Source organism: Maylandia zebra, linkage group LG1 (genome assembly GCF_041146795.1).
Source record: "Maylandia zebra isolate NMK-2024a linkage group LG1, Mzebra_GT3a, whole genome shotgun sequence".
NCBI lineage: Eukaryota > Metazoa > Chordata > Actinopteri > Cichliformes > Cichlidae > Maylandia > Maylandia zebra.
The window spans coordinates 41,834,771-41,977,358 of NC_135167.1; the positions used below are offsets into that span (position 1 = coordinate 41,834,771).

At 44.6% G+C, this 142,588-nt stretch overlaps 7 protein-coding genes across 12 annotated transcripts; 1 reads left to right on the forward strand and 6 right to left on the reverse strand.

Moving 5' to 3' along the window:
• Positions 1 to 15,524: 15,524 nt before the first annotated feature.
• Positions 15,525 to 25,954, reverse strand: LOC143414724 (uncharacterized). 2 transcript variants are annotated; one of them, XM_076879739.1, is made up of 4 exons: positions 25,757 to 25,954; positions 25,432 to 25,494; positions 15,769 to 15,974; positions 15,525 to 15,689 (listed from the first exon to the last, which is right to left on the reverse strand). In XM_076879739.1, exons 2-4 carry the CDS (start codon positions 25,492 to 25,494, stop codon positions 15,632 to 15,634), a joined length of 327 nt encoding a protein of 108 aa, XP_076735854.1. In that variant the 5' UTR covers positions 25,757 to 25,954; the 3' UTR covers positions 15,525 to 15,631. The 2 variants fall into 2 exon arrangements, 1 of the variants encoding a protein (XP_076735854.1); XR_013095562.1 differs by lacking the exons at positions 25,432 to 25,494; positions 25,757 to 25,954 and adding an exon at positions 16,048 to 16,984.
• Positions 19,138 to 22,433, reverse strand: LOC112434853 (uncharacterized). The gene is made up of 4 exons (XM_076879297.1): positions 21,378 to 22,433; positions 21,128 to 21,274; positions 20,447 to 20,548; positions 19,138 to 20,273 (listed from the first exon to the last, which is right to left on the reverse strand). Exons 1-4 carry the CDS (start codon positions 22,410 to 22,412, stop codon positions 19,968 to 19,970), a joined length of 1,590 nt encoding a protein of 529 aa, XP_076735412.1. The 5' UTR covers positions 22,413 to 22,433; the 3' UTR covers positions 19,138 to 19,967.
• Positions 25,955 to 31,812: 5,858 nt separating the features above from the next.
• On the reverse strand, positions 31,813 to 50,208 carry LOC101477830 (ankyrin repeat domain-containing protein 34A). 2 transcript variants are annotated; one of them, XM_024800501.2, is made up of 2 exons: positions 49,956 to 50,208; positions 31,813 to 35,953 (listed from the first exon to the last, which is right to left on the reverse strand). In XM_024800501.2, exon 2 carries the CDS (start codon positions 35,867 to 35,869, stop codon positions 34,271 to 34,273), a length of 1,599 nt encoding a protein of 532 aa, XP_024656269.1. In that variant the 5' UTR covers positions 35,870 to 35,953; positions 49,956 to 50,208; the 3' UTR covers positions 31,813 to 34,270. The 2 variants fall into 2 exon arrangements, with proteins under 2 accessions (XP_024656269.1, XP_024656268.1); XM_024800500.2 differs by having other exon boundaries at positions 49,924 to 50,207.
• An 11,955-nt stretch (positions 50,209 to 62,163) lies between these two features.
• Positions 62,164 to 77,110, reverse strand: LOC101484990 (2,4-dienoyl CoA reductase 1, mitochondrial). Of its 2 annotated transcripts, none has more exons than XM_076886771.1 (10): positions 77,051 to 77,110; positions 64,343 to 64,542; positions 63,863 to 63,920; positions 63,698 to 63,784; positions 63,453 to 63,600; positions 63,181 to 63,280; positions 62,996 to 63,068; positions 62,759 to 62,905; positions 62,557 to 62,619; positions 62,164 to 62,456 (listed from the first exon to the last, which is right to left on the reverse strand). In XM_076886771.1, exons 1-10 carry the CDS (start codon positions 77,093 to 77,095, stop codon positions 62,397 to 62,399), a joined length of 981 nt encoding a protein of 326 aa, XP_076742886.1. In that variant the 5' UTR covers positions 77,096 to 77,110; the 3' UTR covers positions 62,164 to 62,396. The 2 variants fall into 2 exon arrangements, with proteins under 2 accessions (XP_076742886.1, XP_024656267.1); XM_024800499.2 differs by lacking the exon at positions 77,051 to 77,110 and adding an exon at positions 75,898 to 76,056.
• LOC101478107 (phosphomevalonate kinase) lies at positions 76,177 to 78,312 on the forward strand. Its single transcript, XM_004572162.6, has 5 exons — positions 76,177 to 76,730; positions 77,072 to 77,135; positions 77,528 to 77,680; positions 77,753 to 77,882; positions 77,963 to 78,312. Exons 1-5 carry the CDS (start codon positions 76,636 to 76,638, stop codon positions 78,121 to 78,123), a joined length of 603 nt encoding a protein of 200 aa, XP_004572219.2. The 5' UTR covers positions 76,177 to 76,635; the 3' UTR covers positions 78,124 to 78,312.
• Positions 78,313 to 78,765: 453 nt separating this feature from the next.
• On the reverse strand, positions 78,766 to 96,015 carry LOC101481732 (uncharacterized). 3 transcript variants are annotated; one of them, XM_024800504.2, is made up of 9 exons: positions 95,713 to 96,015; positions 91,497 to 91,642; positions 83,179 to 83,312; positions 82,873 to 82,990; positions 81,825 to 81,895; positions 80,686 to 80,761; positions 80,471 to 80,533; positions 79,865 to 79,934; positions 78,766 to 79,556 (listed from the first exon to the last, which is right to left on the reverse strand). In XM_024800504.2, the coding sequence occupies exons 2-9, from the start codon at positions 91,629 to 91,631 to the stop codon at positions 79,474 to 79,476; spliced, it is 750 nt and encodes a 249-aa protein (XP_024656272.1). In that variant the 5' UTR covers positions 91,632 to 91,642; positions 95,713 to 96,015; the 3' UTR covers positions 78,766 to 79,473. The 3 variants fall into 3 exon arrangements, with proteins under 3 accessions (XP_024656272.1, XP_024656273.1, XP_024656271.1); XM_024800505.2 differs by lacking the exon at positions 80,686 to 80,761 and adding an exon at positions 81,448 to 81,523 and having other exon boundaries at positions 91,497 to 91,645; XM_024800503.2 differs by having other exon boundaries at positions 91,497 to 91,645; positions 95,713 to 96,014.
• A 5,289-nt stretch (positions 96,016 to 101,304) lies between these two features.
• Positions 101,305 to 138,366, reverse strand: LOC143419555 (rho guanine nucleotide exchange factor 2-like). Its single transcript, XM_076886801.1, has 21 exons — positions 138,153 to 138,366; positions 117,229 to 117,391; positions 114,018 to 114,085; positions 112,391 to 112,454; positions 112,169 to 112,301; positions 111,130 to 111,233; positions 110,899 to 111,036; positions 110,314 to 110,564; positions 109,403 to 109,528; positions 109,136 to 109,253; positions 108,808 to 109,056; positions 108,650 to 108,729; positions 108,380 to 108,552; positions 107,575 to 107,855; positions 105,349 to 105,426; positions 105,196 to 105,251; positions 104,533 to 104,574; positions 103,838 to 103,888; positions 103,436 to 103,729; positions 102,975 to 103,131; positions 101,305 to 102,888 (listed from the first exon to the last, which is right to left on the reverse strand). The coding sequence occupies exons 1-21, from the start codon at positions 138,207 to 138,209 to the stop codon at positions 102,854 to 102,856; spliced, it is 2,718 nt and encodes a 905-aa protein (XP_076742916.1). The 5' UTR covers positions 138,210 to 138,366; the 3' UTR covers positions 101,305 to 102,853.
• Between the last annotated feature and the right edge of the window lie 4,222 nt (positions 138,367 to 142,588).

Below are 142,588 nucleotides of genomic sequence, written 5' to 3' on the forward strand. Positions count from 1 at the left end.
GATCCTCAGAGTCAGGCTTCTTTGGTACCTGTAACATGTAACATCTCTCAGTATGTGGATCTGTTTTCTTTGTTAGAATCGGTCAGACCATTGCTGATCAAACTGAACATGCCAGACTTTGCTAAGAAAGTCTCCAAAACCAGATCAGCCAGACAAGCCAACAATGATGGAAACTTGTTAAAATGATCCATGATAGAAGAAAGGTAAATAGAAATAGGACCAAAGCAAGTACTAGGTATGCAAGCAGATCACTGTCACTGAGGCATAGGAGAAGCAGCAGATACACAGACAGACTTAAAATAAGCATAAAAGTACATAATGTAGAATCACAAGTGAAATGTTAACTAGAAGGAAAGGCAAGATTGAATAAGCGGGTCTTTAGTCGTGATTTAAACAGTGTAATAAGGTCAGAGGCGCGGATAGCGAGAGCGAGGTTATTCCACAGTACCGGGGCAGCCAGAGCAAACGCACCGTCACCCCGAGACTTCAGCCGAGATCTAGGTTGCGTCATAAATCAGATCAAATCAAATCACTTTTATTGTCACATCACATGTGCAGGTACACTGGTACAGTAAATGCGAGTGAAATTCTTGAGTGCAAGCTTCACAAGCAACAGAGGTGTCTAAAAATAAAATAACATGATGAGATGATGATGAGATGAGATGGCCCTTATTTGTCATTTGCAGGTCTTTTGCCCACAACCGAGATGACAGACCTTGCCGACCGTACATACAATACACAAACATCACATTGGGGAGACAGGTCAGGCCAGGTAGCGAGGAAAAAAACATCGAAATGTGTAACACAGAAGGATAATACAGGAATGCACAGATATCAACACACCATAGCACAATAAACACAGACAGCAACATGGGAAAGAGTTCCAGTGTGTACATCTGATCTGGGACCGCTGCAATCTTTCGACTGCGCCTCCAGCTGACCCGATGTCCACGTTGGAGGTGGCGTTGGATCCGGGGTAGGGAGGGTGATGCGTCAGTGAGTGCTTATCAGTATCAGTATATGTATGTGTGTGCGTGTCCATAGTTCAGCTGAGACAGTGTCCTTCGCCCTGCCAGGCTAAGTAAACAGTCTTCCAGCCAACTCAGGTGGCCTTGCATGGGATGGGAAGGAACAGACTCAACACAGTCGTCATCAGGGAGTTGTTGTTCTGCTCCAGCCTTGAGCCCGCAGCTGGCGCTGTAGGGGTAGCTGGATTATGATGGTGATTTTTCTTTTGCAACACCTCATGAGAATTTCAAGCTGTTCTTTAACACTCCGACACTGGTCTCTCAATCTCCCGTTGGAGAACCGCGGGCTTCCCCATTATGGTATCAAACTTGCATTCTGTGGTCTTGTCATTCTTTTGCTCAGAGAGCCGATTCTGAGAACTCACGACTGCAGTTAGCTGTTCCACGATGTAATCCAACTTTCACTCAAAGGTGTTATTCTGAGCAGGCCTCTCCTTGATGTAACCCAATATACGCTCGGAGGTGTTATTCTGAGTATTCACGGCAGCCGTAAGCGTCTCCAAGGTCTTAACCGTGCTGCTCTCAATGAGCCCGTTCTGAGAAGTCGCGCCTCGTCCCATCATTTCAATCCCAGCGGGCAGCCTTGGGGGGGTTTGAACAGCCAGTTCCGCTCTCTTAATTCTCCGATAAGCCAGGGCTAAGCCAGCTCCGATCAGCAAGAACCCTGTTATCATGGTTCCGAATAGATAGATATCTTCAGCGTCCTCGATCGACAGTCCCGCCAGGCACACGACCCTCCATTTCTGCCACCCGTCCATCGTGTATCCGGCAGGGAAAGTCCCTCCAGGGCACTCGGGCTCTTCCAAGCCCAGACTTCTCGTTGAGAAAAGGGTGTCAATAGCATTCAGAGACCAGTTGATCAAATCCATAATTCTCTTTAGGTTTTAGAAACAGACTGTGAGAGAGTGTTCCAGGGAAAGTAATACAAAAAACACGAGACTAGAGAAGGACATAGAGCTAAGCAGGGAACAAGCAAGCAAAATATAAGATGGGTAAATCTGAGAGTTATATGAATAAATATATGTACAATATAAGAGTGTGTGCGCATTACTGAATGTGTATACTAAATATATATATGTACGTGTGTGTGTGTGTATACATATATACATATGTATATATACATATGTAAGCGGTGCTGTTGCCGTACCAGGTGGTGATGCATCCAGTGAGGATGCTCTCAATGGCACAGTGATAGAAGGTCCTGAGGATGCGGGGGCTCATGCCGAATCTTTTCAGTCTCCTGAGAAAGAAGAGGCGCTGCTGCGCCTTCTTCACTGTTTTGTTTGTGTGTACTGACCACGTAAGATCCTCAGCCAGATGTACTCCAAGGAACCGGAAGCTGCTCACTCTCTCCACAGCAGCGCCGTTGATGGTGATGGGGGTGTGTACTTCTCTGCACCTCCGGAAGTCCACTATCAACTCCTTTGTCTTTGTGACATTGAGGGTGAGATGGTTGTCTTGACACCAGTGGGTCACAAGTATTTGAGTAGCAGATCTAAGTGTTCTAGCAGGAATATGTGGTCTGAGAAGTTCACTAAGATAACTCGGCGCTAATTTATTAATATTTTTGAATGTAAGCAGCAATATTTTAAATTGAATACGGGACTTGCTATGCTATCCAGCAATACACCCAAGTTACTGTCATAGTCACAGGAAGAGCTAGCAAAGGGACCCAAAGCAGCATGAAGTTGGACATGAGGGATATTACTGTCGAACACCACGATCTCAGTCTTCTTAATGTTTAAAACAAGGGACTTACTCAGGAACCATTCTTTGACCTCACACTGCATTCTTGAAAGTAGTGCAGAGACACAGCAAGGTCATCAGTAAATTCAAAATAGATCTGTATGTCATCGGCGTAACAGGAAAAGGTGATATTGTATTTTTCAAAGATTGCGCCTAGAGGGATCAAATACAATGAAAAAGAATAGGGCCTAAAACTGATCCGTGAGGCACACCGCAAAAGGCCGGTGCAGAGGAAGAGGAGAAGGTGCCTAAGTTAACCGAAAAAGACCTGTCAGCGAGGTATGATTTAAACCAGTCAAGGGCAGTGCCTCTAATATCCTCAGTGAGACAAGTCTTAATAATAAGATGCTATGGTCCACCATATCAAAAGCCGAAGAGAGGTCCAATAAAACTAGGACCATAGAGCGTCCAGTATCAGTAATACATGCATATACAAAAAAAACGATGTCTAACGAAGATCTCAAGAGGACCTCAAAGGCTGACTTAATAAAATTATTCAGAGCTTTTACTTCACTCAAAGCTTCCTCTTGTTTTTCAGGAAACCTCTAATCAAGTACGTCCCCACACAGAGCTCTGAGAACATCTGTAGTTCATTGTTTCTGCAGAGTAGAGACACAAAAAGGAAGAAGCTCCTGAGCTCTAAAAGGGCTTTTTGGTAAACTGAAGGAATTCCTTGGTGACCAACTGTAACCGCATATGGTAAATGGACTAGTTCCTATATAGCGCTTTTCCACTCTTCTGAGCACTCAAAGCGCTTTACACAACTTGTGCATTCACCCATTCGCACAAGCACAACTGACATTCACACACATTCATACTCCGATGAATGCATCGGAGAGCAATTTCGGGTTAGTATCTTGCCCAAGGATATTTGGCATGCAGACTAGGGGAAGCCGGGAATCGAACCACCAACCTTCCGATCAGTAGATGACCTGCTCTACCACCTGAGCTACAGCCACCCACCATATCAGCAACTCTCCTCCCTGATGACCTCTGACCTGAAATGTGCTCCATAAATCAGAGTTTAAATATTTGCTTATATGTAGGAGGAAATACTAGCTGCTGTTTCTGCTCCACAGTTAATCCTTTTAAATATGCACAGTGAGTTAAAGCTGGCTCTATATTCAGGTCAGCAGCCACGCATGCTGGTCACATAGTTTCATAAGAGGAAGCATCGAATCTAAATTATTTTTAACAGTTGAGCAGCTTCGTGGAAATTCAGTGATGTCAAGTCCAAACATGTTTGTGCAGTCAGATGTTTTTCTAGAATATTAAAGACTTCACACAAACTTTGTGTTATTGTAAAAATGAAAACAAACCACTCACTTCATCGCTTTTATTTCAGTCCAAGGTTGGTTTCAACACTTGAAAACATAGAGAAAAGCTACTCTGTGATGACTGAATGACCTGATTTATCCATTTATGTATTTACAACAAGTAAAAGTCCCTGGATGCTTCCTAAAGTACTTAAATAAACCTCAAAGGCAAAACAATACAAAGATTCAGTCATGTGACAAAATGATGAATTCCTGTTGAGTAGCGTTTCAGCGCTACACATCACAAATACTTGGAAACGAGTCAAAAGTTTCCTCATACACCCAAAGTGTCAAACATAAAAGTACTCCTTATGTAGCAGAGTCCTTTTTCAGAGTTAGCAACAGTCTTTGGCATTGTGACCAAGGTCATCTTCATTCCTTAACCACAGAAACATACATGAGTGATTTTCATATTTATATTACAGCAAACAGTACTCATACAAAGGTCTGTTATGCTGTTGATTATTTGGTTACAGGTTTTTCTTGTGAGCGGTCTTCCAGCTGGTGCTGTTTAAAACGGTACTTTAACACTTACCTTTCGGATACGATTGTCTTACCCGTGTTTCCGCTCGATGACGTGCCAGCCAAAAGCATCTCGAGTGCCTTTTAAAGGTTCCTGTGGGTGAAGAGGGCATTGAATAGTTATATTTATATTTATTGTAGATTGTAGACAGTAGGCCATATTTTATTTAATAATTGTAATTGAAGAGCAGCTTCAGCAACAGGTTCCTCCAACCCGACTATATCAGGGGACGTAACAGAAGCTCGTCCCTTCTGCTGCTGTCAGACTTTTATCAAATCAAATCAAATCACTTTTATTGTCACATCACATGTGCAGGCACACTGGCACAGCACATGCGAGTGAAATTCTTGTGTGCGAGCCCCACAAGCAACAGAGATGTGCAAACACAACAACACAAACGAGCAAAATACAAGAATGGCCGACCTAAAACTAATAAATATATGTACAATATATAATAGTGTATGCATTTCTGGATGTGTATACTAAATATTTTCCTACGTGTGTGTGTGTGTGTGTGTGTGTGTATACACATTTTTACAAATTAAATAGTAAAAAATAATAATAATAATAATAATAATAATAATAAAATATATAAAATATACAGAGTTGAATATGTGCAAAACAAGTGGCATTTATATACAGTGTGGAGTGCATAATGTTAAAGTTCCAGTAGTGAAGCTGAGGTGTCTATGACGTGTTCAGCAGTCTGATGGCCTGATGGAAGAAGCTGTCTCTCAGTCTGCTGGTACGGGACCGGATGCTGCAGAACCTCCTTCCTGATGGAAGCAGTCTGAACAGTTTATAGCTGGGGTGACTGGAGTCCTTGATGATCCTCCCCGCTTTCCTCAGGCAGCGCTTCCTGTAGATGTCTTGGAGGGAGGGAAGCTCACCTCCAATTATCAGGTTTGAGTTTCTTATTTCTAATTCCTTGTTTTGGTTTGATTTTCTGTAAATGTGTAGAATTATTTCCAGCAATAAAGCTGCTGTTTTCAATTAACTTCCCATGTTGTGTGTCCTGTGTTTGGGTCCTACATCCTGCCACACAGCCACATAAAAGGTTCGAGACATAAGATGGAGCTAATACATTCAGATATTTAAAAACAAAACAAAATCTTGAAGTCGATTCTACGACATACTGGTAACCAGTGCAAACATGCCAGGATTGAGGAGATGTTCAAATTTGCGAGTGCCTGTTAGGAGTCGGGCCAGCCGCATTCTAAACCAGCTGCAAACGAGAGAGTAGGACCTGGTTAATACCAAAATAGAGACTATTGCAATAGTCAAGCCTAGATGATATGAATGCATGAATCACTCTCTCGAAATCAGCAGATGACAAAATGGTCTTGGTTTTGCATTCCTCCTCCCTAGCACAGATCAGCCTGCATGTTCATGGTGCCCACTTTTTCCTCCTTGTGTATGTTGTGCAAACATGGGTGCAGCCAGTGTTGCAACCTTTTCGCAACATTTAGTGAGTTTTCACACCCCCTTAGTGACTTTTTCCTTAAAAGCGACTAGCAACAAATCGGATGACTTCTGCTGGTGTTATTGGAGACCTATGACGACTTTTTAAGCGAAAGCGCAAATCGCTCTTACTCTCAACAAGCAGCCGGTGCTGCCGTGGTCAGCTCACCCGTGCCAAAGCGCTCAAAGGTGGCGGATAGTCATCACGCAGCAGTTGCCCCCAGCTTCTGTCAGAGCAACAGATGTTCACACCTATGCATACTTACTGCAAATGAATCACGAATGAGCGAAGCTGCTGCTCCCACCTGAAGTTTTTTTACTGTTACTTTTGGTGGATCACAAGGTTTAAAACTACTCACACACACACATGTGGAACTCCGCCACTTCGGGTCACTTTTGCTAGTCCCAAGCTCAGATAATGCAGGGTTTGAATTGTGACAGAAAAAACCCAAACATTTCTTTTAGCAGTTATTAATTTGTGGTTCTAAATATATTCTAAATGCATTTAGGGTGTTTTTTACTTTGTCTCTTCCACAATGTTATTTCTTTCTCCTACTGCGGTGGTTACAATTACACAAGCATGACCAATTATGCAAATAAGGTGATGACATCATCTAGCGAATTCTAGCGACTTTTAGCCAATACTTTTAGCCAATAGCGATTTTCCTTACTAAGGAGTTGGCAACACTGGGTGAAGCTGGAGAATCTTCAGCTTAGATTATTGTTGTCATTGCTGCGATTCTTTACATGATAAACTGATTTGGTGAGCAAATGTTTACACTTATTCAAATTGTTTATGTGCCTTCTCTCAGTTTAGCACCAGGTTTATGAACTTGCTAGCTAGCTAGTGTTAGCCTAGCATTGCTGCTGCCTCTCGGCTCATGTTACTTAAAAATTAACACCACAGCTTTAAAAGCCTGATATAAAAATCTCTCAGTGAAATTTTCTGTTGATTGTTTGAATTAGAAGAGTGAGCAGCTGCTCAATAAGAGCCCGGACGAAACTTTTTCAGAAGATGCAGTCAAATTCAAATTCAAATTCAAATTTTATTTGTCACATACACAGTCATGCACAGTATGATATGCAGTGAAATGCTTACACAACTGCTCGTGACCTAAAGAAAAAAAAAAGGCTATGAATAACATAGGAAATAAATATGAAAATTAAAGAGGGTCAATTTAACTAGGAAGGAATAAAATAAAATATAAAAATTAAAGTTAAAAATGAAATAACTGTACAACAACAATTTAGAATGAAGGGTAAATTTAACTGGGAAAGAATAAGATAAAATATATAAATTAAAGTTGAAAATGAAATAACTGTACAACAAAATACACAATACACAGTATAGAACTATATAAGAATGTATGAAGAAATATAAATATATATATACAATAACAGCAGCTGTACAGTATTAAGTGGATATGAAGAAATATGATGTCCAGTGTCCACTGAACTGGGCCTCACCTCATGTATGCCGGATTTTATACATAAAGATTTTAACAGAACGAGTGAGAAGAGGAAGAGGAAAAGAGGGAGACGTGGAGGTGTTAAATTGCGCATGAGGAGACAACAGGTCAGTCGGTTTCCCCTGCCGTCTGTTATCCTTGGAAATGTTCAGTCTCTTAGGAACAAGCTGGATGAACTCCAGGGAAACGTCAGGTTCCAGAAAGACTTCAGGGACAGCTGTGTAATGGCTTTTTCCGAGACATGGCTGACGGAGCTGGATCAGGACGCCGATTTTTCAATTGACGGTTTTGGAGCTCCCTTTCGCCAGGATCGGGGTGCCCGGGTAACAAGGAAATCTCAAGGAGGGGGAGTATGCTTGTATGTGAACAAACGTTACTGTAGCGCTGTGACTGTTAGAGAGTGTATTTGTACACCAGATGTTGAACTTTTATCCGTGTCACTGCGCCCTTTTTATCTCCCCCGTGAGTTTCCACAACTTTTTATTACCGTAGTTTACATTCACCCGGAGGCTCACCCCGCCTCCACCTGCAGCATCATCTCAGACGTAGTACAGAAGCTGCAGGCGCTTTCTCCTGATGCACCAAACTTTATAATGGGGGACTTTAACCATGTCTCCCTTAAATCAACTTTGGGCAATCTGTATCAATATGTATCCTGTCCTACCAGACGGGATAAAATGTTGGACCTTTGTTACGGATCGGTGAAGAATGCTTATAAATCCCTCCCGCTTCCTCCTCTGGGATCTTCTGACCATAACTGTGTGCATCTTCTGCCCATCTACAAAACTGTCTTAAAACGAGAGAAGACAAAGACTAAGGATGTTGACATATGGTCAGAAGAATCTGTGCTTACAGATTGGGAAGTTTTTATTCAGTCTTGTGGAGATGATCTCGACGCTTTGGTGGATGTTACTAGCTCTTATGCAGTATTTTGTAAAGACATGATTATACCCCGTAAGCGCGTTAAAGTCTACGCTAACAATAAGCCATGGGTCACTAAAAGTGTCAAATCCTGTTTAAGGAAAAAGAGACAGGCCTTTAAAGAGGGGCTGTTACCGATTTTCAGACAGCCACCAAGGACCTGAAAATCGAGATTTTGAAAGCAAAACAGAGCTACAAAAACCTTCTTGAAAGCAAATTTGCTGCAAAAAATTTTGGGTCTGCCTGGACTTGTATGAAAACCATAGCAGGGTTTCAAAATCCCCAGAGCAGCAGTCAGATCATTTTAGATGGTTTTAATTCAGACAGAGATTTTGCAAATGCCTTAAACATGTTTTATGCTCGTTTTAGTTCTTCTGATTTTAGCGAGGATATTTCTGAACTGAAACAGAAACTGAGAGATACTCAGCACTTTATCATTGAACTCAGCGATGTTAAAAAGGCCTTTCATACAGTCAATGTGAACAAGAGCCAGGGTCCTGATAATATTAGTGGCCGCCTAATTAAATCTTGTGCTGATGAACTCAGTCCTATATTTCAGGTTATTTTTAACAAATCCTTGCAAACACAACATGTGCCCTCTCTTTGGAAAGAAGCAGTCATGGTTCCTGTCCCTAAATCTAGTCGTCCAAAAATTCTAAACGACTTCATGCCTGTTGCCTCACTTCAGTTGTCATGAAAGTCTTTGAAAAAATCATCAGAAATGTGATTATGAAAGAGACTGAACATCAGCTGGATCCAATGCAGTTTGCATATAGGCCCAACAGAGGAGTGTAGGACGCACTTTTGACTTTACTAAATCTAATTCTTAAACATGTAGAGAGTAAAGGGACTTTTGCAAGACTTCTTTTCATTGATTTTTCCTCGGCTTTTAATACAACACAGCCCCATATTTTAATTAAGAGACTTTTAGAACAGTTTGAAATCAGGAAAAACCTGGTGGGCTGGATTTTAGATTTTTTAACTGACAGATCACAAAGAGTGAGAATAAATGGGGTTCTGTCTGACCCAGTGTTCTCCTCCACAGGTTCTCCTCAAGGGTGTGTCCTATCGCCCTTATTATTCACTCTCTATACAAATATGTGTCAGGGCAGACATGAAAACAGGGTCATTATTAAATATGCAGATGACTCTGTTATTGTCAGCTTACTGAAAGAGGGTGAAACTAACCACGGTCCAGTCATTGATGACTTTGTTCAGTGGTGTGAGGAGTCTCATCTCCAGCTGAACATATCTAAGACAAAAGATATGGTGATTGATTTTAGGAAACAACAAAATGGGCACGGAGTCACTTTAATTAAAGGTCAGAAAATAGAGCAAGTACAATCATGTAAATATCTTGGGACCATAATCAATGAAAAACTGAACTTTGATCAAAATTGCAAATCAGTTTGTAAAAAGGGTCACCAGCACCTTTATTGCCTTAGGAAACTTGTTCATTTCCACATTGACCAAAAAATTTTAACTTTGTTTTATCGTTCTTTTATTGAGTCTGTTTTATCCTTTTGTTTGGTGGCATGGTTTGGTCAGACCTCTGTCACAGAGAAAAACTCTCTAAATCAGATAGTGAGATGGTCCAGTCGTCTGATAGGTGAGCCACAGTCTTGTTTAGCCTCCCTGTACTCTGAGCAGGTACAGAGGATGGCTTTATCAATCCTTAAAAATGGTTCCCATCCTCTAAGGGGTGAATTTCAGCTTCTTCCCTCAGGACGGAGGTTTCTATTTCCGAGATGTAGGCCAAAGCGTTATAAAAATAGCTTTGTCCCCGTTGCTGTCACTGAATTAAATAAGAACTGTTTTTGATTCGAAATATCAAAACTACTATATATGTGCCACAGTGAGTTTTATATATTTACTAGGTATGTGTGTTTTTAAAGGGATGCCAAATGCTGTCATTTTTCTGTAAAGCAAATTTACCTTGCCTTTGGGTATAAATAAAGTTACCTTGACCTTGAGTGTTGTGCAATCCACATTTAAGTGTCTCTTGCAGTGCAAATATGCTTAAAGTGATTTAGTGATGAAGTGATTCAATTAGATGACCACGCATCTAATCGAATTAGTGTAAACAAAGTCCAGAAAGTCCAGTGTGTGTGTAAGAACTGTATGTGTGGGTCAGTACTGTGTGGTGGTGTGATTGAGAGACCGTATCGCCTGCGGGAAGAAGCTCCTCCTCAGTCTCTCTGTGTTGGTCTTCAGGGAGCGGAATCGCTTTCCTGACCTCAGCAGAGAGAACAGTCTGTTGTTGGGATGGCTGAGGTCCTTCACCATCTTCCTGGCCTTGGTCCAGCACCGCCTGCTGTAGATTGAGTGCAGGTCAGGGAGCTCGGAGCGGATGGTGCGCTCAGCTGACCGCACAACCCTCTGTAGAGCTCGTCTGTCCTGCATGGTGCTGTTCCCGAACCAGGTTAAGATGTTTCCCGTCAGGATGCTCTCTATGGTGCACGAGTAAAAGTTCCTGAGCACCTTGGAGGGCAGTTGGAAGTCTCTCAAGCGTCTGAGGTGGTAGAGACGCTGTCGGGCCTTTTTCACCACGGTGTTGATGTGACAGGACCATGACAGGTCCTGCGTGATGTGAATTCCGAGGTATTTGAAGCTGTCCACTCTCTCCACTGGGCACTCGTTGATGATGGGGGTCTGGTAGTTCCTCTCCTGCTTAGTGCTGAAGTCCACTATCAGCTCCTTTGTCTTACTGACGTTTAGAAGGAGGTTGTTCCTCTGGCACCAGTTCTCCAGATTCCTAATCTCCTTCAGGTAGGCCGTCTCGTTGTTATCAGAGATCAGGCCCACCACGACGGTGTCGTCAGCAAACTTGATGATGGTGGTGGAGCTGGTAGTGGCCACACAGTCATATGTGTACAAAGAGTACAGCAGGGGGCTCAGAACACACCCCTGGGGGGCTCCAGTGCTGAGAGTGGTGGAGGCTGAGACATGTCCGCCCATCCTTACTGCCTGTGGTCTGCCAGTTAGGAAGTTGGAGATCCACTGACACATAGATGAGCTGAGTCCCAGATGCTCCAGCTTGGTGGTGAGTGTGGAGGGAATTATGGTATTAAATGCAGAGCTGTAGTCTATGAAGAGCATTTTAACATAATTCCCCCTTCTAGTGTCCAAGTGAGTGAGTGATGTGTGGAGGAGATGAGAGATGGCATCGTCTGTGGAACGATTTGGACGGTAAGCGAACTGTAGTGGGTCCAGTGTGTCTGGTAGTGAAGAAATGATGAAGTCTCTGACCAGGCGTTCAAAGCACTTCATCACTACTGAGGTGAGGGCTACAGGGCGATAGTCATTGAGAGAAGCAGGGTGGGGTTTCTTCGGGACAGGAACAATGATGGACTCTTTGAAGCATGTGGGGATCACCGACTGAGATAAAGAGATGTTGAATATCTCAGTGAACACAGGAGCTAGCTGGTATGCGCAGTCTCTTAGGATACGACCTGGGATGCTGTCTGGTCCTGCTGCTTTCCTGGTGTTCACTCTCTTGAAGGCTCTCCTTACTTCATGTTCGGAGATGACGAGCACGTTTCCGGTGCTGGCAGTATCTTCCTGTCTGCAGCCGTTAGCGCCGCTAGCACTAGCATCGTGGAGTCCTTAGCTGCAGCCTCGAAGCGAGCATAGAAAGTGTTCAGCTCGTCTGCCAGAGTCACGGCCGCGTTCGTCATACCGGTTGTTGGTGCTTTATAGTCCGTTATTGTCCTTAGTCCCCGCCACAGGCTCCTAGAGTCACTCTGTTGGAGTTGTGACTCTAGTTTCCTCCCGTAGCGCTGCTTCGCCTCTTTCACCGCCCTCCGCACGTTATATGACGCGGCTTTGTACGGGTCCATGTCCCCCGTCGTGAGTCCCGTGTTGTAGGCAGCGGTGCGGGATCTCAGAGCATCGCGGATGGTTTTATCCACCCACGGCTTCTGGTTGGGAAACGTTGTGATAGTCTTTGTCTCCACGGTATCATCCGCTAGTTTCCCGATGAATCCCACAACCGCTTCCGTAAACACGTTGACGTCATCATCGGAGCTGTTTCTGAACATGCCCCAGTCTGCGTCATCAAGTGCGTCCTGTAACGCGGCCACCGATTGGTCCGTCCAGCGCGCGACCTTCCTCTGAACCGGAACTTCCTGTTTCAGCCTTTGTTTGTATTTTGGCATGAGGAAGATGGCAGCGTGATCGGATTTGCCAAAAGGAGGGCGAGATTGTGCCTTGTAGCATCCCTGACCGTAGTGTAGCAGTGGTCATTAGGGGATGGGGCTTGTTTTTAATCCATATGAACCTTTATAACATATGAACTGTATATACTTAATCCCTGTATTTATTTTAATGCTTTATGGCAGTTTTTGAACATCCGTGGCATCTATTAATATCATATCTAGCCTTTCTTTAACAACATAAGCAAAATGCTTTTATATTTAACGGACATTTCTGTTTAATTACATTTTAAATAATAATAACAATAGTATTTGTTTTGTTAAAAATGTTCTTTTCCTGTCCTCTCTTATTAGACTTAAGGTGGGGCTGCTCTCTGCTGTTGCTGATGACTCCAGTTAATTCTACAAACATGCTGTGTAACTCATGATTATATCACACAGACTTAGTTTAGACTGCCAACACTGTCTGCACAGTCTGTAGTGAAAGCTGCAAGTTTTTGAACAGTGAAATTAGTTTTGTGCCCAAATTATTCTGCAGCTCATAGGAATGAAAGGTTTTTGTCGCCCTTTTTAAAAAATATGCTTTCATTGCATTATTGTGTGGTGCTCAGAGCTATTGAGACTGACGTTGAATATCACCTCTCTGGTGGGGAGAGTGCCTGATTTATGCATGAGGATGAGAGATAATCACCTCAGTTGATAGCTGAGTTTTCAGCTAATCATCACCTGGTGGAGAGTTGGATCAGGTGGCAGGGAGCATGACGGACAGACCTAGCACACCCAACAGCATTCTGAGGGCGGCTAAGAATGGACATCATTGAGGCTGCTGCAAGGAGCTGCGGCAGTAAGGTTGTTGGTGCCTGTCGTGATAGTAATTACCATGAAGCCTGTCGGGCTTGGTCAGCCATCAGGTGGTGGCCTCCAGTGGTCACTGGAGCAGGTCACAGCTGAGTGTTGAGTGGCGGGAGTGAGAATCACCACCTTCAAATCTGTGGCCATGGTCCTCACCCAGAAAAGGGTGGAGTACCTACTTTGCATCAGGGATGAGTTACTGCCCCACGTGGAGGACAGTCTTGTTCACGAGTGAGCAAAGAGGGGAACGAGAGATCAACAGATGTATTGGGACCACAGCTGCAGTGATGCGACCGCTGTAGGAGGCCGTCGTGGTGAAGAATGATTCAAGCTGGGCATGAAAACAACTCTTAAACTGAAACAGGCTGTTTTACAGCTGATGAAAGGTTTGGGGCAACATGACCGGGACCAGAGTGCATGCACATATTGAATGTGGAGAAGACGAAGGAGATTGTTGTGGACTTCAGGAGAATGCACACCCAACATGCTCCTCTGACCATTGACGGAGCGTCTGTGGAGAGAGTGAGCAGCACCAAGTTCTTGGGTGTGCACATCACAGAGGATCTCTCCTGGACGTACAACACCACAGCACTGGCCAAGAAATCACAGCAGCGTCTCTTCTTTCTCCGCAAACTAAGAAGAGCAGGAGCACCAGCCCCCATCATGTACACTTTCTACAGAGGCACCATCGAGAGCATCCTGTCGAGCTGCATCACTGTGTGGTTTGGAGCCTGCAATGCGTCCTGTCATAGAACCCTCCAACGCATAGTGAGAGCTGCAGAGAGGATCATTGGTGTCTCTCTCCCCTCCCTCCAGGACATTTACAGCACCCGTCTCACTAAAAAAGCCCTTTGCACAGCGGCTGATCCCACGCACCCAATGCAAAGCTTCTTCAAGCTGCTGCCGTCAGGGAGGAGACTGCGGAGTCTCCAGGCCAGGACCAGCAGACTGAAGGACAGCTTCATCCATCAGGCTGTCAGGAAGCTTAACTTTGACCAAGACTTTGAGCTAACACCTGATCAATAAAGTTTTACTCCGCTCTGCATTAACTTAGCTAAACAGGTGAGTCATGGTAGGGAAGTTTCTCGAATCGTGCCTGCCAGCAACCCCACACTTACCAATGGGCGTGATCTTTCACCCAGGAGGAGTCAAGTGTACACACAGTGCCCCTTCTGCCCACGATAGAAACACTCACCCGCTAGCAGTCTTCTCCGATCCAACAGGGAAAGCTGTGCACGGCTGACTTGCATGGGCTGCTCATCCCCATCTGCCAACTCGCTTCCCTCCAAGCGCCGCTCTGTGGAAGTGTCTCCTGCCGCAGGTGTAAATCCCCCTGCTGGCGGTCCGAGGATCAGAGGTCCATTTACCATACTCGTGCATGTGATCATCCATCCTGCTACACATGGAAATGAGAGGATCCAACAACTTAGGTAATTCCTTTACTGCCAATTCCCAGGAGCTGATCCCAGGATCGCTGAAACTTCAAATGGAGATTTGAGATTGAGAGGGCGCATCTGCATAGCAGTGTAAATGTATGCTATGTCTTCTAATGATGCTGCCTAAGGGAAGCATGTATAATGTAAACAGAATTGGTCCTAGCACTGAACCCTGTGGAACTCCATAATTAACCTCAGTGTGTGAAGAGGACTCTCCATTTACATGCACAAACTGGAGTCTATTAGATAGATATGATACAAACCACTGCAGTGCAGTACCTGTAATACCTACAGCATGTTCTAATCGCTCTAATAGGATATTATGGTCGACAGTATCAAACGCTGCACTGAGGTCTAGCAGGACAAGCACAGAGATGAGTCCACTGTCAGAGGCCATAAGAAGATCATTTGTAACCTTCACTAAAGCTGTTTCTGTGCTGTGATGAGCTCTGAAACCTGACTGAAACTCTTCAAATAAACCTCTGCAGATGATCTGTTAGCTGTTTGACAACTACTCTTTCAAGGATGTTTGATATGAAAGGAAGGTGTCACGGCGGCGGATGGCCGGTACTGAATAGGACTCAGGTGCAGAAACCCAGAGCGGAGACAGTAGATGATTTAACAGTTTATTACGGTTAAGTGCAAAGGGGAAAAAAAGGAAACGTGGCAAAGACAGAAAATGACGAGACGTGGAGCCTGGGTGTGGCGTGCCCAGGGGAACGTGGCTAGGGCGAGGGAACGAGGCCTGAGAAGCGGAACGGAGCTGAGTGGGGAACAGTCACACTGAGGGAAGAGGATATAGGAGTTAGGCAGGTAGTGAAGGCAGCTCAGAAGTGGCCAGTATAAGAGCAGCAATTCTTACTTGCAGTTAGGGACCTGGAGTGTTTGAGAGGGGGGTGATGAAGATCCAGGGGAGGCTGAGTGGCGTGGAAAGGCTGACCTGAGATCCGGGGCTCCAGATGGAGTGTGATGGCAGGAGGGCAGGCAGGTGAGGCACAGAGGGATTTCCAGAATGAGCACTAGGTATCCCGAGTCCGGAGGTGGAGTGAGCCTGGGTGGGTACAGCAACTGTAGTACAAAAGAGTCTTTGTTAGTAAGATGAATCACAGCGAGAATTTGAAGCACAAGACCTGTTACCAACATGGGTTGATGACGAACTGGCAGTGAGTGAACATCGATGTGTGGTTTAAATCCCTCTGGCTTGATAGCCTGCAATAGGCTCCAGGTGTGCAGGAGCTGGAGTTGGCCCTGCCCAGGGGCGGATCCCAGGTCAGTTCAGGAGCCTAATGGAAACTCCAGCCACCCACCGTAGACCATGACAGAAGGTTGGAGATTGGCCTATGATTATCATGGTCCCAGGACTTCTGACCTGATGTTTTGACATTGTGTATTAAGTTCATTTGTATTCTTAAGATCCCTAGGTTTTCTGTTCGGTATTGTTTATTAGATTTGCCCCTGTGTTTTCCTCTGTGTCTCCCTCTGTGTGACTGTGTATATAGTGATTTGAGTTACTGTGCTTTGCTTCCACTCCTTGTGTCCTGTGTTTTCCTCTTCCCATCATGTTCTCTCTCTCTGCCTGTCTCGGCTGTCTCTGTGTACCTTCTGTGTGATGTTTAAGGTCCGTGTCTTGGCATCAGCATTTTCAGTTTCGTGTCCTCCCCGCTCTGTCATGTGTAATTGTCCTCAGCTGTGTTTCCCGTGTGCTTCCACTTCCCTCGTTACCTTCTGTGTATTTATGTCAGCGTCCCCTCTGTTCCGTGTCGTGTCGTCCCTCGTGGTTGTGTGTGTTTCCTTGTGTCTCCCCTGTGCCTTAGCTTTTAGTTTCTCCCAGTACAGTGTTGTATCGCTCCCTGTGTTCCTGTTAATAAAGCCGTGCCTTTTGAGTTTATCCCCGTCTGTCTTGAATCGTGCGTTTAGGTCCTCTCCTGCTTACACACAACCCAAACCTGAGAATAATTAGCTAAGACCACTGGGTCTAGAGATGGCTTTTTAAGTAATGGCAAATTAATTAATTAATTGTACCAGCAGCAGCTAGGTCTGGGGAGGCATCCAAGCCCTCAAAAAACTATTAATGCGCCCCCCAGCCCCAGCAGCCTCAACCTGGCAGAGGTGCTCAACACCTTGTTTGCTTGGTTTGAGTCTACCCCTCCCTCATACTCCCTGCCACCCACCTCCACCTTCCTCCCACACTTCCCCCTCCATCTCCCTTCAGGAACATGAGGTCAGGAGGAGACTGAAAGTGGTGAACCCAAGCATCACTGAAGAACAACTCAAACAGAACCCCTGTTGTGTTTCATCTTTAAATCGAGGGGAATTAAATCCACAGCCATGTTTTCTGCAAAGGGAACAATAAATTATTTATTTATCAGAAGATTTTAATTCTATCTTCTTATATTTTCCTTCACATTGACTGGATACATACAGAAGATTTCTGGGACTCTTCGTAAACATTTTGGATTCTTTGGCTTGCGTGTACTCACATTCTGATCATAAAATCTTTATTGAATATTTTGCTTACAGCTGATCTGTTGCTTTTTTATTTATTCTATGATCTCTACCTTTCTACCTCTACAAGATGATCCCCTCTCACCTTCCTGTAAGGGAAGTTTATTTTGGAAACAATTCAGACAAATCCAGGACCCTGAGCAGGACTCCTCATCCACAGGTAAGCTGTCTGAATCCAGCTATGGCACACCCGTATGTACCACCATGTGTATCTGCTGTGTGGTTCAAACACGAATCTTGAACATGCTGTTTGAGACGATTCAGGATGCTCTCTACAGGTACCCTCGTCATCTCTGAGTTCATCTGAAACTTTCTGCTTTATCGTGAAAATGTCCTGTGTGGCTTGTTTTATCCTGAGTTTAACACAAACTTTATTTCATGTAACTTTACACTAACAGCAGGTTCATGATGTCATTCCTGTATAACAGGAAGTCCGCATATCCTGCTGTTTCGATGAGTAATCCTTTAGTTTTCCCTCAGAGGATTGAACCTGCTGTCTGATCTTTCCAAAGATGTAATATAACCATGATACAAAGTCCTTTATTATGATTTACAAGTTATGAGGTAAGTTTTTAGGTCACTTAATCATCTCTGACAGCAAATATTGAAAACCTGCCTTTGGAGAATTGGCCCATTAAAGATGCCACATCAGGAAAACATGTCCAAAATCTCCTTTTTATTGCACACAGAGACAGTGTGAGGAGCTGCTTTCGGCCTCACACATCTCAAGAAGTGAGGTTTAAAAAACTCTGTCTCACCTGTGATGATGTTACTGACCACACAGCGCCATCGGGTGGTCATCTCCAGGTATTACACCTGTATCATTTCTGCTGTGTTGTCATTATTCGAAGCTCTCTAATTATTAATAAAGATGACACTGTTTTATTTAACAGTTACAACAAGCTGACATCAAATCAGAAAAGTGAAGGGAAGGATGAGAAGCAATTAATAACATAATCGATGATAATCAGTAACAGGCAAAATGATCAGTCTGTTTAAGGGAAACTTTGAAGCACAAATAAAAGTCAGAATGCTGAATGTGATTGGACGGTAGTGGCATCTGTTTGAGGGGGTGTGATGGGGTTGAGCAGATCAAACTGAGGTTATTGTACTCGGCCCTGAAAAGCTTAGAAATATGGTATCTAACCAGATTCTTCCTCTGGATGGCATTACCTTGGCCTCCAGTAACTCTGTGAGGAACCTTGGAGTCATTTTTGACCAGGACATGTCCTTCAACGCACACTGTAAAAACTGTGACTAGAGGTTACTTAAAAAAGTTATGGCAACAAAGTGACACTTGAAATAATTAAGTAGATTTTAATTTCAAAAGATTTATGTAAAATGTAGAGAAAATGTTAATTAAATTCAAATAGAAAACAAAAGTAGATATTAATAGAATTAAACTGTAAATATGTGTTGGATTTAGGGTCAAAATCTCAAACTGAAGGTTGAAATTGCCCAACTTTACCAAAAAAAATAATTGATATGAAATAAGTCTCTGAGAAAAATTACTTTGAATTTACTAACTATCTGGCAAATGTTTAGTAAAAACTTCCTAAAATATCCATTACAAAGAAATGAAATCTTCTTGTTTTTTCAGTAAAACTCAAATTGGATTCAATAATTTTCCAAATAAACCTTAAAAATAATGACTGAATAATAAGAGAAAATGAAATGAATTTAACTTATTTTCTGAGTAAAATGAATCAATTTCACAAAGAAAACATCAAAACAGTAATTTGTTTTATTGTGGAAAATAAAACACAGTAATTTATAATATAACATTTTTCTGCTCGTATACACTGAATTCTCATCAACAATCTCCTGATCTCCTAAATACATTCCTCTGCTGTAAATTTGTTTTAGTGTCATAAACAGTTTATCACACAGCTTTGTGTACAGAGCAACAGCAACATAAACTGCATGAATGTAAACCAGTTTTGTAAAAAAGAAATTAATCTTTAGATTAGACTGTAATATCAACATGAACCTGAAATTTGAATATCCTTTACCGTTTCCTTTATCTCTGTTACTTATTTATGATTGACTAACAAAAACTTTAGTTAGTCAATCTTTTGTTAAATTGAATCACTCAATATAACTGTAGAACAAAGGTTTTTTAACTCATGTACATGGAATATCAATAATGTAAATCAACCTTTTATCCCAATTTGGATGTTTAACCTGAGAAAATCTAAGACACATGTAAGAGGAAGTAACATTTCTACAGCTACAGGACTGCACTTCTGTTAAATTTTAAAGTTGTTTTAAACTAATGTTTTATAGTAACATACACTATAAACAAAGAAAAGCTTCACTAGTGATTCCTCCAATTTGTTGCCTTTCAAACAGAATATTCCTAAGAAACTTGTAGGTAATAAAAAACAAACATTAAAATGAAGAGCACAAATACAGCCTGACACATTGCAGGTCATTTGGGTAAGACATGAATAAGTTGAAATTATTTTGAAAACTGAAAAGATAGCTGCATCTAACAAAGACAAACCAAAGGTTTTCAGTGAGCTTATTTCCCTTTCATTCTTTCAGAGTCCTCACTTAAGCCAATAACTTGTTCTTGAGGCTGTTCACTTTTGGTGAGAGCTTAGCACAATCCAGTTCAAGGAAAGTTTTCTGGAATACTTCCAAGGTGTATTTTAGCTCTTTGGGATAGGCAAGATTGACTGCATATGTCAATTCAACCAGCATTGCGCATGCTCTTGGAAAATTGCCCAGAGCAGGCATAACTCTCACACCCTCCAGCACAATGCCAATGTCATCCTCCTCAGATCCAACAGCCTTGATTTTGTAGATTTTCATCCTCTGTTCAGAAAGATCTTGTGACACACCATCCTCATCAGCATCCTGAAACAACAAACACATGGGTTTTCTGACTGTAGTTGCACACATGAAATATTTCCTGGACACATCCTGTAGCTGAATGACAAATAAAACATGATAATGCCTCAAATTATTTGAAACTTGACAAACACATATGAATAACAAAAACAGAATAATGTTTCTACTTCAACACTTACACTGTACTCTTTGATCAGTTGATCAATGGACTCCCCAAGGTACACCATCAAGCACCGAATAACCAGATTTCTGGTTATGTCATTGCTAGGATTGCTTGGTGACTGAAAATGAGCAAGAATTCCAAAAATTACCATCAGATAAGTGACCATTTATTAAGACAAAACTGTGAGAATTGGCAGTATTAAAAAAAACTGTTAAATATCAAATTATCATCACATGGAACATTATGTGCAATAATTAGCTGATGTTAATGCACATGCCTGGGTGCTGACAGTCAACACAAAGGTATTGTCAACATGCTTGTAAGCTTCAATCTTTAAATGTGTCGTTTTAGTAAATTACATTAATTTATTCTTTTAGTTTTTTATCTAATTTAGTTTATGTTCGTCAGAAAGGGTTTTTCCTTCTTGGGACAAAACAAAAACCCAGCAATACCTGTACTTGTGTTTTTTTGTTTGTTTTTTGTTTGTTTGTTTTTACTAAGAATAGACATGTATTTAAAATACAATTAAAACATGAAACCCATAATTGTGTTGTTAATTATATCAGTGACGTCCTGGCGTCCTCTTGCACTGACAAAAACATGCAAACAAATTAGTGGAGCTGTGCACCATGCAAATGAAATTTGACAAAAAAATTCTTTAAATAAAATTCCAAGCTGAAATGTCTGTGGAAAATACCTTGGCTATGATAGCCTGCAACTTCAATCCCATGGCTCCCCCCTTGGAATGGAAAAGGGCCAACAGTTTGGGAGTGTACTCATCCAGCATGGACATGAATTTGGGTTCAAGGTGTACCAGGGTGATCCTGTAGAACTCATCCTGCAGCTGAACGACAAAAAAAAACATGATGCGGCCTCAAATTATTTGAAGTTTGAAAGATTACATTAAAAAAACCCAAAAGCCTACCCAAAATGAATTTGGAACTCACATGAGATGCCTCAAACAAAGCTGGCCATCTGGCTTTGATGTCTTCAATGCTGGGGGACAGGTTGACAATTTCATGTCGTCTATGTGCAAATGTTTTAGCCATTTTTTCTTTTATCACTTTGTTGTTGTCTCTTTTCTTGACTTCAGTAAGCAACTGAATTCTCTCTTCTTCTTGACTGTCCTCATCTTCACCTGCTGGATATGGCGGAAGGTAATTTACCTCTGCTTTCCGAGGCTTTTTCACTTTATTTGCAGACTTCTGGTCACCTGGACTCTTGTGTTTCATGGCATTGCATGTCAACTCAGGAACACCAAACCCTCTAAGTTTTGTACGATAATTGGCCATCTTGTATTTGATGCTTTGTTGCCAACCATAATAACCTGAGAAAGAGCCAGGTTCCTTGAGACAAGGGTATTTTGTCACAAGTGCCTCAGCAACATAACTAACCTGTGCACTTGAAGGATAGGCCGTAAATGTAAATATAGTTTCAGCCAACTTCTCAAGAATATCAGTCTTTACTTTGGAGGTGGGCAGAAGATTTCCATTCTTTTTATACTCCTCAGTGGCTCTTTCCAGGTACATCTCAGTTTCATATGCAAACTGTGGAATGGGAAACTGTTTCGGCCAGGGCTCACAACGTTCTGTGGTCTTCTGCCTTTTGAGAATAATGGTGTCCTGAGAAGAAGTAGTTGCAGCAGAGTCTGCATTGGATACAACTGACTCAGCATATGAGGAGTCATAGTCAGACAGTTGGCCAGAGGGGCCGCCAAAACTGTCATCAACCGGAGTCAAGCTTAGCATGACTGGGGTGATGCCAACAACCTTCACAGTGTCTTTGTCTTTTATCTGGTCAGCTCTGTGAAGAGTGAAGTAGTCCTGGAATTCTGGGTCAAAATACTGAAGACTGAAGTCATTTGAAATCCCAAAAGTATCCTTCACAACACTCTGCAGCTCCTCCAATGTTGGTGGGATCCCTGATGGAAGAACCAACTTCTCGATTTGGTCATCAATAATTACACGAAGCTTTGCCTCCATCTTGTTCAACCTAGAATAAAATGTAAATGGGCAGAGTTAAATTTCCCTTCAATTAAATAAAATTAGTTATTACTCTTCATTTATACAATAGTTGAGATATAAAACTATAAAACAAAAAGCACACTTCAACACACCAAATGTTGCAAATAACAAATACTTGGGAGATGTACATGTTATCAAGTTTTTGTTGTTGTCGTTTTGTTTTTTGTTGTTTGTTTGTTTGTTGAAAAAGATTTGCATATCTTACACTGCCATCCCATTTGCCAGGTCCTAAAGTGATGGAAAAATATATATCTAAGAATCTAAATAGTTTTTCATGACAAATGTAAGAGCATGGGTATCTATACACATTTGATGTTGAGATTATAGAGAAGAAGAAAAAAATCCTACAAATAATAAGCAATTATTTTCTACTTATTGTTTTTACAAAAACAAATAAGTTAGATTAAGTGGGGTCAACTTGGTAATTTTATGCCGCTTCAATTTCAAAACCATTAGTTTAATTTAATATAACATGTTATCACAACTTACTTTATAATGCACAGTGTACATGCTGATCAGGTGAATTTAAGTTGAGGGATCTTCCATTACCTGAAAGGAAAGCAACATTATCATTAATAGCAGTCTCCAAAATAAAAAATTTACACAAACACACGCAGTCATTCCAATAGATTAACACATTTCAAAACATATAAGGACGTTTACTGTTATTTTCTAATAATGATTCTACAAATTTTCTGGTGAGATATTTACTCTTAACAGTAAATATAAACTCACTGACACTGACTTAACGCCTCTAAACGAACACAAACCTTTAGAGCACTTTTGCAAATATGCGATGTCTTGATAAACCGAGCAGGTATTTGAAGTTTACACAGCACCTCGCATGAAAATATCTTAAAAGTTTGTCCAAATTCATGGGCTGCATCCTCCTGAGGACCCAGCCTTCGCGGTCTACGTGGGCCGGGTCCCCAGAAGGTCGGGTAGGCTGGAAGTAAACGGCTGGGGAAATTGGACGGTCTAACCTTCTGATTAGCGTCACCGCTGTCTCGGTGGAGTTTAATAAACTCAGCCGGGGTCCCCAGAAGGTCGGGTAGGCTGGAAGTAAACGGCTGGGGAAATTGGACGGTCTAGCCTTCTGATTAGCGTCACCGCTGTCTCGGTGGAGTTTAATAAACTCAGCCGTCTGCTCCTTGCTATCTAAAATATAACAGGACGCTGGAGTAAATTCTCGACCGTCTCACACTTTTGTTTAATCAGTTTTCTGTTTGACGTTTATTCAGCTGTGTGAAAATCCCGGAGGATTAATAAAGTTTTGTTTTATCTAATCTAATCTAATAACTTTAATCTCAGCCAAACCGATTTACTCACGAACAAATAAAACACCGAAAAAACCAAACAATAACATTTTTAGGTTGTCTAAGTGACTTATACATTACGTTTAAACTGAGTAGCGAAACCCCGCGGTGATCTGAAAATGATGTGCCGGGAATTGTGCCGTTCTCAGCGGCTTCAGTGACCCTCGAGCTCCCGGCTTGCTATCGAGCTGGTGGGTAGCAGATGCTCCGAAAACGTCGAAGCACTTTTGCAAACATGCGATATCTTGATGAACCGAGCAGATATTTGATGTTTACACAGCTACTTTCTCGCCTGAAAATATGTTAAAAGTTTATTTTGTGACCCAGAAAGATTACTAAGAGTAATTTTAAAACTTAGTAGCGGCCGCCATTATTGGAAACTGGAGTTCGAAAAACTGACTGTGGCTGACAAAATCACTCACAACTGACCGCAAAACCTTTTCATGAACTTTTAAACGTGGATGAAAGACGTTAAAACTCATCGGAATATGTCGTTGATGTTTTTTAATACGGTAAAACATGTGGTTAGTTAAAGCTGTTCAGTAACACAGTCATGAAGGCTTGGAAAGTGACCTTGTGCTAGCAGTCCACTAACTGCCATTTGTGTAAAAATACGATACTATCATTACAGTGATGATTATTAATAAAATTTCGACGTATCATACTGTTTAAAACCTTTACTCAAAACCGATATACGTTATTGTTTAAACCGTGTCTTATATTTGAACAAATTAAGAAGTCTTACCTCTGACAAAATGGAGATGTCCACTCATGAAGCGCGTGTGTCCTGCACGTGGCACAAAGGATTATGGGCGGAAGTGTTCAATGATTAAAATGAAAATGCTTTCATCAGTTAAATCTATTAGATTTCTTAAATTTTTTTAGTACTCAAACATTTTTTTTAAAATCTACTCAACAAACCATTGCTGAATTTACCCCAAACAAAACTGTGTAAATTTAAATAACTGAACATCTCAAAATTGTTGAATTTTGCTTAGATTTGATTAAAACTACTCATACACGTTTTTACTGAGTAATAATTACTATTACTCTCCTATTAGATTCTAATTAACCCCAATCACAGTTTTTACAGTGCACATATTAAACAAATATGTAAGACTGCTTTCTTCCATTTGTGCAACATCTCTAAAGTTAGAAATATCCTGTCTCAGAGTGACGCTGAAAAACTAGTTCATGCATTTATTACTTCCAGGCTGGACGACTGTAATTCATTATTATCAGGAAGTCCAAAAAACTCCCTGAAAAGCCTTCAGCTGATCCAAAATGCTGCAGCAAGAGTCCTGACAGGGACTAGAAAGAGGGACTATTAGAGCACTTCGCTCTCGCACTGCAGGCCTACTTGTTGTTCCTAGAGTATTTAAAAGTAGAATGGGAGGGAGAAATTCCTTCTGCGGAGGTTTCTTCCTGTTAAAAGGGAATTTTTTCTTCCCCCTGTCACCAAAGTGCTTGCTTATAGAGTCTGATTACTGAGGTTTCTTTGTATTATCGTAGCATCGTTTTGTACAATATAAAGCACCTTGAGGCAACTGTTGTCATCATTTTGGATTACATAAATAAAACTGAATAGAACTGAATTCCATTATGTTTAGTCAACTGTAGCTAATAAACTGATCTGAGGAAAACTCAGTAGATAGACTCACCTGACGTGTGGGATCACAGCAACCTCCAGGTTTGCCTACTCCTGCAGAACAGCCACACAACATCTGCTGGATCAAGCAGAGAATGTCTGAAAATCCTGAAATTGCCTGGCTGGACTGAAAGAAAGAAAAACAGGCTGCTGATGTTCCCTTGCCCTAACTAAAAATTTGAAACAGTTTCTCTTCTCTTCAGCATGTTGGTCAAACACCTATAATCTCTGCTCCACAGACCTCTGCAGCTAGGTCACAGCTGTTACAGCCAGTCCGCATTCACCTGTGCTCTAAATACACATTCTCATTTAATTTAATATGAAAGAAAAAAGCTCACTATGTCCAGGTCTGACTCCCCAGGGTCGCTGTTGGTAAATGCTTGAGATGCATCCAGGAAGAAGACCGTCGCTGTGACAAGTTAAGTCACACCAGCAGCAACATTTAGAACCACAGCACTCTTACTGTGCATAGAAAACCACACCTTGCTATTAGTACACCTGGAACACCTGAAAATATTCATCAGTTCTATGAGGCAACTCTCTCATTGGCTCTCACAGACAATTAGCAAGTAATGTGTTTAATACACGAAAACATATGCATAGCACACATTCAAAGGAACCTGCAGACACCACTCTGATCTTTGAGGAAGCCTTCTTTTATGGCCACTTTAGCCAAGGATCAGCTGAAGTACAGCTAAGGTCACGTCACAGAGATGAGTTACTGACCTTAGGTCTCTGTGAAGTCCCATCATAGATCGTCATACACCCAGCTATGATGAACTAAAAGAGAGAGCAGTGATTAATTAGGGAAACGATATGAAGGGGAAGAAGTGTCAGCTGACTCACCATCACTGGTCTCCAGATGTACACCATGCAATCAGAGACCACACCTTTGGACCATGTTGCCCTCAGGACCCCAAAGACCATGACAGTCAGAGCAACCATGATCTGAATCACCTGCAGGAAGACATAAAGTCTCAGAGGAAACATTCAGAGCCTTTGGCTCATTCAGCCTTTGTAAGAACAAGTGATGCCAAAGAGATGATGAAAGAAACACTTTAACATTTGAAACATTTATGCTTGAAAGTCAGATGTTCCCGCCAAGTCATTAACAATCAGCTGACCTCCAACTTCTAGTCCTGTTTAAATTGTCCCTGATGAAGTTGTCCTGATGCCAAAGATGTTATCTCCACATCTACTGAACCACATCCTTACACTTTGTGCTGAGAGGAAGTTTGAACTAACCGGTAACACGAGTCTGTATTCACATTTAGCTGGTCTTCTGGACATTATCTTTCTGAACTTTAATTTCCAACAGAGATTATTTTCTGAGGCGATCCAAAAGCCTCTGAGGACAGAGGTCCTCTGTCATTAAAGTCAGCTGAGAGATCGACAGCAGAGCAGCAGCGTGGTTGTGAATCACATGCCTTCAGCATCCACAGGTTAAAGATCAGTGGTTTAATCATCTCTGTCTGGATTCAATCTGACCCCATCAGGATGTAAAGGTGTCTCACCCCCAGTGCCGGCAGTTGCTTTCTGGTGATGTAGTACCGCGGTAAAACCACGACCACGGTGCCTGATGCCGCCCCTGCTGATGGAGATTGCTGCATGTCTGAGCCCACGAGAGTCAAGCTGCTGTGCTAAGTACTGAGTTAATTATTGACTGGATTTTTATCATTTTATCTCAAACACACCTGAACAGACTGAGGAAGTCAGTGGAAAATCGTGTATATTAAAGAGTAATTTGGAGGACTTTGCCAATCAGCTCTCATTTTATTATTGCCAAGACAACAATAAAACACCCATCAGTGCCTAAATAACAACTTTTTACTCATCATGTGAGGCTAGATGAGTAGAGATTATAGATTCATAATAAAGTCAATGTCTCACCTGAGACCAGCCCTGTATCGCGTTTGTAGGTTAAGGGAAAAATACTTTGCTGTGATAAAATGAAACCTTTTCTAACTTCCCCCCTGGACGATGAAGGGAATCCACCCACAGGTGGAATTGGTTTTTGCTTCTCATTCTAATGACTGAGTCTCGGCGATCATCTCTTCTTCTTCTTTTCTTGTGTATATTTTGGCAGCCAAAGAGTCAAAGCACACTTCAAGAACTAGAAAAATGCAAAATTTTTGTCCTCAAATATTTATATGTTTTGAGATTTTTTACATATTTATATCCCTGTATATCTCCAAGGAACAATTGCTCTCATGGTTATGCACTGTGCTGCCCAGACTGTCAAGTTATGTTCCTTGTGTTGCATTCAAGGACTGATGACAGATGCCATAATGGCACCGGTATCCGGTGCCATTATGGCACGGTTCTGACATAAACGGTAGTAACCAGACCGAAAAGCAGCGCACATTTCGGTGCTTTACTTCGGTGCTTTTTTTCCCTGAAATGTCATACAATTTGGATTCTAGCCAATCATTTTACCTTTGCAAGCATAGTAGGCGGGCCCAAGTACGTACGTTCTTTTAGAGCAGAGCTACAGATTAAAAATGTCCAAGGCGAAGCGGTCCAAAGTCTGGCTGTACTTCACAGCAAAAGATGCAAACTCAGCAGCAACAAGTGCTTTAAGCTGATACTGTGATACTGTCAAAGGAGGTAACACCTCGAATCTGATGAAACACCTGGTGACCTATAGCATTTTGTTAAAAGCCGAGAAATGTGCCGTATTTGATAGCTTGCTGCGAGACCTCACACCGAGCGCATCTACTGCGGGTGGGTTGCCTGTTATCGGACCCGGAGTTAGCAACATCCCCCAAAAACCCGAAGAGGAGAGTCCTGGCCCCTAGCCCTGCCAGTGTAGCAGAAATGATGAGGATGATGATGGCAGCAGCCGTTCTTCTCTGCGTGAGTAGCTTAATGTTGTTGGTGTGTAATTTACGTTGAGTAGGCTAACCACGTTATTAACACTTAAACCCCCGCATGCATGTAAGGTGAACTAGCAAACATCATCATAGCTACATGCGGCTGTCTTCTTGTTTGATGGCAGATGCTCCCTTCACCCTGGCCAAAAAGGCTAAAATGACCAAAGAAAAAGTGGAAAACAGCTGAACATGAGAGGTTTTTGGACAAAGTTTGTGTTTTTTTCCATTGTTTAAGCACTGCTTCCAGCCAAGAGTGATGCCATATATGCCCCATAGCTGCAGAAAAGGCTAACATTGTTATCTTTTTACAAGAAAACAGCTAAACATGAGAGTGTTTATGTTCTTGATTATTTAATCACCGGTTCGAGCACCGTTTAAGCACCGGCACCGCTTCAAAAGTACCGGTTTGGTACTGGTATCGGATAAAACCTAAACGATACCCATCCCTAGTCTAAACCCCATTAAGGTTAACCAACCTAAAGATTCATCAATGTTTTATAAAGCTTCCTGCCTGATAACTCAAAGAGCCCATGTTCTCTCTGGTGTTGTCCCTGTAACACAGTGGTTCTCAAGCGGAGCTGATGTTAAACATCGCAATCACATTTACAGCGGAACAAAGAAATTTGCAGAAGTTAATAACATGTACATCCACTGCAAAGCTGCAGCAGCGTGTGTAAGTCGGCAGCTGCAATAAAGAAGTGTACTGAAAAGTGCGAATACATGGGCGAATCTGTCGTTCATTGTTTACAGCGGTGCTGAAACCCTGGATTGGGGCACGACAGACTCGCCCACGTGTTCGCACTTTTCAGTACACTTTTTTATTGCGGCTGGCGACTTACACATGCAACTGCAGTGTTTCAGCTACAGCCTACACACATCATCAACAACAACAACATAGGACCCAGTTCTTTCTGTTTTAAGCCGGCAAGGCATGATTGGGGATTTTGCTCAGGTGCAGCCGCCTCCCCCGCAGCTGCATCACAGACCACGCCACACCACCGCTCTGCAGTCAAAAACAGGCTGACTGCAGCCACTAAGAGTGAAAAGTATTAAACTCTCACTAAATTATATATTTTTCATCTCCGTTCAAAAGTTTCTGGACTTATTTCCATGTTTGGTTCACATCCTGTTCAACTTGTTGCTTTTTAGAAGAAGTGCTTCAGACGATTGAAGCAGTCGAGGGACAAACGTTACAAATAGTTATCTGAAATGAAAGTTGTTTAAAACAAAAATGACTGAAGGATTCATTGTGACTGAGTTTATGGCTTTAATTTTCTTTAGATGGGGCGTGAAAATATTTCTTCCTGCCATGTGGGGAATGATGTAAAACATTGGAGAACCACCGCTGTAACGTGTTGTAAAGGACTTCACTCATTCAATTCATGCTTCTTTGGCAGCCCATCCTAAAGACACTATTTTCACAAAATCAAAACTTGGTGATTAAAATTGATTTTTACTCTCTGGACCGCTGCAGCAGCTCCGTCTGCGCTCGCTTCAGCGTCCTGCCGATTGGTCCGAGCTTCAGCTGCGGGACACATGGCCTCACTCTGACTTTGGAATACTCTGATGTACGGGGAGTTCACGGTCCACTCGGATCGTCATCACTCCTGCACGGCGCTCACAGCGAGCCGTTTGCTGCTGTGCACTTTACTCTCGTCTGTTGCTGAAGTCTGCTGCGGCTTTACAAACCTAAGTCATGTTTTCTCCTCTTCTCTTTTAAAGCAGCCATACTTCTTTGGTCTATTTCTATTTGTGCTGTCATTAACTTCAGTGTTTAAGATGCTAACTGAGGCCTGTGGAGTGTGAGATGGAGCGCTTTGATATTTGCACAAATTGACTGCAGCCACACCAACATCCGCCTATGAACAATCCTTCTCACTGTAGAATGACGGACTTTCACATTGTGTGGAAATGATCTCATCGCTCCTCCCAGATTGATGGACAGCACCAAGAATATTGCTGATGTCTTTCATCCTGAGCACTGATAACACATTCTTGAATGCTGACAACATTTCTACTTTTATATAGGTGGCTGCTTCTTACCCTTGCGACAGGCGAGACCTGAGTCTGGAAACTGCCCTGGCAGGCAGAGCTGGGTTTTTCCCTTTTATAAGCACAGGTGCAGGTAATTTGTTGATCTCTTGTGTGAACCTGGAGTTGTGTGAATACTGGGTCTAAGCAGCGCTATTTGGCCTTTTTAGCTTTTCTACAACAGCTTGGTGTGGCCTTCTGTTAGTGAGGTAGTCCCCAGATAACGTTCTGCTTGAGTTTTGGCAGAGGTTTAAAGTTATTTGTACCCCAGTAGCAAGAAACTGTGTGGAAACTTGCCGGGGGCAGTTAACTGAAAAACAGACATGAGGCAAAGTGGGAGGGATATTCCTTCTGAGGTAACCTGCTCAGTGTAAGTAATGTCCCGTTTTAATTTACAGATAGCCAATGGCTGCTGGGCCGACGTCCTTGGATGTCTGTGTCTGCTGCCATGTGTTCTGAGGCTGATTTAATTTGACAGTGAAGAGCTGAGAACTGTTCTGATGGTTGTGGCTGTTTATTTGGTCTATTTGTTAATTATCTCATCGTATCAGCACCCATTAATGTACGGATTGTGTTTTAGCACCGCAGACAGCGAAGGCGCCACGTGGAAGCTGATCCTTTTTCTCGCCGCTTTTACATGTACATAGAATAAAATAGAATACAAATGCTATTTTATTCAATTGTGTATATAGTATTTTATTCTATTCTATTGTGTACAGTTGTGTACAGTATCTTATTGATATTTTATTCCAGTCTTTATTTTTTTCTAATTTTTCTATGTAACTTTGCACTGTCCACGCCTGGGACTAATAAAGGTTATATTATCTTACCGCGGTGACGGGCATTGAAGAGTTTCTATGACACATCGTCAAGTGTGGATTGCCGTTTAATGTGTTCGTTTTTAATATATTCCCCTCAGCGCTTGTCTGTCTCCCACCTACAATTGTCTTGTGTGCTCCTGTTACCTGTTTAGAACAGTTGTTTTTGTATTAGGATTAGCCTTGTGGACTGACTGCATACCTACGGCTCATTCCTACTGCAATGGGTGCCTCCCTCGGGTAACACCATGTTGATGCCTATAGAACTAGTAACAGTGGGCTTGGTTTTTTCACAGGATTATATATAAATAAAAGTGAACTGAGGGGGTCATAGGTTCAGCTGTGAGATGAGGACACGCCCCAGTTTCCAACGATTTTTCCACCTGTTTATTAATAAAGGTGCTTCTGATTTAAAACCTGCTAACATCTCAGAATAAAATGAGTGAACTGACTTTTTCTGCCCAAGCTGCTCCTTTAACAGGGTCCCCTCGTGCTGAAACAGGTGTAGTGTATAACATTACAGATTTGTTTTTCAGTACTTACAGTGTGAACTGGTTTCTTTGGAGTATCATAAACAATAAACCAATGTTTCTCAACACAAGTTCAATCAAAATATCATCTCTGAAAGTACAGACACAGGAAACGGGTAAAATAAAGATGGGTTTCCACAGATATACCAACTATTATATTGACTATAGATCATTACAGTACATACAGCGCAGTAGGTAGTTTTACACGTTATCAATCAAACAGGAGCGTATAAATAAATATGTCAGCTTTATGAATGAAAACAAGTTAGTTTGCAGCAGGACGTTTGTGTCTTCATCTGGTAGCAGGAGGAAAATGGAAATGACCTCAGTGCAAATTGTGCATCTGTAAACATCAAAGGAGTCTGATTATTTCTCTTTAGGCCAGTTCAGGTCTGAGTGGAGGAGAGGATGAGAAATTCGGAGGAATCTGAGGAGCTTTCTGTGGCTAAACATTCAGACAATTAAATGAAGGTAAGGAGAGCTTCACCCACAAGTTTCAACTTCAACCTGCTGGAAATCTCTGAGGGAGCTACAACGGTGAAACGAATTACCACGTGTATGAGCAAATATGTTAAAGAGCTCTAGTATTGGGTAATTTCAGTTATCCTTTCTTTTATTCATTAAACTGATCTTGGGTTGGAGTTCTTCATCGAGCTTTCCTTGGATGTAAGAATTTTACACCAATATTGTGGATCTCCTACTGGTCATCCAGGGGTACTGCAGTTTGTCTGTGGCAAAACGATGCAACAGGAAGCTGTTCATCTGTTTGCCACACTATAAAGAAGTAATCGTGACTGTCACTGGAAGACATTAAACACTGTATATCAAATTATGGCCCACTAGGCCAGAACCAACCCACCGACTGCTCCAGGACTTTAGTCAAATGCGTGGCTGACTGCGGTGATACCAGCATTTACTTTGCATGGAAAATTTCAAGTACTTCTGCATGATGTTTGACTCATAAAGAATAAATATCAACGTTTTCTAGTTCAAAAATACTCAACATTAACATTTTATGCTTTTGAGGACCCACTGTAACCTACAAGTTGTAATGCACATGCACCGTATGAAAAGCAGGTGATCGCTGTGTCAGTTACATATGTCATATGGTTTATTAGGAACTGAAGGCATGCAGATGGTGTAAATAATCTTCCTTCTGAGTTTAATTTAAATTTTAGATGTTTTAAGAACTCCCCCTTGTATGTCAGCACAGTGGCCATGCTGATCAGGGGGAGCCGGGCCTCTGCACAAACAAGGTAAGTATATCCTCATAACTCACTGTATTTAAAGTGATTTTCAAGCACTTTGGTTTCTTAAAGATGCCAGAACAGTATTTGTGATCAAGAATACGTAGTTTGATTTAAAATGCAGCTTTCGTACTAATATGTTAAAACAAATTAGGACTACCTGTGAAGACACTGCTGACAAGCGTCACGCAATGTCACTGAACAGCCACATAAAGCACCATTACTTAATTTAATACAGGTTTGTAAACAGCTTCGTAAGAAAATAAGGTCTCACATGTTGATCGTTATTTAGTTTCTTGGATTTAATATTTATTTTATTCGAATTTTGAAAGCAGTACAATTTGATATTTTCTACTTGTTATTTTCAGAGCCCATGATCTTGCACATGATCTGCGTGTGGACGTACACGTCCATGAACACGTCTCTGCGTGTGGACGAACACGTCTCTGCGTGTGGACGAACACGTCTCTGCGTGTGGACGTACACGTCTGCGTGTGGACGTACACGTCTATGAACACGTCTCTGCGTGTGGACGAACACGTCTCTGCGTGTGGACGTACACGTCTGCGTGTGGACGTACACGTCTGCGTGTGGACGTACACGTCTATGAACACGTCTCTGCGTGTGGACGAACACGTCTCTGCGTGTGGACGAACACGTCTCTGCGTGTGGACGTACACGTCTCTGCGTGTGGACGTAGACGTCTGCGTGTGGACGTACACGTCTATGAACACGTCTCTGCGTGTGGACGTACACGTCCATGAACACGTCTCTGCGTGTGGACGAACACGTCTCTGCGTGTGGATGAACACGTCTCTGCGTGTGGACGTACACGTCTGCGTGTGGACGTACACGTCTATGAACACGTCTCTGCGTGTGGACGTACACGTCTAGGAACTCTCTATATACTTGAGTCTCATCAGAAACGCTTTTTCAATAACCTAAAAAAGAAGTCTAATCAACTTAATACTGCTATCACCTGCATGAACCTGCACAGACATGCACACGTCATCATATTCTCAGAATAATCTGATTCCTGAAGATGTGATGTTATATATGAAAGGTAATCGGTAAGGTGATAGAGTCTAACTGCATGTTGCAATGATCTTTAATGTTGGTTGGATTAAACTCATACTGACCTCACAGTTTCACACCAGGAACAGACAAAACCTGTATTAAACCTAAACTCTTCTCAGGTGAATTGAGTCCTTGTTGGTGCAGCTCTCCTTAAAGACCACACCATGGTATTAATTTGAGTTCATCTGTGATGATCTAATGGAGATGCTTCACAGTAAATCAACCCCTGATAAGTCTCTGCAGCTACCCTTTGCTTTGCTCCCTTGTCTTCATTCATCAATCCCCGTTGGACTCAATGACTTTTTCCGCCAGAATCTCCTGGAAGGTCGAAAGCTGCTTCATCTGCTCTGTCTGCATTGAGTGTCTCCTCATCAGCTTCTTCTTCATCTTGAAGTCTGGGCCCCGTTTGGGTGAGGCTGGGGCTACTGGAACCAGGATCTTGTGTCCAGAGTTGATGGGGGAGGTGGGTTTCCCATTGGCCCGGATGTCAGGGATGGGTCTCTGCGGGTTGATGTTAAGCGGAGGCAAGAAGCCGGGCCTGGTGTGGGAGATGTGGTCCAGCAGCAGGGTCCCAGAGCCCCGGCGCTCCAGGAGCCCTGGGCCACGCCGTCGCATAGTGATGGGAGAAACTGAGTTGGGGATGTTTTCCAGAGACTCCCTGGAAGAACTGGTGACCAGGGACAAGGGGGAAGCGTTGTACCTCCTCCGTTCTACCGAAATCCTCCCAGAGTCCGGTGATCCAGGAATGGACTCTGGACAAAGGTGGGTATCTGACTCATAGTGCTCCATCCGTGTGAGCTTGGGGTGAGCTAGGGCTCGGGCCACAACTGTCCCAGGTCCAGCAGCGTTCTCCTGGGATTCTGGAGCTGTGTTCCTGCGGTAGAGGATCTGGTGCTGCTGCACTTTGTCAGCCCACGATGGACCAGACAGCCCTGCGCAGTCCTCAGAGCAGGATCGGTCAATGAGTTTAGGGGATGTGGGGTCGTGCGTCTCAATGCTGTGACGCCGTGACAATAGTGGCCTCACCGGCTCTGTGACAGTCAGTCCGTTCATCTCTGTGATCGTCTTGTTCAGGTTGCTGTTGCCCTCCTCCTCCTCCAGACCTCCATCCACCCGGTCCTGGGGAACCCCACTGAGAACTGAAGGTGCCACCAGGCCCCACGGTTCTGAGTTCAGACGCTTAAGCAGTTTACGGGGAGGTGGCCTCTTCTCACCTGGAGGTCGAGCTGAAGGTAAAGGTAATGCTGAGGTGAGTTTGAAGCTGAAGATCCCTTCCTCATCTTTGTCTCCTGCAGGGGAGGAGGTGCCAATCTCCACCTCAGAGGGTGACATACAGGCAGGAGACAGTTTGTCCACAATGCCTGGGGATGGTGGGGAGTTGAGGTACTGTTTGGTCTTCTTGGTGCCTGACGGAGATGTGTCGGTGGTGATGATGATCACCTCCTTGCCCTTGGCCTTGCAGGAGTCCAGCAGAACCTGCAGGGTGTCACGGTCCCCTTTGTTGATGGCGTGGACAAGAGCAGAGGAACCAGAGTAGTCTTTGAGGCTGGGATCGGCTCCGTTCTCCAGCAGCAGTGACACCACCTCCTTTCCTGCCTGCTCTGCACAGGCATGCATCAGCGCTGTCCGGCCACTCTTATCGGGGATGTTCGGGTCAGCTCCTTTCTCCAACAGATACCTCACCATCCTCTGCCGGGTCTGTGGGTCATCGTAGCTTGCTAAGCAGGCAGCAGAGATGGGCGTCTCGCCACGCTCATTGCCCTCATTGATGTAAGCGCCACCCTCGAGCAGCAGGCGGGTCAGCCTCAACTTCCCCTGGAAGACAGCTTTGAGGAGGGCATTCCCCTCAGTCTGCAGGGGTCCTCCATCGCCCATGATCCCTTGCCTCTCCTCAGACCTCCTGCCCACAGGATGCTGGCTTAATGCTGAATCTCCATCCTCCTTGATAAGTTACATGACCTGCAGAAAAAGTACATTGAGGTGAGTCCACCTGAATAAAAAAAACATGCTAACATGATGGAACCAAAGATACTATTTAAATTCTATGGAGTTTTTAACCACTGATATTTATTGAAACTCTTTCTGAGTTGACGTCAGTAATAACTTCCTCATCCTATTCTCATCAATTCTGTTGTACATGTACAATGACAATAAAAGACTATCTTATTGTATTCTCCAAATCATCAATGTGACTTATAGACCCTTCTTTCCTACAAGACTGCTCAAAGAATTCCTACCATTAATCAATACTTCAATCTTAAATATGTTCAACCTATCTCTGCCTTGAAGCTGGCAGTAGTAGGTTTCAGAGCTCATCACAGCACAGAAACAGCTTTACAGGGAGTGCAGAATTATTAGGCAAATGAGTATTTTGTCCACATCATCCTTTTCATGCATGTTGTCTTACTCCAAGCTATATAGGCTCGAAAGCCTACTACCAATTAAGCATATTAGGTGATGTGCATCTCTGTAATGAGAAGGGGTGTGGTCTAATGACATCAACACCCTATATCAGGTGTGCATAATTATTAGGCAACGTCCTTTCCTTTGGCAAAATGGGTCAAAAGAAGGACTTGACAGGCTCAGAAAAGTCAAAAATAGTGAGATATCTTGCAGAGGGATGCAGCAGTCTCAAAACTGCAAAGCTTCTGAAGCGTGATCATCGAACAATCAAGCGTTTCATTCAAAATAGTCAACAGGGTCGCAAGAAGCGTGTGGAAAAACCAAGGCGCAAAATAACTGCCCATGAACTGAGAAAAGTCAAGCGTGCAGCTGCCAAGATGCCACTTGCCACCAGTTTGGCCATATTTCAGAGCTGCAACATCACTGGAGTGCCCAAAAGCACAAGGTGTGCAATACTCAGAGACATGGTCAAGGTAAGAAAGGCTGAAAGACGACCACCACTGAACAAGACACACAAGCTGAAACGTCAAGACTGGGCCAAGAAATATCTCAAGACTGGTTTTTCTAAGGTTTTATGGACTGATGACATGAGAGTGAGTCTTGATGGGCCAGATGGATGGGCCCGTGGCTGGATTGGTAAAGGGCAGAGAGCTCCAGTCCCACTCAGACGCCAGCAAGGTGGAGGTGGAGTACTGGTTTGGGCTGGTATCATCAAAGATGAGCTTGTGGGGCCTTTTCGGGTTGAGGATGGAGTCAAGCTCAACTCCCCGTCCTACTGCCAGTTTCTGGAAGACACCTTCTTCAAGCAGTGGTACAGGAAGAAGTCTGCATCCTTCAAGAAAAACATGATTTTCATGCAGGACAATGCTCCATCACACGCGTCCAAGTACTCCACAGCGTGGCTGGCAAGAAAGGGTATAAAAGAAGAAAAACTAATGACATGGCCTCCTTGTTCACCTGATCTGAACCCCATTGAGAACCTGTGGTCCATCATCAAATGTGAGATTTACAAGGAGGGAAAACAGTACACCTCTCTGAACAGTGTCTGGGAGGCTGTGGTTGCTGCTGCACGCAATGTTGATGGTGAACAGGTCAAAACACTGACAGAATCCATGGATGGCAGGCTTTTGAGTGTCCTTGCAAAGAAAGGTGGCTATATTGGTCGCTGATTTGTTTTTGTTTGGTTTTTGAATGTCAGAAATGTATATTTGTGAATGTGGAGATGTTATATTGGTTTCACTGGTAAAAATAAATCATTGAAATGGGTATATATTTGTTTTTTGTTAAGTTGCCTAATAATTATGCACAGTAATAGTCACCTGCACACACAGATATCCCCCTAAAATAGCTAAAACTAAAAACAAACTAAAAACTACTTCCAAAAACATTCAGCTTTGATATTAATGAGTTTTTTGGGTTCACTGAGAACATGGTTGTTGTTCAATAATAAGATTATTTCTCAAAAATACAACTTGCCTAATAATTCTGCACTCCCTGTAGTGAAGGTTACAAATGATCTTCTTATGGCCTCTGACAGTGGACTCATCTCTGTGCTTGTCCTGCTAGACCTCAGTGCAGCGTTCGATACTGTCGACCATAATATCCTATTAGAGCGATTAGAACATGCTGTAGGTATTACAGGTACTGTGCTGCAGTGGTTTGTATCATATCTATCTAATAGACATACAAGGTCTTAAATAATCAGGCCCCATCTTATCTCAATGACCTTGTAGTACCATATCACCCTATTAGAGCACTTCGCTCTCGCTCTGCAGGCCTACTTGTTGTTCCTAGAGTATTTAAAAGTAGAATGGGAGGCAGAGCCTTCAGTTTTCAGGCCCCTCTTCTGTGGAACCAGCTTTCAGTTTGGATTCAGGAGACAGACACTATCTCTACTTTCAAGATTAGGCTTCAAACTTTCCTTTTTGCTAAAGCATATAGTTAGGGCTGGACCAGGTGACCCTGAATCCTCCCTTAGTTATGCTGCAATAGACGTAGGCTGCCGGGGATTCCCATGATGCACTGAGTTTTTCCTTTCCAGTCACCTTTCTCACTCACTATGTGTTCACAGACCTCTCTGCATTGAATCATATCTGTTATTAACCTCTGTCTCTCTTCCACAGCATGTCTTTATCCTGTCTTCCTTCTCTCACCCCAACCAATCACAGCAGATGGCCCCACCCCTCCCTGAGCCTGTTTCTGCCGGTTAAAAGGGAGTTTTTCCTTCCCACTGTCGCCAAAGTGCTTGCTCATAGGGGGTCATATGACTGTTGGGTTTTTCTCTGTATCTATGAAGCACCTTGAGGCGACTTTTGTTGTCATTTGGTGCTATATAAATAAAATGTAATTGAATTGAATAGACTCCAGTTTGTGCATGTAAATGGAGAGTCCTCTTCACACACTGAGGTTAATTATGGAGTTCCACAGGGTTCAGTGCTAGGACCAATTCTGTTTACATTATACATGCTTCCCTTAGGCAGCATCATTAGAAGACATAGCATACATTTACACTGCTATGCAGATGACACCCAGCTCTATCTGTCCATGAAGCCAGATAACACACACCAATGAGTTAAACTGCAGGAATGTCTTAAAGACATAAAGACCTGGATGGCCGCTAACTTTCTGCTTCTTAATTCAGATCAAACTGAGGTTATTGTACTCGGCCCTGAAAAGCTTAGAAATATGGTATCTAACCAGATTCTTACTCTGGATGTCATTACCTTGGCCTCCAGTAACACTGTGAGGAACCTTGGAGTCATGTTTGACCAGGACATGTCCTTCAACGCTCATATTAAACAACTATGTAGGACTGCTTTCTTCCATTTGTGCAACATCTCTAAAGTTAGAAATATCCTGTCTCAGAGTGACGCTGAAAAAACTAGTTCATGCATTTATTACTTCCAGGCTGGACGACTGTAATTCATTATTATCAGGAAGTCCAAAAAACTCCCTGAAAAGCCTTCAGCTGATCCAAAATGCTGCAGCAAGAGTCCTGACAGGGACTAGAAAGAGAGATTTCTCCTGTATTGGCTTCCCTTCATTGGCTTCCTGTTAAATCCAGAATTCAAAATCCTGCTCCTCACATACAAGGTCTTAAATAATCAGTCAAGTCAAGTCAAGTTTATTTATAAAGCACATTTAAAAACAACCGAGGCTGACCAAAGTGCTGTACAATAAAATACAAATATAAAATACAATAAAACACAAGTACATAAAACACCTCACTGATAAAACAATAAGTTAAAACAATAAGTTAAACCTTGCTAAAAGCCAATGAGAAGAGGTGAGTTTTAAGAGCAGTTTTAAAAGTTCCTAGGCTTGTGGAGAATCTGATGTGAGGAGGTAAACTGTTCCACAGTCTGGGTGCAGCCACAGCAAAAGGCCTCTCTCCCCTAGTCTTTAATCTGTACCTGGGAACATCTAAAAGCATCAGGTCTGCTGACCTCAGAGATCTCCTGGGGCGGTAAATGCTAAGAAGCTCTGCCAGGTAAGGAGGTGCAGTACCGTTAAGAACCTTAAAAACAAACAGTAAAATTTTAAAATCAATCCTAAAAGCAACTGGGAGCCAGTGGAGAGAGCAGAGGACCGGAGTGATGTGGTCTCTCTTTTTGGAACCGGTCAGCATGCGAGCAGCAGCGTTCTGCACCAGTTGGAGGCGATGCAGACAGGAACGATCTAAACCAGCATAAAGGGAGTTACAGTAGTCCAGCCGTGAAGTGATAAAAGCATGGACCACCCTTTCTAGATCGTTCCTGCACAGGTAGGACTTCACTTTAGCTAAAATCCGTAGATGATAAAAAGATCCCTTGACTACGGAACTGATTTGTTTATCAAATTTAAAAGCACTGTCAAAAGTAACACCGAGGCTCTTAATGGAGGAAGTACATTCGGAAGTTAGGGGTCCCATAAAATCAAAGGAAAGGTTGGGGTCTTTAGGAAGCCCAAACACAATGACTTCATTTTTACTTTTATTTAGATGTAGAAAGTTAAGAGCCATCCAAGTCTTAATGTCAGACAGTCAGGAGAATAACGGCTGCAGAGAGTCCTTACAGTCTAACCTCAGAGGGAGGTAGATCTGAATCAGGCCCCATCTTATCTTAATGACCTTGTAGTACCATATCACCCTATTAGAGCACTTGGCTCTCGCTCTGCAGGCCTACTTGTTGTTCCTAGAGTATTAAAAAGTAGAATGGGAGGCAGAGCCTTCAGTTTTCAGGCCCCTCTTCTGTGGAACCAGCTTCCAGTTTGGATTCAGGAGACAGACACTATCTCTACTTTTAAGATTAGGCTTCAAACTTTCCTTTTTGCTAAAGCAGATAGTTAGGGCTGGATCAGTGGCTCAGTGAGCTGAACTGGTGTTTAAGAAAGGAGTAATGCAGCTGGTCAATGATGGCGGGAGATCTCTGTTAGCTCATTGAGCGTCAGCTGACACTTGTTGCCAGGTGTGGAGGTTTAATGATGTGCTTCAGTCTGAACAAACAGGTCCAGAGTTCCGCTGAGTCTATCTGCTCTCACAGCCAGAAGTGAGTGTGTGTGTGTGTGTGTGTGTGTGTGTGTGTGTGTGTGAGAGTGTGTGTGTGTGTGTGTGAGTGTGTGTGTGAGTGTGTGAGTGAGTGAGTGAGTGTGTGTGTGTGTGTGTGTGTGTGTGTGTGTGTGTGTGTGTGTGTGTGTGTGTGTGTGTGAGTGAGTGAGTGAGTGAGTGAGTGAGTGAGTGAGTGAGTGAGTGTGTGTGTGTGTGTGTGTGTGTGTGTGTGTGTGTGTGTGTGTGAGTGTGTGTGTGAGTGTGTGTGTGGTTCTTCAAGGTTCTTTATTATTATTTGTCACATGCATAGTTATACAAGTATAACACACAGTGAAATGTAGCCTGACACGCTCCTCGACATGTGCAAAAATTGTGTGTGTGTGTGTGTGTGGGGGGGGGGGGGGGGGGGGGGGTGTAGAGGAAGAATATATATATATATATATATATATATATATATATATATATACACACACACACACATATAGTATATACACTGGGTGAATGTGCAGTAGTAGCAGCAAGCAGGTGAATTCTGTACATTAATATGAATAGATATCTGACTATTTTACAGGATAGACAATATAAACATATTTAAAGTTAAAGGAATTGAAATGTACATTGTGCCTTGGTTTAGTGTCTGGAAGAGTCCTGTCTCAGTCAATTATAGATGATGTGAGAGGGCGGGTGTGTGTGTTTAGGGCACGGATGGCTTGGGGATAGAAGCTCCTCTTGAGTCTCTCTGTCCTTGCCCAGAAGATGCGGAACCTTCTACCAGATTGCAGAAGTTGGAACAGTTTGTTGCCAGGATGGGACGGGTCCTTCAGTATCTGCTCTAGTCCAGCATCTCCTGGTGTAGGTGTCCTGAAGCGGGGGGAGAGCAATCCTGCAGCAGCGTTCTGCTGTACGGATCACTCTCTGGAGAGCTTTTTGGTCCTTCACACAGCTGTTCCCAAACCACGATGTCATGTTCTGTGTGAGGATGCTCTCCACAGCGCCTGTATAGAAAATCTTGAGGATCTTTGGAGAGACCCTGAACTTCCTCAGTTGTCGTAGGTGGTACAGGAGCTGCCTAGCCTTTTTGGTCTGGACCTGAATGTGGGCAGCCCATGTCAGGTCTGAGGAGATGTGGACATCAAGATACTTGAAGGACTGCACCCTCTCCACTGGAGCTCCATTGATGATAATGGGCTTGTAGTCTCTGTGCTGACCCCTTCTGAAGTCCACCACCAGCTCCTTGGTCTTGCAGACGTTCAGCTGGAGGTGGTTGTCCTGGCACCACGATGCCAGATTTTTCACTTCATCCATGTAGGCCGCCTCATCGTTGTTGGAGATGGCACCCAACACCACTGTGTCGTCAGCAAACTTCACAATGGTGTTGGAGCCATGGGTGGCCACACAGTCTGAAGTGTAGAGGGAGTAGAGCAGTGGCGAGAGGACACATCCCTGAGGTGCTCCTGTGTTGATGGTGATGCTGTTGGAGAAGCACCTGCCCACCCTCACCACCTGAGTTCTGCCAGTGAGGAAGTCCAACACCCATACACACAGACGGCTGTTAAGTCCCAGATCCCTCAGCTTTGTGAACAGTCTGCAGGGCACTATTGTGTTAAACGCTGAACTGTAATCAACAAACAGCATTCGCACATAGTTACCCTGTTTCTTGTCCACGTGGCTGAGAGTAGTGTGTAGGACGTGGGCGATGGCATCCTCTGTGGATCTGTTGGATCTGTAGGCAAACTGCAGCGGATCTGTGGTGTCTGGGATGGAGGAGGAGATGATGTTCTTCAGCAGCCTCTCAAACACCTTCATTACTACCAAGGTCAGTGCAACTGGCCGGTAATCGTTCAGGGATGAGGGTTTGCTGTGCTTGGGCACAGGGATGATGGTGGATCTTTTGAAGCATGTGGGGACCACAGACTTCGCCAGGGACTCGTTGAAGATGTAAGTGAACACACCTGCTAGCTGGTCAGCACAGCAGCGCAGCAGACAGCCGGTGATGCCGTCTGGCCCCGCCGCTTTCCTTGTGTTCACTCTCCTCAGTGCCGCTCGGACGTCATGCTCCGCGATGCTGGTCACCGGTCTCTCGCTGATGACGTCACGGTCCTCGGTAGTCAGGCGGTAGATAGCATTAGCCGCCTGGCTAACCTCGAAACGGGTGTAGAACCGATTCAGCTCATTGGTGAATGCAGAGTCGGTGTGTGTGTGTGTGTGTGTGTGTGTATTTCTTTAGCTTTGAGCCAGCTAAGAGCAGCACTTACACTTACAGGTGAGGAAGATGATGGTGAATCCTAAGGAGAGTGTTTTGTTCATGATGAGTTGTTCTTGTTATGTTTATGCCCAAAGTCTGAAAAATTGACCGCAAACTGAATGCATGTTTATGGATCAGGACCACTAGGCTAAGGCTAAGAACCACCTGAAGTCTGTAAGTACGTTCAACATATGTCGAACACCAGAGGAACACTTCTAACACTCTTTGTTTGTGTTTGCTGTGATGGCTCAAACTAATTTAAAAAAAAAAAAAAAACAGGTTTCATCCTGTGCTATTTTATCAAGGCATTGAAGAACATATCCTGGTCAAAAATGACTCCAAGGTTCCTCACAGCGTTACTGGAGGCCAAGGTAATGCCATCTAGAGTAAGAATCTGGTTAAATACCATATTTCTTTACCATAAGTTTGGGTGTCATCCTCGACAGTGCTTTATCTTTCAATTCACACATTAATAATGTTACTCGGTCTGCATATTTTCCAATTGCGCAACATTAATCGTCTCCGTCCTTTTCTCACCCCACATGCCACTGCCATTCTTGTCCACAGCCTTGTTACTTCCCGGATTGATTATTGTGATTCACTTCTCTTTGGTCTTACTCAAAAATCCACCAACAAGCTCCAACGCGTCCAGAACTCTGCTGCCCGTATCATCACCAGGACCCCTTCTGTCCACCACATCACTCCTGCCTTGCAGCAGCTTCATTGGCTCCCGGTCAAATATCGCATCAATTTCAAAATACTCTTGTACACATTTAAGACTATTCATCATCTCTCTCCTCCATATCTCTCTGACCTGGTTAAGATCGCCGCCCCATCTCATTGCCTCAGATCTTCTTCTTCCCTTTCACTCTCCGTCCCTTCCCCCCGTCTTGCAACCATGGGGAGCAGGGCTTTCAGCTGCTCTGCTCCACGACTCTGGAATTCCCGACCTCCTGATTTAAGAAACATCTCTTCCTTCTCTCTCTTTAAGTCCAAACTCAAAACCCACTTGTACAAATAGTTTACCCACATAACCTCTCCACTCTGCTCTTTTATTAGTTTATGTCTTATGCTTTTATGATTCTGTAAACTGCTTGCTTTTATTCTACTATGTACAGTGACCTTGAGTGTTTTGAAAGGCGTTTTCAAATAAAATGTATTATTATTATTATTATTAGATACCATATTTCTAAGCTTTTCAGGGCCGAGTACAATAACCTCAGTTTGATCTGAATTAAGAAGCAGAAAGTTAGCGGCCATCCAGGTCTTTATGTCTTTAAGACATTCCTGCAGTTTAACTCATTGGTGTGTGTTATCTGGCTTCATGGACAGATAGAGCTGGGTGTCATCTGCATAGCAGTGTAAATGTATGCTATGTCTTCTAATGATGCTGCCTAAGGGAAGCATGTATAATGTAAACAGAATTGGTCCTAGCACTGAACCCTGTGGAACTCCATAATTAACCTCAGTGTGTGAAGAGGACTCTCCATTTACATGCACAAACTGGAGTCTATTAGATAGATATGATACAAACCACTGCAGCACAGTACCTGCAGTAAAGCTGTGTCTGTGCTGTGATGAGCTCTGAAACCTGACTGAAACTCTTCAAATAAACCATTCCTCTGCAGATGATCTGTTAGCTGTTTGACAACTACTCTTTCAAGAATGTTTGATATGAAAGGAAAGTTGGAGATTGGCCTATAATTAGCTAAAACTGCTGGGCCTAGAGATGGTTTTTCAAGTAACAGTTTAACTACTACGTTTACCCTTAGCCAGCAGTTTTAAATTTCCTTCAATGTCGCCTGCTCTGGCCCCTGGAAGACAATTGACTATGGTTGCTGGTGTCTCTAGCTTCACATGTCTGAGAACAGAATCACCAATTACCAGAGTTTGACCACCAGCGGGTGTGTCGCCGAGTGGGGAAAAACGGTTAGACACATGAACAGGTTGGTGGTGTACCTGGGGCTTCTGTTTAAGAGCTCAGCACCTGTTATCTCAATCTCTACCCCATCTCGGCCCATTATCTTGGATACTTTCTCTCCTGTTTCACTATCTGAGCTGGTAAAATTAGTGAATTCAGTGAAAGCATCCTCCTGTTCACTTGACATTGTACCTGCATCATTTTTCAAAATGTCTTCCAGTTTATTGGCCCATGTGTGCTCACTTTAATCAACTCTTCACTGGCGTCTGGTATAGTTCCGGTTTATTTTAAAAAACGCTGCAATTCTCCCACTTTAAAAAAAAAACCTCAGCTAGACCCCTCTCTTTGGAGCAGCTACAGACCTATCTCTAAGTTACCGTTAATCGCTAAGCTTCTAGAAAAGGTTGTGGCTAAGCAACTTATGGCAGCTCTAGATAAACATGGCATTTACGATAAGTTTCAGTCCGGTTTTCGTCGATTTCACTCCACGGAGACAGCCCTTCTTAGGGTCTCAAGCGATATCTTGATGAATAATGATGCAGGAAAATGCTCTGTTCTACTCATGTTGGACCTCACATCGGCTTTCGACACAGTTGACCATCACATCCTCATTGAAAGGCTGAAAAATTGGGTGGGTGTATCTGGAACTGCATTAGAGTGGTTCTCCTCTTATCTCCATCACCGATCCTTTTCTGTGGCAGTCTCCGATTTTAGGTCATCCTCTACCTCCCTTACTTATGGTGTCCCTCAGGGGTCAGTTTTGGGGGCTTTATTGTTTTTAATACATCTTCTCCCCCTCCAGCATATAATGGGCTCTTTTGAGGACATTTCTTATCACTGTTACGCTGATGACATTCAGTTGTACGTTTCTTTTATGCCCGAGGATTTATCTAAGCTTTAGCATCTGAATGATTGCTTAGATTCGATCAAACGTTGGATGGCTGCAAATTTTCTCCAACTCAACGAGGTGAAAACCGAAGTCCTCGTATGCGCCCCTGATAGGTTTCTATCGCAGATAGTGAAAGCCCTCGGTCCTCTCTCACTCTGTGTTAAATCCTCTATCAGGAATTTGACTCGAGTCTCACATTGGATGGGCATGTGAAATCTCTGGTTCGGTCTTGTTTTTATCGTTTAAGAAATGTGGCTAAGCTAAGCCCGGTTTTATCTCGCTCTGAACTGGAGATTGCTATACATGCATTTATTTCGTCACGCTTGGATTATTGTAATCCACTGTTTATGTGTCTAAGCAAAGGTTCTCTGGATCGTCTGCAGGTTGTGCAAAACACTGCAGCGAGGCTTTTGACAAAATCCTCCAAGTACTCACATGTGACACCGTTGTTATCTCAGTTACACTGGCTTCCTGTTAAATTTAGAGTCAATTTTAAGATCCTGGTCTTGACCTACAGAGCTGTGCACGGACTGGCACCAGCCTACATCTTTGATCTGCTACAGCCCTATGTCCCTAGCAGGTCTTTGAGGTCATCTGATCAGGGCTTACTTGCTTTAAAAACACTAAGAGGAGGACTAAAGGTGACAGAGCTTTTGCCGCTGTGGCCCCGAGACTGTGGAACTCTCTCCCCCAACATTAAGAACTGTGGACTCAGCAGCTGTTTTTAAAAAACAACTCAAAACTCACCTTTTTAAAACTACTTTTGGTTAATTTTTTGCCTGTTTTATTTTCTCTTTTTAAATCTTTTTATGACTTGTAATCTTATGTGCAGCACTTTGTGATTCTATCTCGAAAGGTGCTATATAAATAAAAAATTATTTATTTATTTAAGACTATGCTTACTCCTCACCGTCACTCAGCCGTCCTGTTTCCCCGGCTGCCCGGGGCAGTCTCCCAGGGGACAGCTAGTGGGGCCTACGCTATCTTCGGCTGCACCGGCTACAGGGGCCTTGCTAGCTACAGATTTTTTCAAGGGTTCTAAGCCGAGTCTCCATTTCAGTAATCCTGGCCTCCAGAGCTGTAAATAGGCTACATTTATTACAAGTATCATTACTGCTAAAGGAGGCCAAGGAGTAACTAAACATCTGACACAATGAGCAGGAAAGTGCAGGAGGGACAGGTGAAGAGGCCATGCTGCTAACGAGTTGGCTACGAGCTAAGCTAAGCTAGTGAAACCCTAAAGCAACCGTAAGTGAATATAAACAGTGTTGGGGAGTAATGGAATACATGTAACACTGTTCCGCATTTAAAATACAAATATGAGTACCGTAATTGTCGGGCTATAAGCCGCTACTTTTTGCACGAGCTTTGAACCCTGCGGCTTTTAGTGAGGTGCGGCTTTTCTATGGATTGTCCATGATTTTTGTGATATCGTAAGACGATTTGTTTTGTTTGTTCCGCTGTTGTACGGCACTACGTTGCCTGGCGGAAGGATCGGGGTTCAAGAGTGGTATGTTGGTCACATGTCCATCCGCCAGGCAACATAGTGCCATACAAGTAGCGCGAAAAACAAACTTCAAAGTAGCGCTACGCGTTCAGCGGGAGTCGTGGATGACCAGCGGCGATAAACTTGCGAAAAGCAAGTTATGCTCAACTCCACCGGTGGATTCTGACAGCGTGGAAAAGTGTGAAAACATCCATGATCACCAACGGATTTCGAAGGGCTGGACTGCTGCATGATGGAGAGGAGGACACCGCCACGGCCCTTCTGAGGGTGTTCGACTCTGACAACGAGGATTTCTTTTGTTTTGAAAGTGACAACGAAGGAAAGAAGCGGAGAGTGGATGACGAAGCCATCCTGAGCCTGTTCGTTTCCGACACTGGAGGAGAGGACTTTGGTGATTTCAGTGCGCAGGAAGAAGAGAAAGATGGTGAATGACTGACTTTTCTTCTTGTTAAAGCCGTGTCACTGCACCTGAGCCTAAAAGGTAGTCTGAATCTATTTTTCTGGTGTGCTGTAGGTTATTGTTATGTACTACATGTGCAAATATGTACCCATAACTTGTTTTTCAAAATATTAATAAAAGGTGTGTGTTTCCAAACAGCCATCTCTTTCCTGACAATTCGCTTTGTGCATATTCTCTTACATATGATAAGTCAACATTGAAATACCTGCGGCTTTTGGTCAGGTGCAGCTAATGTATGTACAAAACAGGATTTTCCCCTGATTTTAGCTTGTGCGGCTAATATTCAGGTGCGCTTTGTAGTCCGGGAAATACGGTAATTGTATTCCATTACAGTTACCGTTTAAAAAGGTGGTATTCAGAATACAGTTACTTTGTTGAAATAAAGGGATTACACAGCGGTCTTTTCCTGTTTCATATGTTCAGCTATGCACCCTCTGTATATCTCGCTAGCAAAGTTGACCCAGACAAAAGTAAAGCTAGTTTTCAGCTACGAGCCCGACATGAACCCGACGTATTAGTCAGAGGTCCCTTTACTACGGTTCGGAGCCGCGGACCTGTTTTATATACGCGCCGAATAGTTTTCTGCACGAGATCGCTGCAAAAAGTGCAGCCTTACCTAATGTCCACCTACTGTTACTCATTTATATTAAGATTTAAACATCTGGTTGGTGTGGAGGGTAACCTTCAGTAATAGTAATAAATCACACAGCAATAGGACATTCATGTAGTTGTAAAAAGCATGATAATATATTAAGTAATCCAAAGTATTCAGAATACACTACTGTCATTGAGTAACGTAACGGAATAAGTTACAAAATACATTTTGTACTCTGTAGTGGAATACATTTTAAAAGTAACCTTCCCAACACTGAATATAAATTAATGAGTAAATACACCAAGAGTGTGTTTCAGAGGACGCACATGAAGATTACACTACGAAATAAGAAGTTACTATAAGTTTTGTATTAAATTGCTACACAGATATACTACGGAAAAACACCACTGTGTTGGAACAGGAACAGGAAGTGATACTCTACTGCAGAGAGAACGAACACCAAGTGACAGTATGTGTACTGCATATATGCCTGCGACCTGATGAAGGTCAGATAGACCAACGTGTGTGCAGCAGTTACATGTAACTGTTTCATGAAGCAATAAGGCAAAAAATATTGAGATGACAAGCTGAGTCTGAAGGAAATAAAACACAAAAACGGGCTGTTATTTGTGTGTGTCTGTGTGTGTGCATTTTTACAATGTTTACATATCCTTATGGGGACCAAAAATTGGCATGCTACTATACTTGTGGGAACCATCAGTCACTTATGGAGACAACGTTTGAAGACATTTCTGAGGTTCAAAACGGGGTTTTCGTGTCAGGGTTACAGGCAGCTAGGGAAAGTATTACGTCAATTATGTCCTCACTAACATATGAAAACAAGTATGTGTGTGTGTGTGTGTGTGTGTGTCTCTGTGTGTGAGGTAGTGTTTCTACTGCAGCATACCATGTAGTACTACAGGACACTATTAGAGATCGATCCCTGATCACTGATAGATTAGATAGATTACTGATTACGTCACGTGTCCCCACGGTCACCTGGCACACAGGTGGAACCTCCGACTCATGACGACAACGATGATGATGATGATGAAGGTGAGCTGTGGAGGAATGCGGATCTCTCGGTTTCTACGTCACTGCGCTGCTGTGACGCACGCGGATCTATATTTACACACGCATGAGACACGTGCACGCGCGTGTCCCATCGCAACGCGCGTGCACCAAGATGAAGATAAACGATGTTTCTATAGCTTCATCATCATCATCCTCAAACATCTCGAGGTATCACAGCGATCAAACGGACCCACACATGCACGCGCGTGGTACCGGTCCCGGGAGCGGCGATGCTGGTGGCGATAACGATGATGAAGATGGAGCAGAGCTGCAATGATGGAACTGATGAAGGTGTGTTTGGTGTTCTTACCCCGGCATAAAGAAGCCTCTTTATCGACTCACCGACCGTTTGAGTCCGTCACCGACCGCTGCTGTTTACCGACGGACTGACGGAGCGCTCCTCCTCCTCCTGCGCGTCTTCCTCCTCCTCTTCCTCCTCAGTCTCAGCGGCTTACAACGGATTCACCCCCCCACCCCCACCGATGGTTAACGGCACAACCGGACATTTTAAACATTTCTCCCTGATCAATAACCTGATCAGATTGAAGCTCTGTTTTTAGTTCCGCTGCTTCATTTTAATAGAAATCACCTGTTAGATGGCCACGGCGTTTCCATGGCAACCGTACACTTCCTGTTCGCACGAGGGAGAGTTTTGCTGCTAAAAAAACATTTCAGCGCAGACCAGCGATTATTATGGGATGTTTGTAACTGTAAGAAAGCAGGTCAGAGACTCTTCATCTCATCATCATCTTCATTATTATCATCATTTTTTATTTTTTTATTACCTGAAGATAAAAATAAAATACTGCAGCGCTCGCGCGCGCGCGCACACACGCACACGCACACAGTGGTGCTATTATGGAAACAGTTTCTATGGTAACTGATGTCCTGAATTCCTGCAGAAGTGTTCCCACGGTGACACACACACACACACACACACACGGCGTGTGTTTAATGCTAGCATTTTAACGAATCAGCTGATGTGTTTTTGCTGAACATGCTGGAACCTCCTCACCTCACCAAATTCAGAAACCTTCATCATCCTCATCCTCACAGGGATGCTGAAACAGGGGTGTTCTCCTGTCTCTTTGAGGGTTCTCCAGGTTCCTCATCCGGTTAACTGGTGATAATAAACCTGCCATTGCCATGAATGTTGGTTTATCTCGTTGTGTCAGATTGGCCACCTGTCCAGTTGTACTCCACCTTTCAGCCTATGACAGCTGGAATAGGCTCCACCCCTCCACGACCCTGAAGTGTCTTAGCATAGAATCTCAGTGACACAGAGGAGCAGAGACGGGTACCTGATGTTTGATCTGTTTCTGATCATTTGCTGAAGGAAACTTTACAAAGTGCATTTTGGGCAAATGTTCAAACTCGCATCAGCCTGTGGGACAGGTGTCTGCTCCGGTGTGAGCAGCTGAACATTGCAGGTTTGTCACAGACCAGTTCTGTTGCAGGGTGTCAAATGTTTCATCCAGGTCCATCACAGCATCTTGGTTACGACAGAGGTATCCAAATCCATGATCACTGTGAGAATTTTCCCATCTCCACTGACATCACGGCATCAGCCAAGCTTCACCTGTTTATAATGACAGGTGCTGCTCAGTTTAAGTCCTCGAGTAAATATATGGCATTTGGGGAATGAATAATCAAATAAAGGCATGTTAGAAAATGAATCTGTGCAGTGTCTTGATGCGTGCTCAATCATCCAGGTAAGGAAATCCCAAAAGGTTGATTCTGTTCATCTGGACGTTTTCAGTGGGAGAAATGTTTTGTCACTCATCCAGGTGACTTCTTCAGTCTCAGCTGACTGCAGGTTTCCCCAACCATATAAACAGGACATTTGCACAATGACTGAAACCAGCACCACTGAATGAACAATGGCGTGGGAACTCAGTTCCTTGATCATTAATATGCGAATTGTTATGACCATTGAACAAAGCCAATTGATGAAGGCCTAAGGAGCTTGGAAAGAAAAGCGTCTGGACTTCTTTGAGTTGCTTGAAGACGTTTCACCTCTGATCCGAGAAGCTTCTTCAGTTCTAAGGTCAAATGGTGGAGAGTCCCAGATATAAACCTAGTGGGATTTTCCCCCCACAGAGGGACAAAAGGACCCCTGATGATCCTCTAATCATCTGAGCCAAGGTGTAAAACTGGGTGTGGGTCCCAATCAGCCAGAGTTTCGGGTGAGTTCATTGTGAAACCTGGCCCCACTCTATCATGTGATTTCCTGAGGTCAGATGGCCCAGGATGTGAGTGGGCGTTAAGGCGTCTGGGGAGGATCTCAAAACTGGATTATAGATGGCAGAGAGTTGGTGTCGTAAACCCCGCCTCTGTTCAAAGATGGTCGCTCACAGTGGACATAGATGCTTCTTTCACTCCTCTTTCAAACCATCTGTCCTCTCTGTCCAAACTGTGAACATTGGCATCCTCAAAGAGTGACCTTTGACCTTTAGATGCAGATGGACTGCTGAGTCTTGTCCTGTGGAGGTGGCTCTTCTGTGTTGTGCCATGCGCTTGTGAAGTGGCTGTTTGGTCTTTCCAATGTAGAGGTCTGAGCATTCCTCGCTGCACTGTACAGCATACACCACATTGTTAACTCATTCACTGCAATTGACGTCTATAGCCGTCAATTGCAGTGAATGAGTCAATGGGTTTAACTCATTCACTGCCAATGGCTGGCAGTGAATGAGTTAAGTCTGTGTTTTGGAGTTTTGTCTTTCAGGTGAACCAGTTTCTCTCTGAGCGTGTTGCTGGGTCTGAAATGCACTGGGATGTCATGCTTGGAGAAAACTCTCCTGAGTTTCTCTGATACACCGGCTACATAGGGGATGACAATGTTGTTGCGTCTGTCCTTCTTATCCTCCCTCGCTGGTGTCTGGTCTTCTTTTCTGTGCCTCTTTGCTGACTTTAAGAACGCCCATTTAGGATGGCCGCACGTTTTGAGTGCTTCCTTTACATGTGTGTGTTCCGGGGTAGCGGTCATGTCCGGTTAGGGGCTCTGTTGGCTCTCCGGTGACTGTTTCCTCGCGGCTGCGTGCAGCGGGGCTAGGGGAGGGTCTGTGCTGACGGACGTGGGTTACTGACCTGGTAGCCTGGCTGCCCCTGGGTGGGTCCGGGATGGGCGTGAGGTTCTGGGGGCGCTCCGTCTCTGGGCTGGGACCCGGACCGGGCCTCGGGGGCTTGGGTCCTGGTTGGTGTGTTGCCGGGGTTGTGGGCGGGTGGGTGCATGGGGGCCCAGCCCTGGAGCAGGGTGCCGCCGGTGCGTCGAGCCACCTGGGGGGCTCTTCAACTGGTGGGGGAGATTGTCACATCTTGCAGGAGCTTTCCTCTCCTCAGGGGCTCTCTCTACAGGAGGGGGAGATACAGGAGAGGTGGAGGAAGATCTCAGCCTGGGTGTTTATTGTCTTATGTAGTCTGGAAGATGAGTGGATGGTGGGGTGGGTGCAGTTTTCTCTGTGGTGGGGTTGGGTGGACTGTCCCGGGCTCTGTGGGGCCGGGCGGCGCTGCTGCACTGGGCCCGGTCTGGATGGGCCTGGGCCCCCTTTCCCTGGCGGGTTGCGGAGTATGGGGGTGCCTACTGGGGTCAGTGGGGGAGCTGGCCCCAGGGAGGGGTCACTTGCCCCTCCCTTCCTTCCCTCCCCATCTCCAGCTGCCTCCCTCTTCCCGCTCCACCACAACCACCCACACATGCAGGGCCTTGGAGTAGGGGTATGTCACCAGGGTGCAGAGGAGGCTACCCCCCCCCCCCCCCCCCCCCCCCCTGTCCCCTTCTGGCTGCCTCTGCCTCAATTTTATCCCACAACTTAGACATTCACATTACTCACACTCTCATTACACATACATATAGGATCTTGGGGGTGGGCACGATACACGGAGTCCAAAGTACCATCAGGGTGTACACCTCACCCCTGGCATCGTTGCCCACCTCTCAATTTTAAATACACGTAGACATTGAGGGCTAGCAGGAGGGACCATGCGCTTACCTGCTGCTCTCTGGCAGGTAGCTCCATGCCCTCCTGGGTTTTAATTGCACCTTAGAACACACATGCATCAACACTACAATGAGCGGGTGGAGGGAGGTTCGGAGTCTTCTCTCACCCCCGTTCTCTGCGACCTGCTGGAGCGGGGGGGCTAGGAGGAGGAGTTGGCCGTCCGACTGCGGTCTGGAGTGTGGGGCCTCCCTGCTGCTGCGGAGTCGGGGCGGTCTGCCTCCCCCCACCGCAGGGAAAAGGGAAACACCACCTGGGTCTGGGTGCAGTTCCCCCCTCCAGGGGCGGGGGCACCTAGACCCGGTTTGTAGAGTACGCTTGGGGAGTGTGATCGTGTGTACAGCGTCTCTTTATGTCTGTCTCCACGTTGGTTGAGTGTGGAGTAAGTGCATATGAGAGCATGAGGGTGGGAATGGATGTTTGTGTCTGTGTGTGCCTGTATGTCTGTGTCTATATGTCAGGTTGGGTGTCAGGCGCCACCTCTCTGGGGACACCTCAGGCCCTCCAAGGTTTGGAGGCCTATCTCCCCCTACCACCACTTCCCCTGCCAGTGGCGGACCCCCTCAGACATCGGTGCGTTGGTGGTTCTTTGTGTCCGGGGATGGGCGTCCAGGTACACACCGGCTCACTCATTGGCGGCCGCTTATCGGGGCCTGGAGCCTGGGGCTCGCTCGGGCCACTTCGGAGGTGGGGTGCCCCCGGCCTCTCGGCCTGGGGCTCGGTCACTCAGGCGCAGCTGGCTGCCGGCGGAGCTCACGGGCGCGTCACTGCAACCCCCCTGGCTTCTGCTCCGCGGCTGCTGAGTGAGCCCTCATCTGGGACTCTCCTCAGCTCTTTCTGGGACAGTGGCGCAGCTGCCCCTCTGTTGGTCTTCCTTGGTCTCTTGTGTTCTGGGGGCCTCTGGATGTCTGGAGTTTTGATCTCCTCCACACCTGCTTCACGCCCTGGAGGACGGGGCTGTGGCCCCCCCACACCCTCTAGCAGATTATTACATGAAGGAACCTTTTAAAAAACAAAAAACAAGCGCGTCCATGCTCACAGGTGTACACACGGGTGATCACACCCACAAACTACACCCTTTTTGGCTCCTACCTCAAAGCACACTGTGTTCTGTTGATCTTATGTGCTGCACAATAATGTTTAATATTTAGTATTTACTGTCATATTCCCATATATCATTGTGATGTTGTTTATTCTATTACTCTTGTTCTCTTCTGCTTGCTTTCTTTTTTCTTTCTCAACAGGGGATCCAGGTGATTGATATATGCATTTTTTTTCTCTGCCCGTTCTGTTGGTTTTTGTCTTTTGCCCTTCTCCCCCGTCCCTCTTCTCAGCTGTTTCTCTTTCCCTCTTTCTTTCTCCCCTTCTTTCCCCCAGTCAAGTCTGTCCCGTATTCATTAAGTGAAAATAAAATAAACAATAAAAGGTGAATCAAATGGACCATTACGGCAAGGCTGGGATGGTCAGTTTGGTAAAGTAAATCCGTTGGGCATCTTTCTTTGCCTTTAGACAACAATTCTGATGGCAAAAGAGCCAAACGGGACAGGCCAAAAAAAAAACAAAAAAAAAACAAAAAAAACAAAACACATGTGTGTGTTCCTTCTTTTTCCCTTCAGGCTTAGAGGGAACATGTTCTGCCCGGTGGTGTAGGGTCCTGATTACTCCAAGTTTGTGTTCCAGAGGGTGATGGGAGTCAAAGAGGAGGTACTGGTCCGTGTGTGTGGGCTTCCGGTAAACTTCGATGTTGAGTTTGCCGTTCTCTTCAATGTGCACAGCGCAGTCCAGGAACACCCCACATCACATCAAGAACTCCACCGACTTCACCGACAAGATCCAGAAACTTACCCTGGATCCAGATGAAACCATGGTGTCCTTTGATGTAGTCTCTCTCTTCACTTGCAAACCCACCACGGAGGCCGTGGAGACTGTCAGAAAACGACAAGAAGACAGCTCCTTGGAGGACAGGACCAATGTCACACCCGATCAGATCTGCACACTGTTAGACCTCTGCCTCACCACTACATATTTTAACTACAATGAAGGCTTTTACAGACAAAAACATGGCTGTGCCATGGGCTCCCCCGTGTCACCTATTGTAGCCAACCTTTACATGGAGGAAGTGGAAAGGAAGGCTCTTGGCTCTTTCAAAGGAAGAGTACCCAGCCACTGGTACAGATATGTGGACGACACCTGGGTCAAAATCAAGACACAAGAAGTGGATTCCTTCACTGCGCACATTAACGCTGTGGATAAAAACATCAAGTTCACCAGGGAAGACACAAAGGACAACTGTCTGCCTTTCCTGGACTGCGCTGTGCACATTGAAGAGAACGGCAACATCGAAGTTTACCGGAAGCCCACACACACGGACCAGTACCTCCTCTTTGACTCCCATCACCCTCTGGAACACAAACTTGGAGTAATCAGGACCCTACACCACCGGGCAGAACATGTTCCCTCTAAGCCTGAAGGGGAAAAGAAGGAACACACACATGTAAAGGAAGCACTTAAAACATACGGCTATCCTAATTGGGCGTTCTTAAAGTCAGCAAAGAGGCACAGAAAAGAAGACCAGACACCAGCGAGGGAGGATAAGAAGGACAGACGCAACTAGGGATGGGTATGGAAAACCGGTTCTTGTTGAGAACCGGTTCCCACTGTTTCAGTTCCTTGGAATTGTTTGCCATTTTTGCAAACGATTCCCTTATCGATTCCAGTCGCCCCGAATGACGTCACCACGTTGCAGAGCGTCATTTACCTGGCAGGAAACACGGCGGCTCAAACGCTCGGTTACACTTTACGAGAACGGATGACAACAGGGCAACTTGCAATACTTGCAAAGTAGAGATTTCATTTAAGGGAGGAAACACTACGAATATGCAAAATACACGCGATGACCTTACATGAATGTCGTGTTTTTAATTCCGCTCCGGACTCGTGAATCTCAACCCAGCAGCAGCGGTAACGTTTGCACGTCCTCTCCCGTTAATGCGGCAGGTAAATAATCAACTAACATATTATGTTAGCGCGATCTGCCTTATTACAAACCTGCCATTACTGTGCATTTAGTGACCATGATGAGAGACAGAGTCTGGCTCAGATGCTGGCAGTTGTCGCTGCAGTCTGCCGGTAGCGTCTCCTTTCAGGCAGGATAGACGAACGTCACCGAGCAGTGACTCAGTTTGTGGTCAAAGGCTTGCACCCGTTTGCCACAGCAGATGATTTTCAGTAAGTGAATGTGTTTAATTGTAGGCAGGGACATTACTGTTGTGTAATTGCTACAGAATAATTTATGTTATACTTTGTTATTGCTACAGAAGAATATTTATTTTATTATTTTACATTTACAATGTTTTTTCCCGGGGACCCTGTGACACCCCATTGAAGAGCCGTAGGCTGGATCTCTTAAGATCTCACTGCTGGGTTTGTAAGGCCATGTTACTCCTAAATTTCTATCTTGTTCAAAGAGAAGATATAAAACAAAGTTCTGAGCTAATCGACCTTAGTGTTCTTTTTAAAAAAGAATCGATAAACAGAATCGAAAATGGAATCGAATCGTGAAAATCTTATCAATACCCATCCCTAGATGCAACAACATTGTCATCCCCTATGTAGCCGGTGTATCAGAGAAACTCAGGAGAGTTTTCTCCAAGCATGACATCACAATGTACTTCAGAACCAGCAACACGCTCAGACAGAAACTGGTTCACCCGAAAGACAAAACTCCAAAACACAAACTTAACAATGTGGTGTTTGCTGTACAGTGCAGCGAGGAATGCTCAGACCTCTACATCAGAGAGACCAAACAGCCACTTCTCAAGCGCATGGCACAACACAGAAGAGCCACCTCCACAGGACAAGACTCAGCAGTCCATCTGCATCTAAAGGTCAAAGGTCACTCTTTCGAGGATGCCAATGTTCACATTTTGGACAGAGAGGACAGATGGTTTGAAAGAGGAGTGAAAGAAGTGTCACAACCCGGCTCATAGGAAGTGACATTCAAGAGGGAGACCACACACAGGTTTTTAAAGACTGTAAGACATATTTAATGAAAATAAGGTAAAGCAACTTAAACACAATTTAAAGGACATAACAGCCATAACTGAAACTTCCAAATGAACAAGATGGATGCCAGACAGAGCGAGCCAGAGCCAGAGCAAGCGAGAGACTCCGCTGGTTCAGTCTAGGTGTCTTTATATACACTGGGACTGGCCTTCTCAGGTCTGCTGCATCTATAATTGGTCAGCTTCACCTACCTGCAAGAAACAGGTAACAGAAAAAGCAAAACACAAGGCCAACCCACTGGCCATCACAGAAGCCATCTATGTCCACTGTGAGCGACCATCTTTGAACAGAGGCGGGGTTTACGACACCAACTCTCTGCCATCTATAATCCAGTTTTGAGATCCTCCCCAGACGCCTTAACGCCCACTCACATCCTGGGCCATCTGTCCTCAGGAAATCACATGATAGGGTGGGCCAGGTTTCACAATGAACTCATCCGAAACTCTGGCTGATTGGGACCCACACCCAGTTTCACACCTTGGCTCATGTGATTAGAGGATCATCAGGGGGTCCTTCGTCCCTCTTTGGGGGGAAACTCCCACCGGGTTTAAATCTGGGACTCTCCACCATTTGATCCTAGAACTGAAGAAGCTTCTCGGATGAGAGGTGAAACGTCTTCAAGCAACTCAAAGAAGTCCAGACGCTTTTCTTTCCAAGCTCCTTAGACTACGAGGACCTGGATGACTGAGAACCTTCACAGACCAATTGATGAAGGACTATTGATTACTGACTCAGGACGTACCACAATTCACGGATCATATTAACTTAGTGGACCGACACATCAAATTCACCAGGGAGGATATGAAAAGTGGCAGGTTAGCCTTCTTAGACTGAGATTTCCATCAGTAATGGGGGACATCTAAAAGCTGACGTGTACCGTAAACCTACATATACAGATCAGTATTTAAGGTTTGACTCTCATCATCCACTGTAGCATAAACTGGGCGTCATCAGGACGCTACAACACAGAGCGGACACCATCCCCACAGACACAGCGGCCAGGGAGGCAGAAGAACATCAAGAAGGCCCTGAGTAAATGTGGTTATCCCAGCTGGACTTTTGTCAAAGCTGGGAAGGCTCCTAAAGAAAGCTCCAGCCGATCCAGGAGAGAAGGACAAACTGTCATGGCCAAGGCCGCCTCGAAAGAGAAAGGATGCAAATGCTGGGCGCAGAACAGCACGTAGAAAGTTTCAGTGACAACGTTTGTTTTCTCAACAAGTGTACACAATCAGGAAACTGAAATGTGAGTTTAACAAGTACTAGATGCAACACCTAAACCTAAGGGGTTTATGCAGCCTGAGCTAAGTAAGCAATCTATCCTTTGTGTCGCACTGCTTACTTGCCGCGGATGGTCAGTAGTGGCGTGGAGGGGTGAGTGGTCCGGGTGAGTGGTCTGAAATCCAAAATCCCTGGCGTTGAGGCATGGAGGTAGGCAGGTGCATAGGGCGAGAAACCCATGAGACTGTCAGGACGTCCAGCGTCTGGATGGTTCAAGGTTCAAGGTTCAAGGTTCTTCATTTGTCACATGCATAGTTATACAAGTATAACACACAGTGAAATGTAGCCTGACACGCTCCTCGACATGTGCAAAAATTGGGGGGGGGAGGGGTGTAGAGGAAGAACATTATATATATATATATAGATATATATATATATATATATATATATATATATATATATATATATATAGTATATACACTGGGTTAATGTGCAGTAGTAGCAGCAAGCAGGTGAATTCTGTACATTAATATGAATAGACATCTGACTATTTTACAGGATAGACAATATAAACATATTTAAAGTTAAAGGAATTGAAATGTACATTGTTCCTTGGTTTAGTGTCTGGAAGAGAGTCCTGTCTCAGTCAATTATAGATGATGTCAGGATGGGTGTTCTTGAGTGGAGATTCGTGTCTGGCAACTTGGTGCGTGGCTGTGAAAGAGAGATACAGAATGAGATAAGGTAGTTTGCAAGTTGTGTACAAAATCACAGCGGTGGCCTGCGCTAACTAGGGTTAGCTGAGAATCTGGCGAAGAGAGGTCGTGTGCGCTGGCCTTATGAGTCCCCGGCTTAATTACCCACAGGTGCGAGCAATAAGCAGAACACAGCGGCTCCTCCCAGGGGTGGAGATGCCAGCTCGGAGGGAGAAACACTGGTACCCACCCAGACCATGACACAACCGCTGACTAAGTGAAAACCTGTAGGGATCCCGTACGTGTCAGGAGTATCGGAGCAGCTGAGACGCATTTTTTCTAAACACCAGGTCTCTGTGGCTTTTAAACCCTAAAACGCTGCACTAAAAATTGGTCCACCCCAAGGATCGGGTCCCCCGACACAAACAAAGTAACATAGTGTACGCTGTTAAGTGCAGGAGGATTGCCAGGATTTATACATCGGGGGAACCAAACAACCTCTGGCTACAGCACAGAAGAGCCACCTCGTCAGGCCAGGACTCTGCAGTCTGTTTACACCTACAGGCCAGTGGTCACTCTTTCAAGGATGAGGATGTAACATCCTGGACAGGGAGGAACGCTGGTTTGAGGGCAGAGTCAAGGAGGCCATTTGCGTGAAAAGGGAAAGACCATCTCTGAATCGAGGAGGGGCCTAAGGGTATGTCTATCACCATCTTACAATGCTGTGATTGTAGCCATTCCCCAACTTTCCTGGTTTACAGTGGTGTTCTGGTCTGTCCTGGTCTTTGTGGTCCCTGCTGATTGCCTCTTGGGGATAATGAAGAGACCCATGACTCTTGGTCTCTTTCAGTGCTTCTGTTGGTTTGTGTGAAGCATCAGGACGTGCTGTGAAATTGAAGCGTGTTCTTCTAAACTCTATGAACACTCCATCAGGAAAACTCTAGTGTGAGGAGAAAACCCCTAACATGTGACATCAGTGTAAATTAAACCTCATCATACAGGCTGATCAGCCTCATCAATGTCGATGCTAAATTACTATCCAAGCTATTAGTAAGGAGGCTTGAGGGCATTCTCCCACTTCTTATAAACCCTGATCAAACAGGCTTTATCCAAAATCGTTTCTCATCTACAATTAGACGACAATTAAATATTATACAATACTCGAATCAGACAAATTATAATATGTTATATCCTTAGATGCCGAAAAGGCATTTGACAGAATCGAGTGGACATACTTATTTAATGTATTAAAAAGATTTGGCTTAGGCGAGGGTTTTATTGGATGGATTAAAACTATTTACAAACTTCCAAAAGCTTGTGTCATAACTAATGGTGTACAATCAGCATTTCCACTGCAGAGCGGCACGAGGCAAGGTTGTCCCCCGTCCCCACTCCTCTTTGCATTAGCACTTGAACCTCTTAGTTGTCTGTGACAAAAAAAAATTACAAACGGAGATTAATAATAACCCAATTATTTATAATACAATAAGGGTTTGGAGGGAAATGCGTAAAAGATTGGGTAGAGAAGACTGCACTTCATTCTTGACTCCTTTACTGAGAAACAAAGAATTTGTTCCAGGAATGTCTCGCAGTATATGTTCGATGAGCAGCACAAAAATGAATTAATTAAGGGTAATTGGCGACTTGTTTCAAAACAACACACTGATGAACTTTGAGCAACTGTAGTCAAATTTTAATATTCCTAGAGACCATTTTTTGGGGTTTCTCAAGGTTTGTAATTTTGTTAAAAATTCCAAAATTCCACAGTCTTTAACATCGGTATTAACATAGGTAGATCCACTTTTACTTGCAACCGTTTGCGAGAAACCCAATACAAAATCCTACACTGCCTATACATAGCTCATAGCTATAGCTAATGTCTTGCATAAGATCACACCTCATATTTCCCCCTTCTGTAGTACATGTCAAAAAGAAACTGGCACTTTTTTTATTACTTTTGGGAATGCAAATTAATCAAAAGATTTTGGAGCTCCATATCTCAAGAACTAAGTAATATCTCTAAGAATCGGCTCCAAAGGGACCCCGGATATTTTCTCCTCAGCCTACCCTCAAAAGAATTAACATTAAATCACTTGCAGCGCAAACTATGTGATAAACTATTGGTGCTAAAGCTAGGAAATGTATTCTCATTAACTGGGTTAAGGATAAACCTCCCTCTTTGTGGCACAGGGAATTATTTAAAGTTGTTCCTCATGAAAGAACCGCTGCTGTTTTAGGAGGACATGAGGATCTGTTTCTCAATGTTTGGTCCCCTTTGCTTATTTATTTGCCAAATGATCTGTCCCAACTGTTGAGGGGGGGTGGCTGCTTTTAAGATGTCCTCAGGTAAATAGGAAGTCTTTTTTTGTTTCTTTCTTGTTTGTTTCTCTCTTCTTTCTGTTTTCTTTTCTTTTCTGTTTTTCCCCGATATGCGTATTTGCACAGGTATATGACTTTAATGCATGTGATTTCCTTTGGGGTTTTTTCTCTTGTCTGCTTTGTTATGTGTTTTTGCTTTTCCTGATCATGAATAAAAACTGTTAAAAGTAAAAACGCAAAAACAAAAAAGAAACTCAGACCTCAGAAGATGACCTTTTTTATTATCAAACTGTCCAAAGCATTTACACTGAGTATGTGCAAACAGTCATGTGACAGCCTCACCCCAGCTGTAAGCTAACAGGTTGGCTATTGAAGATCAGCTGATTGATCAATTATTCACTTATCTGAACTCCTGTCAGGTTTATAATTACATCGTCACTGCAGAGAGTGATTTGAATGACTGTGGTGGTCTTATGACGAGTGTCACTGTGCTTTCAGGATCCTTTGGTCTTTCTGATCATCGCCTCCAGTAGCTTCCACTGATCGGGAGTCACCTGAGACACAAAGAGTTGAACAAATGTTAATACAGTAAATAGGTGGAGCCACTGAATATTCAGGTGTGAAATTGGCAGAGGGACACAATGCGACACTCACACTGCGCAGTTCATTAAACTCTCCTGCGAGTGACACATACTCTCCTCCATCAAACCGAATCACCTGAAAACAAACATGCAGTTCCTGTTACATTCAGCAGGAAGTTCAATCTGACTAATTAGTGGCGCCTCGCAAATACACCTCATGAACCATCCAACCCTACAACTGTTTGACCTTTGACCCCAGGTCATTTTAAACTCACAGCTCCAGACATCCAGGAGGCATAGTTGCTGCTCACATAAGCCGCCAGGTTTGCGATCTCAGCTGGTGTGCCGAGTCGGCCCGTTGGGATGCGGTCGATCATGGCCTTCTCGAAGGCTCCAGTTGGGTCCAAACGGCTGAAGGCCCCCTGAAACCCCCCAAACAAGCCAAAAAACCTAAACAACAACAACAAACTGAAGATAACAAACACCAGCCGCTACAGTCACGTGGGTGGCACCTTTGTTCTGATTGGTCCAGGCTGGATGATGTTGAATCTGTGGCCATAGCGCCCCCATTCTGCTGCCAGAGACCTGAGACACAGCCACAACACTAATAATGCTAACCACAGGTGATGCTGTGAGACGTTCAAGGTCATCTAACCTTACAGAGTGACCTCCGAAATCAAAATGGAATTTAACCTACTTGTAGAGCGCCTCAACTCCGGCCTTTGCTGAAGCACTCGGGACCACAAAACCAGAACCAGACTCAGCATATATGGTGGTGATGGCAAGGAAGGATGCTCCTAAACAAACAACAATAAAAACCAGACCGCAACATACCTGATACACATGATCAGAGCGAGACAGTGAAAGACATCTGAACAGATTCTCGGAGAGAAGTCTCGAATGCCAAAAAAGGTGGCACTCTATGCCTAAAGAGCCAATCAACAGCTGGACAGGAAAAGGTTTCTCTACCTTTCTGGTTCTGGATCAGCCTCTTTCCGAGCTCCAAGGTGACAAACGCTGTCCCGTTCAGGACGATGTCGGTGATGGTCTTCCAGGCGTTTGGCGACAGACGTTCTGACGGACAGACAAAGTTTCCTGCAGCATTGTTGATTATTACCTGCACCAATCAGGATGGAAGGTTTGGGGTATGGGTCAGCCAATGAGGGGCCTCAGAGATCCAGAAAGAGGTGAGTGTTTGGTGTGTGTGTGCTTACATCAGGAAGTCCAGTCAGAGCCTCAATCTGATCAACACATTGAGAGACGGCCTGAGGATCTCTGACATCACACTGCACCGCATGCACCTGAGGACAAAGAGACAACTCGTTTGGACCAGGACAGATTACACAGAGTCTGTACTGGATCCAGATTCTGGTTCTGACCTTGTTTCCAGTTTGGCTGCTGATCTCCTCAGCTGTCCGCTGCAGGACGTCCAGCTTCCTGAAGCACAAACCAAGATGGAATCAGGGTTCAGACAGTGCTCGCGGCTGGTTTTGAGTTCTGGTGGCTGCTTGGTTTAAAGAGGAGATGGAGGAAGATCCGAATGTTGCTCTGATGAAAAAGGCACCGACTCATCTATAAAGTCAGGTTACTGAAGAGGAGAACTCAGAGGCTCTCTAGAGTTCTGGTCTAATGTATGAAAACAGGTTTTCCCTGCTATCAAAAATAACTGAGGTAAACCTCAGTGTGACGATTCTTAATAATGAGAGAGGAGAGGTTAAAGTTAACGGTGCGGTTTTAATGGGCCTCTCTTCACCTTCACCAGCTGGTTCTGTAGGATCTCTGCAAACATCGTGATGAAATCGACAGTTCCTGCGCTGACGATCAGATTTAAAACAGATTATGGTCATGTGACCTCTAACCTGCTGGCAATGATGCACTGCGCTCCCAGCTGCGACAGGGTGGCAGTCATGGCGCGCCCCAGCCCTGTCCCTCCTCCTGTGATTAAGGCCATACGGTTATTGAAGCTTCCCGAGGGCAGCATGGCGTCTTCAAGGGGCGGAAAAAAGTTGGCCTGCGACCCGGAGCGGAGACCTGTTGACCCGTGGAGCCTCGACTGGAGCTGCAAACACATACGATTAATCACTTCATCAATCCGGTAAAAGTAGTGATTGATTACATTGAGCATCAGTTAGCCTCTTTATTGATAGACTCTTCCAATTTGAACTCTCAAAATGTACCTGACAGGTGAGTCCTTCTAGTAAATAAGTGTGTAACTGAGTCGGGGCTTATTGATCTCATTAATCTCCTGACAGGAAGTTCATCTAACCACCACCAATCGCATGCTTATTTACTCTGATGAAACTGATCAGTCTCATTGCTCTACGGAGTATCAGGGCCACGTTAAGAAAAACCTGTTAATAATCGTTTGGAGAATAAAGTGAAAATGTGCAGGTTACAGTAGTTGTGCGGACTAACTGTTATTTAAAATCCTCTGCAGGTTAGAGCAGGATAAACAGGTTAGTTTGCTGCACTGCGATGGTTTAAAGTAAAGAACACAGTTACATCAAGTGTAGCAGAGATTCATATGAATTTTAGCTGATGATGGTTGTATAGTGCAGGGGTCGGCAACCTTTCTGATGATGAGTGCCATCTAAAATTTCCTCAGAAGTCAATGTGCCATATGACTGCATTAGCAATAAATGTAATAACGCTTTATATGAACAGTTACACACTATATAGAACCACTTTATAGAATTATATTTGTTCGCGGATGTTGGCAGCTATCAGCGAATAGTTATCAGCTATTTTGAAACAAAAAAAGGATCAAAGGTTTTTATCCATAACATCAAATGAACTGTACAACAGAAAATCCAAATGCTATTTATGGTCTCCTCACAACAATGATAAGAAAAATAAACTGGGCCAATATGGCATGTTTGTTAATACAGAGTAGACTTGTAGTCAAGACCACCTAAACTGAGACAAAGACAAGACCAAGACAAAAAAAAAGTCTTTAAACTGCAGCCAGATGCTGCTTCGTTTACGGGTGTCGGGCATATTTATGTGTTTTTGCACTCGCATAGCCCTCCTCACCGCTGTCTACTGTCTCACTCATTTACTGAGAGGACAGACGCACGCTCCACTTGACTGTCGCATCTCTCACCCTCTCTGTATATTATCTTAGATCCTCGCATGTGACTGGCCACAATATGGAGGGATTGGAGCAAGGGGTGGGCGATATAAACAATATACGATAGAAACGATATAAATTTGGCCAACGATAGAGATTTTGACTATATCGCTCTATCGCGATAGCGCATGTTGATGATGTCATCAAGCTGCGCCTGTTTTGGTCGAAAGCATCGCAACGGCTGCAACCATTATCATCTGGAAATTATGGCGGGCGACAGTCATAGCAAAGAGATGAAGCACTTTTGAAATATGGGGAAAGCCAAAAACTGCGCTTCCTCCACTTCCGTAACATCGATTCATTAATGTTGAATTCTCTCGCAGCTGCTCTGTTCCCATGTTGTTGCAGTATATTAATAACTAACCTCGTATTGTGGATGAATAATCTCAGTTGTTCTCCTGACTGAAGTTTGGCCCGTGTATAGCATCCTGCTATGCGACTGCATTTGTCCCTGACCACCAGAATCCCTCACGTTAACTTTTATCGAGTGGAAAAAAAGTTGGCTTCATCCTCCAGCTTCACTGTGCTAATGTTATGCTAACATAGCTGTGTCGCTAGCAATCACGTAGCACAACATTATATACCAGGTAGTCCAACTTCAGTAACCCTGCAAACGCCACTGCTGTTTAGTTTTCTGTCTTTATGTTAGAAGTGGCAGCAGAGCTGTACGTTTGAATTAGTTTCAAAAATCTCAGTCAGAACATGGTATGAAATGTTTAGGTGGAAGCTAGCGAGCTAACTTCCTGTTAACTTCTAACTCTGTGAAATTTAATGAATTCTGTTTTCATGGATGCCTGGATGTAAAACTTAATTGTTACACCTGGTAAAGCAGCAACGCTGATGATTTAATTAAAGATGAAAGAATTTAGACCGTTTTTAACTCTCAGTGTCTTTGACTTTGGGACCTGAAGAAGACGGAGTTTTGGACGCAGATTACTCCGCGAAGCTCCTCACTACGGCAGCCGTAATGCTCTGACGATCCATCAAGCAGTGCTGCTTACCAAAGTTACACTAAAACATTTTTAACAGATTTCTGCAGCCAAAATCGGTTCGAGGTCAGTAAGCACAACCAGAATTCATACATAAGGTACACTCTCGATTTTTGAGAGTGGGGGGTGGGGGTTAGAAATGACTGAAAGATTTATTAGGCTGTGTTTTGTTCAAAAAAAGAATGACTTCATATAGGAAGAAAATATATATCACATATGAAGGGCACCTTAAACTAGTTTTTTAATTAAGCAGCAAGACAGTCTTTTAGTGCGCATGCACCAACCAGCGTGCAGCCTGTTACAGTCGCTCCTGCTTTTTCTCTTAGTTTAGCTCTGTTTTCTTACGTATTCTTTTTTTCTGACTTGTATTTTCATCCGTTTATTATCTTTTACTCAATCATGTGGATTGAGAGAGTTTTTGTTCTTCTGGTGGCCGTGGAACTGTTACTTTTATCATGGAACGGGACCGCGGCACATCTCCTACACGCACGGACTGTTTACTCCAGAGATCAGCTGATCGCCCTGATGCCGGCCGGCTCGCTGGCCAGGCCCGCAGAAGTACCAGCTGAAATTTGGAGGAAAACACATCGGGGATGCAGAGGTCAAGGACAGAAGAGAAGAAAGAGACGGTGAGACAGCAGAGGCTCGAAGCGAGGAGGAGGTATAAACCGTGTCTGCCGTCTATCGTGATGGGAAATGTGCGATCGTTATCGAATAAAATCGACGAGCTCTCAGCACTGGTACGGAGTCAGAGGGAATACCGAGAGTGTAGCCTGATGTGTTTCACCGAATCATGGCTGCACCAGGACATTCCCGATGAGAATGCTTCCGTGGAAGGCTTCCACACTGTTCGGGCGGACAGCGACAGCATCGCTAGCGGTAAGCGTAAAGGAGGTGGGCTTGCTGTAGTTAACAACCGGTGGTGTAACCCTGCCAACATAACAGTCAAAGAAAGGATTTGTTGCCCGGACACTGAACTGTGTGCTGTTGGACTCAGGCCGTATTATTTACCCAGGGAATTCTCTCACGTCATCTTGGTGGCTGTTTATGTTCCTCCCTCTGCTAACCCCACAGCTGCATGTGACACTATCCACTCTGCCATAGCTCGGCTACAGACTCAGCACCCGAGTGCCTTTATTGTGATCTCGGGTGACTTCAACCATGTATCACTGGACAATACACCAACATTCAAACAATATGTGGACTGTCCCACCAGGGGAGAGAAAATTTTAGACCTACTGTATGCTAACGTCAAGGATGCATACAGCTCCTCCTCCCTCCCCCCACTTGGTAGGTCAGATCATAACCTGATTCACCTCACCCCCCGCTATGTGCCAATTGTGAGGAGGGAACCTGTGACCACCAGGACTGTTAGGAGGTGGTCAGAGGAGGCCTTAGCAGAACTACAGGGCTGTTTCGAGGTGACCGACTGGGAAACACTCTGTGAGCCTCACGCCGAGGACATCAATGGGCTTACTGAGTGTATCACAGACTACATAACTTTCTGCACCGACTCCATTGTTCCAGCTCAGACTGTTCATTGTTACCCAAATAACAAGCCGTGGGTGACTAAGGACATCAAAGCCCTCCTCAACAACAAGAAGAGGGCTTTCAGAGGGGGCAACAAAGAGGAGGTGAGGAAGATCCAGGTGTTACTAAAGGACAAGATCAGAGAGGCTAAGGACAATTACAGGAGGAAGCTGGAGTTTCCACTCCAGCTTCCTCCTGGTGGTTGGATGCATCAGCAGGGATGATGAGACAGAGTACCGGGCTGTGGTCGACTCCTTTGTCATGTGGTGTGAGCAGAATCATCTGCAGCTCAACGTGGCAAAGACCAAGGAACTGATCGTGGACTTCAGGAAGACCAGGAAACACTTGACCCCTGTTTCAATCCAGGGGTTCAGTGTTGACATTGTGGAGGACTATAAATACCTTGGAGTACACATTGACAATAAACTGGACTGGGCTAAAAACACCACAGCACTTTACAGGAAGGGCCAGAGTCGTCTCTATTTTTTGAGGCGACTGAGGTCCTTCAACATCTGCCAGAAAATGCTGAGGATTTTCTACGAGTCTGTTGTGGCCAGTGCGATCCTCTATGCTGTTGCATGCTGGGGGAGCAGGCTGAGGGCAGCAGATGCCAACAGACTGGATAAACTGATCCATAAGGCCAGCAATGTTGTGGGGATGGAGCTGGACTCCCTCAAGGTGGTGTCAGAGAGGCGGATGCTGTCCAAGATAAAGACAATGTTGGATAACACCTCCCACCCACTCCATGACATGCTGATCAGTCACAGGAGCTCGTTCAGTGAGAGACTGAGATTACTGAAAAGCACCACTGAACGACACAGGAAATCTTTCCTGCCTGTGGCTCCCTGTACAACGCATCCACCTAACACACTGGTTACTGCAACAGCTACACCCTTCTTGCACATGTTCTTTTTCAGCTATTTATTAATAAGTGACTTTTATGTATATATATGCCTGTATATATTGTGCTATTCTTAGTTAGTGTGTTGTCTGTCTTTGTTAATGTTTGTTTATAATGGAGCACTGTAACGAAAAATAATTTCCCCCAGGGATCAATAAAGTATTTTGATACTGATTGATTGAGAACACAGTCAGGGCTGTATCAAGACACGAGGACTAAACCCCAATTCAACCAGACCCAGAACTGATCTGGAATTAAAACAGGACTACAACAGTTCAAAATCAGGACTACTTAGGACTTAACCAAAACAGAACCAGAATCAAAACTAGACAATAGTAGCACTAAAAATCATCATAGACCTGCACTACACTTATTGTTTAATTATACCAAAGTCCACTATTTAGATTCAGAAACATTTATATAATTATTTAGCCTTGTTGAGCAAACAAGCCTGCAAAACTTAATAAATATGAATTAGAAAAGAAACAAATGGCATCTAAAAAGGAAACACTAAGTACTGGATACATGTTCTGATGAGTTTTGGCAAACAACCATTTGACTAAATGGCCTGCATTTGTATAGCGCTTTCCTCAGTCCCTAAGGACCCCAAAGCGCTTTACACTACATTCAGTCATCGGGCTAGCGATTTTGCGAGCCCTGCAGGCTCTGTGTTTTGCCTTATATGCATCCACAGGTGTGCCACCAATTTACTCACATGGACTCTACTAACCTATCAGAAGCTTCTTCACTCACCCCGGTTCTATCAGCCGTCAGGGCTGGGGAGCAGGGGGGAGGTGCTGGCCGTCAGATTGGGGTCTGGGATGCGGGGCCTCCCTGCTACTGCAGATAAGGAGGTGGTCCGCTTGCCTCCACCCCAGAGAGAAGGGTTACATCTCCTGGGTCTAGGTGCGGCTTGCCCCTCTGGGGGCGGGGGTACCTGGACCTGGGATATAGAGTATGTTTGGGGAGTGCGACTGTTTGTGCAGTGTCTATTTGTGTCTGTCTACACGTTGGGTGAGTGCCGAGTATTTGGTTGTGTATATGGGGGTGGGAATGCACGTTTTATGTCTGCGTGCGCCTGTTCGTCTGTGTCTATATGTCAGCTTGGGTCTTAGACTTCACCTCTCTGGGAACATCTCAAGCTCTCCGAGGTACGGAGGCCTATCTCCGCTCACCACACTTCCTGCCAGTTGCTGATGCCCTTAGACGTTGGTGTGTTGGTGGTTCTTGGTGTCTGGGGCTGGGGGCTCATGTATGTACCGGCTCACTCCTGGTGGCCGATTGGCGGGGCCTGGCGCCTGTGGCCCGGCTGGGCCCCTTCCGGGGGGTGGGGTACAGCCTGAGGCCTGGTCCTCTCTGGCACAGCTGGCTGCCGGCAGAGCCCGCGGGCACGCCACAGCAACCCCCTCTGGCCTCTGCTCCGTAGCTGCTGGGTGACCTCTCCTTTGGGGCTATACTCAGCTCTTCCCAGGAGGGTGGCACGGTTCCCCCCCTTTGGTGGTCCTCCTCGGGTCCTCGTACTCTGGGGCCTCTGGATGTCTGGGGCCTGGAGCTCCTCCATACCTGCTTCATGCCCTGGGGGACGGGGCTATGGCTCCCCACACTTCCTAGCAGATCGTTACATGGAGAAACCTTTGGAATACAAGCATGCTGATCCACACAGGTGTACACCCGGGTGTTCACAGACGCGGACTACAGCTTTCTTGGCTGCTGCCTCAAAGCACATTGTGCGCTGTTTATCTTGCGTGCTGCACAATATCGTTTAATGTTTAGTATCTACTGATATCTACTGCTAGCTAGTTTATTGTGATGGTGCTGTTTTTTTATTATGTTGCTCTTTGTTGTTTGCTTTCTCTTCTGTTTTTTTTCCTCCATACAGGTGATCCAGGCATTTTTTTTCTTTCTTTCCCCCCTTCTCACCGTCTCTTCTCCCCTTTGGTTTTCTTTCTCTCCCTCTCTTTCTTTCATTCTTTCTCCCTGTCCTATCCCCCAGTCATGTCTGTCCCGTTTGTAGCAACCAAAAATAAAATAAATTCATAATTATAATAAAGGTCAATCAAATGGACCAATATGGCAAGGCCATGATGATCCACTTGGTAAAATAAATCCGCTTGGCATCTTTCTTGGCCTTAAGACAACAATTCTGATGGCTAAAGATCCAAACGGGACACACAAAAAAAACAAACAAAAAAAAACAAAAAAAAAACAACAACTGCCAGCTAGCAACGTCCCTCTCACCGGTAGGTTAAGTTATTTTTAGCCAATTACAAGTTGAACCTGGTAGTTGGGGTTGTTAGCTAAGATACCATCATTAAGAAGCGGCACAACTAATGCATTTTCATTTCATTTTTTTTTTTTTTTTAATTTTATTTGTTTCACACATGGTTCAGCAGTATTTGATTTCCTTCACACAAGTCCTCATTCATATTAATATAGCACCGCACCCATAGGTGAAAAGGAGCAGGAAGAGGAATAAATTGTTATAAGCACCTGCCCCCTATCTGAACTCCAATCAATCTTACAAGTGGGCGCACTCTAACATTGATCTATATTTAACAATGCAAAACAAAACAACAAATGAATATAATCAACAATATACAATTCTACTAATATAAAATACTACAAAAATACTACTCTTGCACCGGTTTTCAGCCAACAGGTCCTTAGACAGGCAGCCAAAATCATCAATGACCCCTCTCACATTCTTCACCCCACATTTCAGTGGCTCCCCTCCGGGCGGCGCCTCCGCTGCATTTCCTGCAGGACTAACTCCAGCTGATAAGACCATTCCCCACACCAGAAACATAAACTCTTCTTATACTACCGACAATTCATTCACTTATAGTCACTTACAGTTATTTACTGACCTTTCAGTCACTTTAATTTTAAAACTGTAAAATTTTAAAACTGTGTATATACTGTATATTCTGTGTATTTATTATCTCACTCTTATTACCTGTTTATGCCCTGTCCTTATCTTCAACGTCATGCTGCTCTGTTGTATGTTAATTGCCCCCTTGGGGATAAATAAAGTCTCTCTGATTCTGATTCTACTTGATGGCACAGAAGAACTGTTCCTTCCACATTTAGCCCAGTTATCGTTTTAAGCGTGTAACACATTTTAAAACGGTGTATATTTGTACAACTCTTAAGATTATCATGAAGAGAATTCCATGTTCTTATACCGCTAACCGTCAGACACATTTGCCTTTGTGAGGTCCTAGCAAACTGATGCCTCAAATAAAATTTCCTTCTACAATCCCCACTTCCTGAACACAATACAAATAAACTTTGTAACTTCAGAGGTAATGTATTATTTTTTGCCTTGAACATGATTAATAATGTTTGTAATTTCACTAAATCTTATAATTTCAACAAATTCGATTTTATAAACAGATTATTTGTATGTTCTCTATATTTAACATTATGAACCATTCGTACCACTTTCTTCTGTAACAAGTATAATGGTTTTATATTACTCGCATATGTATTCCCCCGCACTTCAGCACAGTAACTGAGATAGGGGGAAATTAGTGAGAAATATAAAATACTAGGGCTGAACGATATATCGCATTTGCGATAATATCGCGACATGATCAAGTGCAATTTTCTAACCGCAAAGGCTGCGATTATACTCTGGACATGTCCAAATTCATGGGCTGCATCCTCCTGAGGCCGCATTTGTAGACCAATTACGTCACAGCGACGCGCCGAAGGCTGTCCAAATTCGTAGACTCCTCCGAATGTAGCCGACAAATGCGTCCTCCTTTTCCCCGAATTTGAAGGATGGGTCGGGTGTGTCCTTCGTGGCCCACCATATCCCAGAATTCATAGCGCGGCCCAGCCAAACTCCAGTTTCCAACAATGGCGGCCGCTACTAAGTTTTAAAATTACTCTTATTAATCTTTCTGGGTCACAAAATAAACTTTTAACATATTTTCAGGCGAGAAACTAGTTGTGTAAACATCAAATATCTGCTCGGTTTATCAAGATATCGCATATTTGCAAAAGTGCTTCGACGTTTTCGGAGGCGTCTGTTACCCACCAGCTCGACAGCTAGCCGGGAGCTCGAGGGTTACTGATGCGGCCGAGAACGGCACATCATTTTCAGATCACCGCGGAGTTTCGCTGCTCGGGTTAAACGTAATATATAAGTCACTTAGACAACCTAAAAATGTTATTGTTGGGCTTTTTTCAGTGTTTTGTTTGTTCGTGAGTAAATCAGTTTGGCTGAGATTAAAGTTATTAGATTAGATAAAATAAAACTTTATTAATCCCCCGGGTGGGTTCCTCCTTGGTTTTCACACAGCTGACTAAACGTCAAACAGAAAACTTATTAAACAGAAGTATGAGACAGTCGAGAATTTACGCCAGTGTCTGGTTATATTTTAGATAGCAAGAAGCAGACGGCAGAGTTTATTAAACTCCACCGAGACAGCGGTGACGCTAATCAGAAGGCTAGACCGTCCAATTTCACGGCCGTTTACATCCGGCCTACCCGACCGTCTGAGGACCAGTGCGGCCTCTTCAGCTTTGCCTCTGCCACTTGAAGATGTCGTGGAGGCAGAGTTGAATAGTTACCTGTTGACCCCTGTCATTGACGGAGAGGATGATCCCTTAGCCTGGTGGAAGGTGCACAACATTCACTTTCCACGACTGTGCAAGATGGCCCGCAAATATCTGTGTGTGCCAGCCACAAGTGCCCCCTCAGAGCGTCTGTTCAGCACTGGAGGGAATATAGTGACCTGCACTCGCTCATCCTTAAAGCCAGCAAAAGTAGATATGCTGGTCTTCCTAGCAAAAAACCTGTGAGCTAGGATGATTATGGCTAGCTGAGCCATACTCATTGTGCACTTTAGTTTGTGCTGTGTTGCTGTTACTTACTGCAGATAATCAAGATGTTCAGCCAGTTTTAATTTAAAGGCGTGTTTGTGTGTGTGTTTATACAATTGCTATTATGTTTGCACTTTATGTGTAATGTTACTGACTGCAGAGATCAGTAAGATGTGTGCATTTTTTATTTATTAGTTTTATTTATTTAATATTATTTTTTAATTTAATGACTGTCTAGTACCGTATTTTCACGACCATAAGGCGTACTTAAAAGTCTTAGATTTTCTTCAAAAAGTACGGCGCGCCCTATAGCGCAGTGCGCCCTGTGTGTTGTAATGAGGACGTAGTAGAGAACACCATGAGAACGCTAAAGGGTGAAGTGTGGCAGAGTTGGAGGAAAGACTCGAGCGGTGGATCATCGAGCAAAGAACGAGCGGGAGAAGCGTTTCGACGGTCACCATTCGGCTAAAAGCAGTTTCACTTTCACTTTTTATGAAACGGTGCCATTTTTCCATCCGGACCAGGACTATGGTAGCGCAGCAACTTCCAGCGGATTATAAGGAAAAGCTGGCCATCTTCCGCTCCTACTGCAGCAAACACATCCAGCCCAGCCACATCACTAACATGGACGAGGTCCCGCTCACTTTTGACATCCCAGTGAGTCACACTGTGGAGAAGGGGACCAGCACGGTAGCGATACGCACAACGGGGTATGAAAAGTCTTCTTTTACTGTTGTGCTTGGCACAAAGAGTGGAAGGCAGCGCCGGGCGAGTTACGCCACAATTTGCGAATGGATTGTAGATGCTTGGGCTAACATGTCTGCTGGCACTGTTGTTCGAGCTTTCGCAAAAGCCGGCATCATTTCCGAGGAGCCGCACGGCACGGAAAGTGACTCTGACAGTGAAGAAAGTGAACCTGTAATGTTTGATGGAGATTCAGCGCAGCTGTTCAATTCAGACACAGAGGATGAGGACTTCGATGGGTTTGATTGATGATAAAAATGTGAGTACCGAACTTTGTTTTGCTCCTGCTTTATTTTTAAATACGCACACTTGTATGCTTGTGTGTTGTTGATGATGACGATTATTGGTAATAAAAATGTGAGTACTGAACTCAGGTTTGCTCCCGCTTTATTTTTAAATACGCATACGGTACTTGTATGCGCCCTATGATCCAGTGCGCCTTATGTGTGTGTTAAATACAGTAATGGCACACATAACTGAGACTGCGCCTTTTAGCACAGTGGGTCTTATGGTCGTGAAAATACGGTAGTTCACAGATGTCGAAAAACTGAGTGTGGTAAAGCCACTGATTTTTTTTAATGTATATTTCTGCAATCTGCACATTGCACTGACTTTCATTTTAATGTTTACACCAGGGTTCCTTGTCAGCACTTTATGCTCAGATGTTTGTAAGCTAAAAATAAACTATTGTGTATGTTCAAATATACTGTTGTGATTGAAGAAGTTAAATAAAAATGTCAGTCATCAATTCATGCATCACCTCATGTCATCATAACAGAGGTCTGTCTTCCAGGAAAGAACAGTTTAAAATTAATGTAATATAGTATTGGCCATACTATATGATGTATTGCTTGTCTTTGTTTAATAATACAGAAGACAAAGACCTTAAAAAATAATCGCATATCGCATCGCAATCGCAATATTGGGGCAAAAAAATCGCAATTAGATTATTTTCCATAATCGTTCAGCCCTATAAAATACGCATTGCCTTATAATCTAATATCCTGACATATACAGTGTACTGTCAGTGCAGAGGATGAAATCAGCCAGGACAGCTCAGGAAACATCTGCTCACATCTGGCTGAATTCATGGGAACTTCTAATCAACCACTCAGCTGCCTGTGCGCTGAGGCACGCGCCTCAGGTGGACATGCGATAGCTGGGTGAGAGGTCAACACCCTAAAAAACGTATTTACTCTATCATCGCTCAAACAGTCCGCTTTCTGACGTCACAGACGCCCGAGTGAGGGCATCAACAAAATGCTGCATAATTAAAGTTTCCCTCACGCGCACAGCGGAGCTCCTTACGACTGCCGCGAGCCTCCCTGTTCTCCCCACGACACGCGCCGCCATCTTCGTCGGCTCACGAAGGCGTCATAACGGGTCGTACTAAGTAAAGCAGGAGCGGCAGGAACGTCAAAACGGAAAAGCTCCCAGTCCGGTTAATGCTCGGGAATCACTCGGGACTGACCTGGATAAGAATTTGTCCATTTCTGAGTTAAAGGTTGTATTAGATTTGGTTCTTGATGACGACGACGACTATTATTGATCGCCTGGTTTTGTTTTGTTTTAAAATAATAAAGTTTCTAGTTTTAAGCTAAAATCACCTCTAATCTGTTTTTTAAATTTCAATTTTCAAAGTTTGTTTTTTTAGCCTCGCTCTTTCTTTCTTTCTTTACGTTAGCAGTGACGACGCCCCCTCCTCCCTGCACAGTGGTTCAGTCCACATCTGACGACGATCATGTGTTACCGTAATATCGCTATTGCGTTACACAAACCGAGCTCCGTTTTGTCCACAAACAGCTTGACGCGTCGCAGATCGATGGCCAGTCGGTTTGGTATTGATAATTGATCTGATGAAGCTTCGGTGAGTGATGACCTGCGCTCGCGGAGGACTTTGGTTTTGTTCCTTCCCGTCTACTGGGCCAGTTACGGCTCCGGTCCGTCATGGTCCGACCGGAAATCTGAACTGATAAACAGAAGCTGATCGATGCGCGCGGAGCTGAATGAGAGGATTGATCAGCAATGGAGGACCGGGTCTCCGAGCCCAGCCTGGTTCTGGTCTTCAGTGGGAAGAGGAAGTCCGGAAAAGATTACGTGACGGAGCTGATCCAGCAGAGGTAAACACACCTGGAATATTTCGTAATTTATGGAAAATTCAGCAACAAGAGACATTTGAATTTTCACAGCAGATTTCGGACCCAGTTTCAGCTCCACTACAGCTAAAACAGAAACCAGAGAAGAACAAACTGCACTTTTTGTATAAGATAACCCACCGCCACCACCATCATCATCATCATCATTATATCACGATCCAGTTTTTAAATCCGCCTTTCTTAATGTTAACCTTGTATTTGTAAATATTTGTTATTTGTGTTTCCGAGTGTTTGTTGTTTAAAACACAAACACCTGGAACACTTGAACACCTGTCCATGTTTACCTCACTGCGCTGACCGTGCAGGTTGGGCCCTGACGTCTGCTGCATCCTGCGCCTGTCTGGACCCCTAAAGGAGCAGTATGCTCAGGTGAGTCTCACCTGCTCCAGATGCACCGTCACACAAATCTCTGCACTTTACCTGGAGGTCATGAGTTTAGATCCCTGGCCAACTGGTTCTCCTGGATTAAGGTGGGTGACCGTCCAGGTCTCGGAGCTCCTTCAGGTTTGCTCAGGCTGATGACGATGGAGGATGTGCGAGTAGGGCAGCAGGTTTGATCTCCAGAAGGTTCCTGGGAACCACCTCATGGACCACATCCTCCAGCAGCAGTTTATATTCATACTCAGACATGTGTGAGGTGTCCAGGTGAACCAGCCCATTCGGGGGTCACACCTCATCATACCTGCCAGTTTGCTACTGTACCTGAAGCTGATAAACCACAGCCAGACACTATACCAAGAAGGCTGCTTCTGGTTCTGCAGGAACACGGTCTGGACCTGGACCAGTTGATGGGTCCTGGACCTTATAAGGAGCAGTATCGAGCTGACATGATTCACTGGGGAGAATCTCGCCGCCGCCAGGACCCCGGCTTCTTCTGTCGCCTGGCGAGCAGAGGAGCCTGCCAACCAGTGTGGGTAGGTGAGCGTGGATCATGTTGCTGTGATGTCATCCTTCAGACAGCTGAGCTGTGCTCTGTGATTGGTCAGTTGGTGAGCGACGCGCGGCGGCTCTCAGACCTGCAGTGGTTCCAGGCAGAGTTTCCTCAACAGACTCAAAGTGTCAGAGTTCAAAGTTCCGAGAAGACCAGGTCACAGAGGGGGTGGAGCTTCACTGCAGGTGAGATTGAATCCTCCTACTAACCGTTTGTTTCTCTCACCTTTTTCCGTCTCACCTGTCTGCCCATCTCGGTCTCTCAGGTGTCGACGATGCAGAGTCGGAGTGCGGTCTGGACAGCGGAGTTGAATTTGATTGGATTGTAATTAATGAAGCCGACGCCCCCTCGTTGGACGAGCAGCTGCGTCCAATCTTGCAGCTCACTGAGGAAGCAGCTTCAACATCATCAGTAAATCAAAGCTGATCATCAGTGACTGATCAGGTGGTCCCACCCACAGAACTAACACGTTGACCTAACCTGCAGCTCAGGTGTTTCAGAGCAGCTGCTGCAGGTGGTCTGGCATGTTTTTAAAGAAGGGAGGACGGCATGATTTCAGCAGAATGAACTACAAAACTATTGTTCAGCTGATCAATAAAGTTTTATTTAACACCTGTTCAGGCCCTGTGTTGTTGTGTTTAGAAGTTTGTAGTCCCCCTCAGCTGTTGCTGGTGTACGAGCACCCTCTGCTGGTCTGAGCAGGTTAAATCAATGATTTCAATGAGAAAGATGACAGCCGAGGCTTCGTTCCAAACTCTGCAGTTCCTACTTTAGTCCAGCAGATGTTGAATGAACGTGGCTCTGCAGCTGGAAGACAACGCTGGTGTAGTAAAAGGAGCCATTTCACCGGCTCTCAGCACACGCCTGTTCCACAAGCCTGAAAGTTTACCCAAGTTTGCACTTTCAGTCACTAGAACGTGACCAGGTTTTAAGACTGAGCCTAAAACTGACCTGGTGTCAGTTTTTAAACTCTCCTGCGGACGTGTATTTGTACTGCAGTACAACTTCACAGCTGCCTCACCGTTTCAGAGGAAAATGAGTCGATCGATCAATAACCCCCAGACTCTGTTTGGTTCTACATACGGTACTTTTATTTTATAAAATCCTGTTTCACTTTCACGATTTATTACAATGAACTGTGACATCATCAGTGATGACAGCACCTGCCTCCAGGTAATCACTTTTCTTAACTTTGATTCTGTCCTAAGGTCAAAGAAAACAGGAGGCGTGTCTGGCTTGTGATTGGCCCCTTTGTTCACCATATTTGGCAGTTGAATGCCTCCGTTATTGGTCACTCCAGTAAGCCACACCCCAGAATACAAAAACAATAATTAATTGGCTAACAGAAGATTGGCTTTCATCAATCAGTCATCAATATTTATTGTGGCAAAGTGAACTAAAGCAGGAACAACAAACCGTTAAGACAAACACGCCATTAGTCATTAGTTAACGAGGGGCGGGGCTGTTAGTCACTCATTATTACAAAAACATGACTGGGGTGGAGGCAAAGCAAACTGTGCAGAAAAAGTTCAAAGTAGGAATGTGAGAAAAGAGGGGGAGGGGCCAAAGGTGAGGGGAGGAGCCAGATTGGAGAGGAAATATCTCCCACACTCCTCTCATAGCAGGATCAGAGGATCTAGTTTTTGACCTCCAGCAAGCAGAGAAAAGGGGAGGGGCCAGTGACAAAAGGGGTTGAGCCAGAGGAAGAAAGGGAAGAGGAATATTTTGGCCACAGAGTTTCCTGACATCCACGTCAGGTAAGGCGGAGCCAGAGGTTCAGCAGGAGTTGAGCTCCTCCATGGTCTGGTTCAGGGTCGCCTGGAGCTCCAGGTTTGCGTTCTTGGCAGAAGTCAAAGCATCTGCAACACAGAGAGGAGGGGCCAACCAGTCAATGACCAATCACATCAATCACAGGCTGGTCTCTGAGGTCTTACAGTTTTACTTTGTGACCTCAGCTGGCAGCTGATAGTGTAGTGGTAAGACTATATGCCTTTGGAGCGGGAGTTGCAAGTTCGCCCTGTATTCAGTAAGGGTCCTGCTAGAAAACCATGCTAAAACCTGGAATGGCGCAGCTAAGTCTGCAGGCTGTCCGCAGCTCGGACACATGTTGTACTGTGTATGTGACAAATAACACTTGTCTGTGATGAATATTGATCGTGGGCCTCACCTTCCAGACCGTCGATGGTTTTCTCCAGTTTGGCCACCGAGCGCTCAGCAAACTCAGCTCTGGTCTCAGCCTGAAACACAGGAAGTCGGATGACAAAAGGGAAATACACACGGGGGAGAATGTGAAAAGCTGGTCTGTTGCAGAACCCTGATTGGTCGCTCTGGTTTGTTGTTTTGTGCAGGATAAATAGTCAAACTGAAAACGCTCGTACGTCCTGGTTTTATACTTTCTTAAACCCTTTCAAGATATTTTTTGTTTAGTTTTTTTCAAAATAAAACATCACACTTTATGGTCACATTAATCTTGTTTAACTCATTCACTGCCAGCCATTGGCAGTGAATGGGTTAGACCCATTGACTCATTCACTGCAATTGACGGCTATAGACGTCAATGGCAGTGAATGAGTTAATATTCGTGACCTCAGACAAAGTCTCAGACCTTAATTATAAAATTGAAAATACATTACACACTTAGCCTTAAACCGACGATTGGCTGACTTTATTCAGATGCTTCCCTCCATGCAGCTGACAGCTTTTATTGTGAAAAGAAGAAACAAATCGAGTTTCTCCAACAGGTCGTGACGTCACAGGTGAACATGACACTCACCTCCTTCAGTCTGTTGCGCAGACTCTTGATCTCCTCCTCATACCTGTCCTCCTTCTGAGAGTACTGACACACAGAGACAGCAGCCAATCAGAGAGCAGGTACACACAGGTGAGCACACAGGTGTGAGGCTGAACCGTTTCTGGTTCCAGAGACTGCACCGGCTCCGTTCCCCGGCAGAATTACCTGTGCCATGAAGCCCCACCCCCTCCTCCTACCTTGTCGGCTTGGGCCTCCAGAGACTTTGCACTTGTGAACACAGTTTTCAGCTCCTCCTCCAACACCCGGGTCTTGCTGCAGGTCAAAGGTCACATCAGAGGACACAGTGTGTCAGACAGGCATGTGGGCAGGTAGGCTCAGGTGGTGTCAGGTATCAACTACGGTACCTTCCGACTAAAGCAGGATGCACTCAGCAGAACCTGGAAATGTTATGAGCCTGACCCAACTGTTCATACGGTCCCCATCTTTAATGTTCCCGCCTCAAGACTTAGACGGAGCAGCACACCTGCACAGGTGCTGCTCTGAGAGATTGCCAGGTACGGAACTGATGATGTATTCTGTCGCCAGGCAGACAGGTGCAAGGTGGAACACCATAAATGTGATCTGTAGGCTCCGCCCCTTTGTTTTCAAGTCATGAGGATGCCAACAAAGCCATTGATTTACATTTCTACCTCACCTGCTGCTTGACATCCTGTTATCAAGATGGCTGCCGAGTGACGAGAACTGCTTCTAGAAGCATTTTAATCAACCCGACACCATCTGAGCACCCTATGAGTTTGTGTGTGTGTCATCAGGTGTGTGCGCGCGCACTGTCAGGTGTCATTGAGCCTGCAGGTAGATTCATGCAGAGCAACAAGAGGAGGAGGGTGAGGAGGAGGAGCTGAAGCAGCAGATAAAGGTCAGAGATCATGGAGGCAGTGGGAGGTCAGGAGGAGGAGCTTCACTCGGTCAGCAGGTCCAGGTCACGTGACCCTCAGTACCTTATCCTCGGACGCCTGCAGACTCTTCAGCGAATGATCGAAGCTCCTCAGCTGCTCCTCCAACCTCCGAACCTTACTGTGAGACAGGTGGAGGCAGGTAGCAGGGCATGCAGACAGTTGCCGTAGAAACAGACAGGGAGAAAGAGGCGGAGCTGTTACAGAAGCAGTGTGGCATCACATCAATGTGATGTCAAAGTTACCAGGTGTGTCAAAGCAGCTTCATGCTGTTACAGAGGCAGGTATGTCCACTTCATTAGGAACACCTACCCGCTCGAAACTCACCTGTGTGGTCCCCAAGGTGTTCCTAATAAAGTGGCTCTGAAAGTGTGTGTGTGTGTGTGTGTGTGTGTGTGTGTGTGTGTGTGTGTGTGCAGAACCTCTCGGCCTGCTCCGCTCGTTCTTCAGCTCGCTCCAGCTCTCCTTCCACCATCACCAGTTTACGAGCCACCTGTCAATCAAACAGCACACTGCATTCCTGTGTACGACACCACTATGTACTACTAGGGCTGGGTCATATCATACCGTTCACGGTAATACCGATAGATGTATAATATGGCGATAGAATATGGGTAAAACGTGCATGCGCTGTGCCTTTGTTTACATACGCACATGGCGGCGACGCAGAACGAGAAGAGTGAAAGCGGATCGTTGAATGAAACAATGAACCTGAACTGGTTTGTAAAAACGCTGCAGCTTCACTGGTGTGGAACTGGTTTAGCTTTCGTCCGTCAGATACACAACAAAGCACTATTTTTGGTAGCGCATGCTAGCGGGCCGTCGTTATTACCGCGTTGTTTGGAAAATACGGCGCACTTAAAATCAATCCTTTGATTTGTCTGAAAGTCGACAGAGCCCCTTATAATCCCGTGTGCCTTATGTATGAACTCTGGTTGTGTTTACTGACCTCGAAACGATTTTATGTGCACGGCGCTCGACAATCTGTCAGATGTTTCAGTACGACTTTGCTAAGCTACAAAGCCGCACCGCTTGATGGATTGTCGGAGCATTACGGCTGTCGTAGGCGGAGCCTCGCGGAGTGATACGTACTGTGCTTCAGCATAATGTTACCGTACTGTGTGTGTATGACCTCTTTTTAAGTGTTGTGGATGTTATACATGGTTATGCTGAGGATATGTCGGCCAGTTTCCACTGGAAATGCCTTTTGGTTAAACTGTCAGCGAGGAGTTTGCATTTGCACTGTTACATGTTTATATAACTTTAATGCAGATAAAACAGCTGCTTGTTTAAGTGAAAATACTTTGATTTTTTTTTTTGCACTAATAAAGTTGTGGAGTTGTAAAGTATTTTGTCTCGTGTCAATTATATCGTTATCGCAGATTTTCAGATGTATATCGTGATAAATATTTTGGGTCATATCACCCTGCTCTAACTATGTGGTAATGCCAGTAGCAGCGTGTGCAGTACCTCCTCATACTTGCGGTCTGCCTCCTCAGCGATGGTTTTGGCCTCCCTCAGCTGCACCTCCAGCAGCTCCATCTTCTCCTCGTCCTTCAGAGCTCTGTTCTCAATCACCTTCATCCCCCTGATTGTGGACAAAGTTATGTGATCACATTTAACCTTTGACCTTCTCAGCACTGCTGCTGTGTAAAACAGCTACAAACAAATCCTACAAATCCTGCAGTGCTTCTCATAGTACTGCCACAGTATTACTGTGTATTATTACAAGCTGTAGTACTTTGCAGTATTTGTGGAATACAAGCGCCCTCTGACCTCTCGCTCTCGTCGGCTACCTTCTCAACCTCGTCCAGCTTGTGCAGCGCGGCGGCGAGTCTCTCCTGAGTGCGGTCCAGGTTCTCCTCGCTGAGCTGCAGACGTCGACCGAGAGACGTGACCTCGGCCTCCGCCTGCGGGGAGACAGACACAGGTCAGCTGACACATCGACCTCTAACCCCCCAGGGGCGCAAACATCCGGTCATTCCCCATCCTGTTCCTTCCTTTCACAATAAAATTCCTTTTCACACACACAGGTGCGCGCACACACAGTGACAGCTGCACATGAAATACTTAAAGCTAAAAATGTGTTTTTACTAGTTATGAAACATTGTTATTGTAGTAATAACAAGCTTGCTCTGGTTCAGGAGCACAAACAGGAAATGACACAGGAATCATCTGTTTTATAAATAATGTTTCTGATTTCATGATTCACAAACAAAAACAAAGCTTAACTGTAGTTTGTCTATTTACTCTTAAATTATGAAACTCGACTTTAATTCTGCTTAAAGTCGAGTTTCAGCAGCAGAACGCACAAGCAGACTGCGGCCTTTTTAATCCAGCAACTTTAATCTGGAGGTAACAGGAAGTGAAACGGGTCAGGTTTCCTGTACGCATCAGGTCACACAGCCAAGTGTGTGTTATCAGCAGCTTCATGCTGCCGTTTATCAGCGCGTCACGCCCTGATACACACACACACACACACACACACACACACACACACAGTGTACTGCAGTACTCAGAGTACACACTCCGCTGACAGGAAGGGTACTGGATATTTACTGTAACAGGTAGAAATGAGGCTGTGCACACTGTGAGGGAGGAACCACATGTGAGCCACCTCCAGATGTGCGTGAGTCAACGCACCTATCAATCATAGGCATTTTCACAACACTTTGATAATCGGAGGAAATGATGTCGCTGCAGCACAACAACAGTAAGATAAATAACAGGATATTTGTGGAGTCCGGTGACGTAGGCGGTCAAGATGGCAGCTTGAATAGAGATTGACAGACCACGCGACTTTCGCACATTGCATGCTGGGAACTCGTGGCAAAACAATCCAAATACCGCATCACATGCAAGCATTTGCAGCACCGCAAAACGTTCATTCTCCGGTTCCAATACCTTCTTGGTTTTTCTTTGCCGCCCAAAAAAGGTATGTACAAAACGAAGGAGAACAATGCCGGTCCGTACAAAGACAGACTCGACAAAAAGGCAAAGAAAAGATATGAGGAAAAAAAAAAAAATCAAAGGGGTGAAAGGGTTAGACCCTTACGAGCACACAGAGTGGACAAAAGACGTTAGCATGCTGCCCAACTTTCACCACGCTCATATTTATAATTATACGGTTCTTGGAGTGAGTGCACTTGTCACGGACAAACGAGCGGCATTTAATCCCTGTATACGGCTGCTGCACCAAAGGAAGATAAAGTTCTCCCTACTGTTCCCAGCGGTGCTGGTGCTGAAAAAGGGCAGACGTGAGTTTACCGACACAAAAAAAAAAAAAAAAGCCCAGGACTACATTCTGTCTTTACTTTAAGGGAGATATTTACAGTCAGGGCTTGGATTTAAACACTACCCTTTTTCTTTTCCTTTTTTTTTTTCTTGCCCTAGCTTTAATTAACATGCTATACACGATATACTTTGCACCTCCTAACTGTTTAGTTTCAATATTATAGGGCTTCGCAGTTTTATTTGAGTTATTCAGTTGTGCTGCTTCTGAGGATACGAAGCTCACTAAGACTATTAAATTCCTGTAAGTTTTTCAGTTGTTATGAAGCCCTTTTCAGTTTGTTCAGCTAGCTAAGTCCCGGAATGACTGTTTTCCTCATATTACATTGATTTAATATGCTGCTGGCGACAGGTCCTGTTTATGACTGTTCGACTGGTTAGAGTCACGGACCATAAAGTTTATGCTTTGCTTTCTGGGGCTCATAGCCCACCTGAGGGTGACTAGTGTTCTTGGTTGCCCCAGACGTATCTGTTTAAATGTTTATCAGTTGGTATTTTTATTTACTTCCAACCCCCCAATTTTTCTTACAGCCAGCCTTCCAAATATTGTCCACTCAGTACTGAACTCCTGGTTCTAATAATAAGTTACCCCACGGTTATATGTCCGACACGTATTGCATGATGGCGAATAAGCCACAAAGGGCCCTTACTTTAATGACCTGGAATGTAAAGGGCCTTAACCACTCAATAAAAAAAAGAAATCATGACATTTATCAAATCAAAAAAAGTTGACGTTGTCTTTCTTCAAGAGACTCACTTGTCTCCCCAAGAGTCAGATAAACTTTGCCGTGATTGGGTTGGTCAGGTATTCTTTTCGTGTGGCAGCAGTCAGAGTAGGGGTGTCGCAATTTTAATTCATAAGCAGTTACAGTTTAAATGCTCCCGGATGGTTAAGGATGAAGATGGGCGGACATTGATACTCTTGGCTGAGATTCAAGGCCATAGGATGATTTTAAGCAATATCTATGCACCAAACATCAACGACCCCACCGTTTTTGGAAACTTGGAATGCAAAATTTGTGATATGGGCGACTACCCAATCCTGATAGCAGGGGACTTGGTCATGGATGATATACTGGATCGAAGCACTCCCTCACAGCGACACTCTAGATCAGCGTCGGTCGCTATAAAAATGTGTAGGACCTTGGGTTTGGTGGACGTATGGAGAGTATTCAACCCATCCACAAGAGATTACACCTTTTATTCTGCCCCCACAACACTCTGTCAAGAATAGATTATTTTCTTGTGTCAAATTCTATCATGCCCTCAGCAATGTCCTGCTCTATTGGTAGAATACGCGTTTCTGACCACGCCTCTGAGCTCATTTGGTAGCCCCCCCAAGTCTCCCAGATGGAGGCTAAACTCAAGCCTTTTACATGATCCCAACTTTTTCCACTCCTTGAGAGAGCAGATCAATTCTTATATAGAAATTAACTTCTCTACAGCTCCCAGTGCAGGTGTAGCATGGGAAGCTTTGAAAGCCTTTATTAGAGGGTTCATCATCCAGCATGCCTCATATAAGAAGAGAACTGCTCTGACCAAGCAGATAGACCTGGAGAGGAAGATTGCCATAGCTGAAGCCGCTTTTAAGGCAGACATGAGCTCGGCAAATCTGACCCACCTAACTAGACTTAAATATGAGTTTAACTCAATTTTGACTCAGAAAATGGAGTTTTCTCTATTTCGGGCAGAAATACTTCGAAGATGGAGATAAACCTGGCAAACTGCTTGCAAGATATATTAAACAAAAAGAAGCTCAGACTATCATAGCAGCAGTTAGAGCACAGGATGGCACTATGGTGTCAAAACCCTCTGAAGTGAATGAAGCCTTTAGAGATTTCTATATGCAACTCTACTCCTCTACTCTAGCTCCCCAACTGGGTCTAGAGAGTATTTTAAATTCAGGGAATTTAAAATAGAAAGTAGCTCGTCCACAGAAGGACTGGTAGCTCCCCTTACGATAAGGGTTCAGATCGCGCGAACAGGTGTGAAATGTGTGTGTTTAGTTTGTTTGTTTGCTTGTTTTAATCTATTTTAAATCATACTTTTTATTTGTTTTTGTTTCTAATGTCTCTGTAAAGCACTTTGAATCACCTTGTTGTTGAATTGTGCTATACAAATAAATTTGCCTTGCCTTGCCTTACTCAGAAATACAAGCAAACTCTCAGGAAATTAACAGTTTTCTCTCCCCCCTCAACCTCCCAACTCTCTCTAGGACACAGGTGGACTCCCTGGACGCCCCAATTTCAAAGGAAGAGATCTTAAGGGTAATCAAAAACCTTCCAATTGACAAGGACCCTGGGTTGGATGGGTTTACAGCCGAGTTTTACAGGAACTTTGCAGATGAGCTCTTCCCTTTACTCCTGCAAATGTTTGAGGAGGCCCTGGATAAGGGCAGCCTGCCACCAACACTGTCAGAGGCACTTATTTCGCTTGTCCTAAAGAAAAACAAAGACCCGCTTGACTGTAAGAGTTACAGACCAATAAGCTTGATCAATTGCAATTGCAAAATTTTAGCTAAGGTACTAGCAACCAGATTAGATGAGGTCATGACTTACTTAATACACCCCGACCAAGTTGGTTTTATTCGGACCACAGCTCTGCCAATAATATTAGACGCCTAATTGATATTATGTGGACAACCCAGGATAAATCCTCTACGGGGGACTTTTCTCCAGCTATAGCCCTCTCCCTGGATGCAGAGAAAGCATTCGACAGGGTGGAGTGGCGTTTTCCTCTGCCCCCCTCTCACGGACAATAACCATATCCAACTTCTTAATAGCAATGAACTGGTCTGCATTGGTGCATCATATCTTTATTCTCTTCCCCCTCCTGCCCCCCCCTTCTTTCTTAAATAGATAACTATCATATCTGATATCATATCTCACAGTACAATAATATTGAATGGGTTGCATTGTTGTATTTTGTCATGTTTCTCAGGTCTTTGTCTGAATTTCTACGAACATTATTGCTAAGGATTGTCTTATTGCATTGGAGTCACACTGGGTTAAATATGTACACTTGGGTTTTAAGGGGTATTTATTATTTTCTTCTTTTTTTGGGGTTGTATGGAAGCCCCAAACGCAATTTCATTGTTCTTGACAATGACAATAAATAAATAAATACTAAAATACTAAAAATACTAAAATACTTCTATTTTGTGTAATGGAAGCATTTGGCTTTGGCCCAAAATTCATAAGGTGGGTCAAACTTCTCTACAACAATCCAAGAGCATCAATACTAACGAACCGTATTGTATCACAGTCCTTCGACCTCCACGGAGGTACAAGACAGGACTGCCCACTGAGTCCTTTGCTTTTTGCTCTAGCTTTAGAGCCTCTGGCAGCAACAATACGTAGAGACCCTGATTCTCCAGGTATCCAGGTCCACAATAATAATCACAAGTTGATGCTCTATGCTGATGACGGCCTGGTCCTAATATCGCAGCCAGAACGCTCTCTACCTGCTCTCTTAAGAATTATTAACCGGTTCTCTAATATATCAGGATATAGACTAAATTGGTCAAAGTCTGAAGCGCTCCCTCTGACAGCCTTCTGCCCCAAAACCCTGTTCCAGCCGGGGGATTTCAGCTGGCCTCAGACCGGTAACAAATACTTGGGCATTACATTCCCCCGTTTGTTATACAACATAGTTCAGGCTAGTTTTGAAACTCTATTGGACAAGTTCAGAACCGACATAAGTAGATGGTCCCCTTTGTTCCTCACCCTTTGGGGTAAAGTTAACATCATCAAAATGAATTGTGCTCCAAAATTTAATTACCTACTACAAACACTCCCGCTAAAAATCCCATCAAAATATTTTCATCAATTTGACAGATTGTGCAACCAATTCATACGGAACAACAGACGCCCTAGAATAAAGCTTAAAAAGCTACAGCAGCCAGTGGAGTCGGGAGGCCTGGGGGTCCCAGATTTACTGTTTTACCATTATGCTTTCGGTCTGAGACACATGGTTCACTGGCCCTCCCTCCAGAACGAGCCCCCCCATGGTTTAGTCTGGAGAGTACTTTGTGCTCACCACTCCCTCCGATGCACATTTTAACCACCAAGCTCCCACCAGATATACAAACCCACCCCATTCTTCCGGTTCTGCAGACGGTCTGGAAGAAGGTGGCCTTGCTATTAAATTTTAACTCCCACCTTCACACTGAGGCTTCCATATGGCTCAATCCCAAACTCTGCATTAATAAGTTTCCGTTTTTCTGGAGACTGTGGGTCCAGACTGGGATACTTGTTCTCGGAGACCTGTATCAGGGGAGTATTCTCAAGTCCTTCAACGACCTTAAAGCAGTTTTGGTTGCCACAGAGTCAGTTTTGGAGGTACTTGCAGCTCCGGCACTTATTGCTCAAAACTTTTGGTTCCCCCTAAACACCACCTCCAACTATTGAATATCTCAGCTACATCAAAAAAATCTTTGGGGGAGGTCGTGAAGTCTCTAAATATTACTCAATGCTTGTTAAGGGCACGAGTAAAGGGCTACCCGCCCTCCAGTTAGCTTGGGAATCTGACCTTGGTGTGGCTTTTACAGATCAGGAATGGACTGCAATTTTGCAGAATAGTAAAAAGGTGTCCAGGGAACTTAGAAGGACACTAATCCAATTTAAATTACTACACCGAATTTACTGGTCGCCACACAGACTGTATAGGGCGAACCTCATGCAGATGTCAGACTGGGGTAGGCACATTGACCCATATGATTTTGGAGCTGTCCTAAAACCCAAATCTTTTGGACTGAGATACATGACTTTATCAAATCAACCATACGATGGGATATTCCTTTTTCACCAAGACTATTTGTTTTGGGGGACCCATCACTCCTTAAATATGCTCTGCCTAAGGCTGCTGTGGGTACAGACTGCATTGATGCTGGGGCGTAAACTCATTATTTCCCAGTGGAAGGCCCCTTCCACCCCACCTGTCTCTGTATGGCATATTCAACTAGGGAGACTTGCTGCACTTGGACAACTGTCATACAGGCTTCTGAATAAAGTGGAGAGTTTCCATCTGAAGTGGGATCCATATCTGTCCAGAATAAAACGAACAGACTAGAACTTGGAGTGGGACTGACATTGACATTCTGACGAAGCACCCTCAGGGATGTCAGGGTGTGGCATGCAGTAAGACCCACATAGTCAAAGGCTGGCTGTTTTTGTTTGTTTATCTCTTGCTTTGTTTGTCCCCCTCATTTTGGTTTTGTATTCTCTACTGTTCTGCTGCTATGCTGATGCTTTTTTTTTATGTGATGTAATCTGTCTCTGCAGTGGACTGTAGTGTTCTCAAAGCACAATAAAATATTAATCACAAAAAAACAAAAACAGGATATTTGTAAATGTTTACAAACATAAGAGCTCAGTTATAAACATCCAGAATATTACAGAGGTGAAATATATCTGTGTTTAAAGAAGCAACAGGAACGTGTTCATCGAGCTTCATCACTTCCTGTTCACGCTGGCCGCCGGGTTAACGCATTCTCCTCCAGCATCATCAAACACGATCAGCTTGTTGTCACGGACAGCTTAAACAGCCAATCAGAGTAAAAACAGCACCATGCTGAGCCAACCAAGTGGCTGGACCAAATATTCACAAAAACTCAGGCGACTGTGTCAGCGAGCCCACAAACTTAGAAAAGGTGAGCGCCCTCTGCTGCAGCCCTGCTGGAACTACACAGCTCGCCTGATCTCGCCCTGCTTCAAACACGCCGAGTTCGCTCTAAACTTCAGGCTGTACACCAATCAGAGCCAGCCGCACCAGGCACACTTCCTGTTTTGTGACTGAAGTCTGATTGCGAGTAATGGCATCACTTCCTGTCTGACGGCAGGTAAATGCAGTGCCACATAAGCCTTTAAGCCTTACCACAGAACCAAGTCCGCCAGAGCTTATCTTTATATTTTTACAGGCTGTGGAGCCATTTTTGGGAACATTTCAAGTTGCTATACATCAATACAACAGTTATAGCCCAGATTTTAATAACATGTATGCATTAAGTCCATAGTAACTACATAAATTGCAAAAAAGTGCAATGAACAAGAAAATTGAAAATTGTTTTTGATTTTTTTTACATATATTTCTAGTTAGAGAAATTTTTATAATTTTTATATACTGCAGGAAAAACAAAAATAAATATTATAATGCAAATTTGCAAAAGATTCAGCATGTGCATCAAAACAAACTATTTCCAGCAGTGCAGTTTGAGTTGTAAGCATCCCAGAAACTATTCAGAAAAGCATAACACTAAATATGACTTTTAAAAACACCAGTATAGGCTTATAAGGCCCTGAAGCTAAAAAAAAACCCGACATTTTCCACGAAAATGACATCACTTCCAGTCTCGGCCAGGTAATGGCGGACATGCGATTGTTCGCGCTGACGTCTATTCCAACGTAGGAAGTGTTTTGAACAGCTGAAAGCGTGTTTCTGGAACATTATGTTTTTGTTGCTGCAAGCGCTTTTTATGCAGTTTTTTCAAAGCGTTATGTGGAAGGAAACCGTGACCTAGGGCAAGCTGATGGCATAAGATGCAAGTACAACTCCTCTGGTTTCATACGCAAAAATTTTTTGCGCTAGCTTACGTGGTTCCAGTTCTACAGAGATTTAAAAATAGTTACGCAAAACGGAGCGTGCCCACTCCGACCGGTTTTAAAGGGTTAAACCCACAATGACAAATGCACAGCAGTACAGGACTGTGGGAGCGCAGCCTCGTGCCATCTGACAGGAAACAGCTGTGAAATACGTGATGTCATCGCCTGTGACTTAAGGACATCGTTCGGGTGCGTGTGCCGTACCTCCTCCCGGGTCCTCTTCTCCTTCTCCACCTCCCTCTGCAGTCGCTCTGCCCGCTCCTCAGCCTCCTCGGCCTGCTCCTGCAGGACTTTGATCTTTTTCTTCACTGCCTCGATGCTGTTCATGCCGCCACTCATCTTTTCTTCTTCTACTGCACAGAAAAAGTTTATTACACACTTTTCACAGTAAAACAGAGCGCCGCACATACCTATTCTGAAATAAACTATCAGCAGGAAGTCCGTTCAAACGACGTTTTGTAAGAGTGAAATAATTACAGCTGTGGTCAGAGGGAGGCCCTCTATCACTGAGCCGGGGAGCGAACACAGCGAGCCGCGGTGTGATACACAACGTGGAGCTTTTCAGAGCTCTGTGTGTAAATACATGAATCCAAAAAAAAGGGGCAAGGGGAGCTCACTTCTACAACCTGTTAGCGGTCCGGACTTGTCCACGCCAGTAAACACGACTTTACAATAACGTAAACACAAACGCAGACCAAATGTCTCCGTTTAGAAATGATCCTGAAAAGAAAAACAAGAATAAGGCAGAATTTACACGTCAGTCGAAGCTCAGAGAAAAATCAAACATTGAGGCAAGAATTCAAACACTGAGCTCAACAGCTGGAAAGAAAGAAGCCAAACCTGAGCCATTTCAGGAAGAGCTCTGTGTTAGTGGCCTTTAAAACAAATGTCGCAGCGCCAGTCACTAACCCGGGTTAGAGTATCCAGCCGCTGAGGCTCAGTGACAAATAGAGCTGCATGTCATCAGGGGGGTTCAGAGTGGACTCAGATCATCATCCATTGGGCGTAAAACGTACAGCTTATTGCACCAGCAGCATCTGCTCTTATAGAACTATCATTAGCTTACAGCTTTAAGTGTTTAAGGTCTGTGCTAACTAAAAATAAAGACAAGATGATAGTTTATTAAATTTTAATGAAGTTTGCAGATTGTTTCAGTGGAGTTTAATAAACTCCTTGCTATCTAAAATATAAAATAACATATTCTCGAGCATCTCACACTTCTGATAATCAGCTGTCGGCTTGACGTTTATTCAGCTGTGTAAAAACTATAACTTTAATCTCAGCCAAACCGATTTACTCAGGAACAAATAAAATACTGAAAAAAGCCAAACAATAACATGTTTAAGTTCTCTAAGTGACTCATATATCATGTTTAACCTGAGTAGCGAAAGACGGCGGTGGGTTTGAAAACGATTAGCCGGGAGTCCGGTGTTCTCACGGCGCTAGTGAGCCTCGCCCCCGGCTCGCTATCAAGCTAATGGGTAACAGACGTCTCCGAAAATGTCGGAGCGCTTTTGAAAATATGCGGTGTCCTGATAAACTGAGCAGATATTTGAGGTTTACACAGCTACATTCTCGCCTGAAAATATGTTAAACGTTTATTTTGTGACCCAGAAAGAATAATAAGAGTAACATTAAAACTAACTAGCTGCCGCCATTGTTGGAAACTGAGCTGGGCTGCTATGAATTCTGGGACGCTGCTTCTTCTTCTTCGGGGTTTAACGGCAGCTGGCATCCTTGTACATGCAGTGCTGCCATCTTCTGTTTCAGTCCGTTATTACACTCTTAAATCCTGCTACTTATTCCTGCGTCTTTTGTGATCTTACAAAGCTTCAAACGACGCGTCGACTATTAAATCAGTCGTCGACGATTTCGATAGTCGACGTAATCGTGACTAGTCGACTAATCGTGACTAGTCGACTAATCATGGCAGCCCTAGAGACCAGTCTTACTTGTTATCATCTATCGTCCACCTGGGCCTTACACAGAGTTTCTGTCTGATTTCTCAGACTTTTTATCTGATTTAGTTCTGAGCTCAGATAAAATAATTATTGTGGGGGATTTTAACATCCATGTAGATGCTAAAAATGACAGCCTCAACATGGCATTTAATCTGTTATTAGACTCAATTAGCTTCTCTCAAATGTAAAAGAACCCACCAAGCTTGATGATGACACCATCAACATGCGCTATCGCAGTAGAGCGGTATAGTCAAAATCTCTACTGTTGGCCAAATTTATATCGTTTCTACCGCCCACCCCTAGTTACAAATTATCTTCTTATTGACTCATCTCACAGAGGTCCTGCTAGACCTCAGTGCAGCGTTCGATACTGTCGACCATAATATCCTATTAGAGCGATTAGAACATGCTGTAGGTATTACAGGTACTGCGCTGCAGTGGTTTGTATCATATCTATCTAATAGACTCCAGTTTGTGCATGTAAATGGAGAGTCCTCTTCACACACTGAGGTTAATTATGGAGTTCCACAGGGTTCAGTGCTAGGACCAATTCTGTTTACATTATACATGCTTCCCTTAGGCAGCATCATTAGAAGACATAGCATACATTTACACTGCTATGCAGATGACACCCAGCTCTATCTGTGCATGAAGCCAGATAACACACACCAATGAGTTACACTGCAGGAATGACTTAAAGACATAAAGACCTGGATGGCTGCTAACTTTCTGCTTCTTAATTCAGATCAAACTGAGGTTATTGTACTCGACCCTGAAAAGCTTAGAAATATGGTATCTAAGCAGATTCTTACTCTGGATGGCATTACCTTGGCCTCCAGTAACGCTGTGAGGAACCTTGGAGTCATTTTTGACCAGGACATGTCCTTCAACGCACATATTAAACAAATATGTAAGACTGCTTTCTTCCATTTGTGCAACATCTCTAAAATTAGAAATATCCTGTCTCAGAGTGACGCTGAAAAACTAGTTCATGCATTTATTACTTCCAGGCTGGACGACTGTAATTCATTATTATCAGGAAGTCCTAAAAACTCCCTGAAAAGCCTTCAGCTAATCCAAAATGCTGCAGCAAGAGTCCTGACAGGGACTAGAAAGAGAGAGCATACTTGAGCCTGATTCTGCCAGAGGTTTCTTCCTGTTAAAAGGGAGTTTTTCCTTCCCACCATCACCAAAGCCCTTGCTCATATAATTGTTTGGGCTTTCTCTGTTTTCCTCGCATTATTGAAGGGCCTTTACCATATATGGCACCTTGGGGCAACTGTTCTTGTGATTTGGCGCTATATAAATAAAACTGAGTTGCATTAAACCAACGTGTGTATTTTTGAGTGACCAAGCCGTACGGAAAGCAGTGATCAGGCGGTTCTCGAATGTGTAAGAAAGATTAGTGATATGCTGTGTTGCTGGTGATACGTGAATGGCTCGAACTCATGAAGAACCAAAACAAAAACCTAGACTGTCCGAGCTGGGGCTCGCAACACCACAAAACAAACGATTGCGTAAAATGAAACGATAGACGTTTTTATATTGTCATCCGATATATATCGTTATATCGAACAGCCCTAGTATAACAGCTTAGCTCAGACAGAAGGCGGCGTGGTTATTTCTGCTGTCAGATCCCAGTGGCATCCTGCAGCCCATAGAGAAACATGGGTTTCGCGCTCCTGAGATGAACGAAGAGGGCAGAGCAATCTCTGCTTTAGATCATCTCCACAGAACAGCGTCCTCTGGGAGGACCCGATATTTGGATTGGGTATCAGCAACGAGTTGATCTCGGGGAATTTTCCTCGCAGTCAGCTGACATAAATCCGCTGAGATGGGTAGCCGCTGTTCCACCTGAGCACCAGTGGCTCTTTCTTGTGCTGCATCAGCCTCTTGATTCCCAACACCGCCAAGCTGAAGGCTGTAAGAACGACTGCTACACTTGAGCTCAGCTCAGAGATTCTTAGAGTACTCTGATTATTCTTAATAATCTGATTTCCACACACTGCTGGGCCTGAGCAATGACCCATCCTCCAAGTGTGATTAATGTACAGGGTCATCACCCGTATTTTTGACCACTGCTTAAACTGATCAAATCGGAAGTGTAGGTCAGAGTTGAAGCTTTGACCTGAAGAGACACGTTCAGGGGGCGGTTCTAGTTCTCTCCCCCTATGATTGGCTTTTTTAAATAAAGTTGGTCTGAATAAAACTCAAACTTTAGTCCCTCCCTGTGCCCGCGCACCTCTCACGTGCTCAGGTCGTTTATCCATACCTCATCGATTATTACCGACTTTATCGGAAGCACGTTTTTCACACCTGACTTCCTCTTGTGTGCGCCACTGTTTGTTCCGTGTTAGCACGTTAGCGCCGGAAGCTAGCTGCGGACACCGCCCTGTTAGCGGCTAGTTCGTTAGCTCAGCTCAAGTGTGCTCGGCTTTACCCGTGTGTCCCCCACTTACCTGTCCGAATCCTTGGAAACAGTCACACCTGTAGCTCGCGCCCTTCTTCCGCTGCACTCACTTCCCGGTCAGCTAACTGTTAGCTGTTGGCGGCTAATGCCTCACTCTCCGTGAAGTTTGACGAACTGTGAATCGCGCTCCGTCTCAGCCTCCGCGGACTCGAGTCTCGTGTCGGTCCTCGTGCTCCCTGTTTGGGTGGTGGTCTCGATTTCTGGTCTAGGGTTCTGGTCGCGCTGAGTCTGGATTCCGGTTCCAGCCAACTCCCAACTCAGGAGACTCCGCCCTCTTCCGGGTTAAATTCGCTCCACGGGAAGTGATGTTGCACTAGGTCCTCTTCAAAGTAAAAGTCCGAAAGAAGAAGCTGCCGAGTATCAAAGTTTAAAATCAGACTCCTGAGCTCTGTGAATACCTCCCGGACAGCTGACATTAACGCTCTCTATCAAAACTAAAGAAAGTGTATTAATTCTTTGTGCAAATATGACTGTTTTAAATGAATTAAAACGTACTTTTTACTTTTAATTCCTCTCAGACAAACTGCAGATTTAATAATGGATTGGATTTATATAGCGCTTTTCAAGGCACCCAAAGCGCTTTACAATGCCACTATTCATTCACTCTCCCATTCATACACTGGTGGAGGCAGCTACACTTGTAGCCACAGCTGCCCTGGAGCAGACTGACAGAAGCGAGGCTGCCATATCGCGCCATCGGCCCCTCTGGACAGATTTGCTTCAGTTTTACCGGTTTTAGTGACTTTCCTGAAACTGAATGGACTCTTCAATCTCTGGCTGTGTTCTGTTTTGTTTTTGGGGGTTTTTTTCCCCTGAATAAGTTGTTTTTGAAACTCCTTAGCTGTTAATCCCCTCTCATTGTGATTGAATATTAAACCTTAGAAAGCATAATGACAATTTTTTTTTTAACAAACCAAACCAGAAATCTTCTCCAGCTTGTTCTTCTGATGTGTTATTGCAATTTGGCTCTAACTAAATCAATTAAATTAACAGCAGCAGCCACCTCGAGGTGGGAAGAAAGTGTAGAAGATCAGAGAGGAGTGACTCTGACAGGTGTGCACAGGTAGCTCCAGCGTGATGTTAAAGCAGACTGTGTGCTGGCCAGCAGGAAGACCCCCACTTTCGTGCTGTAACAGCAGCGATCTGTGGTCCTGGGACATTGATCAAGCCGCTCTTCTATGGAACCAGCTCCCTGTTCGGATTATACAATTTTCTTCCTGTTAAAAGGGAGTTTTTCCTTCCCACTGTTGCCAAGGGCTTGATCAAAGGTTGCCATTTGATTATTGGGTTTTCTCTGTATTATCATAGGGCAGTGTGCCAAACAGACAATGCTGGGGGCCAGAATTGGTCCGCAAAGGATTCGATTTGACCCACTGGACCAAGGGCGGATCTAGAGAAATTTTCTTAGGGTGGCATGAGGGTGGCAAAATCAAAGCCCTTTTTTTCAAACACACATGCAGGTGGTTACATATGGTTAAAATGATTCAAATGCAGTAAGTATACACGTTTTTCATAGAAATATAGTCCATAACTTAATTATTTTCTGTAGCCCCCATAATTAAACACTTTAGTGACATAAAATATGTGATGTTATGTACTGTATAGCCTGGATAATAAATAAAGATGTAACGCTGTAAGTATACGATCCAGAAAGCTACACCACATGGGGCGGTTCATTTACCAACACAAGTCTAACTTAAGTTTCACTGTTTATTGTTAGAAAAAAAGGTAAAATCGTTACAGCTTAAATTACACAAAATGTCAGAAATCTGCACTGTCATGCACAAAAATCTAAACCTAATTTTTCATGATTTGTTGGATTAACCCTCTGAGGCCCAAAATATAACCGGTCATTTTTGACTTCTTTTGATTTTACGTTTGTATTTCACCTTCAAATTGTGCCATTTTATTTTTTCCCCTCTTTGTTTGGTATCATTCTTTTCAGCTTGACCTCACGTGTCTGAATTTAGTTGTTTTTTCATTGACATACTGTGTTAACACAACTGATCTGAAATCACACAAACTTCAAATCCTAGTAGTATCTTTTTTACTGTAAACAAAAAAACAGACATGTTGAGTAAATTATTCTTATAACTTGAAATGTAAATATAAATTGTACATTTTGAAAACTTATGCACACATTTTGTAAACATATACAACTATTTATCTAAAAAATGCAGCCAATACACCTGCCGTTTTTTTATTTTTATTTTGTACAACCATTTAAAAATATTACTAAAACTAAAATCAGGTGTCGCAATAAGATGCCCCACAAATTATGTGTGACAGTAAAAAGAAATTGTTTGTCCACCACAAGACAGGAGAACAGCACAGGGATAAACCTGCAGGCCTGACAACAGGAGGTGTATCACTCCGCTGGTTTTCTACTTGGTGACAGTGCTGGGTCATATCATACCGTTCACGGTGATACCGGTGTAATGTTGGGCAACGATAAGAAAATGAAATATGGCGATAGAATATGAGTAAAACGCACATGCGCAGTGCCTTTGTTTACATACGCACATGGCGGCGAAAAAAACAACTCCCTTTTAACAGGAAGAAACCTCCAGCAAAACCAGGCTCAGGGAGGGGCGGGGCCATCTGCTGTGATTGGTTGGGGTGAGAAAAGGAAGACAGGATAAAGACATGCTGTGGAAGAGAGACAGAGGTTAATAACAGATATGATTCAATGTAGAGAGGTCTGTTAACACATAGTGAGTGAGAAAGGTGACTGGAAAGGAAAAACTCAGTGCATCATGGGAATCCCCCAGCAGCCTACGTCTATTGCAGCATAACTAAGGGAGGATTCAGGGTCACCTGGTCCAGCCCTAACTATATGCTTTAGCAAAAAGGAAAGTTTGAAGCCTAATCTTGAAAGTAGAGATAGTGTCTGTCTCCTGAATCCAAACTGGAAGCTGGTTCCACAGAAAAGGGGCCTGAAAACTGAAGGCTCTCCCTCCCATTCTACTTTTAAATACTCTAGGAACAACAAGTAGGCCTGCAGAGCGAGAGCGAAGTGCTCTAATAGGGTGATATGGTACTACAAGGCCATTAAGATCAGATGGGGCCTGATTATTTAAGACCTTGTATGTGAGGAGCAGGATTTTGAATTCTGGATTTAACAGGAAGCCAAAACAGGAGAAATCTGCTCTCTCTTTCTAGTCCCTGTCAGGACTCTTGCTGCAGCATTTTGGATTAGCTGAAGGCTTTTCAGGGAGTTTTTAGGACTTCCTGATAATAATGAATTACAGTCGTCCAGCCTGGAAGTAATAAATGCATGAACTAGTTTTTCAGCGTCACTCTGAGACAGGATATTTCTAACTTTAGAGATGTTGCACAAATGGAAGAAAGCAGTCTTACATATTTGTTTAATATGTGCATTGAAGGACATGTCCTGGTCAAAAATGACTCCAAGGTTCCTCACAGCGTTACTGGAGGCCAAGGTAATGCCATCCAGAGTAAGAATCTGGTTAGATACCATATTTCTAGGCTTTTCAGGGCCGAGTACAATAACCTCAGTTTGATCTGAATAAGAAGCAGAAAGTTAGCGGCCATCCAGGTCTTTATGTCTTTAAGACATTCCTGCAGTTTAACTCATTGGTGTGTGTTATCTGGCTTCATGGACAGATAGAGCTGGGTGTCATCTGCATAGCAGTGTAAATGTATGCTATGTCTTCTAATGATGCTGCCTAAGGGAAGCATGTATAATGTAAACAGAATTGGTCCTAGCACTGAACCCTGTGGAACTCCATAATTAACCTCAGTGTGTGAAGAGGACTCTCCATTTACATGCACAAACTGGAGTCTATTAGATAGATATGATACAAACCACTGCAGCACAGTACCTGTAATACCTACAGCATGTTCTAATTGCTTCAAATAAGCCATTCCTCTGCAGATGATCAGTTAGCTGTTTGACAACTACTCTTTCAAGGATGTTTGATATGAAAGGAAGGTTGGAGATCGTGGCTCAAGAGTTGGCAGTTCATCTTGTAATCGGAAGGTTGCCAGTTCGAGCCCCGGCTTGGACAGTCTCGGTCGTTGTGTCCTTGGGCAAGACACTTCACCTACCGCCTACTGGTGGTGGTCAGAGGGCCCGGTGGCGCCAGTGTCCGGCAGCCTCGCCTCTGTCAGTGCGCCCCAGGGTGGCTGTGGCTACAATGTAGCTGCCATCACCAGTGTGTGTGTGAATGGGTGGATGACTGGATATGTAAAGCGCTTTGGGGTCCTTAGGGACTAGAAAAGCACTATATAAATACAGGCCATTTACCATTGGCCTATAATTAGCTGAGACTGCTGGGTCTAGAGATGCTTTTTGAGTAAAGGTTTAACTACAGCCAGCTTGAAGGCCTGTGGTACATAGCCGATTATTAGAGACAGGTTGATCATATTTAAGATTGAAGCATTAATTAATGGCAGGACTTCTTTGAGCAGTTTTGTAGGAATGGGGTCTAAAAGACACGTTGATGGTTTGGAGGAAGTAATTATTGAAGTTAACTCAGAAAGATCAATTGGAGGAAAAGAGTCTAACTTAACATCAATGGTACTAAGAGTAGCTGTAGATAATATTACATCTGTGGGATGATTATTGGTAATTTTTTCTCTAATGATAAAAATTTTATTTGTGAAGAAGTTCATGAAGTCATTACTAGTTAACGTTAAAGGGATGGTTGGCTCAACAGAGCTCTGACTGTTTGTCAGCCTGGCTACAGAGCTGAAGAGAAACCTGGGGTTGTTCTTATTTTCTTCAATCAGTGATGAATAGTAAGATGTTCTGGCTTTGCAGAGAGCTTTCTTAGGCAAGCTACAGTTGTAGCCACAGCTGCCCTGGGGCAGACTGACAGAAGCGAGGCTGCCATATCGCGCCATCGGCCCCTCTGGCCATCACCAGTAGGCGGTAGGTGAAGTGTCTTGCCCAAGGACACAACGACCGAGACTGTCCGAGCCGGGGCTCGAACCGGCAACCTTCCGGTTACAAGACGAACTGCCAACTCTTTGAGCCACGATCGCCCATGATGGACTAAGCCTCCATCTTTAAGGAAGATGCACGATGACAGTCAACGTCAAATGCTTACTCCAAGCCGGTAGCGTTAGTTACTTTAGGTGAAAGTGGATTGTTGGTTTTGAAGCCCGCTGATTGTGTGTTTGGTTTCAACCTCTCCCAGGAGATTGGCACGGAGAGGAGAATCAGGAAGCACCATTCAGACACGGAATCGCACGGACGAAGCTGCACTTGGGGATTAAGGAGGAGCACCTTTGGATTAGCACCTTTCACTGTTTTTTGGCACTACCTTTGGAAACGCACACTTTTTGGCCAGAGCGCCGCATTTTGGGGTCCTCTTTCTCCTGCACCCGTGACACTTGAGGCGACTGTTGTTGTAATTTGACACTATATAAATAAAACTGAATTGAATTGAATGTCAGCCATCTTTGTTTATTTTTAGTTTCAGGAAATAAATTTTCCAAATGAAGTTTGTGTCACTGTGTGCTTAGTTTATCAATTCATTCATTTCTGCATCAGTAATCAAAATCTGAAAGTCATGTTTCATCTGAAGCTAAAAGTAAAGACAAATACTCGAAGAGCAGCTGATTAGATTTATAAAGAGTACAGCAGGAATCACCTACACTCATCAGAGATCAATACAATTACTTCAGTCCATTGTTACTACAGTTAAAATACACTCAAAAGAAATGTTACAGCGGCACATCTGGATGTGAGGCGTGCATCCTGGCGAGCTTTTTTGCATAAACAGAAATGTTTTGGATCCCAAAGCTTCAGATAAAAAAAACATATCAAAACAGTGATGAATCACACTGTAGAAACTTCCCAGCGTTAAACCTGAACACAATCAGTTATTCAAAAACTTCAAAATCACATTCAGGTCCTGATGTTACAAATTCATTTTTTTGTGTTTCCAAAACCTATAGAACATCATGTGAACTCACAGGGGGTGGGACTACTGTCCATAAAACACCTGATCAGAGATGATCAATCACACATGATCAGGACAGAGGATACCCGCATTCTTCGGTAACGCTTTCTGCTTTATCAGCGCCAAACTACAGTTCCTCTACTGTCCAGCAGAGGCAGCAGCGAGTCAGTCCCAAAACCCTTACATGTTAAAATAAACATGCTTACAGCCTGATTCACAAACTGGTCTCTATAGATAACACTCTCCTGTCTGAACTGATTAGAGTTTGCATTATTAGGGGCGTGGCCTCTTTGACTGATCGCAGACTTGTTAAACTTGCTGTAGTCCACCCCAATATGATCGCATGATTACATCATCACCGGCGTCTGTTGTTCTTTTTTGTAAATGAACAATTTTCTATGTCAAACACTGTTCCATCATCATCATCACCGGACGACACGAGGAGCTGACATCATCACCTCCATGCATCAAAAGAAACAAGCTGATTGGTCAATTCAACCAATGTCCTACACAAGTATAAGAGACACAGCCATGCTAACATGCTAATAGAAGGAGCTCTGTGCTCCTTAAAAACACACCTGACCTACAATCCAGCACTACGTGAGTCCCGACCCCCAAAACCCACATCTGACCACACCAACCTCCAATCCCTCCCCATAATCCCAGTCCTTTCAATGCTTACATACTGGTAATGGTTTCTGTAAATCAGACACCATTAAAATCAAAACTTTAAATATGAGATGGCTGCTGGTCCAAAGGCATTCTGGGTAATGTAGTGTGGTGTGTCTCAGATTCAAAGAATAAATAAAAATCTGTCTGCTTAAAACAAACTGTGAAAAATATCTGGATCAGACCAGATCCAGATCCAGGTCCAGCTCCAGATACGCATGCTCTGGTCCCATTTACAAACAACAAAGAAACAAAGAAACAAAAAACATCAAGGGCACAGATCAAACCAGTGATCTAATCACATGACCCAGTTTGTTTGAAGCGGAAAATAAGTTGCCAATTTAACCTCGCCCTTACCCTTTTGGCTCCAAGTTTTAGAAAATGTTCCAAGAACAAAAGTCTGATTTGGTCTAAAAACTGTAAAACAGGCAATGGCATTATATCCAGGGCCTTTAACAATAAGAGTCCGATGTGTGTCTGTGGCATCGCAGTGACAACAGCAGAGGTCCCTGAGCTGTAGGTGGGGCGTTAACTCTCGCTCTCCTCTGGGATGTCCTGCAGGTCTGAGGGGTCAGAGGTAATAGGTTACCATGGAGACCATCATAATGCCATGGGCTTTCCATATTGATTGTTGATCAGTGGTACTAACCTCTGGGGCTGTCAGAGCGAGGAGAGATCTTCATCACTTCCTCCTCTTCCTCTTCATTTCCTTCTTGGACGCCATCTAATTGGTCGACTGGATCCTCGGTGGCTAGTGGGGCGAGGGGGCGAAGCTCCAGTTCCCGACTGCTACGTCTCTTGTTAACCTGCCAACAGACAACTCTGATTTATTTCAGTTTTGTCGACTTATCGCGCTTTAGTAATGTAATGTGTGCGTGTTAGTCCCCATAGGGAAATAGTTCCTCTGCATTTAACCCATTCACCCAGTGAAGCAGTGGGCAGCCACCAATGCAGCGCCCGGGGAGCAGTGTGTAGGGACGGTACCTTGCTCAGGGGTACCTCAGGGTAGCCGTTCAGCGGAGTTGAACCCCCGACCTTTCGATCATGGGGCCACCACTCTACCTACTGAGCTATCCCTGCCCAGTAGGTGAACAAGTGAACCCAACTCACCTGTTCTCCTTTCATAACATCACTCTTCTCTCCATTTTTGCTCCTCCTTCTGGTGCCTGGCTCCACTCCCTCCCAGTTTTGGTCCTCCTCTCGCAGACGGAGGCGTGTCACTTCCTCCTGTAGCAGCTCCACCTGCCGCCGCAGCAGCACCGCCTCCCCGCTGGCTTCCAACCCTGTGTCACGTGACAGTGACCGGCTGAGGCGGGGGCCAGGGGCAGAGCCAGGGGTGGTGGAGGGGGTGGAGCCTGCACTGACCAACAGCGCTAGCATTGAGTCCTGACGAATCACAGCAGCCTGCAACATTGATAACATAAATACTGAATAAATGAATCACTATTTATACATTTATTTGGGTTAATTGCAGGATGTATAAACAAACAATACTAGAAATAAGTTTCAGACCTGCAGGGCGTGAAGCTGTGTGCTCAGACCGATCAAGCGCTGATGGACGTCCTGCAGAGAGGACAGCTGAAGATGTTAGAACTGCACAGGCAGAAACTTTGTACATCAAAATGTATGAAACGGTGCATGAGCTGCATCCCAACACAGACAGAAACATGTCGATCTTCAAAGCGAATCTAAGCCCTTTTGGCACCTACTCAGATCGACTTGCTTTTATTACAGTCCAGTTACACCTAATGTGCGTGTTCGTCATCATACCGACATGTCCGAGTGTCCCGTGATTAATATGCGACGACTACAACAAAGGTGGACGTGGAGCCAGCAGTATAGCTGCTGCTGGGTCTGTGGCTTTTCGTCAGACTCGTGCACCTTGTGTCGGTTTTTGCAGCCTTTTTCCTCGTTGTCGGGTTTCAAAAATGTCTGTTTTGATTTTCGTGAACGAGTTGCTTTCGTGACTCTTTGAATGACGCCACTGACCAGCCAATCGGTGTCACGCAAACTGACATCACATTTTAGTACCTGCCCGGGTCCCTTGGAACCTGGGCCGAGCAGGTACTATTGCAGTATGTGGTGCCAACCCCGAAAACCGGCGAACTGTGGCAAGGCGATCCGAGTAGGTACTGATGGAGAAGGGGCTTAGGTCTTTGACTTCTTGGTATCAAGAGGTTACTCAGAAAAGAGGAAGTAGGTGTTACCTCGTTCAGGGTTCGCTCCTGCAGCTGGTTACCATTTCCATCCTGAAAGAGAAAAGAGCTGAAACTGAGAGACGTGGAGACAAGCTGACCTTCTCTTATTCTGAAGGTTCACTCAGACATATGAAAACATACAGTTTATATAAAGAGGATTTATTTGAAGAACTGTGGTTCAGCAGACAAACATTTAAACACAACTGAAGGTTTGCATCGTGCAGATGCAGGTTCAGCTTCACGAACCACCTGAAACTTGCGGACCAATCAGGTGGAGCCTCTGTTGTACCAGCTGCATACGATGATGTTATAAATAAGGGAAATGTTGCGGAACGTCGACCATGTAAGTGAAGAAGTAGCTCCACCCGCTCGTCTGTGCAGTGAGACGTAAACGAGCCCCTCAGAAAAACATTCTTCAACATTTACTTGTTTTTTACTGTCACCTGTATCTTCATTTCTGCTCCAGTTTCCATGGAAACAAAATCCACCAAAACCCTGCTGTGACATTGGGATCATATGACCAATTGCTCACTGATTGGTTAAAGACTGTAAATAACTTCCATGGAACCTCTGAGCATTCAAACATTTTAGCTGTCAGAAGAAAAATGAAGGGTTGAAAGTTTCACTTCTTTAAGACACACACCTGAGCAGAAGGTGAAAGGTGAGCGTTACCTTTGAGGACTTGTCGTTCAAGTCAAAAGAGCCGTTCAGAGAACCAGAGTCACCATCTGAGAGAAAGAGACAGGTTATCAAACAGCAACAGAAAGATGATTTCTGCATCACGACACGAAGGGGCGGAGCACAAACAGGCGACAGGTGACTCACCGCTGATCTCCTGGTTGCCGTTGGTTATGGAAGATTTCTGGATGCTGGCATCTGACAGCAGCTCCGTCAGTCTGTCGACTGAAACAGAAAATATGGTGAGCCTGATGGTGAGCAACCGGCAGCCTGGACCGAGTCTCTGTTAGCGCTGGAAGCTGCTCGGGGTGGAGGCTGTCTCGGAGAACGTTTCCTTTAATGCTCAGTTCTTCTTTGTTCCCAGATGTTTATGTGTGGCACAAAGACCTGAGGTGTGATGGCTTCATCCCATAAATATCAATTTTAAACATCGAACCAGGTGAGCTACATCCATGTAACCACGGCAACATCTGACCCCACTTCCGCAAATCCCTTTATTGTGGCGGGAATGAACCCTGTATAAGTTCCGGGTCAATCAGCTGCATGTCCCCTGCTCCTATGGACTAAATTGAACTGTTGATACACACAGGTCATCCATCCATCCATTCGCTTCCGTTTATCCTTTACAGGGTCGAGGGGGGCACTGGAGCCTATCCCAGCTGTTTTAGGGCGAGAGGCGGGGTAGACCCTGGACAGGTCGCCAGTCTGTCGCAGGGCCGACACACAGGGACAGACAACCATTTGCTCTCACATTCACTCCCACATTCAGACCTATGGGCAATTTATTTTTTAATTATATTTGGATTTGGATTGGAGAAGAAAAACCATCTGCACAGCAGTATATGAATAACATGGGAACAAAGTCCTTCCAGGTTTTAGATTAAGTCCAGGAGAGCAAATGATGAAGTGATCAGCGGGTGCATATTAAGCGGTGGAGGTTAACTAGCTATTACTAGGAGAGTTGCTCGCATGCTCTCCCGAAGGAGATATATAGAACACATTACATGGAACTATAAACACAAACTGGGGGGGTGCCCATGCTGCAATCATGGTGAACAAATAAGTAAATAAACAAGCAATAGTAATAGAAGTAAATGTAATAAATAAATAAATAAATAAAACAAAAACCAACCAAGTAATAGTGAGATCAAGTGAAGTCAGCCCTCGTGGGGGTGATGAATTGGATCCAATTGCTCCAAATGTGGTAGAATTTGGCTTTTTGCTTTCTTAACAGATATGTAAGTTTTTCCATCCTAAATATCTCTAAAATGATCCCAAACCAGTCATCCAGGGTAGGCTGGGCTGGGCTGAACCATCTTCTAGTAATTGTTTTTTTACTCGCCACCAAGAGGAATTGCACCAACTTAATCTCACTCCTACGTTCCAGAAAGGGGACCAAACTCATGTATAAAACCTTGAAATCTAAAGGTATTTGAACGTTAAAGACTGCACTTAAGGAGACCTGAACACCTATCCAACAGTTTTTTAACTTGGGACAGTCCCAAAAAACATGAAAATGGTTAGCAACAGTCGAGCCCCTTTGTATCTCTCCTGATATGGAGTCTTGAAGCACCTAATAATATTCTTCCAGCCATGCTCCTTCCAGCTCATAGAACTGGACGTGGACCACTGGCAGTACCAAACATTTTCCCACTCCCCCACAGAAATACCAATTCCTGATTCCCTTTCCCATTTATCCTTAGTGTATAAAGTGTTATCCTTGCTGGCACTAGAGAGAGCTTTGTATAGTTTAGAAATAGATTTAGTAGGGGTCATGGTTGTGGCATTTTTCAGGATGAGGAAAAATGCAACTCAACATCATTGATGCCTATGGGCAATTTAGATTAACCAATTGACCTATCCCCACTAACTGCACGTCTTTGGACGGAAGCCGGAGTACCCGGAGGGAACCCACGCAAACACGGGGAGAACATGCAAACTCAACACAGAAGGAACCGGCCTGATGGGGGAATTGAACTCAGGACCTTCTTGCTGTGCGGCAACAGTGCTGACCACCGTGCCACCGTGCTGTCCTATCACAGGTCAATGGAACAAAACTGATCTCACACTGGACTAAACCTCGTCCCACCTCCTTTTGGGACCTAATAAGCTGTTTTGTGTTATTACCATTATTTCTGTTCGTGATATATATGCATATATTTATTTTCTGTATACTTTTGAGCTCTATTTCTGTTTCCTGTGTTTTATTCACACACTCAGGCTCCGTAGCCTGATTAGCTCATTATCTATGAAGCTGCAGTTAGGCGCCCTGGTCCTTTACCGCGTTACACCCTAATCTCCACCAAAGGTCACATGATCTGTTAAAGTCTTAGTCCATCGTTCTGGACCTAAGAAGCATTAGCACCTCCTCACCTTCACCGATGGCAGCGAGGAGGAGTGGCTCGGCCTGAGGTGCCTGAGGAGTGTCAGCTCTAAAAAGGTTCCTGCAGGAGGAGGAGATCCTGACCTCCATGTCTCCTTCTTCTTCTGCCTTTCCTCTTCCAGACGCCTCCACCAGATCAGAAAACAGAGTGACGCGCTCCTGTAAGAGCTCCAGCACCTCCCTGTCCTTCTGCTGGATGTCAGCTCTGAGTCTGCGCAGCAACGCTTTGTCTTCTGTCTCAATGAGAGGAAAGTCGTCTCTGCACGGACAGCTGCAGAAAAAAAATACATCAGTAACTAAAGTACACAGTAACTACAGTAACTACAGTTTGCAGTAGTTACCACAGTAACTAAGGTCACCAAAACTAAGTAGAGGCGCAGAAGGTAACAAATACAAATACCAGTTTCACAGGTTAAATATCAATTATATATATTTGGCCTCTGTAATATTATGGATATTTATAATTGAGCCGTTTGTGAGTATTAGAGCGATTTCTTATGTTTGTATTATTTAACTGGTTCAGCCTGTTGCTCTTAAATACATCATTTCATTTGATAGTTGTGATTCTGATTCCTGCAGCACGTCATATACTAAAGAGAAAACCGGACATCAAAACTCCCACAAATACACGATGCCGTGCACTGGTCGAGACACTCGACTGCAGGAATATGACTGTATTATATTCACTGAATTTACAGGCGCTCTGTATTGTGATAACTGTCGTCATCGGGGTAGGAAATGACGCACAGCCAGAGCACTTCGTTTCCTCAGGACACACACGTGTGTCTTGCTCACCTGGTGGCGGCCTGCTGGATGCGGCTCATCCAAGTCTTCCTGTCTTCTTTCGATGAGGCGTGCAGCTCATACATCTCCGGGGGGGTGGAGTCACTGATCAGGTACATCCCTCTCTCCTGATTGGCTATGTCTCTGACAATCAGATTAGTCAATGAGACCACTGGAGACTTGTCCTGAAACGCAGGTGAGCAGACAGGTGAGCAAACAGGAAACCTTGAACAGAGCTGAAGAAGGTCAGGGGGCTTTCGAATGTTATCAGGCATGACTCACCAGTGACACAACAAAGGTGAACTTCTGGTCTTTCTCCTGGAGGAAAACCAAGATGTCTGACATCAGCAGCACCTGCACATCTGGAGACAAACACAGTCGTGACTTGCAAGCTCTGCCCACACGCATGTTGCACCACAGCAGGTGATAAAGCCCACTACCTTTCATCCTGGTACCCTGGACCTTGCAGAGGAGTGTCCCCTCGTGCAGGAGCCTCCTCCTCAGCAGCTCTCCACCTCTGAACACACCTCCTCCCCGGACCTCTGCCTGGGCACGCGGGTCCAGGCGGGCATGGATCTCCTGCAGCCTCCTGCTCCGGTCAAGCTCCAGGACCTCTTTGTCCACAGAGCTGATCAGCTCCTTCAGGAGGCCCAGTGCGCGGCTCAGAGCCTGTGCCTCCTCTTCGCAGCCTGCAGGAGGTTATGGATTCATCACAGTCATAAGTCAAAGGTCATCAGAGAATCCTAAAGGTCAAAAGTCACAGATTACCTTTAGTGTTGTCCAGGATTCGCTGGATGAGGACGGGGTACTTTGTGATCCGCTGCGTCACCAACAGGATGCACTCCTGGACGCCGTGACGCCGCAGCAGAGGACCGCGAGTCACACGCTGAGCATTGTGGGAAAGGATGGAGACAGGAAGTCAGCATCAGAAACACCAGCCGGCCCCGGGCCGAACCAGCTTGCAGCAGCGTAAATCAAAACACAATGACCATGACGGTTCCAGGATCAGCCTGAAGCCACAGGTGAGCGCCTCACCCTGATGAACTGCTGCAGTCTCCGGTCGCGAGCCAAAACTTCCTTGTAGAGTTTCACAGCTTTCGGATGTCGACTGCAGAACTCTGAATAAACTTTCTTCCAGTCATCAGCAGTCTGCCCTGAGAACTGCACACACACACACACACACACACACACGTGTAGGTTCGGTGGATAAACTCAGGTCTTTGGCGTGTCTTTGTAGCGACCGTCTGGTGAATGCCATTTTAAAATCAGTGCCAAGTGGTTGGTTTATGTTGACAAACGTGACGTTCAGTTCCGGGCAAACAAGCCTCGGGTTTTATTAAATAAATCCATCCATTTTTTTGTCTGTTTTTTGTTCACACTACAAATAAAATGTGACAGCAAACGTGCTCTAGTGTGAACGTCTCAAAGCGGCCTGCATGTGCAAAAGAAGACGTCACACACAATGCGCTCTGTTCACGGTAGGTGTTGTTGCAGCAGTCTACCAATTTCTGCACAGTTGTAACCGACAGAATTTTGACAAATTAATTAGAGAAAGAAGGACACTGAGAAAACAGAGAGCCCGTGCTTTAACAATGGCCTTGTTTGGAGCAGTGGCTGCTACCTCCGTGCAGATGTATATATGGACACGGAGTCGTTTGTCTTCTCCAGCGCTGATAATTGGGATCTGTCTTTTGTCAGTGACGTAAAAGACTAATTTAATGCGACATGACCATCAAACAGCAGTCACTTTCTAAAACATCAGATATGTATCGGATTCAGTACCACATACAAAAGGTCGCATTTGAAAATGTCGGATTTGTGCTGTTCAAACTGCCATACCATGATCGGATATGGTGGATTTGATGCGCTTTCGCCTGCAGTGGGAACGTAGCCTTAGAAGCCCTGTTAGCAGCAAGGTGCGGGTGCAAGAGGTGGAGTCGTCGTACCTGTCGGACCAGCAGGTCTCCCAGCTTGCGCACCGTGAAGTTGGTGGAGCTGCCCTCCACCAGACCCGCCTTCCTCCTGTTCAACAGCTCTGACAGGAAGTGGGAGTGAAGCTCCAGCAGTTGGTCCAGACACGGGAAGATGGTGTGGACCACCCCCGCCTCCAGCATCACCTCCTCCAGCATCCCCCGCCGGTACACGCCCTCCATGATCCTCAGCGTGCGGACGTGGTGAAACTCGGTCTGGATCAGCTCTGAGGCAAAGAGAGAGCTCGGTCACGTTTCTTCTCCAGCTGTGGCGAGCACACGCACAGCTGTAGACCACGCTTTAGTTAAGGTTTTAGAATTGGCTACTTCGTTGGGACTGTAGGAAAACCCGACCCCGCCCACACAGAGCACTGACACGTCAAACACCTTTGGGAGGAACTAAAACAGAGACGCCAAGTGCCAGACCTGACAAAAGCTCTCCTGAACAAATGGGCAAAAATTCCCACACATCTGGAAGCTGTATGAGCTCCAAGTTTAAATCTCCCGCAGGTGTAACGAGTCCACATGTTGTGTGTGTGTGTTTGGTGACTGTTGCTGTACCGTAGATGACGTCCTGCTGCTTGATCAGGTCTTTGTGAAGTGTTTGCAGGAAGTTGGGCTCCACAGCGAGGCTCCAGCTGTCGACCTGCACGCAGCTGCCCTCCTTCTGCAGCTCGTCCAGCAGAGGGCTCCACTCAGCTGCACACAGAAAGAATGAATCCCATCAGGTTACAGCGCCACCTGCTCACAGAATTAAGATCTGATAGTAATCAATAAAAGTGACTAACAGACCGTCATCAGTAAGAGACTCCATGGACAGAGTCCTGCTCCTGAAGTTCAGAGACTCTGTGGACTGAGACAGGATCCTCTTGAGACCTGCAGAGTCCTCGGTCACACTGAGGACAGACAGAAAGGTGACTTATGATGCTCTGATGGTGTGAAGATGCAGAGAAGCAGGTGAGCATGTCAACTGTTGACTGCCGTGGCAATTAATAAATGTCTGAATGTCTGAGTGTGTTGAAGCTCGTCATATCGAAAACTTTTTCAAGTCACTGAAGCTGCAATACTCGATTACAGTAATCGAGTACAGTAGAGTACATTAGTTTAAAGATAGAGAGCTTCAGTGTTTTACTTTTGCCCCACAGAACACTGAACTAGTTTCACTGGATGCGATTTAAAAGCTTGCTTCACCTTCCCCACAAATTGATTCTGTTCATCTGGACGTTTTCAGCGGGAGAAACGTTTCTGTGGGCTGGTTTCAGTCACTGAGCAAATGTCCTGTTTATGAGGCTGGAAACCTGCAGTCAGCTGAGACTGAAGAAGTCACCTGGATGAGTGACGAAACGTTTCTCCCACTGAAAACATCCAGATGAACAGAATCGACTTTATGGGATTTACTCACCTGGATGACTGAGCACGCATCAAGACCTCACTTTGTGATGGGTGGCGGTTTGATGATGTCAGCATCTGGATTACTTTTTTTATGTTTTATTCTTAATGAACTCTGCGTGAATTTATTCTTGCATATAATGAATTTTACTTCTTTCGCTCTGCGGCCATATCTCTAACCCTCCCAGCAGCTGCTTCCTGCAACCACAAGAACCACAAGATGGCGATGTCGGAGCCGAGCAAACCGGAGCCTCGTCTGTGACCTGGAGGTTTATATTTTAGCTCAGCTGAATGTTTCCGATTTCCAGTCTTTCCACACAAAGTGGTCAGTTTATTAGGAACACCCATAATCAATTTAGTCTGTACATTTGCTTTTCCTGTTTCTGATGCTCCTGCTCAACCACAACAGCCAGCAGCCAATTAGCTCCGTGCTCAGCCTCACCCTGCGATGTTATTTGTGGAGACACTTTTGGCGAGCGAGAGGCCAGATCGAACGCGTCTGGAGCCGAGCAGCGACTGACGAAGGCTGTCAGAAGGATAGATGGCTGAGCTCGGTCGCTCCTTCATCATAGGCGCTGAAGCAGAGAAGAAGAAAAAGTCATCATTGTGACAAACAACAGCAAAAGAAGAGGAAAAGGAGATGTTTTTAGGTGACAGGACTCACTTTTGCTTCTCATGGCGACGTTCTGCAGAGCTGAACTATTTCTCGCTAACGCCAGCTTCTGTTGCTGTCAGAGAGAAACACAGGTCAACCTTGGAGCGACCAAAAAGAGAGAGAAAGCCTGCGTTCATGAGCAACACAGCTGCTCCAAAAACCCAAGTCACCGACGTTTGTGGCAGTTCTTTTTATAACTTCGCTCTGTGTTTCACTATGGGAATCGCCTTGGTGTGACCAACTACAGAATCTCCAATGACACCATGTCTGTCCATGACAGACCTGGCGAGCCGTGCTCAGGGCTCCACCCCCTCGTTCTAACACGGCCGACCAACCCCTGCTGACTCATTCTTGCTTTCTTCCTGTGAGAAACTACTTTGAGCTCCCTCAGCTTCTCCAAGCTAACTTGATTAGCTGCTTAACAGTTAGAATGAGGGGGCGGAGCCCTGAGCCTTTGGCTCTGTTGATCTTTACTCACTCCTGGCGCGCTCAGAGTCAAGCCCCACATATTCCTACTCCACAATAATATTGCAAGCTTACTCAAAGAGACGACTTGAACTGAGCAAGGAGAATCCTGAGACAGGACGCACACATGGAAATATCCTGTTTTCCTTTTTCCAGCGATCAGTTCAGTGTTTTAGTCAAACTTCTACACAAAGATCAGTGCACAATAAAAATTACACAACATTTCTCAGTAGTGTGCACACAGAGCATCATTCATTTTCTTTCTTTTACTATCCTCAGTGCAGGTGAATGCCTCATCTGTGCTATTTTTCACCAGCTGTCACACAACTTCATTATATGCAACAGCACAAAATGCTGTCAGCTTAAAGAAAGAATTAGTAAATATTCCACTACAGGATGTCCCAAAGAAAAAAGTATGCTTTGATGCCATTTATTTTTACTGCAGTGCATCAATTCCCTTTTTTCCCCACACATCTTTCCTCTGTGCAAGAACGGAGGCATCTTGCTCCATTCACTGAATTCAACAGTAGACTTTCAGATTTTCAGAGTTAATAAATATGTGAAAGTAATATGTTTTACCACATCATTGTTCTAACTGTGAACGGTGCACTGAATGACGGTCAGGTTAGGGCTGATTTTTTTCACTCAGTGGTGTGACACCTATCACAGCGGCTGCACCATCCGCTGCAAAGCCGCAGAGATTAACATGTATGTGTTGATCTCTGTCTCTCTCCCACAGCGTGTCTTTATCCTGTCTTCCTTCTCTCACCCAAACCGGTCGCAGCAGATGGCTCCGCCCCTCCCTGAGCCTGGTTCTGCTGGAGATTTCTTCCTGTTAAAAGGGAGTTTTTCCTTCCCACTGTCGCCAAAGTGCTGCTCATAGGGGGTCATATGATTGTTGGGCTTTTCTCTGTATGTATTATTGTGGGGTCTACGTTACAATATAAAGCACCTTGAGGTGACTATTGTGGTTTGGCGCTGTGTAAATAACATTGAATTGAATTGAAGTTAATGTAACCTTTTTTTTAGAAAGACCCTGATAGCAAAGCTTTCTGATGTAAGATGTAAACCAAGAGCGAACCATTGTTTTCCCCAGTGTGACTGTAGCCTACCAGGACTGGGACAGGTGTGTGCAGACAGACAGGTAAGAAGAGAGAGAGACTGCTCTTACCTTCTGCTTCATCTTAGCACAGCTCGCCAGACTGTCTCTGCAGCGATTGTGGATGGTGACATTACATGCTATGAGACACACAGGTAAAGAGAGACACGGGTGTAAATGGGGTGACCCAGCTGTCTTAGCTAATTATAGGCCAATCTCCAACCTTCCTTTATATCAAACATCCTTGAAAGAGTAGTTGTCAAACAGCTAACAGATCATCTGCAGAGGTTTATTTGAAGAGTTTCAGTCAGGTTTCAGAGCTCATCACAGCACAGAAACAGCTTTAGTGAAGGTTACAAATGATCTTCTTATGGCCTCTGACAGTGGACTCATCTCTGTGCTTGTCCTGCTAGACCTCAGTGCAGCGTTCGATACTGTCGACCATAATATCCTATTAGAGCGATTAGAACATGCTGTAGGTATTACAGGTACTGTGCTGCAGTGGTTTGTATCATATCTATCTAATAGACTCCAGTTTGTGCATGTAAATGGAGAGTCCTCTTCACACACTGAGGTTAATTATGGAGTTCCACAGGGTTCAGTGCTAGGACCAATTCTGTTTACATTATACATGCTTCCCTTAGGCAGCATCATTAGAAGACATAGCATACATTTTCTTTGGTATACAATGAAAATGTATATCTCTGAAATTTGAAACAATGAACAGACGCTGAAAAACTAGTTCATGCATTTATTACTTCTAGGCTGGATTATTATTATCAGCACTATTATCAGGAACTCCCTGCAAAGCCTTCAATTAATCCAGCAGGAAACAGTCTGTAAACGAGCTTCTTACAGTCTGAAGTTTACAGAACAGAATCTGTTGTGCTGCCGGACTCTGTGAAGTCCAACAGAAACTCTACAACTTTTTTAAGATTCAGATGCCCCGCCCCTCCCTGAGCCTGGTTCTGCTGGAGGTTTTTTCCTGTTAAAAGGAATTTTTTCCTTCCCACTGTCACCCAAGCGCTTGCTTACAGGGGGTCATATGATTGTTGGGTTTTCTCTGTATTATTGTAGGGTTTACCTTACAATATAAAGCACCTCAGGCAACTGTTGTTGTGATTTGATGCTGTATAAATAAAAAAGAGAAGCGAGAGAGAGAAACCCAACTACCACAGTGGTACTGGAACCTGCAGAAACCAGGCAAGAAAGAGACCACTTACATGCTAAAGACACACATTTGTTCACTGTGCTGACCTCACTTTTTCCACAGAAGATGTCGCCAGTAAACCACAACACACACACAGTTAAAAATACTCTGTGTTCTGGGTGTGTAAGTTTCTTTTTATAAACTTTCTTCAGTCTTCGAGTTGCTCTACACCAGGGGTGTCCAACTCCAGGCCTCGAGGGCCAGTGTCCTGCAGGTTTTAGATCTCCCCCTGGGTCAACACACCTGAATCAAATGATCAGTTCATTACCAGTCCTCTGGAGAACTTTAAAACGTGTTGAGGAGGTAATTTAGCCAAATCTGCAGGACATCGGCCCTCGAGGCCTGGAGTTGGACACCCCTGCTCTACCCAAAGATTTGTCTGTCTGTATCGTTCTGTTCTGTCTGGTGTTGCGCTGTTGTTGTTTTGTTTTTTTGCAGTTTTGACATATTTCACTTTATGTTGTCTCGTGTTGATTGGCTGTCATTTGTAGCACTGTGGTCTTGGAGGAACGCTTTCTCCTTTCACTGTGTACTGTACCACTGTACATGGTTGGAATGACAATAAAGCCACTTGACTTGAAGTCTGTGTACACACACACACACACACACACACACACACGTAGACATAGTCCCCTTGACCCACTTCTCAGGGTGCATCTGCAGCAGCCAATCAGAGTGCAGGACAACAAGGTGTGTAGGCTGACACACACACACATACACACTGGGCGAGGGGCTTGGGGGGATGGGGCGGGAAGAGGGGTGAGTCTTCTTTCACCCGCTCCTGAGGTCTACATGTGGTCACATGACCAATCTGTTGTGTTCAACAAGGAGATTTTACTGTGTTACACTGATCTCAGCTGACTCTGTGTGTGTTAATCCGGAGGTACATCTGTTCATTGTGAGGAGGATTAACACACCGTCTGTCATACACACAGCAGACAAGCCCCCCCCCACACACACACACACACAAGTTTGATCAATCTGTAAATCGACTGTATAAATAAAGTTTCCTGTGTGTAAATGAACTGTAAACCCTCCCTCTGTACAGATGTGCTTAGGGATGGGTATCAAAACCCGGTTCTTGTTGAGAACCGGTTCCCACTGTTTCAGTTCCTTGGAATCGTTTGCCATTTTTGCAAACGATTCTCTTATCGATTCCAGTCGCCCCGAATGACGTCACCACGTCGCGGAGCGTCATTTACCTGGCAGGAAACACGGCGGCTCAAACGCTCAAAAGTTTGGTTACACTTTACGAGAACGGATGACAACAGGGCAACTTGCAATACTTGCAAAGTAGAGATTTCATTGAAGGGAGGAAACACTACGAATATGCAAAAGCATTTGCTCACAAAAAACGCGATGACCTTAAATGAACGTCGTGTTTTTAATTCCGCTCCGGACTCGTGAATCTCAACCCAGCAGCAGCGGTAACGTTTGCACGTCCTCTCCCGTTAATGCGGCAGGTAAATAATCAACTAACATATTATGTTAGCGCGATCTGCCTTATTACAAACCTGCCATTACTGTGCATTTAGTGACCATGATGAGAGACAGAGTCTGGCTCAGATGCTGCCAGTTCTCGCTGCAGTCTGCCGGTAGCGTCTCCTTTCAGGCAGGATAGACGAATGTCACCGAGCAGGGACTCAGTTTGTGGTCAAAGGCTTGCACCCGTTTGCCACAGCAGATGATTTTCAGTAAGTGAATGTGTTTAATTGTAGGCAGGGACATTACTGGATATTCTTGTGTAATTGCTGCAGAATAATTTATGTTATACTTTGTTATTGCTACAGAAGAATATTTATTTTATTATTTTACATTTACAATGTTTTTTTCCTGGGGACCCTGTGACGCCCCATTGAAGAGCCGCAGGCTGGATCTCTTAAGATCTCACTGCTGGGTTTGTAAGGCCATGTTACTCCTACATTTCTATCTTGTTCAAAGAGAAGATATAAAACAAAGTTCTGAGCTAATCGACCTTAGTGTTCTCCTTTTTAAAAAGAATCGATAAACAGAATCGAAAATGGAATCGGAATCGTGAAAATCTTATCAATACCCATCCCTAGGTGTGCTTACCTGGGCAGCTGAGCGCCTCTTTGGCCGTGATGCTCCTGTTGCAGGAGGAGCAGAGGGTGGTGGAGGACACTGTCAGTGAGGTAAACAGGTGGCCATTACTGGAGCGCACCTCCCTCTCTCTCGCTTCCTTCTCCCTCTCTTTCAGGCGCTCCTTCTCCTTATTCTGAGAAACAGATGAGACAGAGCTGTATGAGGGGACCGGAGCACCTGCTGAGAACAGCCAGCGGATTCAAACCCACGACTTCTGATTGGCTGCAGACAGACTGTTTCACCAGCCAATCAGAGTGCAGGGCTGAGTATCAGTGGCTCCACTCTGAAATGAGTCAATCAAATACTTGGAGGCCCACCACGCGTGGGAATCACACGCGGTTGTCAGCCAGAGTGATTAATCAGCTATCAATACAGACGTGAAGGCAGCGTGAGGCTTAAATGAGTCACATCTGTAACCGAAACCACCGTCAAGTTTCAGAGACATCTTCACTAAACTGCTCCAAAGTCACAGACTCAGACCTGATCAGTCGATCCATCGGTAACAGCAGAGGGAGCAGAGTTTAAACTGAAAACACTAAAAGTGACGATTCATCAGAAACATGTTTCATGTTCCCAAAAGCTGAACTTCTGCTTTCTGCTTTCTGCCCTGGGAGGGGCAGGAAGGGGAAGTGTGTGAGGACCGTGGGGGGTGGGGGGATGATGTCATCACAAACACAGAAGTACACATGGGTGTGAAATCCACCAACAACGAAACACTTCTGCTTTTCCTCTTCACACAGCTGCAGCTGAACATCATTATTGAGTCTAGATTATTGGATGCTGCAGGTTGAAACCCGACACGTCACAAAACACAACCACCTCTCGAGCTTTTGCAAGAAAATGTGAAACAGCTGCAGGGTGTTTTGCTGCAGCCTCGTCGCGAGCTCCCCCAAGCAACAGCTGTTTTTTGTGTTTAATTTTACTTTTCCTTTATTTTTTCACGACTAGCACGTGTCTCCTTGTGTACGACCGACAAACCTTACTGGACATAAAAGACGGTCTTTCTTATAACTTTCCGGAGTTCAAGTTTTGCAACACGGACGCTCCGTTTGCAGACCCCCCATTCATCTCACCTGAGACGCCTTTGTTCTCTGTCCCTGGAGGCCGCAAACGCCGACGCAGAGGGAGAAGATCTGGCGTTCTGGTTCGACTGAGACGGCGCACTAACAGACCACCGTTACCCAGTTTATTACTGGCTAATATGCAGTCTCTGGAGAACAAGCTGTGCGAGCTTCGGGCACGGATCTCATTCCAGCGAGAGATGCGGGACTGCTGCGTGATCTGCCTCACAGAAACCTGGCTATCGGACAAGGTACCGGACTCCGCAATACAACTACCGGGGTTCTCCGTGCACCGCGCGGACAGGTCACAGGATCTTACTGGGAAAAGCAGAGGCGGTGGTGTGTGTTTCATGATCAACAACAGCTGGTGTGATTATGCGAACGTGCACCCGGTCAAATCCTTCTGCTCACCGGACCTGGAGTACCTGATGATTAAGTGCCGGCCATTCTGGCTACCGAGGGAATTTACAGCAGTGATTATTACGGCTGTTTACATTCCCCCACAAGCCGACACTGACCGAGCACTCAGGGAACTGTACAGCGCGATCAGCAGCGAGGAAACCGCACACCCAGAGGCAGCGTTTATCACAGACGGGGACTTTAACAAAGGAAACCTGAAGAAAGTTTCACCAAAACGCCACCAACACATCCACTTCAACACTCGTGGAGACCGGCTACTTCACCACTGCTGCACCTCTTTCCCGGGATGCGTACAAAGCCCTCCCCCACGCCCCATTCGGCCAATCAGATCACCGCTCCATCCTGCTCCTGCCCGTCTACAGGCAGAAGCTGAAACAGGAAGCTCCAACCATAAGGGCGGTGCACAGTTAGTCGGACCAATCGGAGTCTGCGCTGCGGGACTGTTTTGATCACGCAGACTGGGAAATGTTTCACGTGGCTGCTAAAGACATCGACGAGAACACAGACTCAGTCTGTGGATTTATCAGGAAATGCGTGGAAGATGTCGTCTCATCCAGAACAGTTAAATCCTTCCCAAATCAAAAACCCTGGATTAACGGAGATGTTCGCGCGGCACGGAGCACTGCCTATGCCTCCGCGAACACATCGGACTACAAACACGCACATTACCAACTCCGGAAGACGATCAAAGCAGCCAAACGTGAGTACAGGGACAGGGTGGAGCAACAGTTTGACAACCCTCGGAGGATGTGGCAGGGACTAAACACGATCACAGACTTTAGAGGGAAAACCAGCACACCGCAGACCACGGCCTCTCTGTGTGAGGATCTAAACGTATTCTACGCTAGATTTGACACAGCGAACACCACGAGACCGGACAGTGTGCGCACCGCGGATGACGTCAGCGCCAGGGGCGGATCTAGAGAAATTTTCTTAAGGTGGCAAAGAAATCAAATGGGGTGGCAAAATCAAAGCCTTTTTTTTTTTCAAACACTCATGCAGGTGGTTACATATGGTTAAATGATTCAAATGCAGTAAGTATGCAAGTTTTTCATATAAATATAGTCTATAACTTAATTATTGTCTGTAGCCCACATAATTACACACTAGTTACATATGAGTTTTGATCTTATGTACTGTATAGCCTGTAGAATAAATAAATATGTAGCCCAATAAATATAAAATCCAGAAAGCTACACAACATGGGGCGCTTCATTTACAAACACAAGTCTAACTTAAGTTTCACTGTTTTTGTTAAAAACAGTCACATTGTTACAGCTTAAATTACACAAAATGTCAGAAATCTGCACTGTCATGAACAAAAATGTAAACCTAATTTTTCATGTTTTGTTGGATTAACCCTCTGAGGTCTACAATACAACCGGCCATTTTTGACTCCTTTTGAGTTTATGTTTGTATTTCACCCTGAAATTGTTTCATTTTGGTTTTTTCCCCATTGCCTTGTTTGATTTCTTTTCAGCTCAACTGAATTTAGTTGTTTTTTCACCGACATGCTGAATTAGTGTTACTGATCTGAAATCACACAAAGAACTTAAAATCCTAGTAGAATTTTTTTACTGTAAAAAAACACAGACATGTTGAGTACATTTTTATAACTTGAAATGCAAATATAAAATGTACATTTTGTAAACATAAACAACCATTTATCTAAAAATGCACCCCATACACCTGCCATTTTTTTTCATTTTGTACAACCATTTAAAAATATTACTAAAACTACAATGAGAGAACAATCAGGTGTTGCAATAAGATGCCCCACAAATGATGTGTGTCAGTAAAAAACAAGTTTGTCCACCAAAAGACAGAAAGCACAGGGACAAACCTGCAGGCCTGACAACAGCATGTGTATCACTCCACTGGTTTTCTACTTAGTGACAGTGTTTACGTTGCAAATGTGGCTCTGTGACAGTCATTAGCGCCCTCACTGACACACAAAACAAAACGACTACACAACAGAACAACTACACAACACAACACACTAAGTATGCACTCCACACTAAACGTCACAAATCTCCCACATCTAAAAACTCACTCTGTCTCGCTGCCGTTACCGTCACTCCCCAAACTTTTCCCTTTTCCTAAACAACCAAATCCCACGTGTTGACTTTTTTAAAAATTGGTCGCCATGGTGTATTTTTCCACCGATAGGAAACATGTGGCTTTATTTCTTTCCTTACTGTTTTCGTGCTGTCTTTAGAAAACGCTTAAAACACACACACACAAAAATGTGACCACAGTATTTAGAAAAAAGCGTGGCTTATATATATTTTTATCATAACTCTGGATTTACTGGCCTGTAATTAAAATTTAAAAACTTTAAAGTCCGAACTTTCAATGTGGCTGAAACAGAGACTCAGCGTGGCTGCAGCTTGTTGCTGTGTCACTCACAGATGTGTGCTCACATCAGTCATGTGATCTGGAGGTGCAGCGTGTCCGTGGACCTCAGAGGGTTAATAACACTCACCTTCCTTCCATTTCCACAGTGTAACATCCACCCACCTGTGTGAAAAGCGAAATTCCCATGGTGTTGTTCAAAATGTGCTCTGGCACAATCATGAGCATCGCTTGCTACTGAAAACAAGAAAAAAGCCGGTCCTGCTATGGGCTGAACCATTTGTTGGTGGAGGGGGGGAACACTATGCAACATATTCAGTTTTAGCATTTATATTCACTGCTGACTGTAACTACGCTCAAACTGTTAATGCTATCTTATTTTAATAAACAACACTGTCATATGCAAAACTAGGGTGGCACTTGGGGTGGCAAGGGATCATTTTAGGGTGGCACTTGCCACCCCATGCCACCCTTCTAGATCCGCCCCTGGTCAGCGCGCACACTGTGTCTGAGGAGGATGTGCGGAAGTTCACCAGGAAGGTGAACGCACGCAAAGCTACTGGTCCGGACGGGATTCCCGGCCGCGTCCTCGAGTCATGCGCGGATCAGCTGGCTGGAGTGTTCACACACATCTTCAACCTTTCCCTCTCTCCGTCTGTAGTCCCAGCCTGCTTCAAAATGGCCACCATCATCCCTGCACCCAAATCCTCCAGCATCTCCTCATTGAACGACTGGCGACCTGTAGCCCTGACCCCCATCGTGAGAAAATGCTTCGAGAAGCTGGTCAGGGACTTCATCTGCTCTGCACTACCCGACTCACTGGACCCTCTACAGTTCGCATACCGCCACAACAGGTCCACTGATGATGCCATAGCCCTGACACTACACACTGCCCTGTCACACCTGGAGAAGAGAGACACGTATGTGAGAATGCTGTTTGTAGATTACAGCTCAGCATTCAATACCATCGTTCCCTCGAAGCTGGACAGGAAACTGCAGGATCTAGGACTGAGCAGCTCCCTCTGCAGCTGGATCCTTAGCTTCCTGTCTGACAGACGCCAAGTGGTCAGACTGGGCAGCATCACCTCATCCCCCATCACACTGAACACTGGTGCTCCACAGGGGTGTGTACTGAGCCCTCTCCTGTACTCACTCTACACCCATGACTGCACGGCCACTAACAGCTCCAACATCATTGTGAAGTTTGCGGACGACACTACAGTGGTGGGTCTTATCACCAACGGTGATGAGACGGCTTACAGGGAGGAGGTCAGCGCCCTGACCCACTGGTGTCAAGACAACCATCTCACCCTCAACGTCGCAAAGACAAAGGAGTTGATAGTGGACTTCCGGAGGTGCAGAGAAGCACACACCCCCATCACCATCAACGGCGCTGCTGTGGAGAGAGTGAGCAGCTTCCGGTTCCTTGGTGTACATCTGGCTGAGGATCTTACGTGGTCAGTACACACAAACAAAACAGTGAAGAAGGCGCAGCAGCGCCTCTTCTTTCTCAGGAGACTGAAAAGATTCGGCATGAGCCCCCGCATCCTCAGGACCTTCTATCACTGTGCCATTGAGAGCATCCTCACTGGATGCATCACCACCTGGTATGGCAACAGCACCGCCTACAACTGCAAAGCTCTCCAGCGAGTAGTGCGGTGCTCTGAACGGATAATTGGAGGTGAGCTTCCCTCCCTCCAAGACATCTACAGGAAGCGCTGCCTGAGGAAAGCGGGGAGGATCATCAAGGACTCCAGTCACCCCAGCCATAAACTGTTCAGACTGCTTCCATCAGGAAGGAGGTTCTGCAGCATCCGGTCCCGTACCAGCAGACTGAGAGACAGCTTCTTCCATCAGGCCATCAGACTGCTGAACACGTCATAGACACCTCAGCTTCACTACTGGAACTTTAACATTATGCACTCCATACTGTACAGTAACGCCACTGTTTTGCACATGTCTCACTCTGTATATTTTAATATATTTTATTTATTGTTTACTCTATTTAATTTGTAAAATGTCTATACACACACACACACACACGTAGAAAAACATATTTAGTATACACATCCAGTAATGCATACACTCTTATATTGTACATATATTTATTAGTCTCAGATTTAGCCATTCTTATATTTTGTTTGTTTTATGTTATTGTATTTTTACACACCTCTGTTGCTTGTGAAGCTCGCACACAAGAATTTCACTCGCATGTACTGTACCAGTGTACCTGCACATGTGATGTGACAATAAAAGTGATTTGATTTGATTTTGGGATGAAACATGCAAACGCACGTGTCCAGTGTATTTCTAACTGTTTATATCCCACATAGCAAGCAGGGGCCTGTTCTTCGTACGTCGCTTACTACATCCAAGATCAAATGACACATCCAAGACCAAACCATCGCGCTAACCGTGATCTCGCTAATCTGGTTCCCCGAACACACCTGCTGTTGACGATTAGTACAGCTGGACGCAGTAATGTGACATCACTGGGTGTCGTAAAAGGGGCTATGCATCGATAGTAGAAACATTGATCGGCAACCCGCTGATTGGTCGGCGAAAATGTCGAAGGGGCGTGCACGGTATTTTCCGGCAGCAGAGCAAGAACTCATGATTGAGGGATTTCAGGAGTTTCAGAGTTTAATTAAAACGCAAGAAAACACTGCAAAGGCTGCAAAAGCAAGGAGAGAGGGCTGGCAGAAAGTTGCTGACAAATCAAACTCGTAGGTAATTTAATAATAATAATAATAATGGATTGGGTTTATATAGCACTTTCCAAGGCACCCAAAGCGCTTTACGATACCACTATTCATTCACTCCCACATTCACACACTGGTGGAGGCAGCTACGGTTGTAGCCAGGCTGCCATATCGCGCCATCGGCCCCTCTGGCCAACACCAGTAGGCGGTAGGGTAGATCTATCATATGACACTACATTGTCCAATATTATATTACATTATATTATATTATAATATGTTATATTATATCCCCTTTCACATTAGAGCCACAACAGGACCCACAAGAACATGGGAACAAGTAAAAGTGGAATACAGGAGTATTCTACAGAATGGTAATATTTATCTCTTAGATTGCTTTTCGTCTCTTGGCAAGGTAATACTGGCCTGTAATACTCTGTTAGTTTGTTCATAACAGCAACCAAGAAAAGGGCAGAGCAAAAAAAAGACAGGTGGTGGTCCTGCACCCCCTCGTCAACAAGTTGGTTAAGTAAAGTCGCGCTGAGCTAAAGGATCCTGTCTATCCCGCAATATACGCTGAATTCTGAGGACTCTCCTTATCAATCTTGCACCTTCCGCAATGGGTTGGTCGCGTATACGGACAGGACATGGCTGCGACAGGCTTCCCAAATCCACCTTCGCTTTTATAGCCGTGGTCTCTCATCTTGATTACACGAAGTAATTTACAATTACTACTCTGAAATATGACTTACATCTGTAATAATCACATACATGTAATAGAATGTTAATAGTTCATTTCCCTTTTTTAGGAAATGACGTGTATGTATCTGTGTGACATCAATAAAAGGATCAAGTGCTGCATTATCTTTAGTTACATTGATCTTATTTATTTATGGTGAAACAGTGGTGGAATATCGCTGTTGCTTTCGTATAAATGAAGCGGACATACCTGCGTGGCCGCGATCTAATCCTGTTTACATAAAGTAAACCTGCTCCCGAGCAGGTTTACGCTTACGGCTCTGTTGCTATGACAGCAAGTCCCGGATGGGCTTCGGGGAACCGAACGATCCAGGATCACGCGAAATCGTCAACAATCTAATCCAGCTAACTTACTTAGCGAGGTACGACGAACAGGCCCCAGGTCTGGCCTGGATCTGGGATCAAGCCGGCACTGCTGACTGACTTCTGGAATGAAGTCATCCAGATGTGGGCCAGGGCTGGCGTAGATGGCACTGTCTATGTTATGTCATGCCATATCTGGCTCGATTGTGGTTTGGTTTATGTGGCCCAGGCTCATAGAAAGCAGGTCTTCCTTGGATCCAGCATCAAGCTGGCACTTCTGACTGACCGGTGTCATGGCAGAGTGTATGTAAACCAGATGTGGGCCAGGTCTGGCAATGATGGCACTGTTTATGTTCCTATTTTCCTATTTTAGTTAGAAGACCCAAATGCCATGTTGCAATACTATACTATTATGGTAGCCAACGTTTCAAATACAGGTTTCACAGGTTTGTGTCAAACCGTGCTCTTTATCCAAAACATAGTGAGGGTTTACTCATGTTTACCACTGAGTGGCTGTAGCTCAGGAGGTAGAGCAGCCTGCTGATTGGAAGGTTAGTGGTTCGATCCCTGGCTTCTCCAGTCTGCATGTCAAGAGTGTGAATGTGTATGAATGTAGTTAGGAAGCACTCAGTTTAGAGAAAGTGGGTGAATGTGGCATGCTGTATAGAGCACTTTCAGTAATCCGGAATAGTGAAAAGTGTTATATAAGATCAGTCGATTCACTGTCTGAACAGAGTTTTGTCATGTTACTTTTGCAGTATTATGCACATGTTGTTATTACATGGCTTGATTAAGGTATACATTAGGCTGACATCTGGGGCCACGGCTGAAACTGTGTGTTTGCAACTGGCCTTGTGCTGGCCCATGTGTGGGCCACCCCTGGCAAACCAGATCTGGGCCACACATGGGTGGTAATGCGTGAGCAGCAGACGATCAGTTGGAGGTCTGGATCATCTCCCAGGTCCTCTCTCGTGTCTTTATTGGGTTTTTTTACTCCTGTTACGGACGTGATACTGTTCAGCTACTAGGGTCACACTGCTGAAATATGCTGAGTTTTCAGATACCAGCTCTTTGGAATTCACTGTTTTGGTGCAAAAATACTAAAAAAAATTTTTATTTCCAACCGTGTTATCTTTAACATTTTTCATAGGTTCAGTAAAGAAATGTGAACAGGACACTGGTAAGAAAGAGCCTAAAGACACTGGGGTGTCTTATGTGTGGATACAACATTGGTTCATCGTTGATTTATTATCCTTTTTATGTTTGAATGATTCAAAGGTCAGAGCTACGAGGCTAAACAAACACAGTGGTCAGGTACATGGACCAGACTGAAAAAGCAGCCAGTGTCCAAAATAACTTTACTGGAGAACTCCTGCTCGAGTCTGGCTGCTTATGAGCAAAGCATAAAGAACGAGACGTTTGCACAGCATCAAGATATCCATCCTTCCACTGCCCCACTTCGTGTCCGTCACAAACAGCAACACTGTCAGTGGAAATAATCACAGATTTAACTAATGATGGTGATGATTATAGAAACACGGTTAGTTCTTCCTGCTTGAGTTTTCTCTGCATGTGATCAGTGTTTCTATTTGAGCTCATGCCTGAAAATAATAACTACTTCCTGTTTCTGACTCTGAACTTCTTCTGGTCAGATATAAATTAAAGGAAAGAAATCATGTGACTAGCAGCCAGCCAATGACAGAGCTCCTGTTTTAAACTGTCTGTAAAGTTAAAGTTTTAAGGTAAACAAACTGCAGCAGCTGTGATGTGAAAACCGTCTCAGCATTGACAAGAAAAGCATCATAGTCACAGAGAAACTGGTGACAGTCACTGATCAGCTGATCAATAAATAAAGAGCTCAGTGATGAAGACGAAGAAAGCGAGCTCTGTGCTGTGGAGTTGGGGGGGGGGGTGTCATGTGACGGCGGGCAAGTAAGATGAGGTTAGAGGAGAGACGGGAGAGACAGCAGACTCAGTGAGGACAGAAGAGAAACAGGTAATGCTTCACTGGAGTCTGACCCATGTGACCTCACCGCGTACCAGCCGCAGAGCTGATAACACGCTGGTGAAACGCAGTCTGTGCTGGCCTGACTTAATGCTTCATGTCCTGAGCATTGTGTTTTCCTTTTTCCTATGTAGTGTTTAGTGACTACTCAGTAGTATTTAATTTAGATTGACTTGAGGCATGATTTGATGGCATAGTTCAGGTTTGAGCACAGTTTGAATTGTTTTGGGGTGAACGTTTTTGCAAGAAGAGTCAGAGGTTTTGTGAATGTAGCTTGAAAATTGGGTTTTGGACACCAAGGTCAATCACTTCTTTCTGGGGTAAATCGACATGGTAACTAGACATCGTCAGATATGAAATAACCACCTACTGACCAATCACATCTCCAGAAAATAGGATCACAATTGCTAGAAGATCCCTCAGACTTCGACGTGTGAACGGTCTGTGTTTGTGAAGGTTCTCAGTCATCCAGAAAGCTCCTTAGAGCTTTCTTTCCAAGCTCTATGGAGCTTGGAAAGAAAAGCGTCTGGACTTCTTTGAGTTGCTTGAAGATGTTTCACCTCTCATCCGAGAAGCTTCTTCAGTTCTAAGGTCAAATGGTGGGGAGATTTACACATTCACATCCTGGGCCATCTGACCTCAGGAAATCACATGATAGGGTGGGGCCAGGTTTCACAATGAGCTCACCCGAAACCTTGGCTGATTGTGACCCACACCCGCTTTCACACCTTGGCTCACGTGATTAGGTGGAGGATCATCAGGGGGTCCTTTTGTCCCTCTTTGGGAGTAAACTCCCACTGGGTTTAAATCTGGGACTCTCCACCATTTGACCTTAGAACTGAAGAAGCTTCTCGGATGAGAGGTGAAACATCTTCAAGCAACTCAAAGAAGTCCAGATGCTTTTCTTTCCAAGCTCCTTAGGTCTGTGTTTGTGTTTCCCTGATGAGCATCAGTAATAAATACCAAATAAAGATTTTTTTTATGCAACTTTATTTCTTGACAAACACTTTTACAGCAGTGTTGTTCTAAGCACATTAATTGATCCTACAAGAGAACTCCTACACTACACTAACGTCTTTGCTCTGAAACCCTTCAACGAGTCTGCAGCTGACAGAATAAAAACGAAAGCAGCAGGTTACCAAAGTTTTGGTTTAAAATTAGCTAGAAGGGTTTTCACTGATTATTTTATTACAGTAGATTCTTTGCAGGGGGAATACGTTTTAAAACCACTGTGTGAAGCACAAACTGCTCTAGTCATGTGAATTTGCATGAATTAATCTGGTGATTTAGAAAATGTCTACATTTGGTTCTACTTGATTCTAATCTGCTGGCAACACAGAACAAACACCAAGATCAGCTGTTCTTTCCACTTTGATCTGCAACAAGTTGAAACGATTTTCATCATCAGGCTGTGAGAAGCTTTCGTGTTTAAATGGATCCAGTTTCACTACTCTAACTACCTTAGAAGTAAAAAGCACCGCTCTGAGCACGCTCAGTGAAAAATTAGAGAATTACAGAAACTGTGTGTGTGTGTGAGAGAGAGAGACTGTGTGTGTATGTGTGTGTGTGTGTGTGTGTGTGTGTGTGTGTGTGTGTGTGTGTGAGAGAGAGACTGTGTGTGTGTGTGTGTGTGTGTGTGTGAGAGAGACTGTGTGTGTGTGTGTGTGTGTGTGTGTGTGTGTGTGTGTGTGTGTGTGTGTGTGTGTGAGAGAGGGAGAGAGAGAGAGAGAGAGACAGTGTGTGTGTGTGTAAGAGAGAGAGACAGTGTGTGTGTGTGTAAGAGAGAGAGACAGTGTGTGTGTGTGAGAGAGAGAGACAGTGTGTGTGTGTGTGTGTGTGTGTGTGTGAGAGAGAGACAGTGTGTGTGTGTGTGTGTGTGTGTGTGTGTGTGTGTGTGAGAGAGAGACTGTGTGTGTGTGTGTGTGTGTGTGTGTGTGTGTGAGTGAGAGAGAGACAGTGTGTGTGTGTGTGTGTGTGTGTGTGTGTGAGTGAGAGAGAGAGACTGTGTGTGTGTGTGTGTGTGTGTGTGTGAGTGAGAGACAGTGTGTGTGTGTGTGTGTGTGTGAGAGAGAGAGACTGTGTGTGTGTGTGTGTGAGTGAGAGAGAGAGACTGTGTGTGTGTGTGAGAGAGAGAGACTGTGTGTGTGTGTGTGTGTGTGTGAGTGAGAGAGAGACAGTGTGCGTGTGTGTGTGTGTGAGAGAGAGAGATTGTGTGTGTGTGTGAGAGAGAGAGACTGTGTGTGTGTGTGAGAGAGAGAGACTGTGTGTGTGTGTGAGTGAGAGAGAGACAGTGTGCGTGTGTGTGTGTGTGAGAGAGAGAGACTGTGTGTGTGTGTGAGAGAGCGAGAGAGAGTGTGAGAGACTTTTCACACAACTTTATTTACACCACATTAAAAAGAAAAAACAAACAACACCAAAAAGTAACACAAAAATGCTAAAAAACTCAGTTCATTTTGACTCCCTGATTCCAACCAGAGAGCGGAAATTCAGCACCTTAACACAGCATAAATAAAGCTGCTTCTTCACACAAGAGCTGAAACTATCCGCACTGGTGTTCCCAGGGAGAGAAGCATGCCACTCCCCTCAGGCTGCTCCTCAAAGGAAGGACTGACCATCAATGAAGGAAAAACATATTCGCTGTCATCAGCCCATTGATCAGCGAGGACCCAGTCTCCAGCAAAGTCTCTCAGTGATGGCGACAGAGATTGCCAAATTTCCTCCATAATTCTCCCCAGGATTCTGGAGGACTTAATGCCTGTGGCACCACCAAGTGCACCCATTGACATCCTTGTAAGATGACAGAGTTTGATAATGCCAGCCTCCACAAACAAGAACATAGTGCCAGGAAGTCATTAAAAAACAGTGGCTCCTTAAAAAGCCACATCCCAGGTCTGGGGTTAGGAGTACGTGCAACCTTCAGCGCCCGCCAGGCATTAACCACCGAGCTGTAAAATGGTACAAGCCCAGACAGGTCCACTTAATCCAATTTCAGAAGAAAGAGTTGTTGGTCCAATCCAAGCCGGCCCGCTCTCCTAAGCAACAATTGAGCAGAAGTCATCCAGCTGTGACCACAGCCATACAGCAGCCTCTGTGCCGTCTGTTGTCTAAAGGTTGGAGTTCTGGACAAAACATCTATTAGGCCTTGTCCCCCCTCCGCCACAGGAAGATACAGGCCCACCGCACGAAGCCAATGCTGACCCGACCAGACAAACTTCACCAGAAGCCGCTGCACCTCTTCCAGAAGACCGGGTGGTGACACTAAAACAAGTAACCTGTGCCATAAAGACAAGGCAACTAGATTATTAGCTATTACAACTCTACCCCTGTAGGACAGGTAGGGGAGTAACCGGTTCCATTTAGACAACTCAGCCTCCACCTGTTCCCGCACTCCCTCCCAGTTCTGCTTCACAAAGTCATCACTCCCCAAGTAAACCCCAAGAGTTTCAATGCCCCTTTGACCCCAGCGAAGGTTCCCAGGAAGTTTGGGAATACTCGCCAAATGCCCCACCAAACAGGCCTCACTCTTACCCCAATTAACCCTGGCTGAAGAAGCGTTTTCATACAAAACCAGACATTCCTTTAATTCCTCCACATCCCTTTGATCCTTAATAAAAACATTAACATCATCAGCACATGCTGACACAACAACAGGAGGGCTCTGAGCGAGATCTGGCAAAGAGAAGCCCCTCAACTTGCTCCTCAGTCTACAGAGAAAAGGCTCAATAGCAATGCTATAGAGCTGTCCCGACCCAGAAGACTCCAGAAGTGCTCAAGAAACTCCGATGGTAAACCATCTATTCCTGGAGCTTTGCCTGAAGCCATCTGAGACACCGCCACAAACAGCTCATCCAAGGTTATATCCCTGTTTAAAACATCCTGATCCCCTGGACTCAGCTGAGGAAGCCCCTGCAGAAGGTCCGAAGCAGAGTCCACATCACAGCTATCCGCACTAAACAAGTCCGTGTAAAAGGCCACTGCATGCCTTCTCATCTCAGCCAGATCTGTGGTCACTTTTCCATCCGAAAGATGAAGACACACCATTTGCTTTCTGTGAACCACAGATTTCCCCAAATTAAAGGAAAATGTAGTTGGAGCGTCCATGTCCTGGAGCCTGATGAGACATTCTCCATATGTGTTATCTCTTTTTCTAGCTCCTGCACAGTTGTCATGATATTGACTATCAAATTAAAACCATTTTGCTGACAAAACACACAAATTTCCTACCTCCCACCATTGAACGAAGGAATTAAAATCATCCTTCCTTGATCTCCAGTAATCCCAAAACACCTAAAATTTTCACAGAAAATCTGACCATGCAATAATTTTACATTGAACCGCCAAAAAGGTTTGGATTTACTGGTGGTAGATAGAAACAGCTCCATTAAAACTAAGTGACAGAAGGGAGACGGTAAGGGACGGAAGGGAGACGGGTAAGCGAATTATGCTGTAGGGGACGTCAGACGCTGGAGATTTGGCGGGAAAAAGCAAAGGGTAGCATAGAAATTAAAAAATGCTTTTAAACTTCAAGTATTCCAAATACACTAATCACTTGTCATTTAACTAACCACATTTGTCCAACTATCTCCAACACCCTGGAGGACAACGAGGAGAGTTTAGACGCTCTCCAAGATTTCATCAACCGGTGCTTCCATGACCTAGTAATGAAGAAGGCCCAGAGTGCGTCTTCCCTGGCCAAAGTTGAGACGCCGCCATCTAAAAGATGTCGCCCGGCAGACTCCCCCGGCACAACATCACCTGCCGGCAAAGACATTGTGGACATCCTGGAGTCAATCGATAGACATATGAAACTTTATATACACCACAAATGAACCCATTTAAAAACGAAATTGATCAATTTCTCGATAATGTAACTCTCCCAAAATTATTAGATACCCAAGCAGTGGCACTGGATTCGCCACTGACGCCAGGTGAACTCCAGTAAGCGCTGGTAAGTATGCCCACTAATAAGACTCCAGGTCCAGACGGCTTTCCAGCAGAATTCTACAAAGAATTCTGGACAATTCTGGCACCAATTTTTCACAGGATGTTGCAGGAAATCAAAGAAAATGGCAGACTTCCACCAAATATGCACTCTGCAAATATTAGTCTCTTACTAAAACCAGGTGAAAACCCTGTATTTCCTTCAAGCTATCGTCCAATATCCCTTATAAATGTAGACCTTAAAATAATCTGCAAAGCTCTCTCAAAGAGATTAGAGAAAATAACCCCCCTTTTAATTCATCCTGACGAAACTGGTTTCATAAAAGGTAGGCACTCATCAACAAATACACGTAGACTACTTAATTTAATAGACTACTCATGTAGTAAAAATATTGAAACCATAATATTCTCTCTTGATGCAGAAAAGGCGTTTGACAGAGTTAACTGGAAATTTTTATTTGCAACTTTACACAAATTTGGTTTCGGAAATTCTTTCATAAACAAATGACCAAACATCCTCCAGCTTCTGTCTCCTGAGGGGCACCAGGCAGGGATGCCCACTCTCCCCTTCACTGTTTGCAATTTTTATTGAATCACTAGCAGCAGCAATTAGATAGGCTACAACAATTAAGGGCCTAAAATGTATGGATGTAGAACATAAAATCAGCCTTTATGCAGATGATGTGTTACTTTTTCGCCAAAACTCACAAACCAATATCTCTGGGGTGATTGCATTGATAAACTCTTTCTCAAAAGTCCAAGATTATTCAATTAACTGGTAAAAATCTACAGTTCTTCCGATTAATTGCTCCTTCCATAATTCTTCATCTACCCGACTGCAATCTGGAAATATTAAATATTTAGGTATTAATGTTTCTCCCAAGCTTGCAGATCTAACTACATGAAACCACATCCCACTTTTAAAGACAGTAGAAGGCGATCTGACTAGATGGAAATGTCTACCCGAACAAACCATCACAAGTCTTGATACAGCCTCTGCCATCACATTTGATCAATCCCTCTGATAGGCTTCATCACCTAGTGGGGGGGGGGGGGGGGGGGGGGTTATGGTTTAGTCCTACCTTTGCTATTGTGGTTGATATGGGGGTAGGGACGGTCTTAGGGCGTTTAGGGATTCCCTAGGGACTTGTATATTTCTAAATTCTTTTGGAAAGATAAACCCCCACGTATCACCTTAAAAACATTACAAAGGACCAAGGATAAAGGAGGACTAGATCTGCCTAACTTCAATCACTACTTTTTAGCCAACAGGCTTCAAGTTCATCTCTAGATGGTTGAAACACACCTTCTTAGATGAACCTTGGATAGATGTAGAACAGGCACTATGTAATAACCTAGAAATTTCAGACCTACCATTTATCAGCTCAAACAACAAACGACATGAATGCTTTAAAAGCATCAATATTAGCTCTTCTCTAACAGCATGGTGGGAGTTTCTAAAAATGACAGAGTCTTCATTAATCCCATGTAAACGTACACCTATCTGGAACAATCCGGACATACCGGTATTACAAAACAATGATATGATCAACTTGCCAGATTGGAGTGGTAAAGGAATTAAATACTTGGAACATACATTGGAAGGAACAGACTTTATTTCGTTTGACAGACTAGTTATACAATATGGCATTAACAAGAAAAGATTTTTGGAATATCAACAAATTAAGTCCATAGTAAAAAAGAAATTTAATCCCAGTGAAGCTGAATTACAAACACCACCAAGTGTGGTACAATTTTTTAATCTAAAATCCCCCAAATTATTCTGTAAAATATACAGAACACTTTCTAAAATAGATGAATCAATATCCCTTCCTATTGCAAAATGGGAAGTGGATTTATCAATCAGCTTAGACCAAAACCTTTGGTCTCAAATTTGCTTAAAAACCTTTCAATGGATCAGAAATCCCAGTTGGCAATTAATACAATACAAAATATTACACAGAGTGCACTATACTGGTCATAGGATGTTCAAGATGAGCTATACGTCTTCCAATAACTGCTCACACTGTCAAGCAAATACACCGGACAATTATGTCCACACTCTTTGGTTCTGTCCACCAGTTCAGAAGTTTTGGCGCGAGATATGTGAAGACTTATCAAAGTGTCTGAAATGTAACATTCCAGCCTCCCCTTTAGTGTGCTTGCTAGGCAACTTGGATGAGGTCGTTACAGAAATAAACACAGCCCACATTGTTTTTACGGCCCTATGGTCCTCACTAACTGGAAAATAAAAATAATCTTAATTCTAACCAATATAAAAACCATCTAATAGAGCACATTAGTCTTGATACAGCCTCTGCCATCACATTTGATCAATCCCTCTGATAGGCTTCATCACCTAGTGGGGGTGGGGGGGGGGGGGGGGGGGTTATGGTTTAGTCCTACCTTTGCTATTGTGGTTGATATGGGGGTAGGGACGGTCTTAGGGCGTTTAGGGATTCCCTAGGGACGTTTTCCCTGGAAGGCCTAACGCAGGGGTTGTGGCCATGACCTGGTTAGGGGCTCTGGTGGCTCTTAGATGGTGTTTTCCTTGTGGCTACGTACAGCGGAGATGGGGGAGGGTCTATGCTGGCGGAAGTTGGTTACTGGCCTGGTAGCCTGGCTGCCCCTGAGTGGATCCGGGATGGGCGTGGAGGCTTAGGGGTCTGGGGGTGCTCCGCCCCCGGGCCGGGGCTCTGGCCAGGCCTTTGTCCTGGTTGTTGTGTTGCCGGGTCGGTGGGCGGGTGGGTGCATGGGGACCTCTGGTGCATCGGCCCAACTGCAGGGCTCTCTAACTCTCTACGGTTTGCCCCTCTGGGGACAGGGGTACCCGGACCTGGGATATAGAGTATGTTTGGGCAGTGCCGAGTATTTGTTTTTTCTGTATATGGGGGTGGGAATGCACGTTTTATGTCTGCGTGTGCCTGTTCATCTGTGTCTATATGTCAGCTTGGGTCTTAGACTTCACCTCTCTGGGAACATCTCAAGCTCTCCGAGGTATGGAGGCCTATCTCCGCTCACCACACTCCCTGCCAGTCGCTGATGCCTTCAGATGTTGGTGTGTTGGTGGTTCTTGGTGTCTGGGGCTGGGCGCTCATGCATGTACCGGCTCACTCCTGGTGGCTGATTGGCGGGGCCTGGCGCCTGTGGCCCGGCTGGGCCCCTTCCGGGGGGTGGGGTACAGCCTGAGGCCTGGTCCTCTCTGGCACAGCTGGCTGCCGGCAGAGCCCGTGGGCACTTATCGGCTACCCCCTCTGGTCTCTGCTCCGTGGCTGCTGGGTGACCTCTCCTTTGGGGCTCTCCTCAGCTCTTCCCAGGAGGGTGACACGGTTGCCCCCCTGGTGGTCCTCCTCGGGTCCTCGTATTCTGGGGCCTCTGGATGTCTGGGGCCTGGATCTCTTCCATACCTGCTTCATGTCCTGGTGGACAGGGCTATGGCTCCCCACACTCCCTAGCAGATCGTTACATGGAGAAACCTTTGGAATACAAACGTACTGATCCACACAGGTATGCACACGGGTGTTCACACTACACAAACTACCTCAAAGCACATTGTGCGCTGCTGATCTTACGTACAGCACAATAACATGTAATATTTAGCATCTACTGTTATCTACTGCTAGCTAGTTTATTGTGATGGTGCTGTTTTTTTATTATGTTGCTCTTTGTTGTTTGCTTTCTCTTCTGTTTTTTTTCCTCCATACAGGTGATCCAGGTGTTTTGTTTGTTTTTCTTTTTTTTCTTCCCCCCCTTCTCACCGTCTCTTCTCCCCTCTGTTTTTCTTTCTCTCCCTCTCTTTCTTTCATTCTTTCTCCCTGTCCTATCCCCCAGTCATGTCTGTCCCATCTGTAACAACCGAAAATCAAATCAAATAAATACATAATTATAATAAAGGTCAATCAAATGGACCAATATGGCAAGGCCATGATGATCCAATTGGTAAAGTAAAGCCGCTTGGCATCTTTCTTGGCCTTCAGACAACAATTCTGATGGCTAAAGATCCAAATGGGACAGGCAACAAAAAAAAAAAGAAATTAGTGATGATCTGAAAAAACAACATGAAAACACTGACAGTTAACAATTCGAGCAGTAAGTGAAACAGACAAATAAAACTCGTGTAATCTGGCTGCACTAACTCTGCCATCATTGACTTTCACCCAGGTATACTGCCTGGGGAAGGATGCTTCATCCTCCATGCCTCAACCAAGTTAATTTTCCGTAGGACATCTGATAAAGATGCGGCTCCGCCCCTGTCCTATCCAAAGTAAAGTCAAGACAACAATTACAGTCCCCACCCAACACAACACAGTCCCCTTGACCCTAAGGTTGGTGCATAGACAACAACAAAAGTAAAAATAAAACCTATTTCAGCTTTCACCATAAGGACTCTCCCCTTTACCATCTCCATGCTGAAAGTAATATTTGCATTAAGAGAAGGAGAAAATAAAATAGCAACTCCTGCACTAAAATTTGTCCCATGGCTACGAAGCTGCTGCCCTCCCCACCACAGACCCCAGTCTATTTCATTTGTACTGTCAGTATGTGTTTCTTGGAGAAAGGCTATATCTAGTGTCTTCTGCTTGATCACCTCAGCTAATAAGGGTCACACCTCACACTCTCACTCAGACACACCAAACTCACCACCATCAAACTCCCAGCATGCAGTGCGAGAGAGAGTGTGTGTGTGTGTGTGTGTGTGTGTGTGTGTGTGTGTGTGTGTGTGTGTGAGAGAGACAGTGTGTATGTGTGTGTCTGTGTGTGTGTGACAGCTGCAGTGTTGACTTTATTTCTCATTAACTGTTCAAACTGCGTTTCTGATTAAACTCGTTTTTAATAACCTGTTTCTGCACACGCACAGTCACCTGATCAGGGTCAAAGGTTATTGATTGTGGCTTCTTCCTCCTGTGGTTGGCTGCTGAAATACACTCACAGTTTGAAAATGTCAATTTTTAACATGTGGGTAACCATAGAAACAGGACTCCTTCTTCAGCAAAGTACACACCGGCTCTACTTCCATCCCACAATGCACTGCAGCGCAGTCACATGACCGCACAGCTAATGGTAAGATCAGTGTTCCTCAGTCAGAGCTGAAAGGAGTTTTACAGCTTCCTCCATGCCAGGGGACACTGCGGCGCCCTTTGGGAGATTATGCGATCCCATAATTCATAGCAGCGCACCGTCAGGTCATCATGGAAACGTGGTCGCGTGCTGGCACGAGGGAAACATTCGCTTCCTTCTCTGACATCAGAGTGAAGCATCTGCCTGAGCATAGGTCAAAGTGCAGCTCTGCCCCATTGTGTAGCGTTAGAGAGAGATCATGTGACGGGGCGGTAATCACATGATCATGTGAGGTTATTCTGACTGAGTGAAGCCTCCTCACCTGAGCGCAGGTAATGTCAGCTCACTGATCAACGTGACATTTGCTCTGGGCCTCACACCTCCCATCATGTTCTCATCATCATCTGAAGCAGCTGATTGGTCGGTCTGTAGCAATACTTGGTGCAGACAGAGGGTATCGATCAGCGTTGATCAATGAACTAAAACTGATCAGTTTCACTGATGGCAGATCAATGAAGGACTTCAAATAAAGTTTTACGGAGTGTGTGTGAGAGAGAGAGACGGTGTGTGTGTGTGTTTTTTTAAGCATTTAAAGGGTTTATCTTCTACTAAACTTTATTAGTTTCCGTCTTTATTTACGGCTCAGAGGTCAGAGGTCAAATATTCACAGTCAAATATTCACTCCTCCTCCCTGCTTCCTGTCTGACACACACACACACACACACACACACACACACACACACACACACACACACACACAGCCTCCCCTCCCCCTTCTCGTTTCCTCCTGCAGGACAAAGCGGCCACGCTGCAGCTAACGGACACACAAACTAATACACACCAAAACTCAGTGTGAACACACGCACACAGGCCGAACGCACACGCGCCACGAACGCACACGGACGCTGAACACACACGCGCGCGCGCTCTGAGCAGTTTTCAGTCTGAACGGAAAAAAAAGTCCCGTTTCCGTTTCTCCTCAAACTTTCCTCACGTGTTCAAACACAGCCTCCTGTACACGCTGATCACCGATCGATCGATGATCAGCGTGTACGACCGATCAGTAGCCGATCAGTGTCTGATCAGCAGGTATCGATGCTGTGATCGATACTCTATAGTAACGGAACAGTCTAAGCGGAAACAAAGCGGAACAGCCGCCTCCCGCCGCTCCCTCAACGATCACTCATCAATAACTCCTGATCGGACGCGCGCAGCCGTCTGCCCCGATCCATCCGCGAGGAGCGGTGTGCACGCGCCCGGAGAGCATTTCTTTCTTTTTTCCGGTGAACTCACCTTCAGGTTAATTTCCTTCATCCTGTCCTGCCTCCTACTCTCCAGCAGCCGGGACATTCCCCTGATCAACCGATCCCTGATCAGCCGATGGTCGATCACCTGCCGATCTCCGATTGATCCAGCTGATTGCTCCGGTCTCTGATCAAAGAAGTGCGGTTCTCGTCCCGGAGCGTCCGCGGTCTGAGCGGAGGGGGCGGGGCTTCTCTCTGACTGACAGCGAAGCTCTGTACTTCTAACTAATCACAGCTCAGCCCGCTGCTGGGACGCTCGACCAATCACAATCCACTCAGGTCTGTGAGCCCAGCCCCCCGCCAGTTGTCAGGGAGCGCTTCTTTTCTCTACCGGGGCGGGTTGACGATAGTGAGGGGGGAGTCAGTCTCTATGACAACGTGTCCACAGCTCACGTGACCCTCATCAGCCACTAGGACAGCCGAGGGCGTCACGTGACTGATGACTTGCGCGGATAAAATAGACCCGCCCGCGCGGGCGCAGGGTGGACAACCATCGCGGTGTGACGTGGAACCCCGGAGGTCAATCCCCGCCCACTGCGCGCGGAGACCGGAGTACATTGGCGTAGACAAGAAACGAACCTCCATCGGACACAAAGAAAAAGCGATCGATGACGGATCAGACCGATCGGAAGCAGCTCCACAACAGTCATGTGATCGATCAGAAGCGGATAGATCACTTCACACAGAGCCAAACGTTTGTCTGCAACTGCCTCCCGGCACAGGCCGCCACACTGTTACCATGACAGCCAGCAATTAACAAACACATTAACCTGAGGATAGTGACGTCATGAAAGCCTACCGCCCCCTCTTGACTGGCCGGAGGAAATACAGCTGATATTTAACCTTTAGTCTTTCAAAGGGAAAAATGGATATTTCGACATCACGGCCAGTAGTGGTTCAACTCCACAATGAGGGCGGGGCCTTTTTGTGCGTGGGTTCTCTCCGGCTTCCTCCCACAGTCCACAGTTAGTGGGGTCTGGTTAGTTAGTGAAACCGGTGGTTACCAGACTAAATTATAAATAGCGGTGGGTTTCAATAATCGATTTTTCTGACTCAAAACGATTTTAGCTTGAATAAAGTGATTTTGATTCAATAAATTCTGAATTGATTTTTAAATATCAATGTATTTTGCCAGAAACGCCAGAATCTCAGGTCAAAGCTCACAAAACTATTCAACAACTAGCAAACCGATAAAACAGCAAATAAAGACAACTCTTTATTGTCATTGCACAGTCATACCTAGTACAATAGCACAACAAAACAGCACAGTAACTTAAATTAAAGTGGATTTTTTTAAGTGCATGAATGGTATGAGCAAATGAATGACGTAATAAATAAAAGAATGAGTATGTTTATTGCACATTACTGTCCAATGATTTTTTGGACCATATTAATAACCCTCTGAAATGCTGTGGTGCAGCTGGAGAACAGCACACAGATGCAGTTTGTCAGCACACTTTCAATGGAGCAGCGGTAAAAGACGATCAGCAGCACCTTCTTCAGCTCCATTTTTCTGAGGATTCTCAGAAAATGAAGATGCTGTTGGGGCTTCTTTAAAACCGCCGAGGTGTTTGAGCTCCATTGGAGGTCTGTTTCTATGTGCACACCCAGGAACTTGAAACTGGACACCCTTTCCATGCACTCCCTGTTGATGCTGCAGCTCAGATTTCCTCCTTCTGAAGTTGACTACGAGCTCTTTTGTCTTGGTGGTATTGAAGTCCAGGTTGTTGTCTGCACACAAATCCGACATGCTCTGGACCTCAGCTCTATATCATGTCTGCATTGACTGGGTGGGAACTAACACAGTCATGTGTGTACAGAGTGTACAGTAGGGGTGTTAGTACACAGCCTTGTGGAGAGCTGGTGTTAAGGCTGAGGGCTGAGGAAAGATGAGGCCCCACTCTAACCCTCTATACACGGTCTGACAGGAAGTCTCTGATCCAGCAGCAGGTAGTAGAAGGAAGTCCGATATCCAGCAGTTTAACTATTAGTCTGTTGGGGAGTATCGTATTAAAAGCAGAGCGAAAGTCAACAAAGAGCAGCCTGGTGAATCGCCTCTGATGTTCCAGGTGAGAGATGGTGATGTGGTGCATTGCAACAATGGCGTCTTCAGTTGATCTGTTAGCTCTGTATGCGAACTGGAGCGGGTCGAGTGTGGGTGGCAGGCAGGACATGATGTGACGTCGGACCAGTTTCTCGAAGCACTTCATTATCTGTGGTGGGAATAACGGCGTTACAAGTAACGACGTTACTAACGGTGCTACTTTTTTCAGTAACAAGCAGAGATACTTGTAACACGTTACTGTAATCCGATTACTTTTTTCAAGTAACGAGTAAAGTAAGGGATTACTATTGCAAAAACGGTAATTAGATTACCGTTACTTTCCCGTAGGAACACTGCGTTACTGTGTTACTAAAACCATGATTTTTTTGCGAGAATGTCTCATGACAGTGACGTAAGCGAGTGCGACGTTTGTGACAACAGCTGTGTGCAGATCAACAATGGATCATTATCGAGTGCGGAAGAGAGTATGAGCGTGCAGCGTTTAAAGCGTGGAAGTACTGACCTTACTTTGAGTTTAATTCCATAAAAAGTGACAAAAACATTAGTGTCCGCTGTGCGTGGGAAGAAAACTTCTTTTTACAGCGAAAAAACTCCTAAACTTCCAAGCAAGCACCGAGTAGCTACGACGTAATGGGAAACTCACAGAGAAACTCGCGGATTCTTCCACTGACCGCGGCACACCTGCACCAGGGTAACCCTCCGCCTACCCTACCTCCGCTAGTCTTTGACTTTATTTATTTTCTGCAGTGTTTTACTTGCATCTATTTGAAAGAGTGAGTGTAAACACACAAAAAAAATATTTTATGTGCTGGAATGTGCAGAAAATAGGTTTAAATATTAAACAAATTTCTTCCAGTCAGAGAATGTTACATATAATTACATTTTTGCTTGATGCATAAAGTTAAAAGATTAAAACTAATAAAACAAGTTTTAAAAAGAGACTTTTCCATTTGATTACATTTTGTATGATGGATTATGTAGAAAAAGTAGAATTGGGCTGAAAGATCTATCGCTTTATCAACTATTCAGGTTGTAAATCGTGTTTTTAAAAAGTAACTAAGTAATTAATTACTTTTGAAAATAAGTAATCAGTAAAGTAACGGGATTACTTTTTTGGGGAAGTAATCAGTAATTAGTTACTGATTACTTTTTTCAAGTAACTTGACCAACACTGGTAACGAGTAATATGAGTAATTACTGTTCCTATCGTTACAACGCCGTTACCATTACTAACAACAAAATACGGTCCGTTACTATTTTTCAACAGACGGTTGAAGCTGTGTTCAGCTTACTGCACATTATATTAGTTACACAGAAGTAGCTGTAAGTAATCGAGGCACTACAGCTTTAAGCATTTGCGGGCACTCCCGCGGACAGCAATCACTTTCTGCCCGACGACCACTTTCTGGCACAACACCTGGAGCTAGTGAGCAAAACAATCGCATGAGTGCTGCTGTTTGATTGAAGAAGAATAAAGTGGTCGGGGTAAGCCAATTACATGACCACTTCAAGATGACAAAGCAACAAGGTGATATATAACAGTTTTTAAATTGTGTTGACAGGCCACGTAAAACCAGAGTCATGATAAACAATATATACACGGCGTTTGTTCCTGAATAGTTTCATCACGTTTACTGTCTAAGGACAGCGCTAGCAAGCACTCTGCTTATGACCAAACAAAAAACATGTTGGTGTTGGTGGAAAAATGCACCATGTCGACCAATCAAAAAATGATATGGCGACATGACATTTGGTTGTTTAGGAAGAGGCGGAAGATTTAGGAGTGACAGTGAGAGAGAGAGCAGAAAAAGAGAGAGCGAGAGCGAGTTTTGAGATGTGAGAGATTTGTGACTTTTAGCATGTTTGGAGAGTGTAGTTAATGTGTTGTCTTGTGTAGTTAGTGTGTAGTGTTGTGGATAGTTTTGTGTTGTGTGTCAGAACAATGAAGCGACTGCTGTCTCCAGGTAGAAACAGGAGTGATACACCTGCTGCTGTCAGACCTGCAGGTATCAGGCTGTGATGTTCTCCTTTATAGTGGACAGAAATTATTGGAGTGGCACAAATAATTTGTGTGGCATCTTACTGAATGAAGAACAGCTGATTGTTCTGTAAATAGTCTGAAAAGGTTATAAAAAGGGTAAAAGGTAAATGGCTGCAAATAACTATGTTTGCAAAACTTGTGCATAGGATTTTAAAATTGACAATTTATATTTGCATTTAAAGTTATGAAATATGATTCATTAAACATGTTTGTGGTTGTTACAGTAAAAAATATAAAATTTTCTACTCGGATTTTATGTTTTTGTCTGATTTTAGATCAATTGTGCTAATACAGTATGTAAAAAATGAAAACATAACTG

Excerpts from the sequence above, each read along its gene's own strand:
- LOC143419555 (XM_076886801.1), bottom strand. The coding sequence starts at position 138,209 with ATGTCCCGGCTGCTGGAGAGTAGGAGGCAGGACAGGATGAAGGAAATT. Across the intron at positions 117,392-138,152 it reads TGAAGGAAATTAACCTGAAG|AATAAGGAGAAGGAGCGCCT; the intron begins GTGAGTTCACCG and ends TCTGTTTCTCAG. Across the intron at positions 109,529-110,313 it reads GAGACCTGCTGGTCCGACAG|TTCTCAGGGCAGACTGCTGA; the intron begins GTACGACGACTC and ends GTGTGTGTGCAG.
- LOC112434853 (XM_076879297.1), bottom strand. The coding sequence starts at position 22,412 with ATGGAGGCAAAGCTTCGTGTAATTATTGATGACCAAATCGAGAAGTTG. Across the intron at positions 20,549-21,127 it reads TGCAGGCTATCATAGCCAAG|TCACCAAGCAATCCTAGCAA; the intron begins GTATTTTCCACA and ends GCTCATTTTCAG. Across the intron at positions 20,274-20,446 it reads AACTGATCAAAGAGTACAGT|GATGCTGATGAGGATGGTGT; the intron begins GTAAGTGTTGAA and ends TTGTTGTTTCAG.
- LOC143414724 (XM_076879739.1), bottom strand. The coding sequence starts at position 25,494 with ATGTTGTGTGGCTGTTCTGCAGGAGTAGGCAAACCTGGAGGTTGCTGT. Across the intron at positions 15,975-25,431 it reads GCTGTGATCCCACACGTCAG|TTGCTGTACCCACCCAGGCT; the intron begins GTGAGTCTATCT and ends TTTGTACTACAG. Across the intron at positions 15,690-15,768 it reads CTCCAGGTCCCTAACTGCAA|TGTGACTGTTCCCCACTCAG; the intron begins GTAAGAATTGCT and ends CTCTTCCCTCAG.
- LOC101477830 (XM_024800501.2), bottom strand. The coding sequence starts at position 35,869 with ATGGGCGATGGAGGACCCCTGCAGACTGAGGGGAATGCCCTCCTCAAA.
- LOC101478107 (XM_004572162.6), top strand. The coding sequence starts at position 76,636 with ATGGAGGACCGGGTCTCCGAGCCCAGCCTGGTTCTGGTCTTCAGTGGG. Across the intron at positions 77,136-77,527 it reads TAAAGGAGCAGTATGCTCAG|GAACACGGTCTGGACCTGGA; the intron begins GTGAGTCTCACC and ends CTGGTTCTGCAG. Across the intron at positions 77,883-77,962 it reads GGGGTGGAGCTTCACTGCAG|GTGTCGACGATGCAGAGTCG; the intron begins GTGAGATTGAAT and ends TCGGTCTCTCAG.
- LOC101484990 (XM_024800499.2), bottom strand. The coding sequence starts at position 75,963 with ATGGCGGCGCGTGTCGTGGGGAGAACAGGGAGGCTCGCGGCAGTCGTA. Across the intron at positions 63,921-64,342 it reads CAGTGCATCATTGCCAGCAG|GAAGCTGGACGTCCTGCAGC; the intron begins GTTAGAGGTCAC and ends TTTGTGCTTCAG. Across the intron at positions 63,281-63,452 it reads GCTGATCCAGAACCAGAAAG|GAGCATCCTTCCTTGCCATC; the intron begins GTAGAGAAACCT and ends TTGTTTGTTTAG.
- LOC101481732 (XM_024800504.2), bottom strand. The coding sequence starts at position 91,631 with ATGAGTGGCGGCATGAACAGCATCGAGGCAGTGAAGAAAAAGATCAAA. Across the intron at positions 83,313-91,496 it reads AGAAGAGGACCCGGGAGGAG|GCGGAGGCCGAGGTCACGTC; the intron begins GTACGGCACACG and ends GTCTCCCCGCAG. Across the intron at positions 80,534-80,685 it reads TGGAGGCCCAAGCCGACAAG|TACTCTCAGAAGGAGGACAG; the intron begins GTAGGAGGAGGG and ends TCTGTGTGTCAG.